Source organism: Hippopotamus amphibius, chromosome 2, assembly GCF_030028045.1.
Source record: "Hippopotamus amphibius kiboko isolate mHipAmp2 chromosome 2, mHipAmp2.hap2, whole genome shotgun sequence".
Lineage (NCBI taxonomy): Eukaryota > Metazoa > Chordata > Mammalia > Artiodactyla > Hippopotamidae > Hippopotamus > Hippopotamus amphibius.
In genome coordinates this window covers 1,748,161-1,863,263 of record NC_080187.1, presented here as the reverse complement: position 1 = coordinate 1,863,263, position 115,103 = coordinate 1,748,161, and the positions used below count along the sequence as shown (strand labels likewise).

The 115,103-nt window shown below is 55.0% G+C and overlaps 2 protein-coding genes across 10 annotated transcripts; both read right to left on the bottom strand.

Moving 5' to 3' along the window:
• Nucleotides 1–5,034: 5,034 nt before the first annotated feature.
• On the bottom strand, nucleotides 5,035–65,255 carry CAMSAP1 (calmodulin regulated spectrin associated protein 1). 7 transcript variants are annotated; one of them, XM_057720997.1, is made up of 17 exons: nucleotides 65,147–65,255; nucleotides 64,853–65,012; nucleotides 46,907–47,169; nucleotides 45,952–46,113; nucleotides 35,748–35,828; nucleotides 32,459–32,600; nucleotides 24,818–24,957; nucleotides 24,633–24,729; nucleotides 23,044–23,200; nucleotides 22,502–22,593; nucleotides 21,891–21,975; nucleotides 18,247–21,261; nucleotides 17,952–18,160; nucleotides 17,695–17,797; nucleotides 16,208–16,326; nucleotides 15,677–15,795; nucleotides 5,035–6,943 (listed from the first exon to the last, which is right to left on the bottom strand). In XM_057720997.1, the coding sequence occupies exons 2-17, from the start codon at nucleotides 65,010–65,012 to the stop codon at nucleotides 6,641–6,643; spliced, it is 5,247 nt and encodes a 1,748-aa protein (XP_057576980.1). In that variant the 5' UTR covers nucleotides 65,147–65,255; the 3' UTR covers nucleotides 5,035–6,640. The 7 variants fall into 7 exon arrangements, with proteins under 7 accessions (XP_057576980.1, XP_057576981.1, XP_057576982.1 ...); XM_057721000.1 differs by lacking the exon at nucleotides 65,147–65,255 and having other exon boundaries at nucleotides 5,036–6,943; nucleotides 18,247–18,383; nucleotides 18,885–21,261; nucleotides 64,853–65,133; XM_057721001.1 differs by lacking the exon at nucleotides 65,147–65,255 and having other exon boundaries at nucleotides 5,036–6,943; nucleotides 16,208–16,323; nucleotides 18,247–18,383; nucleotides 18,885–21,261; nucleotides 64,853–65,133.
• A 25,826-nt stretch (nucleotides 65,256–91,081) lies between these two features.
• On the bottom strand, nucleotides 91,082–110,152 carry UBAC1 (UBA domain containing 1). 3 transcript variants are annotated; one of them, XM_057721558.1, is made up of 12 exons: nucleotides 109,876–110,152; nucleotides 105,861–105,981; nucleotides 104,985–105,058; nucleotides 104,489–104,744; nucleotides 102,721–102,791; nucleotides 101,220–101,327; nucleotides 100,231–100,333; nucleotides 99,842–99,950; nucleotides 98,926–99,148; nucleotides 96,112–96,198; nucleotides 95,261–95,399; nucleotides 91,082–91,602 (listed from the first exon to the last, which is right to left on the bottom strand). In XM_057721558.1, exons 1-12 carry the CDS (start codon nucleotides 110,011–110,013, stop codon nucleotides 91,487–91,489), a joined length of 1,545 nt encoding a protein of 514 aa, XP_057577541.1. In that variant the 5' UTR covers nucleotides 110,014–110,152; the 3' UTR covers nucleotides 91,082–91,486. The 3 variants fall into 3 exon arrangements, with proteins under 3 accessions (XP_057577541.1, XP_057577542.1, XP_057577543.1); XM_057721559.1 differs by lacking the exon at nucleotides 102,721–102,791 and having other exon boundaries at nucleotides 104,478–104,744; XM_057721560.1 differs by lacking the exons at nucleotides 102,721–102,791; nucleotides 104,489–104,744 and having other exon boundaries at nucleotides 109,876–110,147.
• Between the last annotated feature and the right edge of the window lie 4,951 nt (nucleotides 110,153–115,103).

Genomic DNA, 115,103 nt, shown 5'->3' with positions numbered 1-115,103 from the left:
GAAGACAGATGACCCAGCAGGAAAACAGGCAAAAAACCTGAAGAGACATTTTACAAAAGAAGAAAATTGAAAAGACGAACAAAGACATGGAAATATGCTCCACTTGTCTGTAACCAGGGAAATGCCAATGAAAAACAGTAAGAGAAGGGGTTATATTCCAAACACCAAGAGTTACACCAAAAAAAAAAAAAAACCCACGATTTGGCATATATGCTGCTCCCATAATGAAAGAATCCTGTCTAGATTATTTAAAATTTTTCTATGAATCAGTAAGAAAAAGAACCACCCAGTTAAAGCAGCCCAGTTGGAAGTGGGCAAAGAAAATGACCAGGAAAAGGAAGCGTAAGTTTGCTCTGCAGACATCTGAAAAGATGCCTCACCCACAACCAGGTTGGGGATGCCCGGTGACACCAGCAGGACAGCCAGGGATTCCACATGAGCCCACCGACCACCTGCCAAGGACCCTCCGTGGACAGGAAGCGCCAGCCTAAACCAGAAGCAGGAGCAGAGCCCACCTCACCCCCCGACCTGCTCTGAGACCCAGGGCGCGTGGGCTCAGTCCCACGGGAGGGACTCCCTGCCACGCCACCACTGCAGGACTGCACCCCGGGAGGGCAGAGGGAGCTGCAGTCCACGTGGAGGCACGTGGCCTTGCTCACCCACAGGGGCCTCAGAGCCCCTCTCCAGGTGCAAACAGGGCTCCTTGTCCTGGGTCCCCAGAGCCAGACCCTAAATCGGCGGATGAAACAACACGGAGCACCCTCTGGGGATCATCCGCAGACCTGGTGCGAGGGGTCGGCACCTGGTGACTGAACCTTGGGCTTAGTCACACGTCCAGGGCCACCCTAACTGACCACAAGCAGCTGTTCGGGGGGTGGCAGCGGTCCTCACTTCCTGTGGCCGCCCTGCCCGGTGCACCTGCTGGTCCCTGCACCTCCGACGCTCGCCACCTGCTCCTGTGCTTTTCTAGGACAACTTCCAGATCTCTGCTGATAAAGACCACTGGGGCTTTTCTTTTCCTACCTGTAAACCTCCTGTTTCCTTGTCTCATTACAACCCATCAGACGTCCAGGAAAGCCTACGTCCAGGCTACTCACTGTGACCGCAAGCAAGCTGGCCTCTGCCCTGACTTAACAGCAAAACACTGGAAGTGTCGCCAGTTAAGCGTGGGGCTTGCTGGAGGTCTCTGGTTGGTGTTATCAAATTACAACATTTTTCATCATGAATATATACTGTTACCAACTTGTTTTTACACGTGGCTTCCCTCTTACACTCTTACTGTAAATTACACTTTCTCATGTTGAAGCTTTACACCCACTGAAACACTGCTGAGCACGATGTCTTAGTCTGGGTTCATTTCAGTATTTTATGTTCTCCAGCAGGGACTGGACCGTGATTCTCTGCCCCAGGCCTCTGGCCGGGTTTGATGCAGAGAAATCTAGTTTTATTCACCACTCTACTGTGTTTCCCTGCATCAACAACCCCCTTCCCCCACCTGAGCCTCCTCGGGTCTGAGGTGTGCCCTCCGCCCTGCCCCCAGACACAGCTGCACAGGTGAGATGAGGGTGTGTCCCCTTCAAGGACACGGCAGTCTGCATGGCAGCACTTCTCTCTCCTGGTGGCACAAAACAGTGGTGCATCTTAAAATTAAGGACCCCTTAGACGAGCGAACACGGGTCCCTCTAGTCACCCGTGTCAGAGGCTCCACGAGGACAGAGCACCCAGGGGACACTAGCTCACGCCACGTGCCCCATGTGTGACGGCCAAGTCTGCAGACGCTGGGCGGTCTGGGACAGGGCACCAGGGGGAGGCGGCCTTCTGCATTCGATACTTTCAATGAATATGTTACTTTTTAAATAAACAAAAATAACACAAAACATAACTGTCTGCAAAGCAGGGCTTATTTGTTCATTTCATCCATTTCCAGTCCAAGGAAAGCGCCTCCCAGGAGGGAGCACTACCCGTTTCCTCAGGGGCAGCAGGGGGCACCCTGAGGGCCACCCGCCCTGCGCCAAACCCCCCTGGCCCCTGCCCCGAGTTCCAGGGCGAGGCCTGCCCCTTGTACCCAGTTCTATGCGGCTGAGCTGCCACCTCCCCGGGGCTTCCAGAACGAGGTCTGCCCGCCAGTGTTTACGTGAGGGCCTGGGTGCTCCGAAAGCCACACCAGACGCCCCTGCCCGACGTCAGGGGGGCCGTCCACTCCCGCCCTTCCCGTGGGACCACACCTGCCACTGGACGGTGAGCAGCACCCCCTCCCTGTACCTCAGCGCACTCTGACTGGGCAGTGGCCTCCACGGCCCCGCCCTATACCCTGTGGGTCCCCGGGACTTTGGATGCCAACGTCCCTCGCGATCATCCCACATCTGGTGCAGGAGCCAGGACTCGGTGCCCCCGGCCCCAACCCAACAGCACGTTGAACCAGCTATCACCAAATGTTCACCGGGTGCCAGCAACACGGTCCAAAGGACGAGATCAAATAAAGGCAAGCAGCCCCGCTGCCCCCGAGAAACCCTGTGCCCGCCCGCGTGCCTGCACCCGGCCGCCCCTCGCCCTGTCCCCGACCCTCCGCCTCGCGTACACGCTCCCAGGGCAGCCGCGTCATCCTAGGCCGGTGACACCTAATGCCCGACCCGCGCGGACCCCACCCAGGAGGGCTGCCCCGCCCGTGCACCGCGTGTTCCTCGGATGAGGAATCTCAGCGCCCATTAAACACAGGGCACTCGTGAGCTGAACAAGACTCTGATGTGAAGAAATACAAAAATAACAACTTATGTTCCACCCGCAGAGCAAACAGTCGCCCCAAAGCAAGCATTGCCCCAACGATGCTTCAGCGGACCATCTCCTACTGGTGGTTCCACGCCTACTACTAAAACCCGATAAAGCAATCGCTAATAAATGCAACACAGAAGCAAAAAAACTCTAGGAAGAACTCTGGAGACAAATACTGAGAACAACTCATTTAAAAATTAGAATAAACGCTCAGTCAAATTTTATCAAGCTCTGTACTCGTGATTCACTCACTTTTCTTAGGTACGTTCTACTTCAATTTTTAAAGAACAAGGATTGTATTGTAATGAAAACTTACCACCTGGTATAAAAGGGGCAAAAACCAAATTGTTTTCTGCAAAAATGGAGACTAGAGAGGCTAATCAGTTCAACTGAAAATGACTGCTAAAAAAAAAACACTTTAAATTCAAGTCCTGATGTTTCAGCCTGCCTACCACTGCCAAGAAAGGTTTCCCGAAACTAAGCTTTCACAGGTCACATCTGGGCTTGATGGCGTGGAGTTCAGCCTATAACTCCTACTGCACTTTGTTCAATTATTCACCCCCACTGTAAGTGGCTTTCCCTTGCTACTTAGGAAATACCTTGGAAACGGTAACTTGCTCTTTCTAAAGGACAGAACAATGTAAGGAGTGGAGATCACCCCCTCCTAGATGAGCACGGGGAGGGGAGGGAGACAGAGGAGCCCTGCTTCTTCCCAGAGCACGTTCTGCCCCCGAGACCCCAAGCGTACCACAGCCTTCGCACGGAGATGCAGTCGGGGCAGCCCAGAGAGGGTTCCAGACCACGGCAGGTGCCCCCACCCCCTGCGAGGGGCGGCCTGGCGGGACCCTTCCAGATGCGCTCTGCTCCCCGCCGATGCGGACGGACTTGGCCGTGGCCATGAGGCAGAAGCACGGCACACCCTCCCCACGTGCAGAGCCCCCACCAGAAACGAGGGCCACGAACCGTGAGGGGGCTGCCTAAAGCCGCTCCTCCCGCTTCTCAGAAGCCAAATCGCGTCTCACAAAGCAGGTTGGCATCAATTAGGAAAGGTTATTCAAATCCATCGTAAAAGGAAATTTTATTTCAGGTACTTTTTCCCCCAAATAACATACTACAGTTTCAAGAAATAAAAGTATAACCCTGGGACGGTCCCTGGTGGCCCAGTGGTTAGGAGGCAGGAGTTAGAACCCTGGTCAGGGAACTAAGATGCCACACGCCACGAGATGCAGCCAGATATAAATACATAACAGAAGACAACACACAAACACAAAGCATAGCCTAGACATAATGTTGGAATTATTCTCCTTTTCAACTTGCTAGAGCAGAGTATAGTTTGGGCCCAAACGGCCCGATCAGATACTGCTCTGCAGTGACTCACAGACAAAGTCAAGTCAAAGGAAACACGGGGAAGAGAGTCCACCTCTGGCGTGTGCACCCCCCCCCACATACACACACACTCATGCACACATGTGTACAGGTAAGTTAATAGACCTGCACACACATTTGTGAAACATGGGGCTCACTCACCCCGGTTTTACTTGGGCTCCTGGGACGCCGGGCCACCACCAAGGACTCACACATGAACCTTGTCACGTGCTCAAGCGTTGCGGCAACATGCTCTTCACAGAGTTAAATTCTAAATGGGTGGATGGGCAGCCGGTTGGAAAGCGAGGGGCGAGGAAGGTCGCACCACCTCCGCCGTAGGAACACGACACGGCTGTGCCGGGGCCCCGGAGGCGAACCGTTTACGGAGAGCTGCACCGCGGTTCCGTGAGCACAAGTAACGGCTTCACCACCACCGAGGCCGGAGACTGAAACCCCCACTACGGAAGGGAGTCCCGCGTCTGAAAGCTGGGGAGCGCGGGGAGCCCGAGGGAGCGGCCAACCCCACGTCCTGCGCTGGCCGGGGCTACGGACGGTGGTGAACGAAGGCCACCTCCACGCCACCCCAGGTTGACCGACGGTATCACGAAAGCCTGAGTTTACCCAGAACTCTGGCAGGACCGTGACTCCAGCACTGGCTGGACCGGAAGGGCCTCCAAACCTTCACCGAAAACAAATTCCACGGATGTCAATAGGACTGTGACAAAATGGCAGAGAAGCTGTCACACGTTTTGACTGCATAAAGGAGGAAGCTGGGAAGTGTCCCTTCTCTGGAAGAAGGATGCGATTCTCTGAGAAGAGGGACATGCGTTGACTAGAAACCACGTGACGTTTCTCTACAGGAAGGAGCCAGGGACGCTGACCCCCCCGAGCAAGCCACGATGACCTCACACAGACGTGGTCACGAAAAGCAAATTACTTCCTTTATTACATTTTAGTGCTTTCTTAAAATAAATATAACAATAGAATATCAAACATACAGTGAGAAATAAAGCACACGTGTGAACGGCACGGTCACAGGGAGGCTCGCCCGGGACTGCAACACCCGGCACTGGAGAAACCACACAGCTTCGTCACCTATTTACAGACAGTGCCGCTGGCTCCCGCCGTGTTCAGACCCGCCTGCGGAGGGCGAGGCCTTGCCGTTCCTCCCAGGGTCTCCGCACCACGTTCCCTCCGTCCTCGGGCACGCGGCTCACTCACCTGTTCATCTAAAATGACCAGTTTACCTGCCTTCACGTCTTCTCTTCATTGATCTTTAGTTTTTTCTGCAGTTTGAGACAGATTCAAGTAACACTCCCAAGAAAACATGCGTGAAACTAACATAAGTGACTCCAGAGTCTTCCGGCAGTCGGGTCCACTGGTCAGCTGCACAGGTGTCGGCAGAGCTGCGGCACCACGTGGAGGCCGGCGGGAACGTCTGGTCCGGAGAAGCACTCCTGACTGTCAGGACCAGCGTGGGGAGAACGGCAGCGGCGAGTACCCCTGCAACTGTCCTTAGCGAGCGACACAGCACGAGGCTCACTCTAAACTGAGAGCCGCACGCGCTCTTCTAGGAGGGCGCTGCTCTTCCAGAAGCTAGGATCAGGACGGGACAGATGAGGACGTAATAAAAACACTACAGGAACTGTCAGCTTAAGTGCATCACCTTTGAAGAGAAACATGCTCAGAGTGAAAAATATTCTACTTTACCAAAATCTGTCTTTATTAAAGTGAACAAATCATTAGCGCACCATCCCAAACGTACAGAACGAGGGCTGTACTTGGCTCAGCTTGCCCGTTTTCAACTAGGCCAACGCCAGCAAGAGTACCATTCACCATCCTCCTGATTGCATCAGTGAGACCCCTTCACACGTGTAAACGTTATCAAAGCAGAAGACAGACTGCAGGTTTCAGTGCTTTTAGTGAACTGGTATTTTCAGTAAACTTCTTCTGAGCAGCAAGGAACAAGAATTTTTTTCAGAAACCTTAGAATTGGATATAAACGTTGGCAGTAGACACAATCAATAAATATCATACAATTTCTCAAAAGCAAACGATTTCCCCAACACGGACTCCTTTCCTACAGACATTCAAAAGCCCTGACCCGAGGTCGAGTCTCGCTCCTATAATCTCGCAAGATTACAGCTGGCCAGCAAGAGGGGTGTCAGGTCATGTGCAAAAGGGGGTGAGGCGAGAGGCGAGGAAGCAAAGGAAATCACTTTTAATTTATACTGAAGGAGAACTTCAAGTAAAAGGGATCCGCCGCCTGGAGCTCTCGGACACGCGTCCCTTGTCCAGAGCCTCCACGTGGCGGTGACCAGGGCAGCCGCGAGCTGCTGGCCACGGGCTGAGTCCTCGCTCCAGCTGCACCTGCCGTCCTGTGTGCCGGGACCTATGGGAGGGTTTTCTCTTGTTGTCTAGAAGCTTCTCTGAAAAAGGTCTGAGGTTTTGCACACTTCGTACCCAAAAGGATGAAAATAATAAACACGGACCCAGCCGGCGCGGGTCATTTACGCGTCTGCGTTTTCTTTGGCACCGAGGGCCGCTTGGGCTGCCACAGGTGGTTGTGAATGGTGAGCGCGTCCACGCTGACGGACATGGTTTTGGCCGGGATCAGGTTGAACTGCTTCCGGTCTGAGCTGTACTTGTACAGTTTGTCGATCATCTTCTTGGTGATGCTCTTTGGGCCCGTGCCGGTGAGCTTGTAGATCTCCTCGGTGTCGGGGTAGTAGCAGTACAGCGCCCTGAACTGGCAGCCCGCGTCCCGGAACAGGATGATGTAGTGGTTGGCATCACACTTCTCCAGCTCCTGCGTGGAGGGGGTGAGGGAAGACACGGGCAGTGTGAGTCTCTCCCGCCGTCAGACCAGGAGGTGGCGGCCAGCGCCCACCCACCCGGGGCGGGCTTGCCCGGACACAGCACTATGGGATGTCGTTCCCTGGAGCACCCCCACCCCCGAGACTTCACTGAAGTCTAGGTGCCCAAGGCAAAACTGCTTTTAAAATTATGTGGAAAATCACACGAAAAGACACTCAACATCATCCGCCTTCAGGGAAATGTAAACCAAGCCACATGGGGCAGCTCCTCACACCCAATAAGAGTGCGGGTGCTGGTGTGACGTGTGAGCGCTCGCTGGGGGGGACGCAGCCATGGGGGACGTCAGCCAGGCAGCTGTTCAGAACGTTACACACAGAATCGCCACGTGACTCGCAATGCTTCCCTCAGATAGACACTCGAAAGGAGTTACAACAGGCACCCGTACAAGACGTGTGCACACGCATTTACGGCAGCACTCACAAGAGTCAAAAGCAGAAACAACCCAAATGTCCACCAACAGAAAAATGCATGAACAAGACGGTCCAGACATATGACGGGACGTCACTCAGGCGTAAACAGGAGTGAGGCACCACACTCCTCCCACAGGGACAAACCTCGACAGCATCACGCCGACTAAAGGAGCCACCCCAAAAGGCCGCCTCGGGGACGAGGCCCTTCACGGCAAGTGTCCAGAAGAGGCAAACACACAGAGGGGACTGCAGAGTGTGGGGCCGGGGCAGAGCGTGGGGAGCATGGGAGCGGCACAGGGTCCTTCGGGACGGGAGGCAGTTCTGGGATTAGATGGTGATGGCTGCACCCCCGTGGACAGACTGCACAGCCCCGAACGAGCACTAAGGGGGATTGCACATGGCGTGAGTGGTGGCGGCAACATTGTCACACCAGCACCTGGAGAGGGCACGACCCTCAGTGCTTGCTGCATTGCCCACCGCACCGTGCTCCCAACTGTGAAGCATCATCAACACAGAAACATCCTAAAGCAGATGCCCCTTGCACGTGAGAACCTCCCGTTTCACTTTCTAGCCCCGTAGTGCTCAGGGCACAGGCCAGGGTTCCTGCAGCCCCCCAGGTCTCCGCTTTCTACGAAGACTCCTCTCACAGTACCCCTGAGACGCTGCCGCTCCGCCCCCTCAGGGCACGCTAGCGCTGCTCAGCAGCCACGGGACACGTGGTCTGTAACAGATGGACACGGAAGCAGGTCACACGCAGCTGTCAGCGACAAAGCCAGGGACTAAAAAGATTCGTATAATGTAAAACAATGCCACGCTTCTCACTGTTTTTGTTTTGGAAAAGTGCAATTTTTTTTACAAATAGATACCATTCTTTTCAGCAGATAACAGGCTTGTTACCATTTTAAATAAACTTACAAACAAACATTTATAAAATTAAGAGGAAAAAGAAAAACCCAAAACTGAGAGTATAGTACTCATTTCAACTACATTAACACTCTGTTTAGACACGACCGGAACTAGATGCAAAGACACACCCGGGAGGCTCTTTGGTGGGGCTAATGGCAGACTCCGGGAGGGCTCACGCCAATGAGCACTTCCCAGAACTTCTGCCGCCAGTGCCACTGTCTCCTAGGTGAGCCACAGCTGCCCCCACCTCTGCAGGCAACCCTCCACCACCAGCAGGTCAAAACACCACATTCCAATCTCCTTCAGCAAAGGAGACTGAGAACGATGCATGAGGAACACACCAAAAGACGTGACAATTCCCACAGAGAGCCAGCTGAACACCCGCAGGCGACCTCGGACACCAGGAAGGACTGCAAAGAGCCCAACGTAACAGGGACAAGCAACCTATGGAGTCTGCACTACCCCATCAGAAGTCATGTAGGAGGCTCTGGGGAGGGAGCACTGACTCCAGGAGGCCAGAGCACCAGGGAGTCCTCAGACACAGGGAAGATTACCTGCAGAGAACTCTCACGGAGCCCTGCATCAGAGTCTAAGATTTGGGCTTCGTCTGACTGTCTGCAACTGCCAGTGCCGGACACCTCACACCAAACTACAAACAAGACAGGAACAGAAACCCACCCATCAGCACACAGACTACCTAAAGCCATATTAACCTCACAGATACCCTAAAACACACCACCTGACATGGCCGTGCTCATCAGAGACAAAAGACACAGAGCCACTCACTGGAAAGCAGACACCAGACCCCCCCACCAGGAAGCCTACTCAAGACACTGGACCAACCCCACCACAGGGAGCAGAGGGCAGAAACAAGAGGAATTACTACTAGGCAGCACAGGGAAAGGAGACAGCAAATCCTATAAATGAGACAAAATGAGAAAACAAAGAAACACTATGCAGGCAAAGGAGCAGGAAAAAACCCACAAGACCGAAGAAATGAAAAGGAAATAGGAAAATTGCCTGAAAAAAAATTGTGAGTAATAATAGTAAAGATGATCCAAAATCTCGACAACAAAATAGAGAAAATACAAGAAACAGTCAATAAGCACTCAGAAGAACTAAAAAAGCAAACAGACAGTAATGGACAACTAAATAACCAAAATTAAAAATACTCTAGATGGTATAAACAGAATAACTGAGGCAGAAGAACAAATAAGTGAGTTGGAAGATAGAATGGTGGAAATAACTAACTGCCACAGAGCAGGAAAGAGAAAAAAGAATAAAAAGAATGGAAGACAGTCTCAGAGACCTTGGTGGCAACATGAAGCACACCAACATTCGAATCATAGGCATCCCAGAAGAAGAAGAAAAAAAAAAAGGGTCTGGGAAAATATTTGAAGAGGTTATAGTGGAAAACTTCCCCAACACGGGAAAGGAAATAATTAACCAAGTGCAAGAAGCGCAGAGAGTCCCATACAGAATAAACCCAAGGAGAAACACACCAAGGCACATATTAATCAAACTAACGAAATAAACACAAAGAAAAAATTTTAAAAGCTGCAAGAGAAAAGCAAAAAATAACATATAAGGGAAAACCCATAAGGATAACAGCTGATCTTTCTGCAGAAACTCTGCAGGCCAGAAGGGAATGGCAGGATATACTGAAATTCCTGAAAGAGAAAAACCTAAAGCCAAGAATACTCTACCCAGCAAGAATCTCATTCAGATTCGAAGGAGAAAACAAAAGCTTTACAGGCAAGCAAAAGTTAAAGAGAATTCAGCACCACCAAACCAGCCTTACAATAATTGCTAGAGGAACTTTTCTAAGCAGGAAACACAAGAGAAGGAAAAGACCTACAAAAACAAGCCCCGAACAGTTAAGAAAATGGTAATAGGAACATACATGTCAATAATCACCTTAAACGTAAATGGATTAAATGTTCCAACCAAAAGACACAGACTGGCTGAATGGATACAAAAACAAGACCCTTCTATATGCTGCCTACAAGAAACTCACTTCAGACCAAGGGACACATATAGACTGAAAGGAAAGGGATGGAAAAAGATATTCCATGCAAATGGAAGTCAAAAGAAAGCTGGAGTAGACACTCCTATCAGACAAATTAGACTTTAAAGACTATTACAAGAGACAAGGAAGGACACTACATAATGATCAAGGGATCAATCCAAGAAGAAGATATAATAATTGTAAATATCTATGCACCCAACCTAGGAGCACCTCAATACATAAGGCAAATGCTAACAGCCATAAAAGGGGAAATCAACAGTAACACAATAATAGTAGGAGACTTTAACACCCCACTTACATCAATGGACAGATCATCCAAACAGAAAATAAATAGGGAAACACAAGCTTTAAATGACACATTAGACCATCTCGACTTAACTGATATTTATATGACATTCCATTGAAAAACTACAGAATATACTTTCTTCTCAAGTGCACACGGATCATTCTCTAGGATAGATCACATCTTGGGTCACAAATCAAGCCTCGGTAAATTCAAGAAAACTGAAATCACATCAAGCATCTTTTCTGACCACAATGCCATGAGACTAGATATCAATTACAGGAAAAAAACTGTAAAAAATACAAACACATGGAAACTAAACAATACGCTATTAAACAACCAAGAAATCACTAAAGAAATCAAAGAGGAAATCAAAAAATACCTAGAAACAAATGACAATGAAAACACAACAACCCAAAACCTATGGGAGGCAGCAAAAGCAGTTCTAAGAGGGAAGTTTATAGCAATACAGTCCTACCTCAAGAAACAAGAAAAATCTCAAATAAACAACCTAACCTTACACCTAAAACAATTAGAGAAAGAACAAAAAACCCCAAAGTGAGCAGAAGGAAAGAAATCATAAAGATCAGATTGGAAATAAATGAAAAAGAAAGGAAGGAAACAATAGCAAAGGTCAATGAAACTAAAAGCTGGTTCTTTGAGAAGATAAACCAAATTGATAAACCATTAGCCAGACTCATCAGGAAAAAAAGGGAGAAGATGCAAATCAACAGGATTAGAAATGAAAAAGGAGAACAACGGACACCTCAGAAATACAAAAGATCATGAGAGACTACTACAAGCAACTATATGCCAATAAACTGGATAATCTGGAAAAAATGGATAAATTCTTAGAAAAGTACAATCCTCCAAGACTGAACCAGGAAGATACAGAACATATGAACAGACCAATCACAAGTACAGAAATTGAGAATGTGATTAAAAATCTCCCAACAAACAAAAGCCCAGGGCCAGACGGCTTCACAGGTGAATTCTATCAAACATTTAGAGACCAGCTAACACCTATCCTTCTCAAACTCTTCCAAAATATAGCAGAAGGAGGAACACTCCCAAACTCATTCTACGAGGCCACCATCACCCTGATACCAAAACCAGGCAAAGATGTCACAAAAAAAGAAAATTACAGGCCAATATCACTGATGAATACAGATGCAAAAATCCTCAGCAAAATACAGCAAAGAGAATCCAACAGCACATAAAAAAGATCATACGCCATGATCAAGTGGGGTTTATCCCTGGAATGCAAGGATTCTTCAATATATGCAAATCAATCAATGGGATACATCATATTAACAAGTTGAAGGATAAAAACCACATGATCATCTCAATAGATGCGGAAAAAGCTTTTGACAAAATTCAACATCCATTTATGATAAAAGCTCTCCAGAAAATGGGCACAGAAGGAAATTACCTCAACATAATAAAAGCCATATATGACAAACCAACAGCCAACATCATTCTAAACGGTGAAAAACTGAAAGCATTCCCTCTAAGAACAGGAACAAGACAAGGGTGTCCACTCTCACCATTATTATTCAACATAGTTTTGGAAGTTTTAGCCACAGCAATCAGAGAAGAAAATGAAATAAGAGGAATCCAAATTGGAAAAGAAGTAAAATTATCACTCTGCATATGACATGATATTATACATAGAAAACCCTAAAGATTCTACCAGAAAACTGCTAGCACTAATCAATGAATTTAGTGAAGTAGCAGGATACAAAATTAATGCGCAGAAATCTCCTGCATTCCTATACACTAACAACGGAAAAGCAGAAAGAGAAATTAAGGAAACTCTCCCATTTACCATTGCAACAAAAAGAGTAAAATACCTAGGAATAAACCTGCCTAAGGAGGCAAAAGACCTGTATGCAGGAACCTGTAAGACACTGATGAAAGAAATCAAAGACGATACAAACAGATGGAGAGACATACCAAGTTCTTGGATTGGAAGAATCAACATTGTGAAAATGACCGTACCACCCAAAGCAATTTACAGATTCAATGCAATCCCTATCAAATTACCAATGGCATTTTTCACAGAACTAGAACAAGAAATCTTACAATTTGTATGGAAATGCAAAAGACACTAAACAGCCACAGCAATCCTGAGAAGGAAAGACGGAGTTGGTGAAACTAGGCTTCCTGACTTCAAATTATACTACAAGGCCACAGTGATCAAGACAATATGGTACTGGCACAAAAACAGAAAGGCAGATCAATGGAACAGAATAGAGAACTCAGAGGGAAACCCAAGCACATATGGGCAGCTTATCTCTGACAAAGGAGGCAAGAATATACAATGGAAAAAAGACAGCATTCTCAATAAGTGGTGCTGCGAAAATTGGACAGCAACATGTAAAAGAATGAAATTAGAACACTTCCTAACACCATACACAAAAGTAAACTCAAAATGGGTTAAAGACCTAAATGTAAGGCCAGACAGTAGAAAAATCCTAGAGGAAAACATAGGCAGAACACTCTATGACATACATCAAAGCTAGATCCTTTTTGACCCACCTCCTAGAATAATGGAAATAAAATCAAGAATAAACAAATGGGACCTAATGAAACTTAAAAGCTTTTGCACAGTGAAAGAAACCATAAACAAGACAAGACGACAACCCTCAGAATGGGAGAAAATACTTGCCAATGAAGCAACAGAGAAAGGATTAATCTCCAAAATATACAAGCAGCTCATGCAGCTTAATACCCAAAAAGCAAATAGCCCATTCCACAAATGGGCGGAAGACCTAAATAGACATTTCTCCAAAGAAGACATGCAAATGGCCAACAAACACATGAAAAGAGGCTCAACATCACTAATCATTAGAGAAATGCAAGTCAAAGCCACAATGAGGTATCACCTCACACCAGTCAGAATGGCCATCATCAAAACATCTACAGACAATAAATGTTGGAGAGGGGGCGGAGAAAAGGGAACCCTGCACTGTTGGTGGGAATGTAAGCTGGTACAGCCACTATGGAAAACAGTTTGGAGGTTCCTTAAAGAACTAAAAATAGAACTACCATATGATCCAGTAATCCCACTCCTGGGCATACACCCAGAGAAAAGCATAATCCAAAAAGAAACATGTACCATAATGTTCACTGCAGCACTATTTACAATAGCCAGGACGTGGAAGCAACCTAAATGCCCATCAACAGATGAATGGATAAAGAAGATGTGGCCTATATATACAATGGAATATTACTCAGCCATAAAAAGGAATGAAATGGAGCTACATGTAACGAGGTGGACAGACCTAGAGCCTGTCATACAGAGTGAAGTAAGCCAGAAAGAGAAAAACATTGTATGCTAAGTCATATATATGGAATCTTAAAAAAAAAAAAGGTACTGATGAACCCAGTGACAGGGCAAGAATAAGGATGCAGATGCAGAGAATGGACTGGAGGACACAGGCTTCGGGGGGCAGGGGGCAGAAGGGAAGCTGGGACGAAGTGAGAGAGTAGCATAGACATATATACACTACGAACTGTAAAACAGCTAGTGGGAGGTTGCTGTATAACAAAGAGAGATCAACCCGATGATGGCTGATGCCTCAGAGGGCCAGGACAGGGAGGGTGGGAGGGAGTCGCAAGAGGGAGGGTATATGGGGATATATGTATAATCACAGCTGATTCACTCTGGTGTATCTCAAAAGCTGGTACAAGAATGTAAAGCAATTATTTTCCAATAAAGAGCTTGAAAAAAAAAGAAAAAAAAAACAAAAAAAAACAGACGAACCCAGGCCCTCGGGATCCGCCCTCCCCGGCTCTCATCACCGCCTCCGCCTCCACCTCCACTGCTCACGGCTGTGCCGGGCCAGGCAGCCAGCGTTGCCGTTCAGGAGGCAGTGGGTTCACCTCCATCCTCTCCCCATAGCTGCATTCGCCCTCTCACTCACTCAAGGCAGAGGCGAATCCCTTCGGCGCAGAGGCGAATCCCTTCAGCCCAGAGGCCCTCCGTAGCTGCCCTGTGACCTCTGACCCCCCAGAGCTCCAGCCAAACTGGGCACTCGGTCCCACCTGGAGCCTGGGACCTCCCCCGATCCGCGCGGCACCCCCTCCCCACTCCAGGCCCCTGCTCAAATAACTTCTAGTAAGGCCCAGCTGGCCGACCAGCCTTCTGACCTCTGCGGCCACCCTTGGGCCCTCGTCCTGCTCCCCTTTCGCCCTTTCCCGATGGCAGCCAGAATCAGTACCACCTGCTTTTGTAAACAGGTTTCTGGGGATGGAGCCGCCCTCTGGTCAGCACGTGGCTGTTTGCACACGCTGACATCACAGACAACAGACCAGCCGGGCCGGCAGCGCTTACGTGAGACTCCTCTGTCGAGGCCGCTCCGCACCCAAGATGCGGGCTCCACAGCCCAGGCCTTCAGGTCTGCTCCCGGACCAACCCAGAGGCCAGAGCGGCTCGGTGGCCTGTGAATGGAGAGGAGCCCCGCCCCCACACAGGCCCGCCAGCTGGGGCCTCAGTCAGTCCTAACCTAGACCCTCCTTCCAGGTCTTCCACCTGCGGCGGCCACCCCCACTCACTGTCAGAGTGACCGAGGCCCGCTGCCCCCAGGAAGGACAGAGACAACCGGCATTTTGCCCTAAACTTCCACTTTTCCAGTGGTCCCAGCTCAAAGTTGGGGTCCCTCCTGTAAACCCTCCTGTCTCCACCCACGACACTGCCTGTGACCCCCGCAGACACCCTGCCTTCAGCACCAAAGTCCACCGATTCTCCCCATAAAGAAGTCTCACCCGCTCCCCATTCACCAGCCCCGACCCCAGAGCAGCCTCTGTCTCGTAGTCTGAATTCTGCTCTTGCTGGGAGCCGTCCCAACCACGAGGGCCGTGGAGCACTGGGCAGTGTGAGCAGACACACCCGCATGTCCTCACACCCGAGTCACACGTGTGCCGTGCAGCGGCCTGACCTGTCAACAGTCAGGACGCTCTCCTCTAGGAAGAACCCTCACTTGTAAACGCCCTTACTCTACGTAGAAACCTGGTGCTGAGATTGATACTTGCCTCTAATATTGAATTCTTGTGAGGCTCGTTCACTTTCCCAGCCAGACAACAATGGGATACGGCGTTGTGAATAATTGGTTTGTTTGATTTGCTGCTGGGCTCCTTAAACAGCTTGGGACCTAAGACAAACAGGCCAAGATTTGCAAGATTAGTATCTATGGCGCACACACAGGCAACAACTCTGCAGAAGCAAGCAGCAGGTAGCCTAAATCAGGGATGCTCACAGTTTTTTGAAAACAAAGAATAATAGCCCCTTCCACTCTATGAGAAACTTCTAATTTACAGATTTCAAATAAACTAAGGAAGAGGTTTAAGTAAGTAATAACTTATTCTCTTTTTAATTTTGATTTGACACAAAAAAGACAAGGCCAGAACACAATAATTTTTAAAACTCTAAGATTCCAAAGTGCTGAAGACACTGTAGTGAGCCGTGAGCTGTGCAAACATAAAGGCCTGTCGCCCACCACGCCTGTGACCTCCCCGCACAGACGTGGCCGTGCATCCCTGCCCCACGGAGAGCCGGGCTGTCACCTGTGTACTCGGCCACGGAGGCGAGGGAGGACGCAGCAGACGCCGTCTCCCAGTCTCTGTCAGTGCTCCTGCTTGGGTTGCGGCTCAGGATAGGCAAGGCTTCCAGAGACTCGACTCTGCTGGGAAGAGGTACGGGGTGGCACTGTGAAGGCGGCGGGCACCCTCCTCTCACCCACACCTGGCAATGGCTGGCAGGATCCCACCCAGAAACGGCCAGGCTGCACCATCGGCACATGAAGGACCATCAGCCGTGCCAGGAGGCTGGCGGCCACAGTAGGGAAAACAGCTGGTCTGCTCTGCAGAGAACACGATGACAGACCTGAAGCTGGACACAAAGACCCCACTCTCGGGCACCAGAGGGACCTTGTCAGGGAAGGTGCACCCTCACACTTGGTCCTGCTAGCAGGGGATCTGGAGGACCAGGTTTGGGCCGTCTGTGCCGCTGCCAGGGAAGGAAAGAAGGGCACAGCGGGCTGAGTCCAGAACCCCGGTGGGCCTCTGTGACTCTCCGACCCCTGCAGGGCCGTCTCCACTGAGCTGGAACGGAGGCCTGTGCCATCCAAGAGAGGCAGGCGCGGGCGAGTCTGAACCCAACCCCGGTAGCCAACCGTCTGAACAAGCTTCCAACCAGAAGCCAGAGTCCCTAGGAGGTGTCTCCACAAAGCCCGTGGCAACAAGAAACACCCGACGAGTGGAGAGGCAGGACAACGCACATGATCAAGGACGGGAGAGCATGCCCACCAGAAAGCCAGCCCCACTGGCGGTGGCTGCCAAAGGCGAAGGGCAGAAGTTCAGTGCCATCGAAAGGGTCCCCAGACCTCCTCCCAAATCACTCCTTAATCACAAATGGAAATTCTCTAGTGCCCGTAGGAAAACAGCACCTTAACCCACATCAAGGGGACACGCACAACAGGCTGCACTGAGAAAGACACATCCTCCTCTCTGGGTTGTTCTCGCCAAAAACGCACAGCCTGGACCTACTCGTGGGAAACCCACTCAGGGGCTTGCAAGAAAATAACTGGCCCACACTAGACAGACGCGTCAAGGCCCAGACAGACAAAGGAGGGTGAAGGCCCGTTCGGATGGAAGGAGCACAGTGACTCAGCGCGACCGTGCTCCCGCCCAGCCGGGGCTCAAGGACACTGACCACGGGCCACGGCGAGCGTGGGCCGCAGACCCGACGTCCATGCTGGTTTGATGACAGTGGTGCTGCAAGACGACATCCTCATTTGGAGGACGCACACACTGAAGTGCTTAAGGATAAAGAGGATGTCGCCAATGCACTCGTAAACGATTAAAAACGAAAATATGTGCAGGGCTTGGAAGGACAAGGAGACAAAGGAGGACAAAAATGTCAAAACACGTCACCAACTGGTAAACTTTGATAAAGAGCAGTGAGTCCCTATGATATCACTACCACTTCTGTGGACACACCAAAACCACAGCCGCAGAACCACCGCCCGCCCGCTCCCCCGGCGCCCGCTCACCGCTGGGAAGGCGTGCCCCCCGAATGCACGCTCTCGGGCTCTGTGGTCGCTGCGGAGGCCAAGGACAGGCTGGAGCCCGACTGGGCTCGGCTCAGGTTGTCAGCTGCCAGAGACGAGACAGGACAAGCTCTGGTGAGACGTGAGCTCGTTCCCCAGCGTCTGGGCGGGGGATAGAGAGCCGGGTCCCCCCCGCCCCAGCCCCCCTCCACCTCGCAGCTTCGGGGCCACAGGGGGAGAGCCTCGCGCCGCCTGCTTACGGGGAGAGGCGCTCTTGGGCCCCAACTCGCTGCCCGGCTCCTCCCGGTGCACGGACTTGGGCCGCGGCTTCTTGGGCCTGGAGCGGGCCTTGCCGAGGCCCTGCTCCTCCAGGATCTGCTGCTGCTTCCGCCGCAGGTACTCCTGCTTGATGAGCTCCCGCCGCGCCTTCTCCTCCTCCTTGCGGATGCGCTCCTCCTCCGCTTTCCGCCTGCGGGAGGGGCCCGGGGTCACGGGGCGCCTGCACCGCAGGGGGGTGACCACACCCCCGCCCGTGACCGCCCCGCCCCCGCCTACCGCGCCTCGTCTCTCTTGAGCTCCACCTCCGCCTCCAGCTGCTGCCTGCGCACGCGCGCCTCCTCAGCCTTGCGCTGCTGCTTCAGGAGGAAGGCCGCCCGCTTCTTGGCGAGCTCGTCGTCTGCCTTCTGCTCGTCCTGCAGGGCAGACGTCACCTGCGGCGCGGCCGCGCCACCCCACGGGGCCCCGGCCCTCCACGCTCCTGGGCCTGGGCCACGACCCGCGGGCTCGGGCGCGTCCCTATGCAGCCAGGAGCTCCGGCAGCACAGGGCGGACCCACGCGCTCCCTGCAGCGCCGGCAGCGGCGCGGGCGCCAAGGGCGGAGGCCCGCCTCGCGCCAAAGGCCACGGCCCGTCCTGCGGAGCCTGCGAGCTAACAAGGTGCGTCCGTTCTCGAATGGCCGTGCACGAGAGCGACGCAGCCTCCCGTGTCGGGCCCGAAGTCCCGCTCGGCTGGCGCGGCCAGGCTCCCGCCCGCAGGTGCTCCCGCCCGCAGATGCTCCCTCCCGCAGGGTCCTCACTGAGACCGCGTGGCCACGAAGCCGCGGGCGCCTCTCCCGCCCCCACCCAAGAGGTCAGGGTCTCCCTGACGCCCTCCCACGTGCCCACCACGTGGCACGGGTGTCGCCCGCGCTTTACCTTGAAGAAGAAGCCCACCCCCGGCTTCTGGTCGCCCTCGCCACCCAGGTCCGCCGCGCTATCGCGGCCTTCCGTCTCCTCGCCCTCGTTGGGGGCCTTCAAGTCAGAGAGGTCCACCTCGATGAGGCTGGCCTTGCTCCTCGGGGGCTCGTCCAGGGGCACGTTCTCCTTCCCGGGCGCGGTGAGGGTGCCCAGCCCCGCCTCCTTCACACCACCCTCCAGGGCCTCCTTGAAGCCCGTCTGCTCCAGGAGGGCGTCCGCGTCCTTGGAGGAGGGCAGCACAAACGTCCGCTGGTTGCTCTCGTCGTAGAGCCTGTATCCGTCCAAGGAGCAGTTCTCGCGGGCATCGCCCCCAGGGTCAGCAACCCCGTCCCAGCCCAGGTCAGAGGGCGTCCGGGGTGGGAAGGACCGTGAGTGCGAGGTGGTCTCGACACCAGGCGTGGGGGTCTTGCTCCGGGAGGAGCCCTGCTGCCGCTCTTTGGGCACCTTCAGCTCAGCCGGTCTTCCTGAACGGGAATTCCGACCCTGGCCAAGACGCGGGGGCTTGCGGTGGCCGGTCAACGCAGGAGGAGAGAGCGGCTCAACAAAATGGATGGCTGCCTTGACCTTGGGGTCCTGGGAGCCACCCCGGGGGCCCGGCGTGGGCACCGTGGGCGACTTCAGCAGCAGCTGCTCCTGCTGCTGGGAGATCCTGAGGATGGCCTGCTGCAGCGTGCTGATGGTCTCGTTCAGCTTCTCGATGGACAGGTCGCCCTCGCCCACGTCCATGCCCTCGCCGGCCTCCAGGAGCACTGCCGACAGCGCCTTGCTCCTCTCCAGCTCGGGGAGCGTGGCGGGGTCCTTCGGTGTATGCTGCTGCACGAGAGCCAGGCCCTCTCCGTCCACGTCTGGAGACCCCAGGAGCTCTCCCCTCCCCTCCTCCTTGCCGCGGAAGTCTCCCGCTCTGGATAGGCCGTCGAAGTCATCCCCGTTGTGCTGAGGGTGCTCTCCCACCACAGGCCCCGCTTTCAGCGGCTGAGGGGCAGTGTCGGCCCGGCCCTTCTTGACCACGTGCAGGAAGGCCGCCTTCCCCAGCTTCAGGCGCTGCCGCGCCGACAGCGCCTCCATCTTCTTCTTCTGCGCCTCGATGGCCCTACGCTTCTCCTCCAACTGCATGTGCAACTGCGCCAGCTCAGAGGCCAGGAGGCTGGCGTGGTCCCCTCCCTGCCGGTTTGGGCTCTGCTCCCTCCTCTGCTTCCACGTGGTCAGCGGGGCCGGGCAGCTCTCCGAGGCGTCGGGTGTGGTCTTCTGGGAGCTGCTGGTGCTTGACTTGGTCTCACAGCTGTTGAGCCTCTGGAGCTTCCTCTCGGCGAAGCTGGTCATCTTCACGCTGCCGCTGGCCACGGACACGCTGCTGATCTGGGAGACGGTGCTCAGACACGGGCTGGAGCGGCCACTGGCATCGTCCTTGTCCTCGTGCTCCTTCACCTTCAGGTCCTCCTGCAGCTTCGCCGACTCCTCCTCCCCGCCGTACCCAGCCCCCGCCGCAGGGTGGCCCTCGCCCGCGAAGTCCTGCTCGGCTTCCTCCAGGTCCGCAACGTCCGAGTCGGAGTCCTGCCTCAGGACGGCCCAGGCCTCAGGGCCGAGGGCACCGGGGCTCCGCACGCAGCTCATGTAGAGCCTGCCCTCCACGTCCTCATCGGCTCTGCCCACGTGGAGGAAGAAGCCGTCAGCCGACTGTCCCTGAGATGACAGATCGAAACCACTGCCAGCCAGAGGCCCGCCACGGGCGTCCCCCACTGCCAGCGGCCCTGCCTCAGTGGGTGTAGGGTCGAAGCCCGCAGGAAGCTCTGAACAGGAGATGGGGGTGAAAGTCCTATTCAAGTCCCGACTGACGTGACTGCCAGGCACCTTCTTCCGGCCCGGAGGCTGGTGGCCCTCGCCAGGCCTCCTGGCTGCGAAGCCCCGGGGCCGCCCCTCTCCACACTCGTCCTCCTTGGTGACCGCCTGCTTCTCCTTGGCTGGCCTGAGCAGAGCCGGCATCAACGGCTCCAGGAAGAAACTGTCAGACTTACTTTCTGAGGCATCCACCAGCCTCTGGGGAGACCTGGCAGTTGCCATCAGGCCCGGGTCACCACCCTGGTGAGCCACGTCCGTCCTAACAATGGCCACCAGCTCCTCGTCCTCGTCCTCGATGTCAACGTTGTTCAGGAGGCTTTTTCCGCTGGTCCTGAGGGCCGCGGGCTGGGGCTGGTTCTGCGGGGTCAGATGAATGACGTTGGACGCCAAGCTATCTTTGCTGATGGAGCGGGCCAGGCTGACGCTGTCACCAGAGCCGGGGTCCACATCGCAGCTCGCAGCGTGATGCAGAGCAAAGGGCGCAGGCTGAGACATGGGCCTGCGAGGTGGGGAAAAAAGCCATTGGACATGCCACGTCTCCACGAGAGGCTACGCAAGCTCATGAGTGAGGAGAACTCGAGTTACGAGTTGAGAACTTGAATCTTACACATGGGAAACTTAACCAAAACAAACCCTCTCCCGGGCAAAAGAAAACCAGAGGTCCTTTCAATTCAGCAATTCTCAGACCCTCTGCCCCAGCTCCCCTTCAACATGCTGAGGACCCCAAAGAGCTTTTAGTTATTTATCAATATTTACCACTCTAGAAACCCAAGCTAAGACATTTTTAAAATGATTAAAAATTCCAGGAAGAAATCTATTACACAAGCAATGGCCACATTTCCTGAAACAAGCGTAGAGTGTAAAGAGCAGTGTCGTGCACAGGTTTGCAGATCTAACATCCGGCTGGATTCTCGGGTCTGATCTGATTCAACCTGCTGTGACCCCACACTTGTCTGGGCCCCTTAGAATGAGAAAAGCAGTGACATCCCAGCATGGTTACTGGGATGTAATTCTGACCTCCAAGGGTCTCCGTGGGCCCCAGGGGTCCTTGGCCCACATCTGGGACACTGCTCTGTCATACTAACAAACATTTCAAGCAGAAACATATTTGAGACGCGGATGGTTCACCTGTTTTTCTTTTCCGTCCACGCTACTGCTGCTCCCCGGGGCTGACCATCGACTCGGGTTAAGGAATTAGATCGGTGTCGCTGGTCTGCAGTTTGGAGGAAACAGTAAGTGTGTTCAGCATTAAGTAACCTGTTTTATATCACTTGAAATTCTTTCAATAGAGTAACCATTTCTCAAGGAAACGCACCATCACTCGGTACAACAAAACTGCTAAGGAAAGCAAACAATCACAACACGCTTTTCAATAGTTTCGATAACAGGCAGTGTCTAGTTCAACAGTAATCGGCCTGGGTCATGAAATAATCAGAATGTCAATCACAAGTCAATATCAATTAAGCGATGTCAACGGCAGTTAAAATAATCGGTGAAGGTCAATGTACAGGTTCTTGCTGCGACACAACAGTGATTTTCTGTAGGCTTCGTGGGATTCACTAGGTTCTAATAATATTTTCACTGTAAGGTTATAAATTCTAAGGTACATCAATAAAAATCAAAATGCATTCTGCCAGTCTTCTCAGCTGCCGTCACTACGTCACGGTGAGTCTACTCATCCCGAGGCCCTGCAGGGAGCGGGGCGGGCACAGCAGGCAGAGGGAGGCCTCACGTCTTACCGGGAGGGTCCTCTCCCTGCACTGTCTTTTGCTGCTTCTGCCTCAGTGGCAACAAAGGATGTGATGGACTAAAGGCAGAGGCTCCTTTCCCCCTAAACAGAGAAAGGACAGGAGAGAAAAATCACTACCTCGCCAACCTACAAGTTCAAAAGCAAACACATAAGAAGCTACAGAGACCGTCATGAATTCATACCAACCTGTGAGGAATTCACAGGTTCCTTGGGAAAATTATTACAAAAACAAACCCAAAATGTATCAAGAACTTCAGACTTGGGATAAACATCCAGACTGCAGCCAGGGGGGACACTGACCTCTGGTTATGGCCTGTAACACAACAGGCTTCAAGTTTTCACAGTAAATTCAAGTTCGCATTAAGGCTACCCTGCTCGCCTCTGGGGGGTGGGGGCCAGAAGAGACCCTCTCGCTACCCACTCCGCACAGGTTCTCCATCAGCCCCGAGAAAAGGTAACCCCGACAGAAACTGTAACCCAGCAGGAAAGGGAGATGAACGGCGGCTTCGTCCCAAAAGCAGACAGACTTACGGGGGCTCAGGCTCCTCGAGGTGCAGGTGGTGCAGCTGGGCGGGGGGCTGCTGATCGGCCGGGCTCGCCGCCGCGGGGCTGCCCAGGAAGCTGCGCTTGGTGGCGTTGGAGATGGGGACAGGAGGCCGACTGCTCTTGGGGTGCGACACTGATTTAGCTGCAGAAACAAGTTTATAGAAATAGCTATTTAGTTACAACATTAGCAAGAAGAAACTAAAAAAAATCAGTTTTTATAAGCACTAAAAATGCAAGTTTTACTTGAAACCAAACTTCTCCAAAAAAAATAAAACTGGTTTCAAGGTCAACAAGTGTATTCTATAACAAATACGACACACGTTATATCAAAATGAGTACTCAGAGCAAAAGACCCCACATGGGGCAGAGCGGCAAGCGCTGGGACTGGAGGCTGCGTCTGGACAGCGGGGCCCCAGGGGGTGGGGGTGGGGGGGGTGCCACCAGGACGCCTCGCCAGCCAAAGCCTCAAGGAGGCGGCTGCCTCAGCTGCAGAAAGGCCTGGTCGTCTGGGCCCAGCACCTGACCGACCACCTCAGTGATCACGTCAGCTCAAGCCCCGTGGGGTCAGGTGAGGAGGTCAGGCCCAGCCCGAAGCTCCAATCTGAACAGGAACCCCATCTCTGAGGCTGCCCCCCAGAATGCTGGCCCAAGACAGATGGCGTCAGCGACAGTCCCGGTGGCAGGAACCGCCCAGGAGCTCTTACATGAGGGAAGCACACCTCAGCCACTGCCCCGAGCCCTGGCCCCATCTAGGTGTCTGCTCTGCCGATGTGGCAGGGGGTACCTGTGTGTCACTTCCAGTTTAATCCCTGACAAGGCCAAGCATCTTTCCGAAACGTTACTGGGCACCCGGGATCCTGCTTTCATGAAGCCCCTGTTCAAGTCTTTTGCTCGTTTTTCTATTGGTTTGTCTTTTCCTTCTTTCAATCTGTTCTGGACACTGTCTATCTGTTGTAGGTGTTCAACAAGGATCTTCTACTCCTGGTAGCTACTTGATTTCCTTTCTTGTTAAACTCTTTTTATCATCTTTTAATGAAAGAAAGGTCTACATTTTAATGTGGCCAATTATCCATCTTTTCCTTTGTGGCTAAGTTTTTATATCCTTTGTAAGAAATCACAAGGACATATCATCTTCTTAAAGTTGTGTAGATTCCCAAGCCTGGCAGATCACTTTATTCTGTGGTAAACAGATTTTTTTCTTCCTTGTTTTAGGGGCAGAAAGCCAAAGCTGTGGAGGGTGAGGACAGACATCACAGACTAGAGCACTTCCTGCCCGAGGAGGTCAGAACCACCTGGAACCTTCTCTCCACGACTCCTGCTAGCCCTGGATTCTGAGGCCATGGGGCCACGATGGCCCCAAGCTCACGGTCTGGAAGAGCTCTGTGTGTGACCGCCGTGGAGCGCCAGATGGGGGCCCAGACCATGACAGCTCTGTGATCTCCCAAAAGAAGCCACTTAAACTTAAACGCCACTACTGTACAAAAGACAGGAGGCAGTTAAGGAGACCTTCTGAGTGCTGTACCCGGACTCTCTCAGAGGAAACAGCTGTCACTCACGGAGAGTTGGTCACTCACCATCTTTCAGCTCCTGAACATCCCTGGGCTGAACGAAATCTGGTTTGACGTTCTCAAACCACCAGAAGAGCTCGGCAATAAAAACCATAACGTTTGGCTAAAAGAAAAACAAAAAAATCAAGGACACGGTAAGCAGCGTATTCACGCAGGGTTTTGAAGATGTGTTTGTAATAACTCCTCATTACCTTCAGCACTAGGGGAGCATACAGCATGTCTTCCAGGGTGAGATAAAAGCACTTGTTAAGGTACTCATTGGAGAATTCTCTCAGAAGCCGGATATTATACAGACTGTCGGCCATCGACGTCACCTCCTTCAAGCATATATCTGACAGACAGAAAGAAAACTGCATTTCATTACAAAGATATTCTGCTTCGTAAGTGTGTGTGCACATACGTCTGTGTGTGCGTATATAAACATACAATTTCAACTGAAAAACATCTTAAATGAAGGTAGAGGTGATATTTAAGAAGGCAGCAACATTAACAGATTTAAACATCACAACTATTATAAGTAATCATAAACATAGAAAGAAAACACTCAAGAAAAAGGAGAAAAAAAAGAAAGAAATAGGAGAAATCTCCAGGACCTGAATTTAATTGTTAACATCTAAAAAATATACAGAAATTATTTGAACTTTTAAGACTGGGCTTCCAGTATGAACAGTAACAATCACCTTTCAGTTTATAAAGGACCTGGCTGCATAAGGCCAGTTAATGGTTAGCATCTGAGGGACAGTTCTTTCCCTGACCGTCCACGTAAGGCTATCTCTGTGGTTGGGAGAGGGGAGCGTGAAACAGGATACGTCAGGCTTATCCACGGAAAAGCACAGGACACTGCTAATCACAGAACCCAGGAGACTGCACGCTCGCACCTGCAGCAGAACCACGGTTCATTCTACGCTGTTCTGCGGGATGCCAGACCCTCCCCCAGGTAATCTGAGCACAGACACCCACACTGGGCCACTGCGCAGGTGCGTCAGGGGAGGCGGGCCCACCCTCGGACAGGGACCAGACACCCAGAAACCACTCAAGACTAAAGTAGAGGTGGCTGCGCTGGTGGCCTAATTTTGCCTATAAATAAATAAACAGGACTGAGAAACATAACTTGTTTTAAAATAACTTTACTCCTAAGCAGAAATCACTTTCAGTGACTTAGAAACCTCATGCACACCTGGGACTCCCAGCCTCCGGGATTTACGAGTGGGTTCTGTCCGACATGGCGATGCCCTGGCACTATGATTCTCAGGAGGAAACTTCTATAAGTGAGTAACTATGCACATTCATGTTTCTAAGAAATGTTTCCTTTCTAAATTCAGATTCTGAAATATTATGCATACAACCAACAGACTCCCACAGACCCTCCACCCAGACAGAACGAATGTTAGCGTCACACCTTCTCTGAGCCACGTCCTATTTTCTTTCAGTAACAAAGCGTCGCGCTGTGCAGCCCGCCTCCCTGCAAGGCCACCACCCTCCTAGAGCCTGTGACCCCTCGTGCGGGTGTCTTTACCACGTCAGGTCTGTGCCCATAAATCACGTGAACAGCACACTGCTGACCTGGCTGTGTCTCCAGTTCACACTCATGACAACAAACTTCCTGTCGTGTTGCCGCCTGTTATTTTCCCCAAACTCAGAATTACGTTTCCAAATAGTTCTATGCTCCTGTGGGCAGCTTTCAAGTCATTCATTGTAACAGCTACTTAGGATTCCACAATTTTCGCTATTATGTAAAATGCCAGAAAAACCAAACCCGCGTGCCCTCTGTACTGGCACCCTTCCGGAAGGGGCCACAGGCTACGCTGCCACACCTGGCCACGGCCTGGCCGCGCCCCAGCCTGCCCGGACCCTCGGGCCCCTCCCCTGCACCTGCCCGCTGGCCTCCTGCAACGGCCCCCACCACTGCTATGCGCGCGCCTCAGCCTCCTCTTCTGTGAACAGACTGCTCTTACTTGGCCTCTGGGTTGTTTATCTTTTTCCTACTGATTTGTAGGGATTCTTTGTATATTTTGGTTACAAGACAATTGCGTGACAATCCTTTGTCAATTTATACTTGCTGCAAATATTTTCTTATGGATGTAGCTTTTGTCACTTAATTTCATGATGTCCCTCTGTCACCATAGTGAATTTTAACATGGTTAAATACAGGAATCTTTTTCATTACTTGCACTATTTTGTGATTTAAATAATCTATCCCAACACCAATGTCATAAAAATATCTTCCTATATTTTCTTTTCAGTTTTTAAACTCTGCTTTTCCAGTTTAGGTCTTTCACCCAAGGAAGAGTGGCTCCTGGGTGGTGGGGGGGGGTGTCTCACTGCATTCCCCCCTCCGCAGAAAGCACTCTGCCCTACATCCTGTGCCGGCCAGTCCCCCTCGCCCTGCAGGCTGTGGGCCACCCCAGGCACTGGGTTCCCACAAAGCATCACCATTCGGGCCTCTGTGCACAGCTCCCCTGCGTTTAGAGGATGTAAACGTAAACGAGAGGCTTCCCTGGTGGCTCAGTGGTTAAGAATCTGCCTGCCAATGCAGGGGACAAGGATTCAATCCCTGGGTTGGGAAGATCCCACATGCCACGGAGCAACAAAGCCCGTGTGCCACAACTACTGAGCCCATGTGCTGCAACTACCGAAGCCCGCACACCTAGAGCCCGTGCTCCTCAACAAGAGAAGCCACTGCAATGAGGAGCCCGCACCCCACAACGAAGAGTAGCCCCTGCTCGCTACAACTAGAGAAAGCCCACATGCAGCAACAAAGACCCAACACAGCCAAGAGATAAAATAAATATATATATATAAAATTTTTAATTAAAAAAAAAGTTATATAAAACTTGGTCTTTGAAGAGCAAGTAACCTACACTCTTATTCTTCAAAATCAACTTGCCTGAATTCCGGGACAACCAAAGCCACAGGATCGTGAACGTAACGGATCACAGCCTGTTGAGTACAGTGAGAATCCACGAGGCCATCCTGACACAAGCCCCCACAGAGACCTGCAGCGAGCGAGGGGAGCAGCCCGGCCCCTGCATAGAAGCACTGACCCGCCAGCGAGCCCGCAGCAGGGCCGGACACCCCTGAGGGATGACAACACTAGGGTGAAAGCATGGCCAGAAAGACCGAAGCCGCTCCCCAATCACCAGACAATCAGAGAGCAGAGAGCAGGGACCTCACAGCAGAGAAAGTCAGCTACGCCACCTGAACCCAGGGACCACCACTGCGTCACCGGCACAGCACCCCTGCGGCAGCATGCCTGCTGAAAGCCTGGCCCTGAATCCCACCAGGAGGGGCCACCAGACAAAGCCTGACAAGGGACGGTCAACACAGTAGGCGGCCTGCGCTCCTGGAAAACGTCAAGGGCGAGAAAGGCTGAGGATGGCCCGGACTCGGCTCCAGGCCCCAGAGGCAGAGACGTGCCCCTCAGCAGGGTGGTGACGCTGGGCCACGCCTGGATAGACAGAAGACGACCACACCCTGCCCCACCCCGAGCCTTCACGTGGACCCAAACGCGTGATGAGGCGATGGGAAGGCCGCCACCGAGGCAGGATCCACATCGTGGACCTCTCAGGCTCGCAAGCTCTGCTGCAGTGTTCTGAGACCTGCCCACCCCGCGTGGCCTGGAGAACACGTATGAAGAGCCATCTGCAGACACGATGGTTTTGTCCATCCTGGTCACGGAGGTCTATGTGGGTGAGCCAGCGAGATGCTCTCCAGCTCACCACTGCTCCCACCACCCAGAGGGCGCATCAGGCCAGTTCTCGCAGAGGCTGCCTCCTGCCCCAATCTGACCGCGAGAGGCCTTGTCGGCCCTGGGGCTCCTACATTCAGAGAAAGGCGGGGCAGCAGTCTGCAGGTGGCGCAGCCCTCCCCACTGTCAGTGCACGGAGGGCTCCTTGGGTGCAAGCATTTCTCTAAAACCAAGTCTGGGAAAAGGCCTGTCAATCGAAAGGATCTGTGACCCTGACCCTGACCCCGACCCTGGGGGAGTGTCTCTCGGCAGTTTTCTAGAAGCTGCTATCCAAGCATCCGTTGGTGACAAAGCTGAACAGAAAGAATAATTTCCGTGGTAATTTGTAAGCACCCTACACAAGGGAACACGGCGTCCGTGGAGCAGCCATGAGCCAGGCTGCCAGGAGCGGCGCTTCATCCAGCCAGAAACGGCAAAGCTCCCCTGCAACCTGGGCCTGGAACACATCGTCTGTGGCTCCCAGCTCCCGGCAGGGAGATGAGGTCAGACGCTCTGGATTCTCCTCCCCTTCGTTACTACTTCTAGGGGTAAAGCAGGGAGACGAGCACCTTTTGGGTATGGCCGCCTGCTGCTAGTTCTCACCTGGTTGGTTAGACTTTAGGTTGCAGGTGTCGGGTGTTTCCGTCTGGAGAGGCCCCCTTCGCCCCGCCTGCATTCCCGCCTCGGTCAGGCACGAGGACCCGCGATCTTTCATGGAGCCCCCAGGAAGCCTGAGGATGTTTTGCAAGTTCCCAGAAATTAGGGATCAACTTCCTGACTGCAGTCGAAGTGAAAATCGCCAAGGAACAGTCCTTGGTGTGAACCTTCACTGACAGGCAGAGGCTGGGGAACATGAGCTGTGTCCGGTCTGCGCTGTTATTGGGTATTTCTTGGAATAAGCTGTGGAAGTTGAACAGGAAGGAGAAGACAGAAGGATTTTTTTTTTTTTTAAGAGGAAATGCTTTTTTCCTTGGTGCATCCAGAGTTGAGGTTTCTGAGTCAGCACAGACTACCAATGCTGGGTTTTGGTTTTTTGGACTGAAATCACTTTGGGATTTTTTTTATAACACTGGTGAATTTTGCTTTTTAAAAAAATACTTGTTCAAGTCTGTGTGTGTATATATGTTTTTTAAATTATTTTTTTAAAAGACAGACTTTATTAGGTATACATTTCCATCCTAGATCCTGTTAAGAGATCGAACAGTTGTTTTGCTGTTAGCTGGGTTAAAGGGTTAACCCTGCGTGAGTCTGGTAATAAAAGGTTGTTGACGTTTCCAGAAAAAAAAAAAAAGAATGTCTTTGTTCTCCAGTTATTCCCAAATAGCTCAGGGAGAAAGAGCACGCATGTGACAAGATGTAACGTGGGAAAGTCTGGGGACAGGTATGCATGACTTCCTGTACCTTCTTTGTAAAAGTAAACTCACATCAAAATAAAGTCTCCAGAACATCCATTCTGTCCCTCTGGCCTCCAGTCTCCCGCACGAGTGTTCACATCCCCTTGCTGACGTCTGTAACCAGGCCTGGCAACAATGCCCGAACAATTGGGACATCACAGCCTCTCCACTGCTTCTTGGCCAAGAGCAGTCTGTCTCCTTCCCGCCTTACAGCCAAGCACATGGGTCTCTGCTGAGCTCGCCCTCTCTCTCTGCTGTGCTTACTCCCCGGCACTCCACACGAGGGTCACGACCCTCACCGGGAGCCGGCACCACGGGCAGGGAGGTGGATGGAGCGGCCCGGCCAGGCCAGGGCTGGGGCCACGGCGCCCCTCCCCGCCTCCCGCCCGCGACCGGCCAGGGTCGAGAACCTCTGCAGGGTCGAGCACATTGCCGGCAGGCCAAAGGCATCCCTCACGAGGCGGCAGTGGCCGCCTGTACCTCCTGAGGTGGCCGCACTGGACACGCTCCGCTGCTGCAGTCTTGCATCCTAGGGCTCCACACGGCGCTCCCCACCCGTGCAAACCAGCAGACAGCGCTCCACCCAGTCTCGGGCGTGGTGCCTGGTGCCGGTCACCCCTCTGCTCCCTCCGGCACCGGCACCGGGCGACCCGCCTCCTCCAGGACAGAACCTGCAACCACCTGTCTCCTCCGCGGGCCAGGCTGGCTTCCGACCAGAGGAGGAAGACGGCTCCTCCTTTTCCTTCCTTCAGCTGTTTCGGGTTTATTTCTATGTTCTTCTCGAATGTGCCGAGATCATAACTTTTTAAGTTCCTTACTGTCCAGCACACACACAGGGCAGCATTTCCCGTCAGTGGCCAGTCTGAGCTGTGGCTGATGTTCCAGCGGGCACGGCGTTCACTCTCGCGACTCAACCAATAGCTGCCAAGCGCCGACTCTCCCAAACACGCTTCAGGTGGTTGGGATCATCAGTGAACAGATGGCTGGAGCGCCTGCCCTTACAGAGCTCCCGCTAGAACCTTCCACTGTGATCGCTGATCCGTGAAATATTCTGAAGTGTCCTCTTTGGTTTCTAAGCATTAACCACTTTAGAGGTTTGAGAAAGACGCTTCTCGTTTCACTGCTGTGAAGAAACGACAATTGTCAGCGGTCTGCTGCGGTCCCTTCTGGGGCCGGGACCCAGTGCGTGTCTGTAAAGGCCCTGGCGCCGTCCCACTGGGGAAGAGCAGGCGCTCTGCTGCCCGCGCCGTGCCCCCGGCCCCGCTCTGCTCTCTGTGTCCCCAGCCGGTCCTGTGGCCACTTCACCCGCGACGCTGCCCCCCCCCCCACGCCCCACGTGGATGTGCTCTAACGGCTGCGATGAGCCCCACGCGCCACCTTCTTGAGGGTTTTCACCTCGTCAGTAACAGACTCTCCATGCCTCAAGACCCCGGTGGACAGGTTAGAAGCCGACTGGACAAGACCAAAGCCAGAACCACCCACCCCTTGAGCTGTGCGGCGGACCCAAGCAAACACCAGCATGTGGAGGGCCGAGGGGGGAAGAGGCAGGAGGCGCCGAGGCTCAGGGAGACCCCCGCGTGCTCCGCTCCTGAGTCTGTCCTTGACGCTGTCGTCTTCAGTGCTCTGCACCACATCCACACGTCCTCCACCACCCAGTCTGGCGGCAGCTGCCCGGGCTTCTCCACGGGTCTGGCCGCCCTGGCAGTGTCCGCGCTCTTACGCAGCCCCACTCTGCTCTGACCCCGCCAAGCCAGCCCCACCAGCCTCATGAGCCCGAGACTCGATTTCACATGCACTCACCCAGGACGCAGCCTGGCGCTCATGTCCTCAGGAACGACCTCCACCTCCACCTCCACCCCAGACGAGCCCCCGGTCCTTCCCCGGCCGGCAGGAGAGCCTCCCCAGTCCCTTCCAGGGCCCGGTCACAGCTCCCCACGGCACACGGCCCAGGCCACACGGGCACAGCCTCACAGGCCTGGGCAACCAGGTGCCAATTCGGGGGTTTCACTCACAGATGGAGGCCCTCTCCTGGACCCGGAGACCCCCTTTCTTTCAAGGTCAGCTGTGTGTTTTAAAAACAGTGAAACCCAGCACTTCTGCACATGCATCAGGAGCAGGACCACGTCAGCTCCGTGCGGCAGCAAGTCTGACAGACCCTCCATGTGCAGCCAGCGGTCGGGGCGTCCTGGGCCCCACACCTCCCTCGCCCGGAAAGAAGGGTGCCCAGCAAAACCTCATCAGAGCTCCTGTCCCCACGGCCCCAGCCAGGCGCCCAGCGCCCTGCTGCTCACAGCATCAGACACACCTCTCCCCGCAGCCAGGAGTGAGCCCCTCGGAGACACACACGATGACACCGCCAACACCACATCTGCAGGACTTACTCATCATTTGTCAACAGACTAGATCTGTACTCATTTTCCCAAACCACATTCCAGATGTTTTAAGTCAGCTGGAGTTGACTTAACTGTTCTGAGACTTAACTACAGTCACCAATATTTAACACGTTCCCCAAATACCTCCAAGTCCCACTTCCCCACCAGAGAAAACGCAGGCTAAGTACAAGCACACCGTGGTCGGATCTGTGCGTCTACACACGGCACCAGCTGGCGCTAAGGACGCAGGGCTTCCCTCGGGTGCTTTAATGGTTCAGGCCAGCACATCCTCACGTCCTCCGAGCCTCGGGTCTGCTCCGGAGGCTCGAGCCCACTCACCGTCCAGCTTCATGTGCTCCGGGCAGTAGTAGTGGACCACGGCCAGGAGGGCAGCGCCGTGGCTGCCGTCCCGCATCAGGTCCTCCAGCAGCGGGAAGCAGGGCGGCTGCCTCGCAGACAGGTGCTCGCGGCGGTAGCGCACCTGCGGTGGAGAGAAGGGAAGCGGTCACTACGCACGAGGTGCCGTCACGGCCGCCTACGCCTCAGGCAGGCCACCAGCGCGAGAGCTCACAGAAGCCCTGCAGGCGGCGGTCACAGCGGCAGCCACACGGGAGAACCCGGGTGTCTGGACTACACTCTGCCTGGAACACACGTCAAGATCCAGGAACTGGGCTTCAGGACCTCACTGGCGGGCAGCAGTTAGCTGCTACGGACAGCGAGGCCGCCTCACTCTGAAGGGCCGGGCACACCCAGGGGAGGAGGCGGGACGCACGTCTACACTGCCAGAGGCCGCACGCTATCAGCGGGTGAGAAACAAGTTAAGCGGTGAACCCACCCTACGCTGGGAAGACCCACGCTGAATTAGCAGCAGTGACCTTGGCCATTATGAAAAACACAAAGTGGCATTAACACAGAGTTTGAGAAAGTCCCAAAACCAGGTTAAACGGAATGTCGTCTAACCCACCAACCAGCCCCTCAGTAAGCGCACAGGAGCGTCAGGACCCTGAACGCACACAGCAAGTGCTATAAAAAAAACAAGCATTTTTTTCAAGGTTTCTGTGCTTCTGCCTTTACAGGAAACCATGAGCACGGTGCCCTGAGCCTCCCCGCGCCCCTGGGCGCCGCCCCGTAACTGGGTCTCATTCAGAACATGGACACACATGCCGCTGGGAGACCACGTCCTGTGGCACAAGGGAGCCTGGCATTTCCTCTAGGGGAGGAGAACACAGCGCCAGCTCGAGGGAGAAAACCCACCACCCATGCTGCCCACTACGGCTCTCCAAGAGCCGTGCAGGAGAGTCAACCCAAAGGAAAGCACCCCGGCAACCACCCCAGTGAGCGCCCAAGGCAGGGTGGTCAGCCCTGGCGTCCGCACGGAACACGCCTCACCCGTGCTCGGGCGATGCACGCCACTAACACCGGCCTCAACGTGGACATTAACTTGTTTCTCGCGTTGCGGCCAGGCTCCCACCCAGGGGCCAGGCCCAGAGGCTCCCGCATGCAGAGCCCGAGGCATGCGCTGGGCCAGGCCTCCACACACAGACACACACACGCACGCACGCACAGACAGCACGCGGGCCGAGCACAGCATGCAGGGAAGCGGATGGTTTTGCAGCTGAGGATGGATGGTGTGCGTTTGCATCGCGAAAGCGCTGAACCCCTGGGTCCCGGGAGCTGGCGCTGCCCCTCTAGGGGGCCCTGCTCCAAGCCCCCAGCCCACACACACTCACACTGCTGCCGCCGACGAGCCAGACGTGCGCTCAGGCAGCCGTGCTGACCAGCTACTAGGAGGGCACCTGGAGGTGCTCTGCTCTCAGCCACATTTTCCAGTTTCTTTAAGACTCTCATCTGAAACCCTGCTTCCCGGAGGACACCTGCATTTCTGACTGTGTCCTCACTACACCTCATAAGTGCTTTAATAGCTCTGTCTTTGACCTTCAGTTTTCAAGAAGTTAAGAGATATGTAAATATGTGTAAAAACGCTTTCCCCCTCTTTGTTATTAATACATTTCAAAGAGAAGCAAAATCATCCATGAGCTACAAAGTAGACTGCATCACTGCTCCCAGGGTCCCACTGACAGTTTGTATCCACTCCTTTATGACAGAATTCTAAGGATCACCTGATCCAAATAATTAAGCTAAAGGAACAGGCAAATAAAGGAGTCTTCAAGATGTGTTGTCCAGAACTTCATTTTAAGACGCGCCACTTGCAGCGTGAGGTATTTTTCCGTGGGAACCAGCGTAACAAAGGGAAGCTGGAGCTGTGGACCAGATCACGGGGACAGCCACATCAGGAAGGACAAATCCAAAGGGTAACTCGGCAAACTGGATGGTCTGTCATCCCTGCTGGCACCCATCAGAGAGGAGAATGGAGCCTGTCGTTGACCCTGAAGTTCATCATATAAAGAAGTAACTACGTGACCAAAGAAACCCGAAACTCTCCGTAAGCCTACCTAAGAGACTGGGCAAAACCACACCCGGGGTGCTGACTACAAAATGCACCTCAGGGCTCCGGAGGGCCGTGCTGCGGTCTACTCTGCCCAGAGCCAGGCCATCGCTGCCCCGCAGGAAGTGCCACACCACCACCAAGGAGGACATTCAGACAAACAGTCATGAGCAATCTGTAATGGAAGCAAGTGGTCGCGGCGGGATGGCCGTCTGGATGGCAGCTGGGCACACGTATGGGTCACTTACAGGCACTAACTTCCAGTACCACTTGGAGGGAGACTGCTCGGGAAGCAAGGGAAGGAAGGCAGGAGAGGAGGTCAGCAGGGCAGGTCCACGTGTGAACGGAGACACACACTGCACACCGCATTCACAAGAGGCAGGACGTCCGTCCTCCGAGAGGTGAGATCTGCCCAGTGCACGTGGCCCTGGACACCGCACTAACAGGTGACTGCCAGGGAGGGCCACAGGCCCCTCTACGACACTAGCCTCTGTGGGAGCGGAGAGTACTCTGGACACTGAGTCTGGGCCGGGCACCGAAAGGGACAGGCGCCACTGCCACGTGGGGAGGGGCTCAGCAAGCCGTCCGTGCCAACCTGAGGAAGGGGGGTGGCTCACGGAAGCGTGGCCGGGGTGAGGGGCCCACGGACGGCATCCCTGGGGTGCAGGGTAAGAGAGAGGAGCAAGGGGACACACGTTCACCCCGCAGCCCTGGGGACTGCAGCCCAGGCCGGGCCATGCTGTGCACACGTTTGAGGAACGTGGATTCAGTCACACCCATGCTTGGCCAAAAAGAAAAACAATCAGGTCAAACAGGACAGAAGTAAAATCATTTCACTGGACACAGGACATTTACCCGCCTGAATCCCACACTGGACTCACGGCCCGTGAGGGCTCCGAGGGGACCTCTGGCTGCAGGCAACCTCCCCCTCCCGCGCTGACTTCACCCCCGGGTGACCCTACGCCCCTTCCTTTGGAGCGTCAGACACCTTCCACCTCTCCGCCACCCTCCCGAGTTCAACATTGGGCCGCCTTCACCACCAGGGCAGGGCCCGGGGCGCTCACTCCCTGCGGGGTGAGCAAGAAGGAAGAAGAAGCACAGAGCACACACGGGCACAGTTCTTCAAGACCGCAGCAACGTCTCAACTTGGTGCATTCCAGAGAAGTGAAATGTACCCTTTACCTTTTGATGAGCTGGACTTTCCAATAACTGCTGTTTTAACTTAACTTCTTTCTCTGTTATCTCTCTCATTTTAAGATTTACCTAAAGTAGAAGAAATTAAATGCATTAAAAAGGCAGTTGAAACTGATTTCCAACACTGGTGTGCACACCTTTCCTTCACCACCCAGGACCCACCTCGCTTGTTTGAACCTGGACTCTCAGATCCAGGTAATATTTAGACCCATTACACGCATGCAGAAATGCACGGTTCCCCGTGACCTGTGATTCGACTTGGAGAACGAGGAAAGCCCTGGCGCCCCCCAGTGCCAGCGCCTGCGTTCTGCCTCAGGACAGCATCGATGGCCTCATCGCTGAGTGTCCCTGGTTCACGGGCAGCCCAAATTCGCCACCACCACTGATAACACAGCCTGGCTGAGACACCCCCCACTGCACGCCTAACAGGCGCTCACACATTCTCTGACCGCCAAAATAGCACTAAGAACCTCATCAGACACTCGTAAGCAATTAATACAACTGCTCAGAAATAAAAGTATCCTCTTCTGGAATTATTAACTCAAAGATAAATTCAAAATTGAATCAACTATAAAATAACACCATGGAGAAGAACACTCGTCAGTGCTAACACGACATGGTCGAAGCTACGAGATGAAACGCCTCAAAACTGAATGTCTTCTCCTTAAACAAGAACGCAGATAAGTGACCTCATGCAAATCAAATCAGGAATGTAGAAACATTGTTTTTTAAAAGAAAAAGACAAAATAAAAATCAATGTTGATAAGTTTTAAAATAAATGAATTAGAATGGACGGATGGATAAGAGAGAAAGCAAGTGTAAAAGTGTACCCAGGTGCTGGGTACACAGTGTTCTCTGTATAATTCTTTCAACTTTTCTGCATGTTTAAATTTTTTCACAATAAAATATTGGAAATTAAAAATTTTAGAAAATTTGTTTCTGCCATAAACTAGAGAGCTTCCTAACATGGAAAGGATTTTCTGATTGGTTTGGTGGTGATATTGATGAGTGTAAGTCTGATACTGTGTCATGAAATGTGACAACACTGGGAAGAGCTATGCAACTCAGTGAAACAATTTTCCCAATGACAAGGCACAGCCTTACAAAATCAGGAAAAATACAAGGAAGATTTTAATATAACAGAATACAGAAAGTTCACTGGGTTAGTACCCAGATTACATAAAGAAATCCTTGCAACAATAAAAAGACAAATAATCCAATTTTAAAATGGGCACAGACAGTGGTTAAAACTTCGCCTTCCAATGCAGAGGGTGCAGGTTTGATCCCTGGTTGGGGAGCTAAGATCCCATGTACCTTGCGGCCAAACACCCAAAACATAAACAGAAGCAATATTGTAACAAGTTCAATAAAGACTTTAAAAAATCAAACCTACAATGAGATATCACCTCACACCAGTTAGAATGGGCATCATCAGAAAATCTACAAACAGTAAGTGCTGGAGAGGGTGTGGAGAAAAGGTAATGCTCTTGCACTGTTGGTGGGAATGTAAATTGATACAAGCCACTATGGAGAACAGTATGGAGGTTCCTTGCAAAACTAAAAATAGAGTTCCCATATGACCCAGCAATCCCACTACTGGGCATATACCCAGAGAAAACCATAATTCAAAAAGACACATGCACCCCAATGTTCACTGCAGCACTATTTACAATAGTCAAGACATGGAAGCAACCTAAATGTCCATCACCAGTTGAATGGATAAAGAAGATGTGGTACATACATACAATGGAATATTACTCAGCCCTAAAAAGGAATGCAACTGGGACATTTGTAGAGACATGGATGGACCTAGAGACTGTCATCCAGAGTGAAGTGAGTTAGAAAGAGAAAAACAAATATTGTATATTAACACATATATGTGGACTATAGAAAAATGGTACAAATCAACTGGTTTGCAAGGCAGAAATAGAGACACAGGTGTAGAGAACAAACACATGGACACCAAGTGGGGAAAGTGGGGAGGGTTGGGGGGGAATGAATTGGGAGATTGGGATACCAAATTGTACACTCTAAATATATGCAGTTTACTGTATGTTAACTGTATCTCAATAAAAGTTCTTAAAAAAAAAAAAAAAGAATCAAGGGGGACCTGTGACTGGGATGACACTTTGCGGGGGTGGGCAGGGTTGAGTCAAGTTGGGGGAAATTAAAACTACGTTTTGTCTCTATTTTAAAAATGACTTTCAGGGACTGCCTTGGTGGTCCAGTGATTAAGACTCCACGCTCCCAATGCAGGAGGCTCAGGTTCAATCCCTAGTCACGGAACTAGATCCCGAATGCCGCAGGGAAGAGCCCTCATGCAGAAACTAAAAATATCCTGCGTGCAGCAGTGAAGACCTCGCACGTGGCAAAGAAGATCCCAAGTGCCACAACTAAGATCCGGCACAGTCAAATAAATAAGGAAGTACTTTTTTTAAGACCCAACAATAAAAATAAAATAAAAAAGACTTCCACGATGCTTTAAAAAAAAAAAGGTCCACATCAAAAAAAAAAAAAAAAACCCACAGCAACAACTACTTAAAAACAATAAATAAAATAAAACAGGCAAAGGATCTGAATAGACATTTCTCCAAAAAAGATCTACAAATGGCCAATAAACACATGAAAAGAGGCTTCCCATCATTACTACCAGGGAAATGTGAATTTAAACCACAATGAGATGCCACCTCATACCCTCCAGAATGGCTAGAATCAAAAAACCAGACAAGGAGTGGCAGCAAGGACGGGGACAGCTGGAGCCCTCAGGTGGCTCTGGGGGGATGTGACACGGTCTGCCGGCTCTTCACAGAGCTAACACAGAGCTCCCACACGGCCCAGCAATTCCACCCCAAGATGCAAGCCAAGAAAAATGAAAACACAGCCACACAAACACTCGCACGTGGATGTTCACAGCAGGGTTCACAACAACCGAGAAGTGGAAAAAACACGTGCCCACCATACTAGGAGAGGCTAGCGAGGCTCGGCGCGTCTATCCGATGGAGCATTACTCAACCATGGAAAGGAATGGGGTGCTTATAAGAGGCGAAAACATTCTGCCACATGCAAGAGTCAGACACGAGAGCCCACATATTGCAGATTTCATTTAAATGAAGTGCTCAGAACGGGCAAATCCGCAGAAACAGAAAGCAAAGGGGCTGCCAGGGGCTGGGGGGCTGCCGGGAAGGACTGCTGACGGCACCAGCGTCTCTTTCCGAGTGTGATAAAAATGTCTGCAGTTGGTGGTGACAGCTGCACAACCTGGTGAGTACCTTAAAAACCACTGAACGGTACACTTTAAAATAGTGAATTTTACAGCATGCGAACTGTATCTCAACTTTTTTAAAAAATTGATAAGTTTCAAATTCTACATTTCAGTTAACCTTCAAGAAACTACCACCTGTCAAGTTTTGGTGTAGATTCAAAAAAATGTGTTGTGGATAGTTATCTGAAAAGACTATGAAAATGCTCTCCCCTCTTCAACTTCATTCACGTGAAACCAGACTTTCTTCATATACATCAATGAAAACAACACACTGTAGCAGGTGAGACGCAAGAGCAGGTCAGAGCACCCAGCTGTCTTCCAGTAAGCCAGACACTAAAGAAACTTACAAAACTGCAAAATATCACTTCTTCCATTTTTGAAAATACAGTTATTTTTCATTAAAAACATTATTTCTATTCACATGGACTGAGTTTCCTGTTACTTATAAGTGAATTAATAAATATTCTAAATTTTTCCTGTTTTTAATTTCTAATTCAGTAAATACTGACAGATTTTTTTTTTAATTCTATGAGTGCTACAGTATTTAAGAGTGTAAAAGGGTTCTGAGACCAAAAGGTTTGAGAACTCTATATAAAGGAATGAAGAGCAACAAAAATGGAAACTATGTGGATAAATATCACTCACCATTTTTAATTACTTTAAAAGACAACCCCCTGCTGAAGGCAAAAGTAATTTACCTGGGGCTGTAAGGAGATGAGTGAGGACAGCAGCACAAAGGTCAAAGGGGGAAAAGGCATTCTGATGTGATCTGTGAGATGGTATCACTTTATTTGAAGGCAGACTATAAAAACCTACAGAAGCATTTGTAAACCCTGAAGTGGCCCCCCCAAAGATACTGCAGATAAATAAAACGGAGAACTAAAAATGGCCAATCCTGAATAAGCCAGAAAAGAAGGAAGACAAAGAAAAGATAAATAGAAAGCACACAAGATGTAAAGCCCAGACATCTCCATAATCACATTAAATGCAATTAGTCTACACAGTGCAATGGTAAGGCACAGACTGACTACAGGGTACCTGTAGGAAACTCGCTTTAAGTAGAAAGACAAGAGATTAAAAATAAGAGGAAGGGAAGAGAGAGGCCATGCACACACTAGTCCTGAGAAGGCTGGAGGCAAGGATAGTCGCCTGTGATAAAGAGACACTGCACAACCACAAAAAGACAGACAAATCCTAAGCACGCATAGGTGTAACAACAGACTAAAAATACATAGAGCAAAAACTGACACAACCAAAAGGTAAAAAGAGACACAATTACAGCTGGAGATTTCAACTCTCCCCTCTGAGTAACTGACTGATAAGGCCTGAAGACTCCAGCGATGCAAACACCACCCAAACCAACCTGAACTGACACTTACAAAGTACTCCACTAACAACAGCAGAGCACAGACGGAGACACTGTGCTAGACCTGGCAGTGGAGACAAACAAGTCTCACCAGGCCTAGGACTGAAACGGAATCACAGAGCATGCTCTCTGACCACAACAGAATCAGAAACGAGAGCACTAAAGAGACCTAAAACCACCCACCACCAAACATATGGGAAGTAAAGCACAAGCTTCTAGATAACCCACTGACAAAACGAGAATCCGCAAGTAAAACAAAATAGTTTAGAGAATGAAGAAAACCACACATATAAAAATGTGTACAGTGCAGCTAAAGCACTACTATAGGAATTATCTTTAAATGTTTATATTAAAATGTAGAAAGATGTAAAAGAACTATTGTTCTACCTAAACTAGAAAGGAGAGAAAAATAAATTCAAAATAAATAGAAAAAGAAATAAAAACAGAAGAAATTTTATAGAAAATAATTGGAGAAATCAGTAAAAAATCAAAAGCAGGTTTTTTAGAAGATTAATAAAGTTGATAAACAAGACAACAAAGGGAAGAAGAAAAGACAGAAACGACTAAGAGCAGGAACAAGAGCGGACACCTCCACAGCTCATACACACACTAAAAGGATAATAGAGAAATATGAGGACACCAATAAAGCCCAAATTTAAATAAAATTGACAAATTCCTTAAAGATCACAAAATTAGACAGAAATGCTAAATACCGCACATGTACACTAAAGAAATTACATTCATAAGTAAAACCTTCCCACTAGGAAAACTCCAGGCCCAAATGGCTTTACTAGTGACTCTGATATCAAAGATTTAAGGACAAAGCAATACTAATAATACAACCTGTTTCACAAAATAAAGGGGAGACAATACCTCCCAACTCGTATTTGACACCAGTATTATCCTGACACCAAAACAATAAAATCACATTACAAAAATGTTCACTTACGAGAACACTGGATCCCTAGATCTTTATATACATAAAACATTCTTGAAACTCATTAAGACAAATTAAAAACTGGGCAAAGTATCTGAACAAACACCTAACAAGATACATAGAAACATCTTTAGTCATTAGGGAAATGCAAATTAAAACCATGAGCTACCTCTACACATCCACTCAAACGGCTAAAACCAAAAGACTGACGATACCAAGTGCTGACAGAACGTGGAACGCTGGAATTCTCTTGTCTTCCTAGTGGGAGTCTAAAATGGCACAGTCACTTTGGAAAACCCTTGGACAGTTTCTTCTAAAGTTAAATACATACTTGTCATGTGAGCCAGCAACTCACTCCTAAGTATTTACTCAAAGAAATAAAAATGTATCTGCACATAAAGACCACACACAAAGGTTCCCAGCAGCTCTATGCATAACAGGCAGAACCAGAAACAACCCAAGTGCCCGTCCACAGGTGAACAGACAGACTGCAGCGGACTTGCGCAGACAGACTGCAGTGTACTCGTGCAGCGGAATTCCACCAAGTGTAAAGAGAACCAAGCTACTGACAGACGCAACGACATCAGTCAACTTCAAAACCACTGTGGTCAGCGAAAGACAAAAAAGACTGCATACCACATGACTCCATCTTCAAAACTAGTCTCTAGTGAAGAAAGCAGATCAGTGGTTATCTGGGCCAGGTGGGGGCAGGAAGGAACTCTTTTTAGGTGATGGACGTGGTGCCTTTTCTGTGAATGTTAAACACATGTAACCACTTGTCAAACTCAAGGAACTGGGTCCATTTATTGCATACAAATCAGGTTTTGGCAAAGCTGGGGGCTTTTTCGGTAAAAGACTCAAGCTATTGACTTCTTTAAAAAACAAAATTATTTTAAATATTATTATTTAAATAATTATAAACATTATTTAAAATTTATTTAAAAAATAAAGAGTCCAGGACTTCCTAGGTGGCGCAGTGGTAAAGAATCCGCCTGCCAATGCAGGGGACGTGGGTTCGAGCCCTGCCCTGGAAAGATTCCACATGCCACGGAGCAACTAAGCCCATGCGCCACAACTACTGAGCCTGTGCTCTAGAGCCCATGAGCCACAACTACTGAGCCCATGTGCCACAACTACTGAAGCCCACGCACCTAGGGCCTGTGCTCCACAACAAGAGAAGCCACTACAATGAGGAGGCTGCGCACCACAATGAAGAGCAGGCCCCGCTTGCAGCAACTAGAGAAAGCCCGTGTGCAACAACAAAGACCCAATGCAGCCAATAAATAAATAAAATAAATTAATTAATTAAAAAATAAAAATTAAAAAAAAAAGAGTCCAGCAAGACGGTTTATGGTAAAACTCCAGAGCCGCTGGGACACAGAAGCGACCAGCCAGTCGCACTCACACAGGAAGGGAGGCTGGGGGACGGCTCGGTGGCACCCCATCCCAGGGAGGGCCCCTTCCCCACAGAAGGAGAGGCTGTTCCCGGAGGAAGGGGGCGGCGTGGGAATGGGGAGCCTCGGCCTCTCTGCGCAGCGTCGGGGGTGCCCTGCAGGGACGTGCTCCCCACACGCTGCACCGGCGCACAGAGGAGCAGTGGGGCCGCCCAGCGCGACGCCGAAGAGTCTCCGAACGCCTCAGGCGATGGGTGTGCAGAAGGCTGCCCGCAGCCACCCAGACTGCGGCAGGACGGTCTCCGGAGGCGACGGCACCCCGCAGGGGCACTCAGAGGCCACCTGGGGAGCCCGGCCTGCGATTCCAGAGATGCTGGCGGGGATGGGGGTGCCCCGACACAGAGCCACACGCGAGAAGGCAGAGACCCCAGGGGAAGACCCCCCCAGGAGAAAGCGGGCCAGGGCGCGTGCGGCGCGCTCACACCCGCCTCCCGTGTGCGCACGTGGCCACGGTCCCGGGGACACGGAACCCAGGAAGAGCATTCCCAAGAGACTTCAGATCCCGTTACACACCGAAGGTCGACGCTGAAGAGAAGACTCGCTCCCCAGAGCCCCAGGGCCGTTACACGTGCAGCCACTCTCGGTGGAGAGAAAACCCCTCCGCGTGAGGAAGGAGCGAGGCCTCCAGGCCCCGCGCGCAGCCGGTCAGGCGCCCGAGCGCACAGCAGAGAGGCCGGGAGCGGCCGGCGCCCAGGCCCCGGGGAGCTCCGGTTTCCCGCGGGGCAGGGACGGCAGGGCGCAGAGGGCCTCCGCAGGCACAGCAGGGCGGGCACGGCGGCTGCCGCGAGGGCACGCGGGGGACCCGCTCGCCTGGGGCGCGGCCCTCCCAACGCGCGGGACGCAGGCTCACGCAGACGCGCCGGAAATCGCGACACCGGCGCGCGCGCGACAGAAACGTGCACGCTGGGCAAGGGGAAGCAGGGAGCCAGGCGGCGGCGCCCCACGGCGGAAGCGCCAGGACGCGCCCGGAAGGGCCGCCGCGGTGCTGCTGGGCCGGCCGCCCAGTCCCAGGCCCGGAAGTGCTGCGCGGGACGCGGGAGCAGCCGGCCGCGGGGCCTCCCGGCGCCGCACACACCCGGCCAAACGAGCCCCTCGGCCGGAGGCGGACACACAGCCAGACTCACACTCCGCCTTCGACTTCGACTGCAATGGTACCAGCAAATGAAGAAATAGAAGTAAAAGGTGCTCATGAAACTGGGACATTTGTAGAGACATGGATGGACCCAGAGACTGTCCCACACAGTGAAGTGAGAAAGAGAAAAACAAATATCGTATATTAACACATACGCGTGGAATCTAGAAAAATGGTACACATCAGCCGGTTTGCAAGGCAGAAATAGAGACGCGGATGTAGAGAACAAACATATGGACGCCAAGTGGGGAAAGTGGGGAGGGTTGGGGGGAATGAATTGGGAGATTGGGATACCAAATTGTACACTCTAAATATATGCAGTTTGTTATAAAAAATAAAAAAAGTAAAAAAAAATAAAAAAATAAAGTAAAAGCTGCTATTTTCCACCTTTTGACGTGACAAGCATTTTTTTTCCCAAATAGTATCCATTTATTAATCTTTTTCTAAAGCTCTTTATTGGAATATATTTGCTTTACACTCTTGTACCAGTTTTTTTTTTTTAATAACATCCAATACATGAGGCGACACGGAGAAAAGCACCTACACAGACGAACCACATGAGAAAAATGGCGCCATCTTTACAGTCAGAAATTTGGCAGAAACTCAAAGAGGCTTCAGAAATGAACCTCAGCTTAATCACAGCCACTGCCCACCAGGAACACGTGAGCAGAAGTCACCAAGCTGCTGAGGGAGGCAGCCGCTAAGAGCAGGGAGGGGCAGCCGGCCCTGATGGCCGAGACCACGGCGGGTAGGCGGCTCGGGACAGCCCGCGCCACGCTCACCGCATCTCCCCAAATGCCTGCGAGTCCCCAACTGTGCCTTTAGGTCTGTGTGTTTCACCCAAATAGATAAAAACTACCAGAACTTACTACACTTTATGACAAAACACTGCACTTACAGCGGGCAAGGCCATGGGGAATTTTCACTCCGCTCTGTTTGCATGTCTGTGTTTTCTAAATTTCTATGATACAACCATGTCATTTCTTTGGTAAGAGGGGAAAATCCATAAAAGTTGTTAAAGGAAAAGGAAGAGAAACTCTGAACTTGTGGCCATAGGCAGGGAGCCCGGGCCCAGATCACAGGACGGCCCCCAGCAACCCAGTCTCCCATGGAAGCACCACTCCTGAACGTTGTTTTTAACCTAACTCCTGCGGGACACTTCCCACACTTACCGCTACGCGAAGCCAGGGGCCAGTCCAAGGAGGGGCCGCCACCTAGAGGCAACCTTGCAGGCACTGGCCAGCGGCCGCGCCCCAACCAGGACCGGAGGTTCCGCCTGAGTCCGAGGAATGCCCTCACCTCACTGCAGGGTCAGGGGGTGAAAGCAGGCTGCTCGTGCACTTGACGCCCCAGACCCGCACAAGGGAGGAAACCAAGTAAAGGGCAGGGCGACATCACGGCCCAACCCTCGTCACCATGAGGAAGAGGCCCTCCAGGGGCGCAGCACGCAGACTGCCAGGCTCCGCCGTGTCCTTCAGCCAATCCCACGGCCACGGACTTCTGCCTCACCTCTGATAAAGCCCTTACGTGACAGCGAATCCATGTGCGAACTACACAGTGAAATAACTCCAGATGTCCTGCAGAGAATACAACTCTGCAAGGAGCTGCCCAACCTCCCATTTCCTCTGCTTCATCAGCAAAGTGTCCCTAATCAAATACCTTTTAGCAAATGAGGAGGCTTAATAACCAAAAGGCTTTGGTAAGGAAATCCTATAATCACACGCTAAAAAAAAAATGAACGTTCTTTAATGCCTCTAAAAGTGAGATCTCCGTGAATGCACATAGGTGCTTGAGAAGAAAATAAGAGGAATTTATTACCTTGAACCTCCAACACACCTGCCCTCTCTACAGCCTGTGCGGCTCCCTCTGCACACCCAGGGGGGCACCTGCCTGTCAGAACCACAGTGGACATGCTTCTGGGGCCCTTGCTGGGCCTGGGTCTCAGCAGGGCACAAAGGAGGGGGCGCCCTCGGGGGGAAGAGGACCCGCCTGTTCAAGCTGCTCACCCCTGGCCCTGGCAGGGCCCCCAGCGCTCGCTCACCTTGTTGACCCAGAAGACCATGGCGTCCTCGAGGTCGTACGGAAGCTCTTTGGAGGCACTGAACGTGGAGAAGCGCTTGACGCTGGCCACCACCTTCTCAATGCTGATCATCTCCACGGTGTAGGCCATCATGAGGGCGTCCACCATCGCCATGTGGGCACTCTGGGGCAGACGCAGCAGTTAGTCGCCCAGACCTGCCTCTCCGCCCAGGGTCAACGTGGAGACCCACCCCAGACCCACAGCTGAACACACCCATCGTCTGTCTTCCTCTCCAAAGGAGGCGCTCGGATCTCTACCTGCGTGTGACCCCTCCTCAGGGTCGGGCCAGCTCGGCCCCTCTTCCTCATCTCTGATGACCGCATGAGAGCCTGGGGCTTCCCTACTGCTCAGCCGTGGGAAAAGGTACAAGGGGCTGAGAGACGTGCCCGAGGGGCCCTGCGCACTGATTTCACGCCAGGCCTTAGAGCCCTTTCTTCCCAGAACCGATAACGTCCTCTCGACCCACAACATACATCCACAAAGGCAAGAGTGAAAAACCACAGAACGCAGATCACCCCAGAATGGCCTGAGCTAAAGCCACAGGGGAGGTGCCAGGGCAGCTCAGCCTGGAGCGGCCTGGGAAAGTCACACTGGTGGAAGGGCTTTCCAAGAAAGACAGGGAGGGGACGCTCAGGGAGGAAAGGTGTATTTATTTCTTTATTTATACGTGCAACAGCCAAACAGAGTGGGCTCAACACTTCTCTGTCACAACGTCTGCAAAAAGTTTGCTCCCCATGAGAAAAAGCCAAGAGGAAGCGGCTCGCTCCCCCTTTTCCAAATCAGCCACTGGCCTGAAGAGAGAAGGCGGTCTCAGGCCCAGAAGTTTCTGCCCTGAAGTTTCCGTGTGACTCTGCTGCACTGTGGGGGGACAGTGGCAGCCCAGCAGCCGCCCCGCCCCTCCGTCCAGGCCACTCACCATCTTTATGGGTGCGTGGCTGAGGTCGGGCTCCATCACAGGGGTGTCATCACTCTCCATCACGTAAATCCCTTTCCGGGACAGGGCCTGGATAACAGACTGGTGTCCCTGCAGGGCAGCCACCTGGTCCCCCCTGAGGATGAGGCTGCAGACGCGGCAGTACAGCTCACTGGACAGCAGGAGCCTGATGACTGGAGGCTTGATGTGCTCCTGCTCGTACTGGTCGATGTAGAAGGGATCCCTGAGGTCCTCGGGGATGTCATCTGCACGGGCAAGAGATCACCACGTGAGCACGGCGGCACCTCCACACTGCAGGCGTGGCTCAGGGCCGACGACACCCAGACGATGGACAGAGGTGCTGTGAACAACGCCGTGGGCGACCCCGGCCGCTCAGCAGGCCCACCTCCCCTCCACCAGCAGAGGCGAGTGAGCCACGCGCAGCATGGGGCACGGTCACCACCCGACCTCCCAGAGCATCTCTCCTGGCAGGAGAGCGAGGAGCAGGATGGGAGCCAGAGGGGGCTCGTGGGCGAAGGGAGGCCGGAAAGTGGTCAGGCCAGGACCACGCACTGCCAGGTCACATCGAGCACCAGCCCTGGGGAGGGAACCAGCGGCAACCCGCCTGCTGTCAAACCAGAGGCAACCACGAGGCCACATGCCAGGTCTTTAGAGGAAAGCGCCAGGCCTGCCACTGCTGTGACGACCAGGCTGGAACCACAGCCATGAGCCTCTGCCCACCTTTGGACCAGGTGACACAAAACTATGTGAGCCACCAAGCGTCCCCTCAATCCCATCAAATCAAGACTTCTGTCCCTACGTAACAAATGAGTTAACTGAGGCACAGAGAAAGTCGGCAACATGCCCAAGGCCATGAGAGTCAGAAACCAACTATGAACCCGGTGTGATCCACGGCATCTACACGGCCCCCCATGCACACACCAGCCACGTATGCATGGCTTCCCAGGTGGCTGCAACAGTGTCCCCGCCCACTGTCCCTCACGCTTGCTCTGCAAGCTGTCAACCACTGTCCCCCCAAAGGGGGCTCTGCAGTCCAGCCCAGGTGCACCTCGTTTTGCTGTGCTCTGCAGACGCTGCGTTGTTTACAGATTGAAGGTCGGGGGGCCCTGAGTCCAAGAAGTCTCTGAGCACCATTTTTCCAACAGCATTTGCTCACTTGCAATTTTCAAACTCTGCATTACTATTATATTTGCTAAGGTGACCTGTGGTCTATTGTAACTGGCATTTTGTAGCAAGAGTGTTTTCACAAAGCCGCACTGTCTTTCAGACGTAACGCGGCTGCGCACCTGATGGCCTACAGGCCAGCAAAAACAACGTCCAGACGCTCCAGGAAACCGAACCTTTGGAGCCACTGGCTTGGCTGTGCGTCTGGGGCTGAGCCCAAGTGCCTGGCCTCACTTGCCCCGGTGGCGCCCACGCTCAGGCCGCATCTCGTGGACAGCACCATCGCGCACACAGTGACCCTGCCTGGGGGCAGTGATGGTAGAGACCCAGCACACAGGGGCCTGACCCTTCTCCACTGGCGGGGAGCAGTGGAGGACCCGCGCCAGGAATACGGCAGGACCTGGCCACAGCCCTGCAATGCCACCCGCCTACATGTCCCACGGCTGCTGGGAAGTGAGCCTGGGAGGGAGGCAGGGACCCCTCCGGGGACAGCACTGGGACCCTCCCCTCCCTGCTCAGCCTCTGGCTCACTCGCCCCCTTATCTCCCGACACTGCCCAGGGGACCTCGGTCTGCGTCCACGACAGACGGGAGGACACATGTGGGCGTCACCTCCAAACACACAGCCCAACTGACCACTTCCTGTCTGGAGCTGCATCGGGAGAGCTGGGGGGACGGCGGCCTGAGGTTACTGACCTGGGGACACAGGTGTGAGGGATGGTTGTCTGAGGGACACTGTCATTCACCAGAAACATCAGGAGTGAAAGCAAGCACGGTTCTGCCACTTGCCACACAGATCTAGGCTCAGGCCTCTGAAGTGGGCCCTGCTGGAAAGGCCACAAGGAGGATTAGAGGATGTGGACAAGACTGTAGGTAAAATGGCGTTGGCGCTCAATACAGAAGAGGGAACAAGGTGGCAGCAGTCGGGGGAACAGAGGATCAGAGCTCCAGGTCTCGTAAGGCAGGACGGCACGCAGGCTGAGAGCAGCACCTGAGCACGTCGGCCGGGCCTTGACCAGGTATGCCTCTCACCAGGCCGCTCAGAGCCCCGGCCTCAAGTGCCAATCACGGACGCTACAAAGGCCCACCTTGGGGTGGGGGGCGAGGATTAAATGAAAACACGCATGTAAGTCACAGTGCCGGGAGGGGAGCCTGGAGTACAGCAAAGCTCACGTGCGTATTAGCTGTCAAGTTCACTATCAATCAGGAGGAAAAGGCTGCCGAGGAGGCATGCTTCCTGCTGCTGTCCCTCACGCTCTGTCCCACCCTGTCAACCAAGGCCATGCCGCTCACCCGGGGCCGGGCAACGGAGACGGGGCGGCACACGGGGGCGAGGACCCCCAGGCAGGCGCCCACCCCAACCTGAGAAGAACCAAGACTGCGAGCCCCCGCGGCACAGCAGGACAGTGAGCCCCAACCACTGAGAGCTTCGCGAACACAGCGTGTCCAGCACCAGCCCAGACCCACTCAGTGCAAACATCCGGTGGCTCCCAGACACCAGCATCCGCACCACGGACTGAGAATCACCACTGGAGGCTCCGAAGGCAGCTGACGGTCTCCACCGAGAGGTCACTTACGTGCTCTGGTCTTGGGAACAAGCACTCACAGAGGTCTTCTAATTCTGGACCCCCGCCTGCACCCCACCCTCCCCTGGAGATGCCACACAGAGGAGAAAGAAAACAGCCGGCAGCCGGCCCCACGGGCAGAGCCCAGTGCCTCTCCTCCCCTACACCACGCGAACCCCGGTAACAAAACCAGCTCCCAGCGGTAGCGGGTAGGTGGGGCACCACAGGCTCTTTCCCTCCGTTGCTGAGACAGGCTGAGTTGCGGGAAACACACAGGCTTGGCTTCCAGTCAAAAAGCCAGGAAGGGAGGCCCCTGGGAACCCCCAGAGACGGGGTGGGGGTCACAGAGAAGAGGGGTGGATAAGGACTCCTAGACCTGTGTACACCGGCCTGCACGACCCCAAGTGGCTCATGTGTGACACCCACTGGAACCAGCACAGCACGACACTGAGAGCAGGCGGACCGGAATGGCCCCACAAAGGCTTTGAAGAGAAACCAACACGGAACCACGGCCCACAGGTGGCAGGTCAGCAGGACTTGCCATCTCAACCTGAGTCGATGACCCGTGTTTAAAAAATCAACATTCTCTGGATTTCAACAAGACCCAGAGTCACACACATAAGAGTCAGAATGTCCAAGAACAGTCCAAATAGTCCACAGAGAAAACAGGGAGGAAAACCTACAACTATCGGGGAAAAGGCAATCAATAGACCCCAACCCACAATGACCCCAAAGTCAAAGTACTCTGAGAAAGACATTAGCGGCATATACAACCATGCTCTCAAAAGGAAGGGTAAACATTTTTTAAGTAAACAAAAATACTAACACAAAACTCTAAGAAACCCCAGGGAAAGCAAAGTCCCAGGGTGGCGGGAAACCAAAGACCGGAGCAGAAGAGGGCCGGGCACTGGGGGCAAGGGCCTGCAGGAACCTCACAGCGCTGCCCGTGTCCCTCCCCGGCCCACCTGTCCACCACGAGAACAGCAGCGCCGGCCGCCACTGGGACACGTGGAAGCCAGCTGGGGGGAGAGCCGCCTGCCCACCCTAGCACCCCTCCTCTTGCTCTCCTCCAGCACAGAGCCTCGTACAGTTCTCCCCCAGGACAGGGCCCGGGGAGGGGCAGACTTCCCCAGGGGCAAGAAGATTTAGCGGGAAGGGGACCCCTGGGAAGGGCTAAGCACGAACTCTAACACCAGGGTCTCTCCGGTCTGAGGCAAAACCCTCTCGGTGCACACCTCAACGACTCACCAGGAAGGCACCCCAGGTCAGCCATACCGCACACAGCTCACACCCAGGGATTCCAACACAGGTGCACGAGAACGCACCCAGCGTAAAGGAGACACAAACTGAATAACCTACATGTGGCAAGATTCGTGATTAACCAGATGGTCAAATAAACAGAGCAAGTCTCTTCGAAGCCCAACACGGAGAGGAGCTCTTCCCACGACAGTGGATGGCACATCAGGTCATTCCTCCCCCCGCAGACAACTACACAGGCAGGACAAACAGAGCCAACACCCTGGAGGCTGGGGCGGGCCGACAAGATGCGGAAGGGTCAGCAGGCCACAGAGAAGACTGCCGTCCAGAGAGCCCAGCACCCTGACACCACCCCTCACCCGAGGCCGTGCTCTGGCCTTTCTCGCAGGAGGATCGCGCTGCTCCTGGGGAGGCAGTGCAGAGGGTAAGCTGCAGGTCTGACACCTGCCAAGTTACAAGGACAAGATCTGGACTCTAGGGCCTGCCAAAGGGAGCAAGGAGCCTGGAAACCCCACACACTCCGGCTGGGAACCGCAAAAGCAGTGCCTGAGAGGAGTGAACCTGAGGTAAAGCAGCCCCGGAAGCACTGCAGAGCAGTTCAGAAGCACCCCAACCCGGGAACTGGAGCGGGGGGACGGTGGACTGCTAGTGTCTGGAAGCAAATGTAACTGCTCCCAGAGAAAGGTAACATCTTAGACCTTATAAGATTCTTAGTCTTTTAAATACCTTATACATCAGGTGCAAGTGAAAAATATGCTGATAAGCAAAACAAGTCATCCTGAACCGAAGCCAGCAGACACAACCACCAACAGAAGCAGGCGCACAAGCCTGTGCTGTGGCCAAGGTGAGGCCAGTCCACTATGCCATCTCCACTGACCACGACTAAAACTCTGGACACCTGGGGGTTCCGATTGTAAACAAGAGCAGGCAGCCCGGGGGAGGAGCTGGCTTTGCCCCGAGACCAGCCCAGGCAAGCACCACGCAGCAGGCACAAAGGACCAGAAAAAGAGCCCTGCAAGTGGAGGGGGAGTCCTGGGCTTCCCCCTTGCCCTCTTCCAGCCTGCCCCGGTCCCAGAACAGCACTTACAGCACAAGCAGCCAGAATGCTGCCCAGGGGAACCAGCAGAGAGGCCTCTGTGGCCTGGGGAGCCTGAGCGGTGCCTGCTCTTCTTTCCCCCCTTCTCACCATGTTGCCCCAATGGTGGCCCCAGTCGTGCAGAACTGCACGGCCACAGTGCAGGCAGCTAAAGAGAGAAGCCCTGGGGACTTCCCTGGTGGTGCAGTGGTTAAGAATCCGCTTACCAATGCAGGGGACATGGGTTCAATCCCTGGGCCAGGAAGATCCCACATGCCGTAGAGCAACTAAGTCCGTGCGCCAACTACTGAGCCTGCGTGCCACAACTACTGAGGCCACATGCCACAACTACTGAAGCCCGCACACCTAGAGCCCATGTTCCACAAGAGCAGCCCCCACTCCCCGCAACTAGAGAAAACCCACATGCAGCAACTAAGACCCAATGCAGCCAAAATTAAAATTAATTAATTAAAAAAAAATATATATATATATATAAAAAAGACATTCAAAAAAAAAAAAACAAAACAGCAAAGTCCAGTCTCTCTAGCTGAGGGGAAAGAAGAGGGGCCCCTTGAACCTAGATTGTGTAGAAAGACTGCAAGAAAGGACAGAGCCTGAAAGGGGACCCGTCATTCCACATGTGAGCCACAAAACTCTGAGCTGCACACGTGCACGACGGACCCAAAGAGCTGAACTGACCCTGCAACCGCTGGCCACAAATGGCAGAACAGACTTCTGGTCTGAACCTAACGGGCTTTGCTGCCACCAGCTGCTAAAGAAACCACCAAAAAACACCAACATCATCCAAAAGATTTTATGTCCCGGATACAGTCCATAATTACTCAACACACAAGACTGGAGAGCCTGTTCTCTCAGGAAAAGTTCTCAGAGGAAAAGACAGTCAACAGACGCTAACCCGGAGATGACCCAGGCGTCAGAATTACCGGAGACTTTAAAGCATCTATTATAACAGGCTTCATGAAGCCCTCTTGAAACAAATGGAAAGACAGAAATCATTAACAGAGAAATAAAAACTATTTAAAAAAAAAAAGAAAAACCTTCAGAACTGCAAAATACAGTATCAACAACAAATTCAAAGCAGGATTCAAAAGATGAACAAAACAGAAGCAGACTCACACGTACAGAGAACAAACTAGTGGTTACCAGTGGGGGAGGGGGGCAGCATAAGGGCGGGGGAGTGGGAGGTAAATCAACTGGGTGTAAGATAGGCTCAAGGATGTATCGTACAACCCAGGGAATACAGCCAATATTTTGTAAAAACTGTAAATGGAAAGCAACCTTTAAAAATTGTGTTAAAAAAATTAAAAATTAAGTTAAATACAAAAGACGAACACAGCAACAGAGAAAAGAGTCAGTGAACTTGAAGACAGATAACAGAAATAACCTCTCTGAAGAGCAAAGAGAAGATCGAGGGAATGAAAAGCAGAGCCTAAGGAAGCTGTGGGACAACATCAAAAGACCTCGTAATTATGCTGCTGCAGAGGGAGACTGGTGCAGAAAAAGCATTTGAGTAAATAAGGCCCAGAATCTCCTCATATTTGGTAAGAAACTAATTTACAGGCTTAGGAAGCCCAGTAAACCCAAACAGAACCAACTTGAAGAAAACCATGCCCACATACTTCATAATCAAACTGCTGAAAACCAAAGATGAAGTAACGGGCCCTCAGGTCCCCTAACTGGAGGTATCAGCGAGACTTTCAACGACTATGCTTAAAACAATGAAAGGAAAAAAGATAAGACTAAGAAATTTGGCAGAAAAGTGGAAATTATTTTTTAAAAAGAGAGAGAGAAAAGAACTTGGCATATTAGAAAAAAACCAAGTAGAAATTCCAGAACAGAAAAACACAGTAACCAAACTTAATTTACACACTGAGTTGCTGAAAAGCACATTACACACAGAGGAGAGGAAACACAGCAGAGAAGGTAAATGACAAACACTGCCAAGCCTCACAGGAGTGTGACTGGAGACCCAGAAAGAAAGGAGAAAATATGGGGCAGAAACAGTATTTCAATGCAAAATGGACACCAAGTTTCCAATACTTGTATAATTTATGCAGAAAGAAAGAAAGGAAGAAGGGAGGGAGGGAGGGAGGGAGGGAAGGAAGGAAGGAAGGAAGGAAGGAAGGAAGGAAGGAAGGAAGGAAGGAAGGGAGGGGAAGAAAAAAATATCTACACACCAAAGAACATCACAGTAATACTGATAAAATCCAAAGACAAAGGAAAAACGTTTAAAGCAGCCAGAAGGAGTTTCTGGTCAGGACAAGACGGCACACACTAGTCCCTCCCTGCTCCTCTCTACCAGGCACAACTGTAGAGCCCGGAAATAACTCGAAGGATAACCAACAGAGAACTCTGAAAGGTGGAGGGGAAGGCAAGTGGCTTTGGGACCCCAGACTGGCAAAGCATAGCAACAGGGTGCCTCACCACCCCCCACCCAACAAAAGGTGACCCAGGCCTAGTACTTCCTGACCCCCAGCCTAGAAACAGAAGGCAAGCTAAGCAGATGGAAGGGGAGCCCCACCTACGACACCAGGTTAGCCTGGAAGAATCAGCAACGGACTGATAGGAAGCTCCACACCTACCTCCACAAGGCACCCAACCTGGAAGGGCTCTCCTTCCCCATCAGGACTAAGACACCCCCCTTGTCACCCTGCACCAGAGGAGTCCGGCAGTGGGACCCCCCCATGACAAGCAGCCCAGGACACACTCTCTATCCCCCAGAGGCACAAGGGAGCCTGCCATACAGCACCCAGCCTGGAAGCTCCTCGTCCTGTGGGCAGAGTCCCATGCCACCCAGAGGCACCAGGCAATCCGGCCCCAGGAAGCTCCTCTGCTTCCTCAAGCAGCACCAGCAGGGACAGCAGGAACCCCAGAGGCACCAGACACACCAAGCCCAACAAAGCGGCACCACAAAGGCTCTGAACATCAGACTGCCACTGGAACTACAGTCCACAGAGTGGGCCAGGACCTGCGTGCTGAACCTAGGCAGGGAGACTGCCTACCATGATAAAAAAGAAAACTTAAGTAGCACCCAGAGTCACCCAACATAACAGCCAAAACAACAGGGAAGCAATCAAAGATCGCCTATCATACCCAGAAGCTAGAAAATCCTGACTTAATGAGAAAAGAGAATCAAGTGACACCAACACCAAGATGCTGGAATCATGTGACAAAGGACTTTAAAACAACTATCAAAAAGTTGACTCTACAAGCAATCACAAATTCTCTTAAAACAAATGAAAATTGAAAAAAAGAAATTTCAGCAAAGGAGTTACAAAAAGAACCAAATACAGAACTGAAAAACAGAGTAACAGACTTTAAAACTCACTAAACAGTCTTAATTATAAAGTGGAGATGACAGAGGACAGAATCCGTGGACCTGAGGACAGATAAATGGAACTGTAGGGTTGTAAAGTCTTCTTGGCCCCAGAAAAGAAACTGAGCAAGGCTGAAACAATATTTAAGGAAATAATGGCTGAAAACTTCCCAAATATGGCAAAAGATATTAAACCACAAATTTCAAGAAACTGAATGAACCCCAAATAGGATAAACCCAAAGAAATCCATGCCAACACACAGCATAGTCAAACTTATGAAAACTCAAGTCAGTGAAAATATTTTGGAGCAGCTGGAAAGAAAGAACACATTAGGGAAAAGGGAACACCAACCTGACTGACAGTGGGTTTCTCCTCTGAGCCATGGAGGCCAGAGGGAAGTGGCACACACAACAAGGGCTTGAGGAAAAGAACTGTCAGATCCCGTATCTGGAGAAACTATTCTTAAGGAATGAAGGAGAAATAAAGACATTCTCAGACAAAAGAAAACTTAGGGAAAAAAAACTGTCTCCAGCAAACCTTAAAAGAACGGCTAAAGGAAATTCTCCAAATATAAAGAAAATGATTTAAAAAAAAGGAATCTTGGAGAATCAGGAAGAAAAAATAATGTAAAGAAATGGGTGATACGTGTAAATACAATAGATTATCCTCCTCGTGAGTTTTCTAAATTATATCTGATGACAAACAAAATCTATAACACCTTTAGGTTCTCAGACAACGGTAGTACTTAAAAGTGGGGAGAGCAAAGGAATGTAAATGGAAAAAAAGCTTCCACACCTCACTCAAAATGGTAAAACAATACCTGTCAACTGCTGGAAGTCACATATGTATACTATAACACCCAGAGCAACCACTAGGATAGCTGTACAGATATACCCCAATAATGATATAAATAAATCAAGGTGGAATCCTAAAAAAGAGCCAAGTAATCCACAAGAAGCCCCCCCCAAAAAAACACACAAACAAAACAAGGAACAACAGAAAGAAAACAGAATAAATTAATAAAATGTCAGACTTAAGACACAGCAACAATTACATTAACTGTAAATACTCTAAATACACCAAGTGAAAGACAGAGATTGGCAGAGTGAATTAAGAAACCCGACACAACTAAATGTTGTTTACAGGAAACTTACTTCAAATTCAACAATATAGGTAGGTTGAAAGTAAAGGGATAGAAAAAGCTATACCAGGCAAACACAGTTTAAAGAAAAAACAAACAGGAATAGCTATATTAATATCTGATAAAGTAGGAAGAAAATTACTAGAGACAAAGTGGGACATTACCTAATAGTGAAAAAGTCAATCCACCGAGAAGACTTTACAACCTAAATGTGTGTGCACCGAACTACAGAGCCTCAGAACTCAGTAAATAAAAAGACAGACCTGTAAAGAGAAATAGACACTTCAAGCATAGTTAGCGACTTAAACATCCCCTATACAGAATTGCTAGACATAAAATCAACAAGGAAAGAGACCTGAACAACACAACCAATGCCTACAGAACATTCACTAAAACAGACCTTATCCTGGGCCATCGAGCAAACCTTAATAAGTTTAAAAGAAGAGAAATCACACAGAGCATTCTATCTTACCAAAACTGAATCAGACTAGAAATAACAACTGAAACACAAAACAGGAAAATCTCAACAATAGGAAACCACACTTCTAAATAATTCATGAATCAAATAGGAAGTATCAATGCAAATAAAGAGAAATACACAGAAATGAACAAAAATACAACATATCAACATACCTGGGATGCAGCTATGGCAGTACCGTGTGGAAAATTTATAGCACTAAATAAATGCTTACACTAGAAAAGAGGATAGATCTCAAATCAATAATCTAAGCTCCTACATCAAGAAACTAGAAAAAGAAGGGCAAAATAAACAAACCCAAAGCAAGCAGCAGGGAGGCAGATGTGGCTATAAAAGGGAAACAGTTCAGAAGTCCTTGTGGGAACAGAGTGTTCAGTATCTAATTATACAATGTCAATATCCCCATTGTGATATTATATTATGGTTTTGCAAGAAGTCACCACTGGGGAAACCTGGTAAAGGGTGCCCAAGACCTCTTCTGCATGATCTCTTACAACCGCATGTTAGTATACAATTATCTCAAAAATAGAACTTTTTTTTTAATCGGCCGAAGATCTGAAAAGACACTCCACAGAAAAAAGATTCAACTGGCCAATAAGCACATTAAAAAAAAAAAAAAACCCCTCATCATCATTACTCAGCAGGGAAATGCATACCAAAACCACAGTAGGATATCACAGAAGGGCTACTATTTAAAAGACTGACAATGCTGTGTGCTGGCAAGGATACAGAGCAACTGCAGCTCTCAGGCCACACTTCCTGGTGGAAATAAGAAGTGGCACACCCACTCTAGAAACACACGTACACACCCCAGTAACCCCAGGCCCAGGTATTCACCAAAGACAAATGAAGACACATGCCCACACAGCCCTGAATATTCATGAATGTTCACAGCACCTTTATTCATAGTAGACAAAACTGGAAGCAATGCAAGTGTCCATCAACAATGAAATGAACCAGTAAAATGTGGGTAACCAAACAAGGTCTATAAACATGGATGAATCCCTAAAGTATTACAGAGAGTAAAGGAAGCCAGACAAAGAATACCTGATATATGACTAGAGGCATGTGAAACTCCAGAAGGACCAACCTAATCTACAGTGACGGGGGCAGATCAGTGAAGCTCTGGGAGGGGACTGACTGCAGGGACTCAAGGGAACCCTTGGAGGTGACGAAAATGTCCTACCCTGATTGTGGCCCTGTGCACAGGGGTGTATACATGTGTTTAAACTCATAAAACTATACTCTTAAAAATGTGTGCATTTTATTGTATATAAAGTATATCTCAATGAAGTTGGTTTTCTCAAAGTTCCAAATATAAATGAAATTCTTCACTGTATACCCAACAACGGGCATTAACCCACCTTACAGACTTTTCTAAAAAACCAAGGTTTAATACAGCTCTTCCCTCCTGAGAAACCTACAATGGCCCCCCAACTTATACACAACAACAAAAAAAAACCCCAATTTATCAGCCATTCAAGGCATTCCAAGATCTGGCCCTAGGCGTTCTTTCCAATCTACATTCATCTGACATTCATTTCAACTCTGCAGCAGCTAAACTCACATTCCATCCCAACTAGAGCACTAGCCCTTCCCTCACTTAGCTTGGAGGATGCAGCACTCTCCCTGCCCTCCCTGTTCTGGCTTCCTGTTCCCTTACCTTCACCTGGTTCTTACCCACCTGAGCCACACACTGCTTTACTTTCTAGAATGGAATATTCCAGATCCCCTCAGGGGAATTTCTCGTCCTCCCTCACCTGTTCTGCCAGAGCGCCTGCTCCTCTCAGGCACTAGCCTCCCTGGCCTCACATCACAGGTCTGCGTGTGCCGGCCACAGCCGGCACTGTGTGAGCCCTGAAAAGCACCCCAAGGACCCCACAGGTCACAACATAACGTTCAGCTGAACTGATTCAAGTTTACTTTTGCCTAAGTGAGCTTGAAGTAACTGGAGGACAGTGACTGAGGGATATTTAAGTGAACTAGTTAGCATGAACAGTAAGAAAGAGAGGGCCAGGCAAGGGCACAGGAAAGAAATCAGAAATAGAAATAAAACTCAAAGATTGTCTCTCTCTATGTGACAACAAAGCCATGAAAGCAGAAGAGTTCTAGGGCCTCGACTATAAATATTCCCATCAAGGGGGCCATAGGCTCCAGGCGGCCTCCCAGCTGACCCCTCCCCTGCTTACCCACTTTCCCGCCACGTCACCATCAGCCCAACCCGCAAGGACTCTGCCTTCCTAACAACTGCTGGCTCAACCTGCCTTTCTAACTCCCACTGCAGACCAACTGGCCGAGCCCTCGGTACTCCAAGCCAAAGCGACATCAGCTCTGCTACAGACTTAATGTGTGTGTCCCCCCAAATTCACATGATGAAACCTAACCCCCAAGGAGAAGGGATTAGGAGATGAGTTAGATTTAGTATTTTAATAGTCTTTAAATTATCGCCATTTTGGGGAGGCGATTAGGTCACGAGGGTGGAGCCCTCGTGAAGGGGATCTGAGCCCGTATAATGAGCTCTCTCAACCCGTCTGCCGCGAGGGCACAGCAAGAAGACGGCCGTCCACAGGTCAGGAGGCAGGCTCTCCCACATACCAAATCTACCGGCACCTGGCTCTTCAACTTCCACTCTCCAGAATCATGAGAAATAGATGCCTGTTGTTCTTAAGCCACCCAGTCTATGACATCTCACTGTAGTGGCCCGAACGGACTAAGACAAGCTCCTGGACATCCCACTGACTACAGCCTCTGCCCACTCCCACCTGCTGGAAGAGTCCTGCCAGGCCATCTCCCATCCCCTCACCCCACACAGAAACTCTCCCAGGCACACATCATGAGAGAAACCCCTGGCCAGCTGGGGACACCGCGAACAATCTGGCCCACACCATTCTCCAAACTAATCACCTACTATTTTGGTCCACAAATCCTCTGTCACAACAAGGTTAATCGACTCAGGGCCCACGAACACTTCTTCCTCTGCGCGGAACCTGCCAGATGCCCTCCCTTCTACTCTTGGGGGGGTCCCCAAATATTAGCCATCCTTCAAAGCCTATCTCCCTACAAAGTCTCCCCAAGCAGCCCTCCCACAGCGACCACTGCCCCCTGCAGCCCAGGCACTCTGGTCCCCACCTGCCCACCTGTCCGTCCACATTCTCCCTCAGGACAGCTCCAGTACTAATGTCAAGCTGTCATTTTTCAGCCCTGGCATTACTTCATTTTCCTTTGTGTATGTCAATAGATCACGCAAATTTCAAGCAACTAAGGAGATAACATCACACAACTGCCCCCTGTGCTGCCTGTAGTGCAAAACACGGGCCTGCACATGACAGCTATGAGATGATGACTGGCTGAATGAACGTAAAACTGGCTCCATCCTGGTCACCTTCAGATTAGATGAAAAATGATAGCAATCTGAGTTGTTCAACAGTTCGAGTAGGAAGTAAAAAAGGAGGCTGGTACACATAAACGGTGATACAGCCACCAAAAAAATCAGTAGCAGGAGAAGCCTATGCGCTACTGGAGGATAAATGTAACACAAAGACAAGAGCAAGGGCTTTCCATGAGACTACTTACACACGTTTAACATCCTGAAACACAGCAGTGGCCGGCCCTTTTGAGGGCCACTCAGATTCAAAGGATTAGGACACTGTGAACTTACAGATTTACATTCTTTGGTAGCACTCTGTGAGCACTGCCTCTGTCCTACAGACATGGCATTAAACAGGACAACCACCAGAGACACCAGGCGGTTCTCAGCACACCCAAGCAGAAGGATGGTCAGGCTATGACGTCACCACACCTGACCCCACAAGTGCCTAGTCCCGCTGAGCAGACACACCGGGGCTGCTCTGTAACCTCCCAACTCGGTGGCACCCAAATCCCTTGCTGAAAACAAAACACTTTTATTAAAATATAAAATATAAAATCTAACTCAAAAACCAATAACCTGAGCAAATCATCATATTAAAAAAGCTTGCCAACATGCTTATGAAGGTGGGCTTCCCCACTGAGCCTCAAGCGGCCTCTGTTCCCCTGCAAGCCCAGGGGTGAGAGCAGCCAACTGCACTTTCAGTTCTGGGGCCTGGGGAGGAGTGCTGAGCAGGGCTCCCTTTTAGCCAGATGCTGGACTATGAAGGAAGGTGTGACCCCCTGGAGTTGACAACCAAGGGATTTTGCTCCTAACGTCAACTAAGCAGCAGAGAGCCCAAGCTGTCCTGGAGGTCTAAGTACGAGACACCCCCGTCAGTGGCTGCACAGACTCCCATCCCACAACGCTGTCTTCAAATCAGCAGTTTAATTAACAAGATTGTGAGAGGACAAGAGTGGCAAGCCCTCACCAACAGTGGGCTCTGGACAGCCCTGCAGCCCCTCTCAATCCCAGCTGGCTGCCAGTAAAAAGGGAAGGGTAACCCTGGTGGCCCCTAGTTTAGGGCAGCTCAGCTCGTGGTGAGTTGTGACTTGGCCTCCAGGGCTCCTCAGAAGGCGAAATCACCACCCTGAGATACACAGCAACACATTTGCAAACAGCCGAGCGCCTTCTAGTACTTTCCCTGGGTCACTTTTTGAATACTGTCCTTGGGAGATAACAAACGCTATTACTCCTCCATTGTTCCTGAAACCAAGGCCCTAAATAGCTTTAAGTTTCCTAAGGTCATGCACTAAAATCACAAGCCAGGAATGCAGGAGCTCCAGTCCAGCACCCTATTCTGTAAAATAAACTTCAAGTCACCCCTCTAAACTTCACCAATTCATTACAACTTTCACCCCAAAGAACATCACGAAAATATTCCAGCTAAACAGGTTCTACTCCTTCTAACAGACACTTTTAAGTGAATAACTTTCAACATGTCCGATACATTATTTCTGAAGAAATAATTAAAACACTGTCAATGGAACAAGAGTTACCCCAAAAAAGGAGGAGAAGAATCTAAAAATAAAAGCACAAGCCGGCCCACAGTTCTTGGCTGCAGTACCAGATGAAGAAAACGGGAGGAAACGTTTCTGCTTAACCATATGCCACCCCCAGGCCTGGCCAAGGGGGAGCTCTCCTGAGCCTCCCCACTTGCTACAAATGGCAGACGGTGGCCCCAGGGACACCAAGAGAGTCCCAAAAGGCAAATGCCAAACAAGGCAGCCTCAGAGCACCTCGCCCTAGAGTGTCCGCATGCTTTCAGTTCCTATACAAACAGTGTGGGGTTTTGTTTAGCTACTTAATGAACAATTGTGCAACAAGTAAAGATTTAAGCCACTTTCACCATCACCCCCCCAAAAGCTGATTTACAGTTAAAGCATGCAGAATGAAACGACCATGTCTAATTAACTGAAAACTAAGCTGGAGACTAACAAGGAGATGTCTAAAAGATGAAACAGAGAACAGGCCTCTAGATTAGGAAGAGTTTCGGGGGAAAAGCTCTGCATTATCCTAACAAAATCCCCTCCCCACCCTGTCTCCTGAGGCTCAACACCCCACGCTGAGTAGCAGAGAACCTCCCACCCAGGCTGTGACCCCCACACCAACTACAAGAAGAAATCACTTCAGCTGAGCCCAGGTGCATCTGAGATCACCCAAATCTGTCAATTTAAAGAGCAGCTCTCACCTAGAAAAAAAAAATACACCTGCTTGCCTTCCTGAAGCAAGGTATAGGGTGGAAAAGCATTCTCACTTTGCAAAAACGAACAGAAAGCAGACCCTCTGAGATCAGTGGTTGACGAGCACACCACAGCCCAGGGACGGCGACACACAACCCAGCCGTGGGACCTCAGGCGGCCTCCAGTCTCCTGCAGCTCCTGCGCTGGCTCCTTCTATAAATACACACCTTCAGTCATTTCAAACGTTCAAAGCCAATTTTAATATCAGCTTTTGAGTTAATCATCTGAAGAGTCAACAGGTATTAAAGAGTGATTTGGTACTGGAAATAAAACCAGACTAATCCAATACTGACACTGAGAGAGAGGCATATTTACTGCCAAATAGCTGACAAATCCCACACTGAATGCCAAAGCTAAATGCACCAAGATAAAAATGCATTCACTGAGCTTAAGAAATTGGAAAGCAAACAACGAGAGGGCTTCTTAAAAGCATTTGTGTCTATACAGCGTTCAGTACCAGAACCTTAATCACCTCCACATGCAAAAATCTTAAAAATACACACAGGAGTGAAACTTTGCACGTGCGCCCCAAGAGCCATGCCCAAGAACGCCCTGTGCTTGAGAGCGGAGAATTGGAAGCCAGCCAGCGCCCGGGGAGGTGAGCAGGCGTCCCGTGAAATACTACACAGCAGTGGAAAAGCAAGGAGGGGACGATGGAAGGAAGGTAGGAAGAACCCAGGAACCTGATGAGAACAAAGCAGTCACCATGGCAGGTGCGAAAACAGGCAGAACTAAACCATAAGTTTAGCGATGCAAACACACGTGCCGAAATATAAAGAAAGGCAAACCAACCGCCAACACAAGGGTGGAGTTGGGTCGGTCTCGCCCTTTTCCTTACACTGACCGCTCAATACCTGAGCGGCCGGCCGCTCTGGGACCACTGTCATTGTCCCTCACTCTAAACCTCCACACGTGCTATTTATCAACTCCGTATGTCCCCAGAATCAGTTTCCCCACCACGCCACGCGGACACGGAATAAAGCTCGGCGAAAGTATCACCAACAACCGTAAGGCTGAAAACGACTAAGTAAAGGGGGAAACTGCTCGCACGCTGCGCAGCTACCTGCAACTGGGGCGCCGCGTGTCATCCTCGGGGCCTGCGGGGCGCGCGGATCCACCCACCGGCACAGGCCAGTCCCCCGGGGAGCGCCTGTCCCCGGGACATGCCCGCTCAGCAAGTTTTCAGAACCGGTCAACCAGACTCTTCCCCGAAAGGCTTCCCGCTCCCCTCCGGTCTCGCCCTACACACAGGAACGTTTCCCGCAGAACAAAGGCAATTTTTACACAAATGCTTCAGAGGAAAAGAAAGATGACCTGGCAGTCGCCGTTCCGCACCTGGAACGAAGCACCTAAAACGAACCGAAGGACGCCTCGGGGACCCAGCAGCCGGGAGAATCGCTCGGGCCGCAGCCGCCCGAGAGCTGGCAGGCGGGGCGCCTCCACCCACCGAGCGCTCGGGGGCCCGACCGGCGGCGAGCGCGCCCGGTGCCTCCGCACAGGAGCCAGGCGGGGGTCTCGGGCGGCTGAGGCGCTGCCCGCCTACGGCAATTCTCGGGGAACGCCGCGCCTGCCGTCGGGGCAGGGCCCACAAGGGCCGCGCTCGGGGCTGTCCGCCCCGCACTGCCGCGCGCCCCGCGCCCGCAGCGGAGGGGCCGCCCCTGCGCGACCCCCGCCCCCCGGCCGCCCTGAGCGACCCCCGCCCCCCGGCCGCCCTGAGCGACCCCCGCCCCCCGCCGGCCCTAAGCGACCCCCGCCCCCGCCGGCCCTAAGCGACCCCCGCCCCCGGCCGCCCCTGCGCGACCCCCGCCCCCGCCGGCCCTATGCGACCCCCGCCCCCCGCCGGCCCTGAGCGACCCCCGCCCCCGCCGGCCCTGAGCGACCCCCCCACACACCGGCCCTGAGCGACCCCCGCCCCCGGCCGCCCCTGCGCGACCCCCGCCCCCGCCGGCCCTAAGCGACCCCCGCCCCCGGCCGCCCCTGCGCGACCCCCGCCCCCGCCGGCCCTATGCGACCCCCGCCCCCCGCCGGCCCTGAGCGACCCCCGCCCCCCGGCCGGCCCTCGCCCCCGGCCGGCCCTGCGCGGCCCCCGCTCCCCGCCAACCCTGAGAGACCCCCGCCCCCCGCCGGCCCTGCGCGACCCCCGCCCCCGGTCGCCCCTGCGCGACCCCCGCCCCCCGCCGGCCCTGCGCGACCCCCGCCCCCGCCGGCCCTGAGAGACCCCCGCCCCCCGCCGCCCCTGCGCGACCCCCGCCCCCGGCCCACCTCGGCCGTAGGCCTTGGCGCAGATCCACTGCAGGTTGGCGGCGATCTTGGCCCGCGCCGGGTCGTAGCGCTCCAGCGGCACGACGTCCACGGCGCCGTCGGGCGCGGCCTCCATCCTCCTCCAGCCCTCCCCGGCCGGGCCGCCGCCCGCGTCCACCATCTGCGCACAAGAGGGCCGCTGCAGCGCCGGCCGCGCCGGGACAAAGGCGCCGCGCCCCTCGCCGCGCCCGGGACCCGCGTGGGGCCGCCGGGCACCGACCGCCCGCCGCCCGGCCCGCGCGCCCGCCGCCTCACCTCAGAGCCGCCGCCGTCGCCGCCGCCGCGCGTGCTGCTGCTGCATGCTGCGCGGCCGAGCCGGGGCCCGCGGGGCCGGGGGGCGGCGAGCCAGGGGGCGCGGGCCGGGGCCGCGGGCCGGGGGCGGGGGGCGCGTGCGCGGGCCCGGGGCGGGGGCCGGGGGGCGGGGGCGACGGCGGCGGCGGCGGCGGCGGCTGAGGAGGCGGCCAACCGGCGAGAGCGCGCGCACCGCCGAGGCCGGCGCAGGCGCAGTGGGCGCGGCCGGCGGCCCGCGCGCGCCCCTCCCCTTTCCGCAGGCGCAGTGGGCGCCGGCCGGCGCGCGCCCCGCCCCTTTCCGCAGGCGCAGTGTGCGCCGGCCCGCGCGCGCCCCGCCCCCTTTCCGCGGGGGCGCGGGCGCGGGGGCGCGCAGCGCGGGCGGACAGGCCCCGGCGGGTCCCGCAGAGTCTCTTTGTCTGGGCCGCGCCTCCCCCTCCCCGGCGCTGGGTCGTCCGGACCGCGGGCCCCCGGCCGCCGCCGGGCGGGCGGAGCTCCTGTGCAGGCCGACTGCGACCTCGGGAAGCGCTCGGAGCGCGCGAGCCCGCACCTCCGAGCCGCCCTGGGGTCCCTCTCCCGGAGCGCAGCGCGCGGAGCCCGGGGATGCCTGCCCCCGGGGCCCAGAGACACCCCCGCCGCCGCGCCTCCTCCCACAGGGGCTGGGAGCCCGGGGACCCCCTCCCCCCCGGAGAATCCTCCCCGCCCCCGCAGCCCCGGCCGCCGGGGAAAGCCCTCCCTCTGCAGCGCACGGAGCCTGCCGGGCGCACCTGTGCCCGCGGCGCCCCGAGTGCGCGCTGGCCACGGCCTCCGGGCCCGGTCCAGGGAAGGTGGGCTGCCGCGCCCTCGCCCCCGAGTGTCGCCGTAGGGACGGGCCTCAGGCGCATCCTCAGAAGGGGCTGGCTTCGCCCTGGCAAAGTCACTACCAAAGGGCCTGTATTGGGCTAATAACTATACCAACACCGTGAAACCTCCCGTGTAAGTGATGCTTATCTGAAGACCTCACGGCCAAACTAAGAAACGGCTCCTGGCTTCTGTGCCAAACGCCAGGGTGCAGGAACCCAAGGCCTGGAGGACAGCAGGAAGAAACTGTTTCCTATGAGTAAGGGGCCCTGGGAGGAAGGCCACAGCGGCTTCCAGCCTGCAGGGGTTTTGAAGGTGCTACCAACCTCCACTTCACCCAGCATCCTAGGCCAGAGAGAAGACCCAGGTTATGAAGTAACGTAAGCTCAGAGGACCCAGCCATCCATCCTTCCACAACCGCTTACTCCTGCGCAGGCGTGAGCGTCACCGTGGCCCACAGAAGTGAACAAAACACAAGGCCCTGCCCACCCCACCGGCCCCTGGGAGCTGAGGTCTAGCAGAGAATGTGACTGTGTGTGTAGGACGTGAGGCAGTGAAAGGGTAGTGGGGTCTGGGGGCAGGCAGGCCGGGAAAGCTGTAAGGGGGCATTTGAGCAAAGACCTGCAGGAAGGTAGGGGCAAGCAGGAGCGCAGCTGGGGTCTGGGCAGGCGTGCACAGCGGGCACAGGCACCCTGAGACAGGAGTGCCTGGTGTATAAGAAATGGGGAGGCAATGAATCCAGAACCCAGGGTCCAGAGACACTGGTAGGGAGGGGTGTGGGGCTGAGGGGCTGTGGCAGAGACCGCACAGCAAGAGCCTTGACCTGCTCTCTGAGTGAGAGGGGAAGCCGCGGAGGAACATTGAACACAGGGAGGAGGGATGTGACTGACCCTTTAGAGGGGTCATTCTGGTTCCTGGGTGAAGAATAGGTGGGAGGAAGGAAGACCACCCCCTGACAGGTGGGGTGTGGAGTTCATAGAGAAGGGCTGGAGGGCGACTCCAAGGGTTTTTATTGATCTTGACTTTGTTTCCTGCAACTTTATTAGTTCTAACAGTTTTTTTGGAGGACCCGTTAGGATTTTCTATATACGAGATCGTGACATCTGTGAATAGAGATAGTTGTACCTCTTCCTTTTCAGTCTGAATGCCTTTTATTTCTTCTCACCTAATTCCCTGGCCAGAACTTGCAGCACGTTAAATAGAAGTAGCAGAGCAGATATCTTCGTCTTGTTTCTGCTCTTAGGAGAAGAGCAGCCAGTCTTTCACCGCATAGTATGTATGACGTTAACTGGTGGGGGGGGGGGGGGGGGAGCTGTATTTACCAGGTTGAGGAAGTTCTCTTCTGTTCCTATTTTGTTGAGTGTTTTTATCATGAAAGGATGTTGGATTTCAGCAAAGGCTTTGTGTGTGTATGTGTGACGATTGAGATGATCGTGTGTGGTATTTTCACTCATTCTGTTAATGTAGTATATTATGTTAATGATTTTAAGATATTGAACCAGCCTTGAATTCATGGGATAAATCCATCTTGGTCGTAGTGTAGAATTTTTTTTTTTTCAAGTTTGGCAAACTGTTTTTTGGAGCTTTATTGAGATAAACGAAATGACATAACACTGTACACACAAAGTTTGAGGTGTGCAGTGTGATAGTTTGCTGTGTGTGTAGGTGTATACTGTGAAGCAATGGCTACAATAAGGTGAGTTAAGACATCTGTCACCCCACCTAGTTACCTTTGCGTGTGGGAATTGTTTACAGTTCCATATGAATTTTAGGATTGTTTTCTCTCCTTCTGAGAAAAACGTCACTGGAATTTTGATAGGGATCACATTGAATCTATAGATGGTTTTGAGTTGGATGGACATTTTAACTGTATGAACTCTTCTGATCCATGAACACACATATTTTTCCATTTATTTGTGTCGTCTTCTTTTTCTGTCATCAGCGTCATAGTTTTCAGTGTACAGATTTTTAACTGCCTTAAATTTATTCCTGAGTATTTTATTGGTTTTGATGCTATTGTAAATGGGATTGATTTCCTCACTTCTTTTTCGGATAGTTTGTTGTGTTACAGAAATGCAACTGCTTTTTGAATGTTAATTTTGTATACTGCAACTTTACCAAATATATTTCTTAATTCTAACAGTTTTTTTGGTGGAATCATTAAGGTTTTCTGTGTATAAGATCACGTCATCTGGAAACAGACAGTTTTACTTCTTCCTTTCCAATTTTTATGTCTTTTATTTCTATTTCTTGACTAGTGGTCCTGGCTGGGACGTCCAGTATTAGGCTGAGTAGGACTGGTGAGAGTGGGCACCTTGTCCTGTTTCTGGTCTAAGAGGAAAGCTTTCGACCTTTCACCCCCGAGTAGGGTGTTAGCTGTGATTGTCATCTGCACCCTTTATTATGTTGACGTAAATTCTTTCTGTACCCAATTTGTGGAGATTTTAACATGAAAGTCTGTTGAATTTTGTCAAATGCATATTTTGCATTTACTGAGATACTCATATAATTATCTTTTATTCTATTCATGTGTTTTACCACGTTTATTGGTTCACGTATGTTGAACCATCCTTGCATCCCAGGGATGAATCTCCCTGGATTCTGGCGTATGATCCTGTAATGTGCTATTGAATTCAGTTTATTAGGCTTTTGTTGAGAATTTTTTCCATCTATATTATTCAAGCATATTGGCCTGAAGTTTTTTTTTCTTATAGTGTCCTTATTTGGCTTTGTTGTCAAGGTAATGCTGGCCTTGTAAAATGAGTTTGGGAGTATTCACCCCTCTAAAAATTTCCGGAGGAATTTGAAAAGGATTGGCACTAATTCTTTTTCAAATGTTTGGAGGAATCCACCAGTGAAACCACCAGGTCCTGGGCTCTTCTTTGTTAGGAGGTTTTTACTGAATCATTCAGTCTCTGTGGTCACTATCGGTTTGTTTCAACTTCCTGCATCTGCGCGGTTCAGCCTTGGCGTGCTGGGTGTCTCTGGGCTGTCCAGCTTGTTGGAGTGTCATTGTCTGTAGTGGTCTCCCATGATCCTTTGTGTATCTCTGGTATCTGTTGTAATTTCTCTTCTTTCATTTATACTTTTGTTGATTTAAGTCCTCTTTTTCCTTTGTTAGGCTAGCAAAAGTCTTGTCCATTTTGTTTATTTTCAAAAAACCAACTCTTAGCTTTGTTGATTTTTTCGTATTAGTCTCTGTTTCACTTATTTCTGCTCTAATCATTGACCCACCAGCTCAGAGCTTGAGGACGTGGGGCCACCTCTGGGTCCCTCACAGTCCACCCCAGAGAGAAAGATGGAAACTCCCTCCAGCATCGGGGCCCTCGGGCCAGCTGCCCTGACCCACCTTCTCCCAAACTCTGCTTCTGTGGCTCCTCCCTCCACCACCGCAGCTGACCCAAAGGCCCTTCCACCCCTTCAGAATCAAAAATGACCATCCTTGGGAGTTTCACCTGCTGGCTTCTGTTTTTTTGCCTGCCTTTCCCCCAAGGCTCTTGCAAGCCCCAAGCCCCCCTCACTTTTCCTTATTCACACTGATTCCCCGGGTACCCTCTGCGTTGCCCCCGTGCGCATGCTTAGTGGAATATCAGCTATATTCAGAGATTATAGAGTGAAGGGTAGGAAATGAAATGGCAGCCTGATTCTTGAACTAGGGCCTAAGACACAGTGGCCAGGTGACAGTGGTGACCACATTATCCTGAGTCCCTGAAAATGCAATTTGAAGAAAAGCCAAATTTAACCTTTCTGTTGACTTGACAGCTGCCTCTTCTTTACAGAATTAAAATAATCACGTCTTTCTATTTTTAGTTTCGTTTCCATAAAATCTAACAGATTTCAGTTTTCCCACGATGTAAACAGGGAAGACGTCTCATTGAAATCAAGCACTGTCTGGAGTGTGTAGGGTCCTGACAGCCATCTACTGACTTCACACTCATTACAGGGCAGACGGTGCTTCTGTGGCTGGGAGCAGGGCGGGGGGCTGGCGCCAAAGGACGGGCAGGTCAGCTCCGCCCAAATAAGGCCAGCCGTTAGAGCCAGTTGCCAGCTGCAAGTGACAACACACAGTGAAGGAGGCCATGGACATGGCCAGGCGGCACCCTGCGTGTCGCTGCTCCAGTGACAACGGCTGTCGGGCCACGGCTGGAGTTGCTGCTTTAAGGCGTGGATAAAGAAGCACATGCGTGACTCCACCACGATTTAAAGAATATTTTCATAGTTACGTTTCCAGACAGTTGATTTCCATTTTCATCTCATGGTATGTGCCAGAAGGGGTTATCTGAGAAGGGCTCTGTGGTCTTCACCTGATTACCCAGTGGGTGCCTGATACAGAAGAGGTTATTGGTGGGTCACCTGTCACTGGCAGGGGACAGGGAGCCTGGAGAGGCTTCCCAGCCTCAAAGCCCCAGGGTGTCACATACCATGCACACACCTGCTCAGAACAGCTGTGCTCATGGTAGCCAAAGGGCAGAAACAGCTCAGATGCCCCTCTGTAGGTGGGTGGATAAAAAAAATGGGGTGCATGTGCACAGTGGCATATTATTCAGCCATAAAAAGGAAGCCCTGACAGATGCTACAACACAGGTGAACCTTGAAAACATGCTGCTGAGTAAAAGAAGCCAGACACAAGAGGCCACAGAGTGTGTGATTCTGAAACTGGGCAGGACTCTGTGGGGCTCCTGGGCATGAAAGCCTTTCTGTGTCCCCTGTTTCTTGTTTGTAGGGAACAGACTCCAGCCTTCGTGACCTCCCCTGAGCTCCAAAGGACAGATTCAAACACTTGCTAATCAGGGCAGGGAGGGGATGCAGAGACAAGGGAGGAGCAGTCAGGAAACAACAGTTCAGCCTTGGGGCAGGGTCCTGGTTCCCCCTCAAGGGATACGCACAACAGTATCTTTGAGCTTTTCTGCAGAACTAAAACCCCACACCAAATGGAAGATTTTGACTACTTGATGAAGCATTCTTCATTCCAGAGAAAAGGTCACGATTTGATAACCTGCGGAACCACAGAAGCTCTTCAGGAGAGCCCCTGAGGCCAGATTAAAGGAATGCAGGCCCTGCACACACCCTGATCCTTATCAGCAGCCTCGCCCTTGAACCATGGGTATAAAACTCCTCACCAAACCACCACCCCCCACCCCTGTTGGGACACACAGTTTTGAGGGATGTGAGCCTGCTCTGTCCCCCTTTGCCTGGCAAAGCAATAATGCTGTTCTTTTCTACTTCACCCAAAACTCTGTCTCCCAGGCTCAATTCAGCACCAGAGGCTGAGTTTTCAACATCAAGTCCATTGATGTGAAATGTCCAGATCAGGCAAACCCAGAGACAGTGCAGAATGCGAGGGCTGGGGGAGGGGAGGGAGTGACTGTGAATGGGTGTGGAATTCGATTTGGGGGTGATGAGAATGTCCTAGAACTGGGTAGTGGTGATGGCCACACAGCTCTGCAATGAGCTGTGTACCTTGAAAGGGTGACTTTTATGATGTGGGAATTAGATCTCAGTAGAAAAATTGTTTGAAAACAGGCAAAACTGCCCTCGGTGGGGGAGGTGGCTGGGGCACAGGAGGGGCTTCCAGGCACCTCTGTGTCCCGTGTCTTGGCCTGGATGGCGGGCGCCTGGCTGCACTCACTCTGGGGTAACCACTGAGCTACACACACGTGGTTAGATGCTCGTCTGTATGTAGGTTAGTATTTCAGTTAAAAAATTAAAAAGTGTCGTGGTCTGATCACGCGTTGGAAAAGAATTTCCAGACACAAAGTCGTGTAGGAAAGAGCAAGTTTATTGAGAACAGATAACAGAGATGGCGGGAAGGGCGCTGGGAAAGCAGCGGGCCGACTTCCCGGCAGACCAGGGAGAGCCGACGCTCTGGTGGGCTTGCGGCCAACTTTTATAAGCCCAAAACAGGGAAAATTCCTGCTAGGAAGATGGCGCTCTTCGATCGGTCAGTGGGTCAGAGGCAACAGGTGTCGTTAGCTGATAGGCTAGGGTCCTGTATGGTGAATACGTTCCCTAATGTGGGGTCAGGTTATCGGCTAGCCCAAGTCATGGGTCAAAGATTGCTACGGGGGTCGAAATAACTCCAGGATTTTGTTGCTATGAGGGTCGGGTTAACTCGAATCTTGTCTTGCGACTTTGGTATAGGGCTCCACAAAAAGCAAAATTGCCGTCACAGAGTTCTTACCGTCTTCATGGTGACATACTTGAGGTCAAAGACACAGTTTTGTTGGGGCTTCCCTGGTGGTCCAGGGGTTAGGGCTCCACGCTTCCACTTCCAGGGGGATGGGTTCAATCCCTGGTTGAGCAACTAAGGTCCCACAAGCCACATGCCAAAAAAGAAAGGTGCAGTTTTGCATGTTTCCTGACCCCCCAAACCAGGGTGGACCTCCAACTTCATTCCCTTCCCAGGCACTTGGACTTTCTTTGTGGTGACAAACGTCTCTTCTCGGTGCTGCTTCACTGTCTTTTTCGGGGGGCGGGGGGTAAGCCCGGAGTGGGGGGGCAGGTCCATCCCGCTCGGCCCCGCCCCCTGCCGTCCATCACCAGGGCGCACACGTGCGTGCCGCGTCCTGAGTGTAAGTTTTACTTCAGTAAAAAGAATAAAAGGAACGGAATTTTAAATACCCTGCATTGCTAAAGAAATGATCTCAGCACAAACCTAAAGCGTGAAACAAAAGTGAGAAAATTCTCAATAATGGCACCTAGAGCCCGGCTGGTCTGCGGGGCGGCCGGCACCCCAGAGCCCTGTGTGAAGGGCAGCAGTGGCCTTGGCCCAGGACCACACGGCTGGTCCAGGCTGGCGTTCAGGCTGCTGGTTCCAAAGTGGCAGAATGTGGCCTTCAGAGCTGCAGCCGAGGACGTCCTTTCTCATCTGGCACCTTTAACTCACTGGAAGACGCCTTCGGCAGAAAAAGAGAAAACCGACTTTGCTCCTGGGAACAGCAGGACCAGCAGCACATCCCCTAGAATCTTCTGCGGCAGTGACAGCGTGTGTGCCTGGTCCTATTGTCTGCACGTTATTACGGTGCAATGACAGCGGACTGACAGGGAGGAAAACTAAAGATCAAGTCACGTGTCCAGCTGCAGTTGGTCCTCACGGCTGGGTGGGTTACTAGGGCCAGAGGAGGTCCCGCCTCCCAGAGCCAGGCACTGTCACAGGGGCGGCCAGGGCCATCGGCAGCGCCTCCGGCCATCTGTGGATGAATGTCAGATGTAATTAAATATTGAAACCACATTCCCACTCCGATCCCAAGGTGTGGTGACAGGTGCGAGGAAGTCCGCAGACTCATCTGGGATGTTCTCAACTGGACACAGAGGGGCCTCCCAGGGGGATCCCCCTCTCAGCCCATGTGAGAGACGCCACCTGCGCCAGGGCCCTTCTGACAGAGAGAACTGAGCCCCCAACACCCACCCCTCCCCAGAATAGAGGGCTCCCAGGGGCGGAGCCAGCTGTGTGTGCACACAGCGCTCGAGGCTTCCTGGGCAGCCGGGGGCCAGAGGTGCCAGGAGAGATCAGGAAGAGAGAATGGGATGCTCCCTACGGACTCCTCTGGATCTCCTGAGACCCCATGAGGACTGACACACATCCCACATTACACAGACGCGGTGAGGACAGGGCCCCTGCTGGAAAGCACCCACACCAGGACCCAGCAGCGCTCCTGGGCGGGGAGACTGGGCATTGGCTGGGAAGGGGGGCCAGAGCCTGGGGACCAGAGGTGCCCCTGGAACTCCCAGACCAGGACGCCGAGGGCAGGGTAGCTTGGAGGTGGCCTGCCCCTTCCTCTCCATCAACGCCCAAACAACCCCCCTACACCCCTCCCCCATTAATGAAAACGGGACAGATCCAGCAGTTGTGCTCCTGGCTATTTCCCCGAAGGAGCCGAAAACTTCTGTCCACACAAAACTCACACAGGGATGTTTACAGCAGCTTTATTCATAATTGACAAGACTTGGAAGCACCCAAGATGCCCTTCAGTAGGTGATGGGTAAATAAACGCTGGTCCATCCAGACAGTGGAATATCATTCAGCACTGAAAAGAAATGAGGTATCAGCCATGAAAAGACATGCAGGAACCTTAAATGCATGTTACTAAGTAAAAGAAGCCAATTCAACCTTATCTTTGACAAAGGAGGCAAGAATATACAATGGAAAAAAGCCTTTTCAATAAGTGGTGCTGGGAAAATTGGACAGCAATATGTAAAAGAATGAAATTAGAACACTTCCTAACACCATACACAAAAATAAACTCAAAATGGGTTAAAGACCTAAATGTAAGGCCAGACACTATAAAACTCCTAGAGGAAAACATAGGCAGAACACTCTATGACATGCATCAAAGCAAGATCCTTTCTGACCCACCTCCTAGAATAATGGAAATAAAATCGAGAATAAACAAATGGGACCTAATGAAACTTAAAAGCTTTTGCACGGTGAAAGAAACCATAAACAAGACAAGAAGACAACCCTCAGAATGGGAGAAAATACTTGTCAACAAAGCAAAGGACAAAAGATTAATCTCCAAAATATACAAGCAGCTCATGCAGCTTAATACCCAAAAAAGCAAATAACCCAGTCCACAAATGGGCGGAAGACCTAAATAGACATTTCTCCAAAGAAGACATGCAGATGGCCAACAAACACATCAAAAGAGGCTCAACATCACTAATCATTAGAGAAATGCAAGTCAAAGCCACAATGAGACATCACCTCACACCGGTCAGAATGGCCATCATCAAAACATCTAGAAACAATAAATGTTAGAGAGGGTGTGGAGAAAAGGGAACCCTCCTGCACTGTTGGTGGGAATGTAAGCTGGTACAGCCACTATGGAAAACAGTTTGGAAGTTCCTTAAAGAACTAAAAATAGAACTACCATATGATCCAGTAATCCCACTCCTGGGCATACACCCAGAGAAAACCATAATCCAAAAAGACACATGCACTCCAATGTTCATTGCAGCACTGTTTACAATAGCCAGGATGTGGAAGCAACCTAAATGCCCATCAACAGATGAATGGATAAAGAAGATGTGGCACATATATACAATGGAATATTACTCAGCCATAAAAAGGAATGAAATGGAGCTACATATAACGAGGTGGACAGACCTAGAGCCTGTCATACAGAGTGAAGTAAGCCAGAAAGAGAAAAACAAATACCATATGCTAACTCATATATACGGAATCTTAAAAAAAATGGTACTGATGAACCTAGTGACAGGGCAAGAATAAGGATGCAGATGCAGAGAATGGACTGGAGGACACGGGGTTGGAGGGGCGGGGGGCGAAGGGGAAGCTGGGACAAAATGAGAGAGTAGCATAGACATATATACACTACGAACTGTAAAATAGATAGCCAGTGGGAAGTTGCTGTATAACACAGGGAGATCAACTCGATGATGGGTGATGCCTTAGAGGGCCAGGATGGGGGAAGGGAGGGAGTCGCAGGAGGGAGAGGACATGGGGATATGTGTATAAATACAGCTGATTCACTCTGGTGTACCTTAAAAGCTGGAACAAGAGGGTAAAGCAATTATACTGCAATAAAGAGCTTAAAAAAAAAAGAAGTAGCAGCCAGTTCGAAGAGGCTGCGCTCCATGTGATTCCAGCTACATAACATTCTGCAAAAGGCTGAACTACAGTGACAGTCAAAAAAAATCAGTGGTTCTGAGGGTGTGTGGAGGGAGGGATGAACAGGTGGAGCACGGAGGACGTTTGGGGCCGCGGAAATACTCTGTGTGACATTATAGTGGTGAGTACATGTCATTATGCATTTGTCCGAACCCACGCAACGTGCAGCGCTAAGAGGGAACCCTAACGTAACCTGTGGGCTTTAGTTGACAACCACGTACGGTAAACACACGCACTACGGCGGCCAGAAGTTAATAAGAGGGGAGAGTGGTCGCGGGGAGGACTCTCTGTACTTTCTTATCAATGTTCTGTGAACCTAAAACTACTCTAAAAAATAAAATATATTAATTAAAAGAACAAAACAAAATCGGGGCTCAGCTATACAGCCACAGCTTCAAGACCAGCCCCCCGTCCCCACCAAGCCTGCGGGGGCTCCACTGCTCCCGAGAAAACCCCCCAGGCTGGAGAAGCCCCGAGACCTGGTCCCCCCTCCCGTGGGGACTCGGTCCTGTCCTCCCTTCTGCTGGCCTGAAGCATGCTGTTCCCCGCCTGGACACCCTTCCATACACTCCTCTCTCCCCAACCAACGGCCGAGGTCCCCATGGGCCACCTGCTTCACGGCCGGACCTTCTGTCTAGCGCGCGTGAGGACCTCTGGGCAGGCCTGGAGGGACGGCCTGCTCCCCGCGGCTGGTGGGCAGCTGGGGGCAAACCCGAGCTGCAGGGGGGCCCCTGACGGCAGCAGGAGAGTGGGCGCAGACCCGGCGTGGGGAGGCCCGGCGACGCAGCTCCCATCCCCATGGTTACCGGACCTGAGGATCCCACAGCTCACCAAAGAGTCCTGGGGACACTCAAGTGACAACTGTGGCTCCGAACGGGTGCAAGAGGGCCGCCCACTCCTAGCCCCAACCCGGTCGCCCGCCGAGCACCGCGCAGCAGCACTTGGCCTGAGAGGCCCAGCCTCTCAACCCTTCCTTCCCCGCCACTCCCCCTAGGGAGAAGTGCAAATTCTATTTAAACTTAACTAATTAAATTAATTAATTACAATTTAATTTCCCCCTTGGGAGAGAGGCAGGGCGAGTCTGTCGGGGAGAATTGGGCTGTGAAGGACCGTAAACCACTGAAACATGGCCTCCCCTCCCCCCGTGGGAGAAGCCATCTGCTCCTCGTCCTCCAGGACACCCCCCGGACTAGCCCGTCCACCACCACTCTGCTCTTTGCTCTCTCCTTGTCCGCCTCCGGCTCTTGGGGCAGGTGAGCCCAGGACACACCCTGGGCTCCACACGGTGCCCCGAGCTCCTCTGAGATCACCGCGGGTGCCCCCAGCCTGCCCAGTCCCCATGCTGTCCGGACCTTCCCGTCCTGCGCCACCACCAGGCTGCCGGCAGTGGGGCCGTGATGCCAGCAGACGCTGCTGTCTCACTGGTCAGCAGATCTTGGGCCACGGAGCCCTCATGCCGGCCCTGGGTCCCAGGCCTCGTGGCAGGACGGGACGGGGCTGCGGGGATGCCTCGGAGTGGATCAAGTCTCCGTCACCCCAAGCCCAACGCTGGGGTCCCCAGGCCCGAGGCCACGGTCAGGGCCAGCACTTCCTGCAACGCTCCCCTCTGACCATGTCCTCTCCCCACAACCCCCAGATGTGTCGCACTCAGCTGCCCCTCAATCCCAAGAGACCTGGGCAGAGCTGCTGGCCATGTGTCCCATGGGACCACCTGAACTGCAGAGGCACGACACTCCTGAGAAGGACGGTTCCCCAGACGCTCGGGGACAGGAACCGATGACCGGAGCGGACACTCACCTCTTCTTAGGGGCAACACTGGACCTAAACCAGCCCCTCAGTCCCCAAAGGCACAGGGTGAGCAGGGAGGGCCACTCCCCTGGGGGACAGTCCGACAGCTGCTGGGCCCCAAGCTCCCCCTCGCTCGCTGCCACCTGGGGAGGACGGCAGATGGCACCGAGGGAGCCGCAGGCAGCAGACCAGGTCTGAGCAGGGCGGCCACAGGCAGCCCCGAGTTCCTGGTCCGGGCAAAGGGCGGAACGTCTGGGGTGCAGCCTCCGGTGGCGGCTGCCCGGCTCCTGCCCAGGGCGGGCGGCAGATGCCTCCCCACCCGGACAGCTCCCATGGCAGCCCCTCCACCAACCAGAGAGACAGGGTCCCTCAGCGGACATCTGCGGGGCAGTGGTGCCCCTCTGTGCCGTGAGAGGGGACACCTGCCACAGGAGGGGCCTCGCCCTGTCTAGGGGCCCTGAGGGGACAGGGCTGGTGGGGTGGCGGCTCCTCCCAGCCCGGCCCCCCCAGGAAGAAGCCTGGAGTGTCTGTGGTCATTACACACGCCCCCGACCAAGAGAGGAGGGTGGTGTCAGCCTGGGGGTCACCGTCAGCGTCCTTCAGGACCCGAGAGGGAGCTGCGCTTCAGGGGCCCCGTCCCCGCCCCGGGACCAGCCTGGGGCCTCCAGACGGAGCTGGCAGGAGGCTGGACACAGCACAGAGCGGGCCACTCGGCAACCAGCCTCGCCCAAGGGAGGGGCCTCAGCTGTGGGTGCCAGGCACGGGGCGCCGGACACAGAAAGAGGGACAGGCCGGAGGCAGGTGGCGCTCCCCCCACCCAGGCATCCCCTGTGTGACTGAGGCTCTCCTAGGGGCACCCGACCCCATGAGTCGCCACCCCCAGCCATCACTCTTTCTCTCTGCCAAGCATCACCAAGAGGACAGGGCACCGATTCCCTCTGCCCCTCCCTCAAGCGGTTTCAGGGTACAGATAGCAGACTCCCCTTTTTATTGTGGTAAAAGACACATCACATAAAAGTCACCATCTCAACCATGTCTAAGTGCACAGCTCGGGGGCATCAAGTACATTCACACTCTTGTGCAACCATCACCACATCCATCTCCAGGCCTTTCTCAGCTTCCCAAACTGACACCCTGTCCCCACTAGACACTCACTCCTCCCCCTCCCCCAGCCGCGGGCCCCCTGACATCTACCTTCTGCCTCTAGGGACCTGAGTCCACCAGGGACCCCACATGAGTGGGATCATACGGGATTTGCCCTTTAGCGACTGGCCAGCCTCACTCAGCATAGTGTCCTCTAGGTCCATCCACGTTGCAGCCAGTGTTGGGATTTCCTTCCTTTTTCAGGCTAATAGTCCACGGTGTGGATGGACCACATTTCGTTACCCACTCATCCTTCAATGCACCCTGCGGTTGCTCCCACCTTCTGGCTGCTGTGAACACAGGTGTACAAGTATCTCTCTGAGGGACGTCCCTGGTGGTGCAGTGGTTAAGAATCCACCTGCCCATGCAGGGGACACGGGTTCGATCCCCGGTCTGGGAAGATCCCACATGCCACGGAGCAACGAAGCCCGTGCGCTACAACTACTGAGCCTGCGCTCTCGAGCCCGCAAGCCTCAACTATTGAGCCCATGTGCCGCAACTACGGAAGCCCACACGCCTAGAGCCCGCACACCGCAACAAAGAGTAACCCTGCTCTCCGCAACTAGAGAAAGCCTGCATGCAGCAAGGGAGACCCAACGTAGCCAATAAATAAAATAAATAAATAAATTTGTTTATTTTTTTTTTAAAGTATCTCTTTGAGACCCTGCTTTCAGTTCTTTTGGGGACACACCCAGGCGTAGGAGTGCTGGGTCATTTAGGAATTCTATGTTTAATTTTTCGAGGGGCTCCACACCCTGTTCATTATGGCTGCACCATCTTACGTTCCCGCCAACAAACGGTGCCGGAGGGTCCTGACGTCTCCACACGCTCGCCAACGCGTCTTTCCTGTTTTTTGGGTACCTCCCTCCCCTTTTTCAACAACACTGAGTTTTGAACTGAATGATAGCCCCACTGGCAAAGCTGGACCCAGGATACATGCAAAGGCCAGGGCTGGGCGCCCAGGGCACCCGCCCACCCGAGCCCCACCCCCACCCCCGTCAGGTGGGCAGAGCCTCCGGGTTGTGGAAAAAGAGCCCTTTACTCTTTTTTTTCTTTTTTTAAGCTCTTTATTGGAATATAATTGCTTTACCCTCTTGTACCAGCTTTTGCGGTACACCAAAGTGAATCAGCTGCATTTATACATATATCCCCATATCCCCTCCCTCCCTCGACTCCCTCCCACCCCCCCCCGTCCCGGCCCCCTAAAGCATCCCCCATCATCCAGTTCATCTCCCTTTGTTATACAGCAACTTCCCATGAGCTCTCTATTTTACAGTTGGTAGTGTATGTATGTCTGTGCTACTCTCTCACTTTGTCCCAGCTTCCCCTTCGCCTCCCCTCCCCCAACCCCCCGTCCTCAAGTCCGTTCTCTACATCTGCATCTTTATTCTTGCCCTGTCACTGGGTTCATCAGTACCATTTTTTTAGATTCCATACATATGAATTAGCACTTGGTATTTGTTTTTCTCTTTCTGGCTGACTTCGCTCTGTATGACAGACTCGAGGTCCGTCCACCTCGTTACGTACAGTTCACTTTCTTTTTTTTTTTTTTTTTAAGGCGCACCGGCTTCGTTGCTCCGTAGCATGTGGAATCTTCCCAGGGCAGGGCTCGAACCCGTGTCCCCTGCATTGGCAGGCAGATTCTTTACCACGGCGCCACCTAGGAAGTCCTACAGTTCACTTTCGTTCCTTTTTATGAGCCCTTTGCTCTTGTCCTCACAGTCCCCTCCCCATCTCCGCCTGGATCTGCTGTTGGAGACCCCGGGGGCCCTGTGCAGCCCCTCCTTAGCCCACCCACCCCTTCCTGGGCACGTGACACCAGCCCCCCCTTCTGTCCCTGCCCCCCAGCCTCAGCCTCCACCCTGCACACGTGTGTTCAGGGATGTCTCCCCACCGTGTGACCTCCCTCCGTTCCTCCCGTCCCATCCCCTCATCCACGTGGGCAGCCACTCAGGACCTGGATGCAGCCTGTGGACAGGACGCCTCGGCCTGGCTGACGCAGGAGAGGGGCGTGAGCTCAGGCTTGAATTCGGGGCAGCACTGGGAGGCCACGCTCACGCCCCAGCCCCGCCCCTCGGCTCCAGGACCCGCTCGGGCTCCCAGGGGAAGCATCCCAAGTTGCTCTGGCGTTGGCTCGCTTGGGTCCCGTGTGTGCGGTCCCGCCCCCCTAGGAGATGGGCCAGGAGTGGGGGCTCATAAATGCCAGGGTGGGCGGGGCAGAGGCAGGCCTGCGCCCTTTGCCCACAGCTAGCCGGCTGCCCACTGCCCCCCTCACAAGGTCCCTGTAGGTGGACGCTGGTCTGCCCGGCCCCCTCCAGGTGGACGTACCTGCTCCACCCCCCCACTGGGTCCCGCCCCTCCTCGCGCCGGTGAGGTTGGTGGTCCTCCTTCCTCCTTCCGGCTCCAGGTGAAAGGGCCTGCGGTCTCCGGGACGCCCCTGCCCCCCAGCTCTCCCTCCTTCACCCTTGTGCCCGCGGCCCCCTCCTCCAGGTTCTCTTCTCCTCGGCCTCCCCCTCCCCCAGCTCCACGGCGCCCTGGGCTCAAGTCCCACTCAGTCCGGATGGAAGTGCCCGTTCACCTGTCTGGGCCCGGAGCCCGTGGGCGCCCCAGACCGAGCCCTGCAGGACACCCGCAGGTGTGGACGGGGCGGGCAGTGAGGACACCGCTGGCTTCTGTCAGGATGGAGCCCCAGGGGACCCCGGCCCAGCCTGTGTCCCTGTGGCTGCACCTCCTCCCTGACCCCAGGATGGCCGAGCGGGTGGGACCAGGCCCTTCAGAGAGGACGACCAAAGCTCGGCCACCTTGTCACAAGAAGGTAGTGTCAACACTTTTTTTTTTTTTTTACTGTTTTTTTCTACTAACAAGATTCTAACAAGATTTGGTAGGTGTGTTCTTGCTCTGATGTGAGCTTTTTAAATAACTGCATTAGGTCCTCGGAGACTAAACACATTCATCACGTAGCAGGTGCCACCCCCACCCCCACCCCCAGGCCAAGTGCAGGACATGGGTCCCAAACACCTGGCTTGCTCAGGAAGCGGGGTTCTGGTGTCACATCCCGCAGGCGCCCGGGGACAGAGGGCTGGCCACCCTGACCCACTGCCCAGTGTGGATGCCCCACGCTGACTCCCCAACAGCCCCTCAGCCGGGCCCAGCTGTGGGGGGGGAGCTTCCACACCCCAGACACCCCTACTGGTTCAGGCTATTTACTCCGCCCACGACAAGTGCCCCTCAGCCTTATTGCATCAGAGAGAAAACTGCAACACGTCCGCCTGACGGTATTAAAATATCACCAGGGACTCCCCTGGTGGTCCAGTGGTAAAGAATCCGTCCTGCAATGCAGGGGACCCAGGTTCAATCCCTGGTCGGGGAACTAAGATCCCACATGCCACAGGGCGACTAAGCCCACACCACAACTACTGAGCCCACGAGCCTCAACTAGAGAGCCCACATGTCACAACTGGAGAAGAGAAAACCTTCATGCCGCAACTAGAGAGAAGCCACAACTAGAAAGAAGCCCACACACTACAACAAAAGATCCCACGTGCCGCAACTAAGACCCAACACAGCCAAAATAAATAAATAAATAAATAAATAAATAAATAAATAAAAATAAATTAAAATCAAACAAATAAAAAAGAAATGTATCACCAGCTAGAAACTACTCTTCTGGGAGGAACCATGCAGACTGGGTATAATAAACCATTCTGGTTATAACAGCACTGCAGGCCCAGGTGGAAAACTTGAAAACCACAGACAAATATGAAGAAGAGAGAGAGCAGCCCACAGCCTGCCCCCGGGAGACCCCACACGGCAGGTGCCCTCTTTCCAGATTTGCTGCTCTGCCAGTTTCCACCACGGATGGAAAAGGCAGCTTGGGGTCTGGCCTCCTCGCTGTGAGCTGGTCCTACGTCCTTTCAGGGGCAGCACCGGGTCCCGACCGCCTGGATGTCCTCACTTCCCCGCTGCTCCCCAGGCCTCTGCTCAGGACACGGCTGATGCCCACTGCCTCCAAGGAGAGGCTCCCAGACGTTGCACCCAGGGCAGCCCCTGGGCTCAGCTCTGGGTTTTTTACCCTTTGTCATTTTTTCATGAACTTTCTGGGACATGGAATTTATTAGTTTGGTGACATTGATTAGTCAATAAAGAGGTAAAAAATACAGGTGGAATGGGCTTAAAAGTCATCAAAGTTGTGGGGCTTCTCTGGTAGCACAGTGGTTAAGAATCCACCTGCCAGGCTTCCAAGGTGGCACAGTGGTTAAGAATCCACCTGCCAATGCAGGGGACACGGGTTCGATTCCTGCTCCAGGAAGATCCCACATGCCGTGGAGCAATGAAGCCCGTGCGCCACAACTATTGAGCCTGCACTTCAGAGCCCGTGAGCCACAACTATTGAGCCTACGGGCTGCCACTACCAAAGCCCATGTGCCTAGAGCCCGTGCTCCACAACAAGAGAAGCCACGGCAATGAGGAGCCCACACACCACAATGAAGAGTAGCCCCCCTCATCACAACCAAAGAAAGCCCGTGCACAGCAAAAAAAGACCCAACACAGCCAACCAAAGAAAGAAATTAATTAATTAATTAAAAAAAAAAAATCCGCCTGCCAATACCAATGCAGGGGACACAGTTCAGTCCCTGGGCTGGGAAGATCGCACCTGCTGCGGAGCAACTAAGCCCGTGCACCACAGCTGCTGAAGCCCGCACATGCCTAGAGCCCGTGCTCCACAACAAGAGAAACCACTGCAATAAGAAGCCTGTGCACTGCAACGAAAAGTAGCCCCCCACTCTCCACAACTAGAGAAAGCCCACACACAGCAATGAAGACCAACTCAGCCAATAAATAAAAAATAAATAAAAGTATAGCCTCATCAAGTTTTTTTAAAAATTCATTTACTTCTCTTTAAAAAAGTAAAATAAAATAAAATCATAAAAGTTGTAACTGGAAAGAAAGTGGGAGGCAATCTAGGGCTTTTTTCTCTTTTTTTTAATACGGGGGTGAAATGCACATAACATAAAATTAACCACTTTAGGTGCACAGCTCAGTGGCATCTGACTCACTCACGGTTCTGTGCAGCCAGCACCTCTGTCTAGTGCCAGCACATCTGCATCGCCCCCCAAGGAGACCCCTCTGGTCAGCAGCCTCCCCCGCCCCCTCCCCAGCCCCCGAAAACCACTGGTCCACTGTCTGGCTGTGGATCTGCCTGTTTTGGACGTTTCTTGTAAGTGGACTCACATGCTGTGGGGCCCTTTGTGCCTGGCTTCTTCCGTCTGTCCTCCAAGGTCCATCCGCCTGCAGCCCGTCCAGAGAAACCGTGGTCCTTGGGAACCACACACCAGGCCGCTTAGCAGCTGTGAGGCTCCTGCCCCAAAAGTGGCCAGTGGGTCACACGCGAGGCGTCGCCTGCACCCAGGCACGGTCAGCACAGCACCCTGGGCACTGGACACTGCCACCCAGAACGAGGTCCCAGCTCCCCAGACACGGCGCCTGCAGAGAGGCTGCCCCTCGGGGCACCTCCGGCGGCCACATCCTTGTCCACCCCCAGAAGCCACAGGTCGGGCTTCACGAGCTGCTGGGCTTGCAGCACTGCCTCCCACCGGGCGGGCGAGGAGGGGATGAGCAGATCCCAGCTCAGCGACCACGGGCGTGAACCTCAGCACCGAGATGTGTAAGTGCATCCTGAAACAATCACGCTGAAAGCAGCCCGACTCCTGGACTCTGGGCACACAGCCCGCACATGGCTGCTCCTGCAACCACACGCAAACCACCCCGCGTGACAGGATGCAGCTGGGGTGGGGGGGCCCCCCGCCTGGAGAGGGATGGGGAGGGGCTCTCGAAGAGCCACCGGGAGGCGGCCGTGAGCACGTGCTACCTGGAGGAGGCGAGCGTTTCACAGGTGTGTACATGTCAGACACGCGAGTTGACCGTGCGTCAGGCCCCCCCACTCCCACCCCACACGGAGCCGTTCTCCTGAAGGCTGGACGGGCACCTACACATACACTCGGTGGTGGGAAGATGTGCAGGAGGAGACGCAGAGCGAGCGGGGTGCCTGGACCCCAGAGAGAGGCCATGCTGTCAGCAAAGACGGGCGGGGCTGCTGGGCAGGGCTGGGGTTCCAGGGCCCTTTCCTGGGTCCCGGGGCTGAAGGGGAGTGCTGTCTGGGAAGGGGGTGCTGCTGAGAACAGCTGCCCCTGGGCCTCCGCAGGCACAGCCCTCCCCCCCACCTTCTTGGCCAGAAGGCCCAGCCTGGCTTTAAGCAGCCCAGGGTAGGAGGACACAGCCCCCATCACACCCCGCAGCAAGGGAGTGGGGGGAAGCTCCTGTCCCTGTGGTCATAGGGGGTCCCCTGCGGAGAAGCTGCTGTGTGACCCAGAAATGTATGTCCACCAGAACCCGTGCTCACGACCTCATTTGGAAAAAGCGTCTTTGCGGATGTGATTAAGGGTCTGGAGATGAGGTCACCCGGCACTGGAAGGGGGCCGAGAGCTGGGCCCAGGTTTGGTTCAGCTGAGTGTCCCTGAGGGACTGGGTCCACGCAGAGACCTGTGGGCAGGACACCGGACCAGATGGGCACTGCGGGGTCCATGCCTGTCTGTGGGAACAAGGCAGAGGCCGCAGGATCCAGGGCCACCCTTCGGGGTGAGTGACAGAACCCCTGCCCCCATGCCCAAGGAATGCCTCTAACAGGCTTTTGTGCTACTTAGGAAGAAGTGTAAGATTTCAGAGAAGCCCACAGCCGAGGATTTCGCGTGATGACGCATCTCTGCCCGGCCCTCCACCCCGCCCGGCCCCTACGTCTCCCTGTGCCTGCCCTGGAGCCCTAGGGCCCTGCCCAGACCTGCTGGCCCGGGCGGGCAGCTAGCTGCCCCTCCCTGGGCTGTAAACAGGGGCTCAGCCCCACCCCCACCCTGTGTGTGCTGCCCAGGCCTCTGAGCCAATGCCCAGAGCGGGCGGCACCAGGCGTGGCAAGGCTGCAGGAGGCCCCGGGGCACGGTGTGGCGCGCACGCCTGGGCAGAGAGCAGCTGGGAGGACACGCGGGGGTGGGGGGCTGCGGAATCGGCCCGGCCCATGGCGAGCCCCAGGGACTACGAGGGGCCTCGGCCTTCTCTGAAAGCTGCCGTTTCCATCCTTGGACCAATTTGAGGAGCCTCAGTGCACGAGCGGCCGCTTGGAGAGCAAGATGAAGTGGCCTCTCACGATGGGGGTGTGGGCGTCGCCAGGAGATGGGGGCAGGGATTGGCTCTCAGGAACGAGGCCCGCAGGCCCCTCTCCTGGGCGGCCTTGGGGGTCCAGGTGGGCGAGGGTGGGAAGGAAGCTGGTGGGGCCCACGCTCACCCGCAGCACAGGCATCTCCAGGTCCTCCACCCCAACCCCACGCTCCGGGGCAGCAGATGGCAGGCCAGCCTCTAGGCCAGGCCCACGCTGGGCTGCACTGATCACCCTGTGACCAGCCACCGGGCGCCGCTGCCCCGGCCTCCCAGCGCACTGGCCGCCGGGGGTCAGGACGGGCCGTCTTGCTCCAGAGCAGCGGTCCTGGCAGGAAGAGCGGCCAGAATCACACCCAGCGTGGTGGGGGCCTCTGGCTGTCACCCCAAGGGCCCCGCATGGCCCCTGCATGTGGCCTGGGCAGCCTCATGGCCGGGCCGCCACGGGACGGGGGGGCTCCTTACGTGGCCCTCTGGGCAAGAGCGAGTCCTGCCGAGAGGGCGGCCCCTCCGACTGGTCTGGGGGGCCGGTGGTCACCTCGCTGACCCCGCGGCTCACGCACGAGCCTCAGGCAGGTGTGAGAGACCCCGCTCCGTGGGAGGGAGAGTCCCACAACCTACGGCCACGGGTCCCCGGGGATCTGGAGGGTTGGGGTCACAGTCTGCAGCGGGGAGGGGCTCACTCCAGGTTGCAGGACTGGGGGCAGAGCCGGCCAGGACCCCCACTCTTCCCGGTCCAGCCCGCCCGTGCTGGCTCCAGCATCCCCGTGGCCACCCAGGGACTGGGACCCAGCCCGAAGTGCCTCACAGGCGCTCTGAGACCCTGAAACAGAGACCCACAGGGCTCTTCTCTGGAAGGGGACCAAGCAGGGAAAGCAGCTCCATCCTGGCCTGTCTGGGGCGCGTCCGATGCCCAGCTTCCTGTCCGCGCTCCACGGGCTCTGCCCACTCGGCCTTCCCAGCCTCAGGCCCCAGCTCTCCAGCGACACCAAATCCCCGACCCAGGGCCCCGGTCCCACGTGGGACCTCAGCAGGGCCACCCCCACCCCCAACTTGGGGTCCAGAGCTGCTCAGAGGCCCTGGGTCACGGTGGGGGGGGGGGAAGAGGGGAGCCCACGGGGGCGCCCGGAGGTTGGGAGCACGCCTGGCGCTCGGCCCTGACGCTCCCGCTGGACAGCACATGGCCCGGGCGAGTCCCCTATGGAGCTCACTTCAGCCAGACTGGGGAGAAAGAACCTGGTGAAGTAGAACCACGCTCTGGGCAGGGCAGGGCAGGGCAGGGCAGAGAACCCAGCACTGGTTTTGTCAAATGTCTTCACTGGGATGCAGGTGCAGGGGCTGGGATGCAGCAGCCAGCAGTGGGCGGGGCTGAGCACACAGCCTCCTACCCTGTGTGCTGTTCCTCTTGATTCCGAGACTGGCCCTGGGCTGGACCCGCCCCTGTGACACAGCAGTCACTCTGCGGCAAGGGTGAGGAAGCAGAGGTCACAGAGGTGACGCCATGCATGTCACCCAGCCAGTGGAGCTGTGGTCCAAGCCAGATGCCTCTCCACCCACCCTTGCCTGTGGCCCTGGGGCATGTGGTTCAAACTGGGTCATGCCTGCGCACCTGCATGCCGTCAGAGGCGCAATGAGGACAGGGCACGTGGCCTGGCCCGTGCCACCCAGAGCCCCTGGGTGAAGCAGGAAGACGCTGGATTCCAGTTCTCAGAGGAAGAGCGTCCCAGGGTGCACCGAGCACGGCCATCCCGCCTCCCCCCAGGTGCCAGCACAGAAAGCTTCTTTGCAGCTGCCACACCCAACCAGGCCCCTCACCCGGGAAAGCCTGGGGTGGGCGAGGCACGCTGGGCACCCACACCCTGGGAGGCGTCCTCTGAATAGCTAGGAGGCCTGGACCCCCCAGGATCGCCTAAGGGGGTGCTGTTTGCAAACATGGTTTCTTTCAAATCTGCAACCTCCCAGACACCGCTGCTGGGCCCCCGCAGCTCTGTGTCCTCCCACGGCCCAGGCCCTACCCCACGCACCCATGCAGTCCCAGCAGAATGCGCAGCCTGTCGGGGGCCCGTGGGGTGTGGAGGGGAGACTGAGGATGGAGCACAGGGCCGCGCAGGGCACAGGGCCTGGGAGCAGAGCCCACAGCTGGGGCCTCAGGCAGCCCGGCCTCCGTACCCACTGGGATGGACCGTAAGCCGGCAAGAGACCGAATCCAGGCTCCCCTCGTCCACAGCCCCCACGTGCTGCCCGGCCGTCCATCCATCGACTGTTTGCTGAGTGCCACCAGGGCCAGCCGCTCCTAGAATGGGGACCCAGCAGAGGCTGGCCCCGGTGGACACACCCCACCCACAGGCTGAGAGCGAGCCCAGCCCCCTGTGCCCTCCGACTCCCGTGGCCACAGCCCCTTTTGCAGTAGCCGGGCCGCCTCTCCGCCTGCCAGAGGACAGGGCGGGCTCCGAGCGGCCCCGGGGCTCCGCCCGCCGCCCGCTCCGCTCCCTCTCGGATCCGGGCTGGAGGAGGGCTTTCTCTTTGGAGGGCCGAGTCCGGAGCCGCGGGGCTCTGCACAGGCGAGTCCTGGGAGGGCAGGAGCCGCTTACCCCCCGCGGCAGCTCCCCCAAGGCCCCCACCGCCGCGTTAAAGCCACGCGCGCGAACACCGGGACCTGCCTCGTGAGCATGGGCCTGGGGCGAGCAGGGCGCGCGTGGAGGGGCGTGGCCAGCGGGTGTGACCCCGCCCCCGAGGCCCGGCGGGGGCGTGGCCTTTGGTGGGCGGGTCCCGGGGCGAGGCCTGGCGGAAACCCAAACCCGGAAGACGAGCACGAGCCCTCCCGGAGCAGCAAACTCATTCCCCCCAAGGAAGAGCAAGCCCGCTGGGCTTCCCAGGTCACCAAGTCCAGGTGGGCGTGCGCAGCTGCTCCACGAGCCCGGGGGCGCCCAGCTCGCTGGGGCGGCAGCAGGCAGGGCCTGGGCGCCGGGAGCCGTGCCCGCAGGCACGCTCTGCGAGGACTCGCCTGTCCAGAGCCCAGACGGTTCCCGACTCAGGCCTCCCAACAGAAAGCCCTCCTCCAGCCCGGAGCCCGAGATGGGGCAGACCGCAGGCCCCATCCCCTGGACCCAGACGCAGCTTCTGGAGCAGCTGGCGGCTTCAGGCCGGGTGGGGCCGCGGCTGTGTGCTCTGAACGGCCCCGCACAGGTCGGCGCCCTGCAGGCTGACCACCGGGGAGGTTCTCGGCCGGCCTCCCTGCCTGCTCCCCGCTCCTGACACCAAGAACCCAACGTTTCTGCAGGAAACGACACTGCGTCTCCACGCTGGCCACGTGGCCGTAAAAGCACGTGGCTAAACAGGACCATGGCCCGGGAGAGAGGCAAGAAACCCTTGAACTGCGTTCCCCAGACTGTAAAATGGGGGAGGCTTGTGAAGGCAAAACCCACAAAATGACATCCGTTGTTTGTCAAGAATTAGGATTGGAGCTGGCAAGAAGGAAGGGCGCTTGGGTCAGTCGGGGTCCAAAGTGCAGAGCTACCAAGAGAGACCCTGAGACCGTAAGGTTGCAGGTGGCGGCTGCTGGCAGATGCTGCTTTGAGGACAGCTGGTGATGACCTTCGGTCTGACACAGTTCAGAAAATTCACGTTCTCAGTGAAGCAGGAACTGTCTGAAACCACAATCCGCGATGGCCCCCGCTCCATCCTGGAAGCCTGAACCACAGCAACTCCATTTTGATTGTTAAGTGCATCCTTTTCTTCACTGGTTAAAGCAGATGCACGTGTCTGAGAGGCCGTAAGACAGGCGGTGAGCACAAAGGTCAAGCCCAGTCACGTGACCCAGCACGGCCTCCCCGCACCTCAGCCTGTGAATGTCCCCGCCGCCACGCGCACGCTCTTGATTCCAGGAATTCCCTAGGAACGCCACGCCTGCAGAAGTCAGGGGAAACGACTCTGCAGCATTCGTAACTTTATCAAGACCCGATGCCCCTCCTGAGTCACGCCACCGATGGCCATGCTCCCGGTGTGGGTCAGAAATCCACGTTCGTCTCGGTCTGGACCTGTGAACCACCAAGGGCAGAGGGACGCCGCTCTGTAAGGAACGGACTTTGCTTCTCCTGCTACCACGGCTGTGCCTGAGAATCCCATGTGCCTGTGATGGCATTAAATTGACTTTTTTAAACCAGGCGTGTAATTAGGTTATGTTTTCTGGGAAGTTCACCGCAGACAGGAGGCACTGCAGGAGATTTGTTATAGAGGGCGCGTGAGTCCTAAGCGCTGCAAAGCCCTGCCCCCACCCCCGACGCCCGCCCACCCTGGCACAGCCTGGTGATGAGTGAACCCTCGCCCGCACCGGCCGTGTGGCTGCCGTGTGCAGGCCTGCGGCGGGAACAGCACCCCACCTCCCACCCAGGACAGCAGCCCCTGACACCAGGCGCCCTGGACCGCGGGCCCTGGCTGCCGAGGCCTCCCCTTGGGCGTCTTTCCCGCACCGCCAGGTGCCACTTGAGACCGGAGCGAGGCTCACAGGAAGAAAAGTCCTCCAGGAACCACAGCGAAGGGTATCAAAGCGCAGGGCCACAGGCTGGCTCCTCACGGATGTCCCCCTGCAGGCAGGTGCAGCGGGGGCCCCACGAGGGGAAGGAAGCCTCGCAGAAGCAAGAGCCCAGGCGGGCCGCCGGCCACCCGGGAGACGGCACCCAACACCCAGCTGCCACGGCTCCCTCCCTCCAACCTGAGACAAGCAACGTGGAATTCTGTCTGCGGGACGGCTGGCCGTCCAAGGGAATCAAAAGGACAGGATGTCTTCAACCAAAACCACTGGCCGGGGCACTCAGGCACCGCATGGGCGCCTGAGAAGGGGGCTCTGACCTGGGCAGCAACCTTTTCTTACGGAGCCCCCCCCCCCACCACCGCGTAAACCTCTGCCAGGAAAGACGTCGCCCTAGGTGAGTCTGAGGCCCCCCTGCACCCACACACATGCGCACTGGCATGACCAGGCCAGCCCCCGGATGGCATGGCTGGTCAGTTTCTCATTTAAAAACACAGATAATGTTTAAAAAAAAAAAGGCAGCCAGAGAGAGGCAGGGCAACTCCCTGCGGCGCTCAGCTTCCACCATCAGATGGGCGGAATGCAGGCCCGGCTCCAGTGACCACACAGTCCCTCAGCTCCAAGTAAAACATGAGATTTTGCCAAGAAAACGTAGATGCGGCCGCGGCAAGCGCCTCAGGTGAAGCGGCGAGCACGCTCTGTCGGGAATGCGAACATCCCCAGGACGCACGTAACTTCCTCTTTGGCGCTGAAATAAGACTGAGACAGAGAATTGGAAAAGGGGAATTTATTTATTAAAGAAAAGTCATCTGTGAATTCTTCTACTTAAGTTAGTACCTTTGACATGAACCCTTCGGATTGAAACATGCCTTCTTTCAAATACCAAGTGGACTCTACAAGCAGCGCCTACAGGTCAATTCAAGTAGCGTTTCAAGAGCCCAAAGGGAGGGAGGCGACCCCTTCCCGGGGTGACGACCTAGTCTGTAAACACTGTCAGAGGCGGAGGCCGCCGAGCGCTGCCCCACAGAGAGTTTCAGCAGGAAGATGCAGGCGCGCGCACGGGTCCCCGCCGGCCCGCCCTCCTCCCCTCCCCGGCCCAAGGGGGCCCGGGGCCCGCACGCTTTCCCCCCTGGGCTGGGAAGGGGAAGAGGCCCGGGCCTGTGGCGGGCGGCGCGGCCTAGGCGCGGTTGAGCGTCTGGAAGATGCGGGAGATCTGCAGCATGACCGGGCCCGTCTCGGGGTCATTCATCCACTGCGTGCTGTTCAGCGGGTTCTCCAGCATGTCCTCGAACGCTGCGGGCACACGACAGGGCGGAGCTGCCTGAGGGCCATCCCCACGCCGCCCCACAGCTGCAGGAGCGCTCCTTCCCAGCAGCTTCCGTGTGGAAGGGGGCGTCGTCCACAGCTGGGCCCCCAAACCCCTCCTAGACCCCCACCCGACTACGGTGTCTGACCTGCCACTCAAGTCAGCTGACACAGAAGACAGGGCGCCGCTGGCAGGGCGGGTGACACGCCCGCGCCCACTGGCACAGCGATTCTGGAGAGCAGCTTGGCAGCAGCCACCAGAAGCCTTAAAATAGCGACAGGCTGTGACTCAGTAACTCCACTTGCAGGCCTACCCTGACAGAGCAGTCAGCTGCAGGGAGGCTTACGTAAGGACGTTGCTGCCAAGTTAATAACATCTAATTGGAAACGTCAAAATGTTCAATCTTAAGGAAATGACTTAAAAAAAAAACTAGCACATTAAAAGTGAGCTTTGTAATGAAAACTGAATCTCCAAACACTTTCATAAAATGTCCCCCCAAACAGAGATGCCTCCTAGCACAAAGCGCTACAGCCCAGACACACTCCGGCCGACGCAGTGGCGACACAGCAACCACAGGCGGACGGTCGCTCTCACGGCTGGAGAGGACGGCTTCGTGCCTGACCTGTCACACCTGCCGGCAGCCAGTCATGTCACTGAAACGGCCCCAAGTTCACAGGCTCCACGGGAAGCATGCACTCAAGCTGCTCGCAGCTGCTCGCGGCCCCGGGCCCGCAGTGCAGGGCTCCGCGTGAAAGGCTGACTTCATTACCGCTACGCCCGGACAGCCCTCCCAGCCCTCCCGATGAAAATCCTCTGAAAACCAGTCTAAAATAGAAGAGAACCCAGAAAGAGGACTTGGCATCTGGGAGAAGGAAACACATGTGGGTTTAGTGAGGTGAGGGCGGCTGTGCCACCTCTGGTGCTGGGAAGCCCCCGCCCCGCCTCCAGCCGACAGCAAACCTGCCCCCGGGAGGAGAGAGCTGCCCGGGAGGGTGAGCAAGCAGCAGATACGGACCCACAGAGACGAAGCCTCACCTGAAGAAGGACGTGCTGCTGCACGCCTTGTGCACTGAAACTGAAAGGTGTGGCACGCGACCAAGGATGTTCCTAACGTATAGAGAGCTGCCAACAGAGCTCTAAGGCCAACCTGGCAGCTGAAACACCACCGACGCGCAGAGGCGACACGTGAAAGAACGCCAACGGCCGGAAGAAAAGCGTTCAAAGGAACAGACGGAGCCCCCAGGTCCCCGTCCGGGGGACGGGGAGGGGCGGGCATCTCACCCGGACGGAGGCCTCGTCAGCTGCCAAGACGTCTCCCAGAGCTTAAACGTCCATGTTCTCTGACTGGGTGGCTGGACTTCCAGCTGCCTATCCTTAGGGAGCAGGAGTTGCGCCCAAAGAGGCAGGTCTGGAAACGGCTGATCGCAGGAGCAGGTTCAAGAGCAGCAACGCGAACAACAGTTTCAACAGGGGAACAGTACGTGTTACGTGATGCGACTCATCTATGGAATGAAGAACCTGTGCCCACTGAAAGCGCGTTTTTAAAAGAGAAAACGCATCCAGTGCGATGAGAAAACAAGCACGACGAAGCTGCCCGGAGCGCCTGCGCCGTTCCAGACCCGTGGGACCAGCAGAAGGAAACCCGCCAACGGGGCTGGGGGGGGTGACCTCTACCTCTTCCAGCTTTTCTGCGTTTTCCGAATGTTCTGTAATGAACATTTTACTTCACCTAAAGAGATGAAGGTCACTAAAAATCCTATGAGAAACTGGAGGGAAAGGGGAACTTCCTTAATCTGCCCAACTGTATCTTCAAAAACTAAAAAAAAAAAAAAAAAAAAAGCCTACAGCAAATCACATACTCAATGGTCAAGCACTAAAAGACGTGCTTTAGAAAAGGCTTTGGACAGACCCCAGGCAGCACGTATGAGACTCCCGAGGGCTCGGAGGAGCAGGAGGGCGGGAAGATGCTTTCAGTGTGGAAAGGACTGCTGAGCACCTGCTACAAAGAATGAAAAACTCACGGTAAGACACATCACTGAAGTACAGAATTTGGATACAAAGAGAAAAATTCCCTACTTTATGCCACACACAGTTCCAGGTAGATCACAGACTTAAATGAGGAACTTTAAAACTACTAGAAAAAGATAAAGGTGAAGATCTTCCTCACCTTGGGGTCAGAGGGCTTTCTTTATAAAGATTCATGTCATAAGTGAAACAGACACATTCAGCTGCATTAAAACACAGGACATCTGTTCATCAAAGTGATAAGTAAAGAAGCCAGAAACTGACGACCTTGGCGATCTAACATCTGATGAAGAACCCATGCGAGGCGGCACAAAGAAGTTTCTGAGCGGTAAGAAGACAGCGCATCAGGGAAAGCGGCCACAAGTCAGGCAGAAGGCCTTTCCCAGCGGAGGTCTGGGGAGCAGCAGAAACTTCTGGGGGGCGGGGCCTTAGAGATCAGGGAACCGGCCCGGCACACAAGCACCGACGCCTGCCTGGGCGGCTGCTCCGGGGCCGGCAGACCGGGCCCAGGACGGGGCACGGGAGCGTGCAGCGCAGCCCTGCGGGCCAGCAAGCCGCACACGCGCTGACGGGCAGAGCACCGTCCAGTCAGCCACGGTACCGCCACGCAGCGGAGCACCTGACAACCCTTCAGAAAGTCATCCCAGGAGCCGACCCAGAACCCAGAGGCGGCAACGGAATGGTCTGAGGACATAGACACCCGCACAACACTGCCGAGGATGCAAAGGAATGGCAAGCGCTCTCGGGGGCCGTCTTGGGGGGGGGGGGGGGTGGCACCTGGGGACTCTAGGGGGCCTGGGCTGCACTATGTTTCTAAACATCCTTTTTTTTTGGACTTTGCTGGTGGCGCAGTGGTTAAGATTCCGCCTGCCAATGCAGGGGGCACGGGTTCAATCCCTGGTCCAGGAAGATCCCACATGCCACGGAGCAGCGAAGCCCATGCACCACAACTACTGAGCCTGAGTGCCACAACTACTGAACCCTGCGTGCCTAGAGCCTGTGCTCCACAACAGGAGATGCCACCGTAATGAGAAGCCTGTGTGCGCTGCAACAAAGAGTAGCCCTGGCTCGCCGCAACTAGAGAAAGCCCGTGTGCAGCAACGAAGACCCAACGCAGCCAATAAATAAATAAATAAATAAATAAAATTTAAAAATAAAATTAAATAAATACATGAAATTTTAAAAATACAAAAAAACCCACTTTTTTTTTATAGTTGAATGGCGGGAATGTGATCATCAGCTTTATTTTTACTTTCTAAAGTTACAAAAAACTATATACACTTTTGTAGCCAAAACAAGCGCCAAAGAAAGCCCTGCAAAGAGTAAGAGCTACAGTCAGCCAACAGCCCCTCACGCACGGCCCTAACCTGCCGGGTGCTGTCTACACTCTCCCAGGCTGGATAACCCACTTGAACTGGGTTTTCAAACCTTGACTGGAGTCACCGCATAGGAGGCTGTCACACCGCGAGCAGGACCTGCTTTCCCGGCCCTACAGGGACACAGCTGCAGCCGCCCAGGGCCACGCAGGGGCGCTACTGGGGCGTGGCGGCTGTGGTATCGCCCAGTGACATCTGTGTGGCGGGCGGGCCCGCCCTGCGCAAGGGGAAAGAAGGCACACACCTAGTAAGGTTTTGGGGTTGGTCAGGCCCAGCTGCACCACGGGGTTGTCCAGGATGGCCTGAAAGAGAGGGCTGTCGGGGTCGATGCCCTGGTCCAGCTCCTCGGGAGAGGGCTTACGGTCCCCCAGCAGCCACTCGCACTGTGAACACAAGAGCGACAGCTGTTAGCGCCTGCCGGACCCCCATCAACCCCAACCCTGCAGCCGGGCTCCTGGCCAGCTCCCAGGGCTGCCCTGAGCGCCAGGGGCTGCACACGCCAGCACAGGCCGTGGAGACGCAGCGCCAGCCTGGCTTTCCTGCAGGTCGTGGCGCCAAAGACCAACGTAATGGCTACAGCTTCTCCAGTCACGAAACCGGGCGCCAGCGTGACCCGCCCGAGTGCTGGGAGGAGAAGCAACACTCGCACGGCACACCTGGGCTCCGTCGCAGGGAAGCAGACCCGGGCAGGACCGAGCGCCTCCCGGGCTCACCGGTGAGTCGGAATGGCTAACGCACAGGCCCGCCTTGTCTCCCTGGTTCGTGCAGGCCAGACAGACTCTATTCCTGCAAGTGGACCAGGTCGCCGCCCCCAGCCCCGCCCTGGACAGCTCTCCGCCATCAGTGGGCGCCTCCCACCTTAGCATTAGTGTAACACAGCCAGTAAACGAGTTACACGCCCACCCACAGAATGTGTGCCATTTTCAAAAGGCAAAGCCCAGAGTTTTCTCAGTACTTAGAAAACTGTATGCTGTTTGAACCCTCTACCCCACTGTTTCACTTCAAAAGCAAAGCAACCGAGTGCACGGGAAGGTGGCCGCACACAGCACTGAGGACGCGCGTGGCGTGGCGGCCCCGAGGCCGCCTGGTACTCACGGCGGCGTTCTGCTGGTTGTTGTTCACTCTGAGGGCATCTATCACCTCCTTTTCGTCGAATCCCATCTCCATCAGGGAAATGACAGCCTAGAGGAGAAGCCACAGGCCTCAGTGCGCGCTCACAGGGCCCCGGCAGCAAGCCCGGGGGGCCCCTTGGCAGAGGGTGCTTTAAAACAACACCATGGGGTTTTCTATTTCAAGACTCTTTCCGTACAGCTCTACTGAAACACTCCTTGGTTTCCTGAACGACAGAGGGACGGAGCCGGGAGGTGGCGGGCACACCTGCTCTCGGCAGGAGGCTCGGTTTCCCATTCCAGGTCCTTCTAGGTGTATCCCCGTGCCTGTCTGGGAAGAACTGTCTTCACAGCCTCACAGCCTATTCCAGAGGGGCTTGTCACCCAGGACGCGCGTGTCAGAAAAAGGTCGCGTCAGCAATTCCCGTTTGGGTGAAGACAAAAATGTCAGTGCCTTTTGACACATTTTGTCTTCAAAATAAAACAAAGAAACTAAAACCAATTCTACCCCTGTAGGACAGGATCTAAGGTGCAAGTTATACACATGCTGGTTTTTGGAGGAAACAATGACCCAGCGCTCCGTGCTGGGGGTGGGGGGAGGGGACGGCGGGTACACGCTCAGGACAGACGTCACATAATGACACAACCCTCGCTTTCCCCTTGACGTCACCCCACCACCTCTGAAAGGCTCAACTCTGCACAGAAAGGTAAAGGTTTCATCCGTTCCAAAGGCTTCTATTGACTCTGACGGTCAGACCGTGCCTTTGAAGCCCCTGACGTCGTCTCCCCCCACTCTCCCACGGTGTCGGCCCCTCGGGTCACGTGTGGACGCGGGCGCGGCCCAGCAGGCCCTGGCCTCGCGACCACCACCCCGTGCGCTCGGCAGTCAGTCTGGACGGCTCCACAGAGAGCCCGACAGGAGAACGGCAGCTGTGGGGTGATGGCGAAAGACGCTCCACGGGAGCCGGACTTCGCGCGGTGAGCTCGGGAGTCAGCGCCCTCTGCTCGCCACCCGCTCCCTCTGCGGCGCTGTGCCGCTGCCTGACTCCGCGCCTGTCAGCGAGCCCTGGGAGCAGGGCCGCCAGGCAGCAGTATTTGATATCCACATCGTAGAAGATCACCTGCAATCTACTCCGAAATGCAAGGACAGGAGGGCCTTTCCATTAGTTTCAATAAAAACCATCCTCCCTCCTCACTTCTGTCGTGGCCCAGGAAAAGCTGCCCAGGACTCCTGGGGGTGATTCCAGATGCTCCCCCGGCCCTGCTTCCCAGCACTGGGACAGGCCCTCGCACCTGCAGGCTCTGCACCGTCACTGTCCCGTCCACGGCTGGAGCGGGTCGGGGCAGGCAGCAAAAGGTCAGTTTGGGTCTCAAGTCCAAGTCTTGCCCTCCAGTCCCGTCTCCCCAGGATCTAAACTAAGGTCTTGTTCCTTATCGGACCACCCCCCTAACTGGTACAGGATCAAAGGCCCTGGTCCCTCAAGCTGCGACACCCTTTTGGGAAAATGAGTTTGTTAAGATGGTTAAGAATGACACCCAGAGGAGGAAAGGCCTTTAAGTTGGTGACCAAGACCAGGAACTACCCGGCAGTGGGCCCGACGAGGCCCACACAGGACCGCAGAGGGGGCAGCACGGAGCCTGACAACAGAGCACGGGGACTCGCCCAGGGAGAGGCTGCCCTTCCCAAACACGGGTCCAGTGCCAGGCCCGGGCTGAGCTCCCCGAGAGACTAAGACAAGACACGCTTCCTTCAGGACCGAGAAACACTGGACTGAGATAACACAGGTACTTCTGAATGCACGCTGAACACAACACGGCAACGCACCACAGTAACAGAAACAAAGCAACGGCCAGCAAGCCTCCCAGAGGGTGGGCCCCGGGAGGGGCACAGGCCCCGTCAGGGCGCGGCTGGGGCTGACCCTCACACGCAGGACGCAGACCCTGGTCCTCGCGAGGCGGCCAGTGGGGGCTGAAAACCGGGACCCTGAGCAGCGTCTGCGTCCCCAGAGAGAGGGGCAGGGCCCAGAAGCCCGCCGGACGAGTAACACGAAAGCTGGCCTCTGGCCCGGGATCCTGCTCCCCCGCAGAAGCAGCCTCTGAATCCTCCGCGGAGGGCACCCCATGGCCCGGCCACGGGGGACTCCCACAGAAACATAAGCCACAAGTGAGCCCCCGATGGGCATCACGCCCTGAGGACACGAGGCCCCCAGCACAGTCAGGAGGACACAAAGCACCAGAGCCCTGATGCCTGGAGCTGACAGAACTGTGACCCGAAAGAAAACAGAACATGCTCAAAACATGAAAACATCCAAAAAGATTAAATGAGAATTAAACCCAACGAAAGAAGAGTGTAAAACAACATGGAGATGCAAAAGCATGAGAGACCAGGTGACAGCGAGGAGGTGGCCGCGCACAGCCGGAGGCATCGGGACCCCGGGCCCCTGAGTCGCGCAGATGCCATGTTTCCAGGGGGCTGGCGGCCTAACCAGCCTCCCACTCACGGGGCCGTCCCATGCGGCGGGCAACCCTCTGGGCTCTGGGCAGCGCCCCCGCCCAACCCCTCGGCCCGAGGACACTCGTGACACAGCTGGGAGCTGGCTGGGAGTTTGCAGGTGACAGGTTGTGGACTCACCGTGCAGAGGGCTGCACAGGCCGCTGGATGCCAGGGAGGGAAACGTCAAGCTGAACCTGGGGACGCAGGGCTGGCTCCCTGCAGGGCCGGCAGCTCAGCCTGCAGTCAGCACCCAGACTCGGGAGGACAAGCACGTCTGCCTGCCCGAAACGGCCCGCCAACACGTACCCGGGCGTCGGGGCGGAACTCCCTTTTCCTCCGGATCTTCTTGAAGATCTCCGTCAGCTCGTCTCTGGCCTCCTCGTCCTCCGCGCTGGCTCCGGCAGCGACGGGGGCAGGGGCGGCCTCAGCGCCCGCCTCTCCCTGCAAGGCTGGGCCTGGAAGCGGCGTGTCTATGGTGGGGTCTTCCGCGTGCTCGATGAGCCACTCCATGGCCTGGGGCACCGACATGCTGCAAGGTACGGTGGACTGTGTGCAGCAGCCCAGGCCAGGGAGCCGGGGCCTCTGTTTCCCCGAGAAACTCCTCTCTGATCTCCCGGCTTCCCTGGCACGAGATGCCGACCCCTGTGATAAGGACCTAACACCACGCGCCTGGCGCTCCGGCCCTGCCCCAAACTGCCCCGAGGCCCCGGCCAGAACACCGAAACCCACGCGCACAGCAAAGGGAGCCAAACCCGTGAGCTACACAGGAGAGTTGGGGTCCAAAGCAAAAGGAACACAGCCCACTGACCATCCCTGGGTTACAGGTGATTTATTTTAGATCTGATCACAAACGAAGGGCAGCTAACTAAAAGCAGGAAACCTCAGGAGACTGTCGAGGACACCAACACAAACACTGCTGGAGTCGTCCACGGCCCTGCTGTGAACAGGCTTCCATTAGAGCTCCCTTAAAACGATGCCCAATGAAGTTTACAGAATCATGGTTGTATCCCATGTTCCCCATAAGCGAGCTGCTTTCACACGGCCCTGAAACACCTGGAGGAGCCCAGTCGAGTTACTTCTGGGACACGCACTTCAGGTCCTCTTTAAACACGCACATATATTAGGAATGATTCAATCAAAGGGTCTGGGAAGGAATTAGCCATGGGGGACCCCACAAGACCAAGCCCGCCGCCTCGGGCGAGGGAGGGCGCCCCAGACGTACTGGTTCAGCCGCAGGGCCTTCACGGCTCTGTTCTCGGGAAAGCCCATCTCCGTGAGCTGCCGCAGGGCCGCCTCGTCCACATGCTCGTCCTCGTCCTCATCCAGCATGGCTGCGGGCAAGACACGGTGCCGTGAGACCTCGGGCAGCGCCCGGCTGCACAAGGGGTGCTTCCCTGAGCCCCTCGGAGGGCAGGTGCTGTGTCTGAGCACCAGACGTTCGTGGCAAATGTCTCACACCTCAGAAAACCCGAGAAAGAACCATCGGCTCTCGTCTGCATAAACACGGGCTGCGGGTGTGAGCCGCTCCCCGAGCCCCCATCCACGGACCCTCCTACGGGAGTGTGAGCGGGGACGGCCAAGGGTGCGCGTGCGCCGGGGGCCTGCTCCCACCGTTTGCCTTCTTAAATAATTCCACAGCGTCCGGGTTCAGCGCCAGCAGCTTCTGTGCCACCTCGATGAGAGACACCAAGATTCTCCGCAGCTCCGTCTGGAACTGCAGCGAGAGGGAGAGACGGCCAACAACGCTACTTGGGTCTGAAACGACACTCCCCGTCCTAAAACCCCGAACCTGTGAGTCAAAGGACGTCCAGACAACTGGGGAGAAGGGAAGCGAGGCATGTCAGGAGGGTGGGGAGGAGGGGCCCTGGCGGGCACAGACGGGCTGTGACACGGCCTCCCGCCAGCGACACACACACGCTGCGGATGCCACTCAGCCTGCAGCCCACGAGGAAGGCGGCCGGCCTCCTGGTCGCTGAGGGAGCTGAGAGCCCGCCCTTGGCTTCGCTGAAGAAAACACTGATTCTACGGGCTCCACAGATGCGGGTCTCTAACTCTCACCTGCAGCCAATCATCTTCTCAGCAAGGGGCGGGGCAGCTGGGAATATCATCAGGGCCCCCCCACCCCCACCCCGCCAACGCGCCTAGGCCACCGGGACGGACACACACGCGCAGCCCACGGAGGGACAGGCATGCCCGGGCCCCGCTGCCCTGGTCACCACGGAACTCTCTGGAAGAGGCTGGAGAGACGTGCTCCTGAACGGACCCGGCTCGTGGCGGAGCCCTCAGCCAGGCCCGCAGTCCCAGGACGGCCGCCCCCACTCCAGCCCAGCCCTCGCCCGGAAGCACTGGAAACACTCTGCTCTGTTAACTTAGGACTTCCCAACCCCAAACCACCAAGAGTCAGATTTCTCTCTAAAAGCTTTTTACCAAACTCAGGACAGAACTAAGTTTGCCCACAGTATCTATCCTTTCGATGTCTTTTTAAACTTCTTACTTTGAATTAATTTATTTACAAGAAAGCTCCAGAACAGTGCACAGAGGTCCTGTATCCCCTTCGCCAGCTTCCCAAGTGCTCTCAGGAGCTTCCTGCGGGCACTCACGTCTCTCATGTTGGTCTGCACCACGGCCCGGTCCATGTTGTAGGAGGGCAGGTTGGCGGTGGCTCGGAAGATAGCATCTCTGTCCGGGGCTTTCTGCTCTTGTTTCTTCTAACACAGAACAGTAATCAGAAAGCCAGAAATGAATATAAGAGCAACAAAAAGCAAGATTATGTTGCAGAATAACCAGCTCCAACCAGGGAAAGAACGGGTGTCCTCGGGAGCTGAAGCCATACGCCCCGTGACGAGCAGGGAGGCTTCTGGAAGGTTCTGCGCATGGCCTCAGGGACAGACACGGGACACAGTCATGGCCCGCCGGCGCTGGAGCGGGGCCTTGCAGGGTAGGGGACAACAGACACTGTCTCCTGCGGCCACAGAATGACCGTCACACGGGAGCGATGGCTGGGCAGGCGGGCAGACCGCACAGGAGCCGGGCAGACTGGCTGGAAACGTACTAGCCTCTGCTCCTTCTGGAACCCCCGACGCAACCGTGAAGGAACAGAGAGGGCAGAAACAAACAGGATGAAGAGATGACACCGGGGGAGACGGCACCCAACTCTCGGGGGACGGCAAAGAGTGGGAGGGGTGAGCAGCGCTCCGGCCGCAGAGGGCGCGCGCGTGTAGGAGCGGCCTGGCCGACCCCGGGCCCGAGGGCCGCGCCGGGGGGTGGGGCGGGGGTGGGCGAGCAGCAGGAGCCGAGACGCCCGCGCCACGGGGCCCAGAGGGCAGAGGCGCCGACCTAAGGGCAGGCCCAGCCCAGGCCGCTCGGCGCCCGGGACGCTGGGCGGGCGGGGGGCACGACGGCGGGCCCCCGGCCCCACGGCGGAGCCCCCAGCAGCAGCACGACCCGCCAGCACAGAGCAGCCAGTGGGCGGCCAGGGCCTCCGCCGGGGACGTGAGGGAGGCCTGCAGCGTGAACCACAGAGACCAGAGGAGATGCAGAAGAAGGGACAGAGACACACAGGGAAGAGAGGACCTGAAGGGCGGAGCGCGCAGCTACGGTGCAGCTACAGGCTCTCGGGAGGGGCTCACAGGGTGCGTCGGCAGCCGAGCCAAGAGCGGGACTCTGGGAAAGCTAAAAACCTCTCAGAGAGGCCCGACGTCCAACTAACAGGAGTTCCAAAAACAGTACAGAGAAAAGAGAAAACGATGGGAGGAAATGATCCAAGATAATCCAGAAAACTTTCAGAATCTCCAGCTTCAGGGAGCTCAGCACAGTGAAGGAGAGAGACAGGCCTCACAGTGAACCATGAAACCCCAGACCTCCGAAGAGCATCGGGAGACGCTAAAAATCCCAGACGGGGTCAGGGAGGAGGGGGCGTGCTGACACGCCCACCCACCACACAGACAGCGTGGAGCCCAGGGCCAAGGCCTCCACCACGCACGCGGCTCCACCCACCCAGCAGCCACCGAGCCCTGGAAGCAGGGCCTCCAGACCGCCGCCTCTTCCGAGATGCCAGAGGGAGTCTGGCCCCAAAACCAAGAACAAGCCGAGAGCACTCACTGGACTCTGCAGCAGGCACCCGTCGGCCCCAAGACCCTGCTCCTGGCCATCACGGCTGCACGACCCTGGGCCTGTGAGCAGATGGATTCCACTGTTAGGTTAGGTTAGGTCATGTCCTAACCTGGAAGGACATGACCCTCGGTGGCCCTGACCTAATCAGGTGAGCCCTTAAACACGATAGGGCTACTTCTGGTCATTGAGACTCAAAGCAAGAGGCATCCAAGGCATGAGCCCCCTCGGGGCTGGCTCTGAAGATGCAGGGGACTGGGCGGCAAGGGACACAGTGGCCTCCAGGAGCTGAGGGGGGCCCCAGCTCACAGCCAGTGAGGAAAGGGGACCCAGCCCTCCAAACTGCAGGAACAGGATTCTGCCAAATGCCCGAAAGAGCCAGAAGCGCAACACCCCCGGAGCCTCCAGAGAGGGAAGCAGACCTGATTTCAACTCTTGAGCGCAGGGCCCAGCTGAGCCCGCCCAGCACGGACCCGGTGACCTGGGTGCTGGCGGGGCTGTTCCGAGCCGGCCAGCCCACGGCCAGGGAACACACAGCTGTGGGCGACGCGGGAGGGCCCGCACAAAGGGAGCGGGCAAGCCTGGGCCGCACAGCGGGCGCCGACGCACAGGCGCAAGGAGCCGGGGGCAGCCCCCGGGGCGCGGGAGCTGACAGACGGCCTCATGCACGTGACCCCGCTCTCAGAGGTCAGGGTCAGGGTCAGAATCTGAAACAATGAGCAACAAGCCTACAGGGAACAAACAAAACGAGGAGGAAATTAATGGCTCCAGGGAAACAGCACTGCACAAGTAAGGACAGCCAACCTCAGCACACCGCTCATGGCCGAAAGCAACTCCTGTGCACTGATGATAAAAATTACAGCCACGGGGACTCTGAACCTCTGAGCAACGTCATGCTCTGACCCTCGTGGGAAGGGCCGGGGTGGGGGGGGGAGGGCTACCCAGATCCCCAAGCAGCAGCCGAAAGAGCCTAAAGTTGAAAATCCAAGAAATAACACTACAGAAATGTTGTTTAGAAATAAGGAAGAGAATCGCTGTAGAGACAGCTGAAAGAGTTGTGAGTGGTTACCTTCCAAGTGCGTGACTCAGAGGGGCAGGAGGCCACTGACTTTCAGCAGAATATCTGCAGTATCACTTGTCCTTCTAAATACATGAGCTACTTTGACTTTAAAAATTAATAATGATTCACAAAAACAAGCATTAACATTTTATGATATTTGTTTTATAAATACGCACAGAAAAAAGGTGAGGCCACAGCCCTGCAGGCTACGCAGAGCCGTGGGGGTGACGGGAACCTGCCGTTCACACAGTCACCAGGCTTCACATCGTTGCGTTGCCAACGACCAAATGTAACCCGAGAGCTGGGTCCGCCCAGCAGTTCTGGGAAACAGGCCCGACACAGGGGCAGGCCCCATCCATCTCTGGGGACAGGGCGAGCGGCGTGCCCACGGCCTGCTGCACCGAGGCAGGTGTGGCTGCAGATAAGGGCCCCCTCCCGGCCGCCCGGCCCACAGGAGACCCTAAAATAGCGTGTCCCGCCGCCAGGCCCAGGCCCGGCCCAGAGTCTGGCCTGCATGCTCTGGGGCGAAGGCTCTCCTGAGCTTTTCGAAGCCTGAGTGAGAACCTCTACCCCTGGAGCTGAGGAAAGCCTGGCGCTGGCGTGGCTGCCCCCAGCAGGGCACTGCTCTGCCCCGGGCACGGCAGGCGTGGGGCCTCAGAGCAGAAAAAGGCCTGTGGACAGAACAAACCTCCCACGTACAGACGAGCCTCCTACGCCGGGCTCTCTGAGGAGTGAGCTTCGGGGGCAGCCCCTGTGCAGGTGACGACCCACACGGTCTTCCCAGGGCGCCCGCGCCAGAGGGAGCACTCGGCGGAGCAGCAACTCCAAGGATGTCCATCCTGTCCCGCAAAAGCCACTCAGCGCAGGTGGCCCCGGCCTGGCTGCTGCCCCTGCATCCGTGTTCTCGGTTTTGTGGGTGGTCTTCAGCGACCTCCTGACCTTCTATCGGGTCATGCTTGAGGAGAAGAGGGACAGGAGCTCAGGATGAAACCCGAGCCCGAGAACGTGCCACACTTTCCTCTCTGCAGCCACCAGAACAGGCCACCGGCCACGACAGAAAACCCCACGACCACACCGCCTGTGACCGTGGGGCCGGCAGGGGCCGTGGACAACTAGCGTACAGACGCTTCTTTTCCGGCCTTCAGCATGGGAGACCTCCACTCACAGACCTCCAATCCCAGACTCTGAAGCTCACCTTTTCTTCTGCTGAGACGTCTGCCATCTTGGGGAGGGGGTCTGGGGTACGCTTTCTGATCAGCAACAAGACATCTAGGAGAAAGAGCCCCCGTGCTGGTCACCATCTTACATCCACAAAGCAGCATAAAGGGGGCCAGGGGACCCCAGGACCGAGCAGCAGGGCTGCCTCCAGGCACCTCCCCCACGGGGTGTCCACACAAGCCCGTCCTTCCCTCAGCGCCCGAGTCTGCCGCCCCTGCTCACCTACAGGCTCGGGCCTGGCCAGAACCTGCCTGAGGCGCAGCAGCGGGACCAGCGTTCTCATTTTAAGGGCTCTGTCTGAAAGTCTGTGAGGTCGGCACGTCCTGTCTTAACCCTCAGAGCTAAGCACCTGGGGTGTGGTTAGGCCACAGTCCATGATGTGGTCAGCGCCCAGCTGGCTCGGGGCTTGCCAACCGGACGCCATGGAGGTCTGTGAACGATACCCCAGTGTTTCCCAGACAGACGACTTAAGGGACCCCCACAATTAAAGTCGTGTTGTGAGTGACAAGGAAAGCAAAGTCTCCTCCCCGAGTGCCTCCACGTGCAAGCCTCTGGGTGAACACATGGAGATGTGTATGCTTAGGGCTTCTTCCCAGGTGTCTGAAACCACCACCACACTTGTACTTTCCAGCCCCAAATAAAGCCTGCGGCAGCTCTGGGGACACTGGTTCTGCCTGGACGCAGAAGCGACGACAAGGTTCGCAGTGTTCCAGGGCGCCCGTCTCAACAGAGGGAAGGGAAACCGCGCCGCAGACGCATCTCTCCGCTCAGCCCCTCTCGGGACGGGGACGTCCACGCTGGGGGTGCTGCCCCCTCGCCCGCTCCCGGCCCACTGCCCGCGAGGCGCCCTCACCCTCGTCCTGGACGTTCTCCTCCAGGAGGGTCTTGGCGTCACTCAGCACCCTCTCCGAGGCAGCGTGTATTAATTTGTGATGGGTCACGGTCTTGGGGTCTTCTAAGCTCCCATGAGTGCACTGGGGGAGAAAACCATGGAACACGTTAAAAGACAGAAGACAAGTCAATCACAACACGGATAATACAGGACCTGACACCCCAAGCTGCACCAAGAATTTACTGGTTTTCTTGTAGCTACAAAGTGAAAGCTGAGAGGCAACCAGAGAAGTCAAAGGAAACGCCACAGCGCCTGGTCCCCACGGGCGGCCACCGGCCACCCGCCCGCCAAGCACTCCTGCACAGGCTCCAGGCTCTGACACGCGACCAGGCCCCGCTGGTCGTCAGCAGCTACCCGCACTGCTTCCTTAGTCTGGAAAGATCTGGAGAACGATTTAAAGATGAAAACAGCAGGTTCGTTGTCTCCCAAGAACCTGAAGATCTAAGTGTGATCCGTGTGCTTCTTTCCCTCCTTCCGCAGGTGAACGAGAGGAAGCCGAGCGAGAGACACAGCGGAGAGGCCAGTCCACGGGGAGCAGGGACAGGGGCCTGACCCCCCCCCAACACCCACAAACCCCAGGAGACGTGACCGGCCTCGGCTCAGCCCCCAGCTCACCAGGCAACAGCCACAGAGACCCCAAAGCGAGCTACAGGTGTGGCTGGCGGGGCCTCCCGGGAGCCCGAAGCGGGTCACCTGGCACGTGGTTGTGTCTCACTGATCAGCGGCCCAGGAGCCCCAGAACACACGAGGGGGGGGTGTGTGCTGAAGGCCAGGCTGGAGGGAGGCTGCTGCGACACTGGGGACGTGTGGCGCCGGGGTCCTCACGGCCGTCCTCGGTCAGGCGGGGCCGCCTTACCACCTCCCTCTGCCACCAAAGATACCCCGCCCACATCACCGTTCACCCAAAGGGAGACGCTAAGGAAGCCTGTACTTCACCTCTCAACACTGGCATTTTAAGAGTAGCTAGCATTTTCGGCAATCTAACACTGAAAACAGGAAAAAGGGATCGCAGGGCTTCAGGGCTGTCACAGACACACACACAACTGGGGGGGCTGGGACAGAGGTGGAATCCAGCCAACAGGAAGCCACACTCTGACCGTTTACGACAGAGAACACCCCCCTCCCTGGAATCTCACAGTGGCTCTGCTCCCAGAAATACTGGGTGTGCTTCTTCTAATTCTGAAATGTGCAGGCTAGCTGATTTGCCAAGTTCATAACACAGTCTGTGAAACACAATTTTCCAAAACAATCCTCATGCTCGTTCCTGAAAAAACTGTACTCTGCAGCGCGCCGACAGGCGCCAGGAGAAAACACAAGCACGAGTCACCGCGTGATGCCTGCTCACTTCACGCCTCCCTCTGTGCTCACAGCGGCGCTGGAGCGAGCTGGGCTGTGCAGGAAAACAGCCCCCGCCGAGCCCATCGCAGGGGCGGGCAGGCGCCCACACCCAGCCAACCGCTTCCTCCCCAGGAGAGCGGAGCCTAGTTTCTCTTACCCTGATGTCATCTGTCACTTGAAGACACACCTTCATGTGATCCAAGAGACATTACCAGCCATCCTAGCAGGTTACGGACTGGCAGTCTCACGCAGGTTTACCACACGCAGGAAACACCCACCACGCTGCAGGTGTAACCTCCTTAACGTCCTAAACCTCCTGTTATGTAAGACGGTTTACTTTGCCCCTTTCTCCAAGCTTGGGCTAGAGTCCACCGTGGTGGCCCCAACCTATCCATATACAAAACTCAAGGCTGCAATAGCTATCCGTTTCTGTAAGAGTCATGACAATAAACCTTCACTAATAAACCAACTTTATTAATTTAAAAAATATATATAATAAAAAGTATAAAGCATAATCAGACTCCCAGGAGTGCTGTGGGGGGAGGGACCCACAGTGTCCCCTCGAGGTAGAGGGGAAGGAGGAAGCAAGCAAGGATGCCTGCCTCAGCGTGCGCCGGGGAAAGCGGGGAAGGAGGGACAGGAGCGACGCGGCGACACCATCCAGACACTGGTTTCCAGAGCGGCATTCAGGCCACGACTTGAGAACTCCGGAGGCCTGCTGACAGGCTCACCAGGCAGCGAACACTGCCAGCACAGTGGGATGGGCACGGAGGTGGGGTACTCTCTGAGCTCCATAATTTACGGCGGCTCTTTGGACGGGGAACCCCCCTGCTGCTCGGCGCTGGAGAGACTGCAGCGTGGGGTAAAAGCTCCGTTCCAAGCAGGATGGGGCCACAGGACACCCTGATGATACACCCCACTAGGGACTGAAATAAGAACCGTCAGGCACATGACAAGCAGCATCGTGTGGAAACCGGCCGCCTTGGTAACCCCGGGTGTTCCTGCGACTCCGCAGCAACATCTCGTTCCCCTCCATTCGGAAAGAATGGTGACAGCTACGCCAATCCTTACCGTCAGTGAGGTCAACTAAACGCCACAGGGTCGCCCCTGCTGACGTCTCCTGGCCTGACTCAGCAGGTGGCAGTTCTGCACTGACCGTCTCCTTCCACTTACAGGCGTGCCTCATTTCACCGCGCCTTGCTTTATTTCAGTTCACTGATACTGTGCTTCTTACAAACTGAAGGTCTGTGGCAACCTTTGTGTTGAGCAAGTCTATTGGTGCCATCTTCCCAATGGTATTATTTTTTAATTATGGTATGCATATTGTCTCTTTAGCCATCATGTCATTGTACACATAACAGACTAGAGTATAATGTAAACATAACTTTTACAGGCACTGGGAAACCAAAAAATCCACGCGGATTAGCTTTATTGCAATGGTCGCTGAGCTGCGTGGTCTGGAAGCGAACCCGCAGTATCTCAGCGGGGTGCGGGTGTCCCATTAACCCACACGTTTGTTCTGGGCCCACCAAAGTCTGGCCCTGGGTACGCGAATACTAACCCAGCCCCCGAGGAGTTCCCGTCCTGAGTGGGTGGGACACAGCATCTCAGGGAGGTGTTTTAACAATGGACGAGACAAGCAAGGAGCCTGGCTCCAGGGGTCCGCACGCCCGCGGAGCTCCCAGACTTCCAGCTTCGGGCCGTCGTGGCGCTTTTCTAGCTGGTGAAATCACCCGACTGGCTGGCCAATCACACACCTGCCCAAGTGTGCGTGTCCGGACCCCCTCCTCCTCGATGTGAGACCAAGACCCGGGACTCTGACAACCGGAAAGCTCCTTGCCTGCCTCTCACAGGTGCAGAACAGCTCCACAGAACCCGACTCCCAAGAGGGACCCAACAGCATTTCGCGGGGAGTCCCCAGAGCAATGACTGGACGTTTATCCTTGCAGACCACACTAACAGATACATCACTCATCACAGGGAATGCACACTAAGAGGCTGTGGCCTCCTTTGTACTAAATTCCGACTTGGAGACCCCAGATCGTGCGAAGGCCAGAGTTTCCTTACGCAGCCAGGGTCAGACCGATAGACGTCTTGGCCCGCCTCACAGAGACGCGAAGCTCACAGAAGTAAAGCCCGGAGCTGGTTTCACAACCCAGCAACCTAAGGCACCGCGCACGGGGGGTACTTGGTGTGAGCGAACTTTAAAAAGTGGCCCTCTGGCGAGAAGCCCCTTCGCCCGGACCTGCCCGCGCCCTGGGTGTAAAGGCCGCCGGGAAGCGGGGGCGCGTCCCGCAGCCGCTCCGTTCCGAGCGCTTCCAGCGCCGGGGCACGAGCCCAGCCCCAGGAGGCCGCTCCCAGCAGCCGGCGCTGCAGGCCGTGCAGGGGGCCCCTCCCGCATCCCCGCGTCCCGGGGCCCTGGCGCCGGCTCCGCAGGCCTCGGCGCGGCAGCGAGCGCGGACGCCGGCGGCGCCTGCCCCAGCCCGCGGCTTCGACCCGCCCCACCTCCAGGGCTGCCGTCGGAGGGAAGGCGGGGGGCGGCCGGCAAGGCGCCCGGCCCGGGGCCCGGCTCGCGGGGGCGGCCGGGGCGCGGGGCGCGGGGCGCGGGCGGCGAGGCCCGAGCCGCGGCCGGCCTTACGTGCTCCAGGCAGCGCTCCTTGAGCTTCTCCACCGAGGTGTCCTCGGCCGCCTCCTCCAGCCACTCGGCGCCGTCGGCCGCGCAGACGTGCAGCCGCAGCACCTTGCCCGCGAAGATCTTCTCCTCCTGCACGAACATCGCGCCGCCGCCGGGGCCTGCGCCCGCCGCCCGGGCCCTGAAGGTCACCGGGGCGGGCGGGCCGGGGGCGGGGCCAGGCCGCCCGCGCGCTCCCTCGCTGGCCGCCGCCGCCGCCCCGCCCCGCCCCGGCTCCCGTCGCCCGCCCGCCCGGCCCCCGCCTGGGCCCGAGCCGTCGCCTCGCCCGGCCGCCGAGCCGCCGGGGGCGCGCCGCGGCCGCCGCGCAGGAAGGGCGTCACAGGGCGCGCCCGGAGCACGCCGGGAGGTGTGGTTCTCCGCAACGCGCCGCGCCGGAAGTGCATCGCGGGGCGCGCCCGGGGCGTGCCGGGAGCTGTAGTTCTCGGCCGCGCCCCCCACGTCCCGCACCTGCGTGGGCTCTGCAGGCGGGGCTGGCAGCCGCGCGCGAGCCGGGAGCTGGCGAGTCTGCTGCGAGGGGGGCTCTCGGCGTACGACGCACCCTGGATCCTGAAGAGCTGGCGGGAAAAGAGCGTGGAAAATACCTCAGTGATGTTTATCTATTGACGACAGGCTGTAATGATAGTTAGGGTGTATCGGGTTAACTGAAGTAGGTAGACATCGACTTCACCTGTTTCTTTGCACCTTGCGAAGCTGCGGCTCCGGGGGGATTCTGGGCTGTCCGTGGGGCCGCCGTGCGCTCCTCCCGGACCGCGCTGCCCTCGAGCGGAGCCTCTGAGTGCGGTCCGCAGACCCAGCGCTTGCGAGCGCGTAGGAAAGGCCGGTTCTCCCGCCCCCCGGCTCACCCCCATCGGGGGCTCCGCGGCGGGGGAGCCTCAGGGGTGCGCTCGGGCAGGCTCCCGAGCACCGCGCGGGGGGCAGCCGGCCCGTGGACTCGGGACTCTTCTCCGTGGGGTGGCAACCACGCACCGGGCAGCTTGGGCCAGACCTAGACCAGGCGACCCACCTGCACGCTCCCACCTCATTCATTCGAGAACCTCTACTGAGCAGGGATGCGTGCAGAGCAGCTCCTGTCCTCAGAGGCCGGTGGGCTAGATGGGGAGGTGGTCCCGGCATCTCACGCCGTCACCGTTTTATATGCACCTCATCTCCCCCACGACCATTCAGACCATGTCCGAATTCCTTTGGTCCGGTTTAGCGTTTACCGATTTCCTCCACGAGCCAGACCCTCTGGGGCTCGCTGAAAACATGGCCATGATGAAGGCTGGAGACCAGGATGCAGCCCTGGGGACGGACGTTCTCACTCAGGCGGTACAAGTGCTGGCTGCGGTGCAGACACGGTCTCACCAGACAGGAGACCGCGGGGCAAGCAGGGCAGGGTGCGGTAGCACCCTGGGAGCTTATGGGACACCATGGCATATGAGGGCTGAGGAGGAGACTTGCCGAATAATAGGATGGCAGCTGTGAAGCAGGCTGTAAAGGAAGGGGATGTGGTGAGAGGAGGAGAGGGGAGGCAAGGGTCGGGTGGTGGGGAGCAGGGGTACAAGTGAAACTAGATCAGGAGAATCTCCCCTGTCGCATCTGGCCTCCATCGTGAGGCTGGAGGGAGCTGCAGTGCAGACGCTGGTGACTGAGCGCGGTGGGGGTAGCAGGAGGACAGGAGGGGGACTGGAGGCAGAAGGAAGTCAGAAAGCTCTGTGTGGGGGCTTCCCTGGTGTGGCCACAGTGGAGACTGTGCGCTCCCAAGGCAAGGCACCCAGGTTCGGTCCCTGGTCAGGGAACCAGGTCCCACAGCGTGCCACAACTAAGAGTTCACATGCCTCAACTACGGAGCCTGCAAGCCACAACTAAGACCGGCACAACCAAATAAATAAATTCAATATTTTTAAAAAAGAAAAGAAAGCCCCGCGTGTTTTCAGGGGAGCAGTGTGGGGCTGGGGCCGACCTGGGGCAGTGAAGACAGCAGCAGCCACAGGAGGGGAGGGGGGCCTCTGATGGGCGGGGGAGGGGTGGCTGTAAACTAAAACAGAATGAAGAATGACGGGAACACGTCCAGCCTGGGAGACAGGGCGCACGGCCGCCCACCACCTGGAGGAGGAGGAGGGGGCCTGCGAAGGGTGTCGAGTTCAGCCCTGCATGTGCTGACCTGGGTGCGCAGGGGGACCTCCAGGTGGAGGTGGTCGGGGACAGTTAAGTGTGTGGGGCTGGAGCACAGGAGAGAGACCTGGGCTGGAGTCAACGGCAGCTGTCAAAGCACAGGTGGTGGCTGAGACTGTGGTCCTCCCCCTGCCCCTACTTACACAGAGGAGCCCGTGGAGAAAACTGAGGGAAAAGGTACCGTGAAGTTCTGCGTGCGGCCCCATGGAGTCCAAAGGGGGGATTTGCAGGAGAAAATGAAAGCCCGTGGGAGAACTGGAGATGCCACCCACAGACCCAGAGAGGCTGTCTGGGGTAGGGGGCAGGTATAGCTCTGACTACTGGAGAGATGAGGGCTCCTCAGCAACGGGGTGTCCCAGCTCCTGTTAGCGTCACTGGCCTCTGTTGTTCCAGTCATCCTTTTGGGTGTGTGGGGCAAGGGCTGGGGACCCCTCTTGCTTTCACTTCATCAGTAATAAACTGTCTGGATCCAAACGCGCACAGCTCATGGGAACTTTATCAGCCACAGCAGTCAGGCCCAGCATCCTTCATCCTCTGAGTCTCCACGGACTCACCGATTCTGGACCTTGTTGCCTGTGCACACCCAGACCTTCCCCTAGAACTCAGGACCTCCTCCCTCAGGAAGACTGCCCTGATTGTGCCTTCTCTGGGTCGCCACTTGGCACGCTGTGAGTTGCCCACCCTTCTAACAGCTGACCCCATCTCCAGAGTAGACTCCTGCATGCGGGACGTCCTTAATGATGTGTTGACAAAATATCTCCGAGGAGCCTGGATGTACGTAAGTGGTCCCCACAGGTGGCAGCTCCTCCTCAGAGCAGAGACTGGTCAGTGATGATTCTCCCCCCAGGGGTGTAGCGGTGGGCCTGGGACAGGGCTCCCCTCCCAGGCTGCCGTCCCCAACCCCACCCACTGGGAGTAGTGACAGGAGATGTCCTAGGATTCCCTGGGCTTCCTCGGTGGGCTCCTGGCTTTCCGAGCCTCTGTCTCCTCTTGTACAAGAGGATCAGGTTTCCATGTGGACACAGAGAAGGCCCCCTTCAAGGAAAGACCAGCTGCCCAGCTTCAGGGAGCCGTCAGCAGATGCCAGGTGGTCAGCCCCTCCTTCAGCCTTAGCTGCAGAGAGTGGCCTTGTGAGGTCACGGCCCTCCCAGGTGGCTGGGCTAAGTGGTGGGTAAAGACCCTGGCATCTCCCGTGAGGGGAGGACCCGGCCCAGAGCTGGCCTGACCCCGCGGCCTCTCCGCCCCCTCCAATAGGTGCCGGTCCCTAAAGCATATCGTGCACCGGAACTCAGCCTTGGTTCCCAAGACCCCACCTGGCGCACCCAGCTGGCTGTCCGCATGCATTTATTTAGCACCTGTTGTGCGCGGGGTGCCGCTTTAGGGGCTGCGGGTGCGGCAGGAATAAGGTGGAGAGAGAGCCCATACAGTCATCCCTTCTGGGAGGTTCTCAAGGTCACTGTCGCTCTCAGGAACAAGAAAGGCCGGGGGGCCTGAGCGTGTCCGGCCCAGGGCCCAGCCGGGAGTCAGCAAGCGCGGTGGTTTCCCCGCGTAGGGCAGAGCCAGCCCTGGCCGCCGGGCCTGGTTTCAGCTGGCAGGGCCCAGCCCGCTGCCCCAGCGCGGCCCTGGCTCCTGCCCCGGCACTGGCAGTCCCCGGGAGTGGCCCGAGCTGCCCTGGGTGGTGTCAGCCAAGGAGATGGCTGTCCCTCCCTGGTCTTCCTACCCCTGCCAGCTCCCGCCTGGACTCAGCCGCTGGTCCCCGAGCAGGCGTGGCTGGGCCACAAAGGCCGGGGAGGGTGTCCCAGCAAAGAGGGCGCCACGTCTGGCCGAGAGGGGCGTCCACCCTGGCCTTCCTCATCCCCAGGGCTGCTCACCCCTGCGAGGCCCCAAACCTGCAGACTGGGCTGCCGGCGGTACCTCCTGGCGGCCACTAGAGGGCGGGGCGAGCCGTGGTCCTGTGGGCAGGTGGGCAGCAGGTTCCGGGGCGCCCCGCTCAAGGCCGCTGCAGAGACCTTGTGGTGAGGGTGAACTCTGAGGTCACCATCCTCTCCCCCACCCCCGGGAGGGTTATAGGAACAGGCTGTAAAGGACGACTAAGAGCTCTCCAGGCAGCAAAAGGGAGGACGTGGTGGGGGCGGAAACTGAGGCTCTCCAACAAGAGGAAAGAGCCCACACCACCCCTGAGGGTGCCCGGGGAACCCAGTTTGAAAAGCACAGCTCTGGCCCAACCCTCTGCGGTGGGAGACCCCAGGCCCAGAGAGAGGAGGGGCCCTGCAGTGACCTGCTGCAAAGGCCACGTGCAGAGCCTCCCAACCGAACGCAGACGGCCCTGGGGCTGCCTTAACAGAGGCAGGCACGGGGGCCTCAAACAGCAACAGGGAGTCAGGAGTTTACCGGCTCCCAGCTCCGCAAGCCACAAGCACGCGCTCCAAGTGCCAGCAGGGCTGGTTCCCTTGGGCCATGAGGGAGGATCTGTCCAGGCCTCTCCCCACCTTCTGGTGTTGCCAGAAATCTGCGGGGCGCCGTGGCTGGGAGACACAGCCCTCCAGTCACTGCCCCTGCCTGTACGCATCCTCTTGTCCCAAATCTCCCTCTTCTCTTTGTGTCTCTGTGTTTCTCCTCTTCTCAGAGGACACGAGTCTTAAACCTAGGACTGAGGGTCCACCCTAAATCCAGGATGGTCGCTGACTGATGACGTCCGCAGAGACCCGATTTCTAAATAGAGTCATTCTGAGCTTCGAGGTGGACGTGAGCTTTGGGGGGACCCTATTCGACCCCCAACTGAGAGGTTGTGGGCATGTATTAGTGGGGGGCATGTCCCGAGCCTAGAGCTGCCCACCCAACTTCACCAGCCTTGGCTCGGCTGGGAGCTCACTTCTGCAGGGCCCCACCCGCCCTGGAGGCCTCTGCAGCCTGGGAAATGCAAGTGGTCCCAAGGTTAATTAATTGGTACATTAAAAATGCGCCTGTTAAGGGCTCCCGCAAACAGGAAAGTATTAATCACCCATTTCCTCAGAGTGACA

Excerpts from the sequence above, each read along its gene's own strand:
- CAMSAP1 (XM_057720997.1), bottom strand. The coding sequence starts at position 65,012 with ATGGTGGACGCGGGCGGCGGCCCGGCCGGGGAGGGCTGGAGGAGGATG. Across the intron at positions 47,170-64,852 it reads CGCCAAGGCCTACGGCCGAG|ATGACATCCCCGAGGACCTC; the intron begins GTGGGCCGGGGG and ends TTGCCCGTGCAG. Across the intron at positions 21,976-22,501 it reads GCAGGGAGAGGACCCTCCCG|ACCAGCGACACCGATCTAAT; the intron begins GTAAGACGTGAG and ends TCCAAACTGCAG.
- UBAC1 (XM_057721558.1), bottom strand. The coding sequence starts at position 110,013 with ATGTTCGTGCAGGAGGAGAAGATCTTCGCGGGCAAGGTGCTGCGGCTG. Across the intron at positions 102,792-104,488 it reads CCGGCGTAGGAGGCTCGTCT|GCCCAGGGTCGTGCAGCCGT; the intron begins GTACGTGGGAGG and ends ATCTGCTCACAG. Across the intron at positions 91,603-95,260 it reads CAACCCCAAAACCTTACTAG|CGTTCGAGGACATGCTGGAG; the intron begins GTGTGTGCCTTC and ends GTGTGCCCGCAG.